Source organism: Equus quagga, chromosome 2 (assembly GCF_021613505.1).
Source record: "Equus quagga isolate Etosha38 chromosome 2, UCLA_HA_Equagga_1.0, whole genome shotgun sequence".
NCBI lineage: Eukaryota > Metazoa > Chordata > Mammalia > Perissodactyla > Equidae > Equus > Equus quagga.
The window spans coordinates 116,168,094-116,293,493 of NC_060268.1; the positions used below are offsets into that span (position 1 = coordinate 116,168,094).

The following is a 125,400-nucleotide window of genomic DNA, read 5'->3' on the forward strand; positions in this document are numbered from 1 at the left end:
AACATGAGCCCCCTTGTTCAAAAGGCTGGAATAAAAGCTCTAATAGAGATTGTAAAATATAAATGTTTTCCTTTCTTCTGTGATCTGAACTATTCTGAAATCATTTAAGGAAAATGGATTTCATTTTTTATTAACATTAATTATTTCTAAAATCAATAGTTATTTAGAAATAATAACTATTTTTTTTGGCTAAGTACTACTCCCCATATCCCAAGTCTTCCTCAACTCAATTACCAATATTTTTTAGTTTATTTTGCTGTAATAGATTCTCCAGAAATTTCCGATAGAGCTTCTGATTGGTAAATTTTCTGAGTCCTTAAAGGGCTTTAAAAATATTTTTTACCTTATATTTAATTTCCTTGTTTTTGCTTGGAATAGAATTCTAGTTCAACACTTTGAAGATATTGCTCTATTGCTTTCAGAAATCCTCTCTTGCTTTTGAGAAATCTGATTCCAAACTGATGCTCCTGCCTTCATAGAGAATCTACAGTCTCTTTAGTTTTTCCTTGTTAGCATTTAGAACACTTTTCTTGTCATTGGTTTTCTGAACTGTCACCACCTTGTGTGCATATGGCTTGTCTGTTACATTTGTCATAACTAGCACCCAGTGGACTGTCTCAATTTGAGAGCTCGTCCTCATTCCTGAAAACTGTGTCTTCTGTTTTTTATTTCCTCCCTTCACTTCTCTGTTTTGTTTATGTTTTTCCTTTTGCAAGTTCAATTAGGCAGAATTTGGAAGTCTTTGGGATAAATCCACTCTGTCTCCGTTTGTACGTTCCATTTCTTTGTCTTTGAGGCTTCATGTTGAAATTATTTTTTGTTGCTATCTTCCATCTTACAAATTCAATTTTCAGCTGTGTTAATTCTGTTCTTTAACTCACTTTTTTATTTCATTGATCTTATTTTTTCTCCAGATCTCTAAGGTTTTGTTTTCATTTATATATGAAATACTCTCATCCATTTTTGCAATGTTATATGTTAATTATAACTATACTTATTCTGAAGAATTTCCTGATGCTCTAAATTTTGTTTCCTACAGCAATATCTTCTTCATGTAATTTGTAATTTCAATGTAATTTTAATGTAATTTGACATGTCCCTCTGATGATGCTGATTTTCCTCCAATGTTTAGAAATTCTTGGCTGTGTGGCCATCTTTGCATTTGTCTCCTTGACTGAGGAGTAGATGGATATATATTTCTGCTGGGGGTTAAGTCTGCCATACACATATGCTTCTACTTATATTTCTATGTATTGAATGAATGGTGTCAGTCTTCTCAGGGAGGCAATCTATCCTGGTATTTAAGCATTTTTAGTATTTTTGGTGGTGGACTAACCAGCAATGGCACTTACTAACTCTCTGAATTTGACTAAATTGTTTGACTTCTCTTAGCCTTAACTTTTAATCAGTAAAATGGGTACAGCACAAGAATAAGGTGAGGATTAAGTGTGACCTTGCAAATCTGTATACTAGTGAGGGCCTGGCACATAGGAAACAACAATACAAAGGTTAACTGCTGTTTTAGTTGGTTCAAATCAGAACCCAGTAATGAAGAAGTTGACACGCAAAAGAATGAATCACTTATGGTAGAATTGGTAATGTGATGATGGGCGAAGTATTTTGATCCAGGAAATTTCCCTGTGCCTTCTTCACTGTCCCCTCATAGAAATCTGCCATGTCTCTTGTCTACCTATGTATCATCTCCTGAAAGGTCAGATGGGAGGAGCCCTGAGGAACACCGCACAGCCCCACAGGAGGCCAGGCCTGGGCAGGAGGAGAACTCTACAACTGCTGGGGGTTTGCGGCTTTGCTGAGGATGGGAAGCCACGGCCCCCCTCCAGGTTTCCATCCTCCAGGCCCATCTGTTCTGTGTTTTTATTTTGATTTCCACTGGTGGCTTTTGAGGATAGCTGAGCATCTTCTTTCCTCCCAAGAACTAAGCAAGGCAAACTGTAGCCAAAATCAGCAGCTGTTGGTTTGCTTAATAGGGAAAATATCTCCCAGAGCTGCCAAGGATACATGATAGAGGGGGATCGAAGAAGCTTGAGGTTCTTTTCCCAAGACATAAAGCAAATTTTAGCACAAAAAGTCTTCACACTGCTCACTTCTGCTCCCAGATTCTGCATGGGAGGCCCCTGACTCGTTTTTCAGGGATGCTGCCCAGCCATTTGTGGCAGCCTGACTCGGTCCATAAATACATCGCAAGTTTTTTCTGCTTGTTTGTGTCCTTCCTACGTGGTCCAAAAGTTCCTTGGAGCTGGATTCCCAGGACATCCTGATAGTAGGAAAAACCCCGCACTGAGCCAGGAGTATGTCCCATTCTAGACTAGCCGTCATTCCTGCCTCTCAGGTCTGAAATCAGCCTGTGAGTGCAGACTCGGTGCCGATCTGTGGGTGGTGGGTTTGCCCAGACATGAAGAGGGGACACAGTGCTGAGAAGATGGGCAGGTGACCTTGAATGTCAATTAATGCTACCTGACAGCAGCCACTTCCTCAGTTACAATCCTGGAAGATGAGAAACTGGGGCATGGCAAGTTATTTCCCCTGAGTCCTTCACATTCCAGTCGTGTTCTCTCTCCTCTGTTCTTAGCACCCCACCTTGGAGGATTTAGTTGAGCCAAACTGCCCCCAGCTGACTGGACTTCCCCCTCCAGCTGAACTGCCAAGTGGCTGACTGACTGTTGGGTGGGAGCAGACTTCCATCTCTCCGATGCTGGACGAAGAGGAAGAGTCCAGCTGAGACCTTGTCTTCTTAAGTGCTTCCAGCCCAACCAGGTGGGACAGAGCAGGTCTGCAAACAGGGGTGACTATGGGTCAGAAAGGAAGAGACAGCCTCTATAAATATCAACAAAAGCCCCTGGAGCTGAAGCCAGAACTGGACATGGCCACTTTTAGACCAGCTTTTATCCAAGACTAGCCTTGCAGTGGATCAAGAACAAGATCCTGAATGAAGGACGAGGAAGGAGCATCAGGCAGAGCCTCACACCAGATCGAGCCAGCCTGACTTGCCTCTGCCTCTCCCAGCTGGACAGTACACAACAGAAATTCTTGCCCGGGCCTGGGCCTCCTTGTACTGCCTTTATTACAGTGTCTGCCCAATCCTGGGGCATCCCCTGGCCGTGGTCTCCCTGGGGGCAGGGACCAGGGCATGCAGCCTGCTTCTCAGGGCTGCCTGTCTGTGTCTTTCACACCTAATGGCTTGCTGGATTGAAAAGAGCTAGGAGACATGCTGTAGCATCAACAGCCCTGGACTGGGAGTCGAGAGGACCTCAGCCTCACATTCCAACTTTATACAAGTTCGCCAAACTCTTCAGCATAAAACATCCTCAAAACTCCTGCTCCCACGGTGTCTTCTAACAGAGAATGGCACCAACTTCTGCTCAGTGTCAAAGGCAGAAGCCTGGGCTTCATCTTTCACCACTGCCTCTCCCTCACCCTCTCCATCCAACCAATCGCCACGTCCTGTCTTTTCTACTTCCTCCATATCTCAGGTTTGTTCGCGTCTCTCTACCCCCGCTGCTTCACCTTACTGCAGGCCGACATCATCTTTTGTAGTCTTTTTAAAACACAAATCAGATCATCACACTCCTGTACAAAACATCTTTCAACGTGTTTCCATTGCACTATGGTCAACAATAATCGCTTATTACGACTTCCAAGCCTTTGCACGATCCAGCCATTCCCTGCCTCTCCAGCCCCCCACATGCCTCTCTACTTCACATCTCATGTCCAGACTCTAGAATGCATTTCAGTTCAGTGAACAGAGCAGGTGCCATGGGCCACAGGGCTTTCAGCAATGCCATTACCACTGTCCGTATGATCTCATCAGCAACATCCTTCTCCCAGCCTAACTCCTGCTTATCCCATGGGCTTCACCTCCTGCAATATCTCTTCCAAGAATCCTTCCCTGCCTCTTCCCACCTTGGTTTATGTCCCAACCTGTATGTCCCCTTTGTTCCTCTTACAGTAATTGCCATACCACATGGAAATTGTTGGTTTTCTTGTCTATGTTTAACACTGGACTGAGAGCCCTCGGATTGCAGAGATAGTGTCTGTCCTCTTCCATGTGGTATTCCCTCATTCCCAGCAGGGCATAGCACAGTGAAGCCAACACTTAGTATTTCTCGAATGAATATGTTCTCCCTCTCTAGATTTGAATTTGCCAAAGGTGTAGGTAAAACTATTCTAGATTAGAGGAGACTGAGGAGATAGGACAACTGAATCCAATGTATGAACCTGGTTTGGAACCTGGACCAGAAAAGGGACATTTATGGAACAATTGGTGTAATCTGTGTAAGACCTACAGATTAGTGTCATATCAATGCTAATTTCCTGATTTTGATCATCGTACTTGTGTTACATAAAACACTAACATCTGGTAAAGTTGGGCAAAAGGTATATGGGAATTCTTTGTACATTTTTGTGCACTTTTATGTAAGTATAAAATTATATTAAAACGTAAGTTAAAAATGGAAGTGAAAGAAAGGTGTAGATTAATTGGAAAGAATGAGAATAACTTCAGGATTCCCTTGGAACTTGATTTTTTTAGTAAATTCAACACCAGTTTTCCTTTCCTTCTGCTTTTCTCTTTCCTATGAAAGACGGAATCTGCGTGTTAAGGCGTCGGGAAGGACTCTTATTTCCGACGGTGCCCATGAGAAGGCTGTAGGCACTTGCAATGCCGTGGTGTATCAGCCTTAGAAACCCTGCTCGGCGCCGTCGGACTAGTCTGCCAATTTACTGATACGCTTCCCGTCAGTCAAGAGGGACAAGTGGCAACTCAAGCCCACGGGCCCTAGCGCCCTTCAGCTGGACGGGGCGGGACAAAGGACTCCATTGAATTTGGATAAACATTGGAGCTGCTTCCTGCGGAGCCATCTTAGCTTTTCACCTTAACCAGACTGACAGCGCCTGAAATGTTCATGGGAATGGGTTTCACAGCTGGGAAGAGCCCCAGGAAAGAGAAAGCCTTGCAGCATGTTTGCAGCCCAGCCTCCGACCCAGAACTTCAGTCTCTGCCTTTCATCCTCAGGCCAACGCTGCTCACCGCTGGCCTTGTCCTCAGGGCGCGGATGGATCTGTCTGATTCGGGGTTGGAGCCGTCCCTTCAGATGGGAGGAGTGCAGTAGAGGCTGCAGGTGAAGCTCCAGGCCTGCTGCATCAACTCGAGTCTTAAAGCTGAACAAACATCCCCCACAGGCGGCAGCGAGGCCCTCCCGTGAGCACAGCTCGGCCCTGCTGCTCTCCTTCCACATTTCCGGAGCCCCGGGAGAGACGCCATCGCCTCTTGTTCCTGCAAATGTAGAGTCACTTGTGCTCAGAGGCAAGAGTCCCGGAGCTCACCACCCGAGCTCCTGGAGAAAGAAGCCTTGGCTCTGGCATTCCGGTGACACGGCAACCGCTCTCCCACGCAACTGCCCCTGGGTTAAGATAGAATGAAATGAAATCTGTCCCTGGAATTTACGCCTACAGATCAAAGTTCTACCCTGCGGTGTCTATACGGAATCGGCTTGTTTTCTCTACCACACTGTAGTTCTCTAAACATCTGGAGACAGCAGTCTTTCTCCCTCCAGTCCTCTTTTTTATCTTCCAGTAGACAGCCCTTTTGGATTAGACCATTCCTTCACTTCTCTCCATATAGAATGGTTTCTAGATTCCTCAAGATGTAAGTCACTGTCTCCTATATTCATTTTCAAAGTACTTTCTATAATGCAATGGACACTCAACATATGCAGTTCCAGACAAAGTAGACAGCACAGAGGACAGTGGGGCTATCTCCTCCTCTGATCCACACTCCATTTCTCTATTAATGCAGCCCAGGATTGCCTTTTTAGCAATGTGTGTTGATGTTGGCTCCCACTGAAGCTACAAGACACCTAAACTCCAAAACATTCACTACCTAACATTGGTGCAATTAACTTCTGAATGAAAAATAAATATTTTATGTTAATCACTCCTAATTCTGTCTGCAATTAAGACAAATTTAACTCCTTCTCCTGTGCCTCTGAGGGCTTTGGAAGGCACTCCTAAAGCAAAGCACCAGGGTGGACCCAGGCACCTCGCCTGAGATGGGAAAACATGCAAGAAGACAAAGCATCAGTCGGGCCCAGCTCACCTGATAAGGCCTCGTGTATTCCTAGTAAATGCACAGGGAAGACCCCAAAGTATTGGAATGTGTAGATGAGGCAATGGGAAGCCAGTCGGGTCCAATGAGGGAATGTGGGGGACTTTGGATACAACGAGCTGCCCTGGATGCGTGAACATTTGGAAGTCAAATGGAAGCCAGCAGGTCTCTGGGTCCGGAGCAGGGGCCTTGGTGACTAGACATCCTTCCCCACCTCCATCTACAGTAGCTAAGACAAAGGCATCACTCTGGCTTAGCCACTTCTAGAAGAAAGAGGAGCAAGGAGATTGAATGTACACCTCACAGAGAATCTGATTTACTGCTCCTGAAACAAATCCTCAACGTTTATCATCTTGATAATCTCCAGACTCCCGGAGGAGCATCAATTCACTTCAATGGAAGACAAGAACATCTTCTCTGCTCTGGAACCGCAAGCTGCAGTCTGCAAGAAGAAACCCCGCTTAGGAAAGCAGACCAAGAAAACGCTTCCTGCAAAGACAAAGAACGCGTTAAATTGGTGCCTCACAAACACATCTCAACTGGGGTTAGTTCTGTTGCAGTGAACTGTCAAAAAGAAAGGCAATGTGTTGGATTTTCTTTCATTACATAAAGGAAGTCAATAAAATGAAGCACTAGGATTTTATTAGCAAATACATCAGCAACAATGAACACAAGGGAACCTTGACCTCATGCAGGATTCCATAGATTTCAGTGTCCATGCAGACGAGTGGGGTCAGCTGTGGCCAAGTGGTTCCATAGTTAAACCATCGTGGATTAGACTGTGGTTAATCTAAGGTTCGTTGAAGGCATCTTCTAGGTGGTAATAACAATTGGGAGGTTTTGTGTGTGGCCCATGGTCCCGGGAGGTGTGTAGCCCCTCGGCATGCACAGTATTCATCTCGTGTTTGCCCAAAGGCGTGGTATTTGGCAGATGTTTTACCTCATTTCTGGTTTGAAATTGTGGCAATTTGTTGTTCCGTTTAAGTTGTTCATTTTCTCTCCGTTCCATTTTAGGTTTTATTGTTGTTTTCAGCAGTATTCAAAGCATCGTTAAACCATAAATCTCAGTGCCTTAAGATTAATTATTCTTTAATTAACAGGAAAATTCATAGTATACTTAATATAAAACAGATGTATATTAATTAAAAATGTGCACCCTTAATAAAAGGTGGAACTTTCAAGCCAAACTATTCTGAGAGGAAAAAAGAACCAGTCAAAATTCAAGAAATGTTGCAAAATTTGAGATGAGAGTAAAACAACAGTAACAGCTGGAGGATTTACTCTGTGCCAAGTACTATTCTAAACATTTTATAAATATGAAATCACTTGTTTTTTTCACAATTCTGTGACATGAATTTTAAAGAAGAGAAACCTTATACACATAATAAATGGCTTTCTTATGGTGGCCCTTCTAGTAGCTTGAAGAGCTGGAATTCAAACCCAGAGCCCACACTCTTAATAACTATACTCTGCTGCTTTCTTGATATAGTCTATTGAATAGAAATCATAAAATTAGATTGAATAAATAAAACCAAATATATCACTGATTATAATGACTATTACTGGGTTAAATTTCTCTTTTGAAAGACAAAGACTATCACATTATGTCAAACCAAATGTGTTGTTTACTTAATACAAACTCTCTCTCACACACAAACACATATATACATAAGATTAAAACTAAGATAGACAAGAGTATCAAAGTTGTAATACAATCCTGCTTATCTCCTTGTTTCTCACATTTCTAGAGAGGTAAGGAAGTTGTTCCAGCCCCTGGCTTGTTTCCCTTCCCACTCCCTCATGTGCAAGTCTCTATCTGAGAAGGAATTATCTGACCAGAGGAATGCAGAGAAAGTGACTTCTAACGGATTCAGTGACCACATTCACATACTTCACATTAAAAATTCAGCAGAGAGGGCATATTCTGCTTTATCTTGCTGTTTCTAGGACCTGTCTGAGCTTTATCATTGTATCTGGGAGGCCAAGTTGGCACCCTGCTCATTTGTTCCTAGATTTCCAGACTTTAGCTGATTAGGTAACTTGGTCATCTCAGTCTACAGTACCAAGTTTCCTCAATTCAAGGTAGAAGGAAAAGAAAATTCCATTTTGCCCTTGGGCACAGAATTAGTTTTCTGTAATAAAGCCATTACTGTTCTTGGCACTTATCCAGCTCTATTCCCTGTTGTTTAGGAAACCAGAGAAGATGTATAAGTATTTATCTCTCACTAATTGTCAAAAACAGGTGGAACTTAAACTTATTTAATAAATTGATAAAATAAAAACACAAAAGGCCAAGGACTTAAATAATAAAATTAGCAATCTTGATTATATAGCTAGAGATATAAAATATAGATAAAGATATTGTTTCACCAAAAACAATATAATGTTTTAAAAATGCATGGAAATTTTATAAAAATCTACTGTGTATTTTATTCCCAATAAAATCTTAATTTGAAAGATTTTTAATCATAATGTAAAATAAATATGTAAAATAAATCCAGATACTAAGAATAAAGGATAGCCTTTATCCTCCAAAATAAGGTTAACATTTAAAAAGATAAAACAACTTCAAAATAATATTTGTACTAAGAAAGAAATCCAAGGTAAAAATTTAAAGCTATTTAAGAGAGAATGTAATTGAGAATGTTATATATATCAACATCTGTAAGATATGGCCAAAGTAGTACTCTGAGGAACATTTATAGCCTTAAAAATGTATTTCCCTTAAAATTTTTCTGAAAATACTGAAATAAACATTCTATTTCGGTAGCTCTGCAAAGTAAAAAGAAAAAAAAAAGCTGAGGAAGGAATTCATGAAGATAATACAGAAGCTAGTTAAATGAGAATGAAATGTAATAAGAAGATAATAAAATAATTAGTCTTCTCTGAGCTGGAGGTCTCACCTACCTGATGCCTCACATGAAGTCTTCTCTGAATGGAGTTCTGAGACCTACCTCATACATCATAATGCCTGGGTGGCATTACATGTCTTAGTGATGCTGAACTCACCACCTCAGAAGCAGCTTGGCCCATCTTTGCCCAGCTCTCCTCAGAAAGTTCTTTCTCTAAATGATCCATACTTCAGCAGCTCTTATGCTTAGACAAGTGGAGAGAGAAGATGTGTATGTGGAAGCAGAAGCTATCTCTCTCCTTGGCAAGAATAGGCCACAGGGTGCCTCAGACTCCAACTCATTACAAGATGACCAGAGGGCAGGTGGCAGGTCCTGAGATCTCCTCAGGGACTTCTGATCAGTGTCTGATCTTCTCCCCTAGCACAGGTCGGTGACAGCCCGCCAGCTGAGCTATTAAGGTGCATATCCCCCTGCCTGCCTCTTCTGGAGAAAGTACCTGTGCTGAGCACTGAGTTCAAGGAGAGCATCTGGCCTCTTCCCCTGAGAGGAGAAGGGAGGAAATGTGCAGGAAGGGACGAGGACACAGGCCTGCATCTCCAGAAGACCAGTTCCTCCGAGGAAAGAGAAAACTGGACAAACTTTGATCTTTAAGGAAAAGGAAAACAAAACAAAACAAAATAAAACTTCCTCTATTGGAGTATCCAAAGCTTTTCTTTTATGTGAATTAAAAAAAAAAAAAGGAAGACTCAATAGACCTATTTCCTCCCAAAGGCAGCGAAAACATAACTATAAAGGTTGACTGTTTTATTTTAACAGCTGTGTTGCAAGTTTAAAACTGTATAAGTTACAGAATGTCAGAGGTAAAAAGAATGGTACAGCCAGTCCATGCAATCCTTCATTTGATACCTGAAGCCTGAGTGGGAGAGGAGAAGGCCTGACCCATGGTGACGTCACGAAGGTGAGCAGCAGGCACTGAACACACCGCACCACGTAGAACTGCTTGTACAAACATGGTACCTTCTCCTTTCCAGACAGAGCTGTAGCCTCCCACACGTGTGCAGGCGCAGAGGTCACTGGGTCCATGTGGCAGTCCCCTCCAGGGTCTGTGCTGTGCAAGAGCAATGGCAATTCCTTCATCCTTCCACAGTTCCATGTGCCTGACAGAGCATAGCTCTCTGGCCAGGGGCCAATGAGACCAGAGAAAGCCATCCAGGAAGTGGCCCATCAGCACAACCAGGAAGCAGCCCATTGGCATAAGAACAAGACAAGGTAAGCAGGAAACCGGAGGACCCCCATCCTGACAAGACAGTGTCAGCTCAAACTTGGAGGATCCTCCAGGTACGGGGAGCAGGAGAGCACGATGCCATCCCTGCCAGGGCTCAGGCTCTCTCCCTGCTGCCTGGCTCATGTGTCAGCCTCTTTGTCACTGGTCAAATGATTCTTTTGCAAAGCACGTAGAACCTTCTGGATGTGGTTGAATGAATTTCCAGTTCCATCATTTGCCAGCCTGGACAACTCACTATTTGAACTTCCATTTCTCATCTCATTAAACAAATGAGATTATTATAAAATAAGAGATTATTTGTTTGTACTTCTTGCTGAATATACTGATTATATAATATGAAATAGATAGTGTTCCTTTGAAATTGCAGTCCGTCTTACATGTATGTAAAAAATATCTCAATTAAATGGCTGAGTTAATATTTAAAGATCTGGAAATGCACACACTAAATTGTTAACAGTGGTTCTGGGATTGGGAGGATGGGTCGAAATAAGAGTTTTGCTTCCATAATCAGACCAACAAAGGCCTTCAGTCCCTCCGGAAGAAAAGAGTGCTGGCTGCCATGACCTTAGGGCCTCCAGTGCTGTGATTCTGCGCTTTCTGACTATGACCCTGTAGCCCCACCTGTCCACAGCCTTGCAGACAACACCAAGGGGAGTTCAGGCCTCAGTGAATATCTGTTCTTTCTCTGCTCACTGTCTCCACAGGGGGGATGGGGCTACCTTAGCTGTAAAAGCCTCTTCCTCCATGAGCTGAATACTAAGAGATGGAGTCCAGCTAGATAAATAAACTAAGTCCCTGAGGCGGAGACCCTTGCCGGCTTCCACAGCCAAGAGAAGCTTCCCTTCGACGGACAGCCACACCGGGCAGCTGAGGGGCCGCCTCACATTTCAGGGTTTGGGGGAGGAGGGCCATGGAGGACAAAAGATGATCACCCCTGTAAAGTATCCCAAATCACCATTCCTCGCTGTGCTAAAACCGCTGGAAGCCCGGAGATTCTCTTTTGCCAAGAAGAAGTGTTTGCTCACAGCTGGCTGGATCCTGGAAAACGGTGGAGGGGGAGGCAGAAGATCCATGGTGGAGACCCTAAGATGCTCTCAGGAGAGGCCACAGAGAGGCCAGTGCCTGGCTCTGTTATTAATGTGCACACACAGCCATGGGGGCGAGACAGGCACATTTCAGGGGAGAGTGATGTCTCAGCAGTGGAGGCAACACATCATCTCTCTTGGCTCCTGGCTGTCTGCTAGGGAGAGGAGCTGTGAAGGGAAGGGTCAAGATGATATATTGATATACAGCGATGGCCAAATAGCTTTGTCAGATACCTGTGTCATTGTCCTCTAAGATACTTGCACTTTGGGAACGGGTGGCAAAACAAGAGCCATTGAAGAATGAGCTGCAACCCAAGTTCTTGCTGTGTTCTGCAAAGGGGACATGCCCTCCGTTCAGAGGCCAGCATGGTGGTGTTGAGCCATTGAACTGCTGGGAAGGAGGACATCTCCGGGCTGTGTGAGGGTGAAGAGAAACCAAAAGCCTCAGTCCATTACACTGCCCCCGGGACCCGGGTTGGCACTACTCATTTGGAAACATCATTAAGAAGAGGGGGCAGCAGTAAAAAGGGATCCTTGGGAGCAGTAGAGAAAGTAAGGATGTCTGACCCAAAGCAGTAAGAGCAGTTTACAAACCCTTTCACACGCGTCAGTGCTCTGATACTTCCATCCTGGCTCCACGTGCTTCAACTGCATGGCCATCTCTCAACATTTCTGATGAGCCAAGCTCCTTCCTTCACGGAGTCTTCAGACTAGGCTCCAGCACAGCCCGTGCTTCCCACCCCTGCAGTGATTTCACATCCATCTCTCTCACTTGTCTGTTTGATGCATAAAGCAGAGACATTTATGCCGTCTTCACTAGCACAGCGCCTGGAACACAGGAAGTGCCCAGTGCATTCAGGCTGAGTTGACTGATCTAAACAGTCATCATTGTAGGACAAGAACAGCATTCCCATTTTTGGACAAATAAACTGAGGCTATGATTTTTTCTTTTCCTAACTCTAAGTCTAGGAGTTGGAAGCTGGTCCCAGAGCTTCTGATTCTGTTTCTTTCACATGCTGTATTCTCAAAGTTAAGTCAGATCCTAAGTTAGGAAGGACTGACTTTGCCATTTTTGATTGGCCCACACCAAAATTCCCATGAAGTCATCTTCTGGGGCTGCACTGGGAGGAAGACAATGCAAGGAGTCCGTGCCAGGCTGTGAGCACTTCAGAGGGTGTAACCACGTCCCCAGCTCCCCTGCTCTGCTCCAGGGCAGCTGCTTCCAGTATTATGAGTGTAAGCTGGGAGCCACAAGGTTTTGCTGCCTTTGGGAAGCATCAGATAAGAAACACTAATATCCACATTTACTATGTGCCAAGCACCCTTCAAAACACTTTACAGATTCTGGAGCTACCTTCAAGATAGTTGGCACTGGTCGTCAGACTGTGTGTGTGGCTTCTGAGGCTACACTAGAAAAGACATTGCAGCTGCCCCTTGTTCTCTTGGGTCACTTACTCTGGGGGAAGCAGCTGCTATGCTGGGGCACACACTCAAGCAGCCCATGGAGAAGTCCCTAAACAACGCCATGTGAAAGAGCCACCGTGGAAGAGGATCACTCAGTGGAACCTTCAGATGATCGCAGCCCAGGCCAACATGACAGCAACTACATGAGACCTACGTGGAAAAACTGCACATAAGCCTTACCCAAAGTCCTGACCTACAGAAACCAAGGAGGATCATAAATTATTGGTATTTTAAGCCACTAAATTTGGAGTAATTTTTATGCAGTAATAGATAACTAATGCACATTAATAACTGATTTAATCTTTACAACAACATAAGGAGTAAGTATACTATTATCTTTATTTAATAAATGAGGAAATAGGGGCAAACAGCCAGTATACATTTGGCAGAGCCATATGGTTTGAGTCCATATGGTTTGCATCTCACTGCTCTATCCAACACAGTAGCCAAAATTAATTTAAAAACTGAAAAAATGAAAGGTTCAGTTTCTCAGTTGCGCTAGTTATGTTTCAAGTGCTCAGTGTAGCAAATGGCTACCATATTGGAGAGTGTGAATATAGAACATTTCTGTCACTGCAGAAAATATGATTGGACAGTGCTGGTGTAGAGCATTGCTGTGAATCACTAAATAATATTCCAACTAAAAATAAATCGGAGATACCTGCTTGAATTCACTAAGGGTTTTACCACCTTGTCAACTGGTCCTGGAGTGTAAGTGATTGCATAGTACAGACAGAGGGCTCTGAACTTTCAAAGATTCACTTCCTACTCTGGATGTATGGGATTAGAAGGGACTCTCAACCCATGGAGACCCTCTACTCCTTCCCAACCTTCCTCGAGCTCCCCTGGCATTCTTCTTGTCACTCAGCACATTAAAGTTCGGTATGCCAAGGAACCACCATTGGCCTGGGGTCCTCTTCTCTCAGGTCCATCACTGCTTAGTTTTCTTTCCAATGATCATCACCCCCCAACATGGAGAAGTTACTCAGTGCAGACCCAGTGCCGGACCATGGAGACACCAAGGAAAATAAGACACAGCCTCTTCCTTCGTGGAGCTCACATTCCATTGGGAGGTTCACTACAAGGTGGTGCTGGGCCCTGTAATAGAAGAATCTGTGAGGAGCTATGGAAAGACAGACGAACAGGAAACATGTCTGCCCGAAGGTGTTTGGGAAGGACACATGGAAAGATGGCATTTAAACTGCTCTAGGCAGGTAAAGAGGCCCTGGCAAAAGGTGAAGGAAAGCAGAGGCATTTCAGACACAAGCAGTGACTTTGGCGAGCTCAGTTTGCTCCGAGAACAGTGAAATCTGAGGAGTCACAACAATGAGATAGAAAAGGAGACTGATGCCAGGCTCTGCAGGGCCTCAAATGCATGCTAAGAAATGTGTGCTTTGTATAGAAAATAGGATGTGTTGCCTTTGCATGTGCATTCACATTTTGGAAGCTGCATTCTGGGTCTAAAGCCACCTGGTAATTGGCACACACTGGAGAGTGACTGGGGTGGCCAATGTCATTTCAGATGTAATTCCACCATCTCCCCACTAATTCTCAGCTGGGTTCAGGAAGGTGATAAATAGCATGTAGGAATACGGCAAAGCCTGATGGCTCAGATGTAGAGGGACTCTGATTAACCTATAGAAGAACTATAGTTCAATTTACTGAAAATCAATTTTCCAAAAGCCAATTCACAGTGTACACCAGATGAATATCCGGGGTATTGCAGGGTTATTGCAGCAGCCTGCTGACAGAAGCAGAGGCAGGAGCGGAAACCTGGGCCAAGGCAGTGCCGCATACAGAGTCAGAGCATAGATTAACAAAGGGGGCACCACAGTAAATTGCATTTAAGGGAAAGCCGACCCATTCACCTATAAAATGGTATATGCAAACGCAGAGGAGCAAATCCCTCAACATATCAAGGAGCAGGTCACTCTGTGCTTTGGAATTTGGTCACTTGATTCTCAATGAACTAGCTATTGGCAAATTGGTTTTCAGTGACATTGCTTCCCAGGAAAAGGCTCTAAGCAGGGTCTTGCACCTGTGGCTTCCAGAGAATTCACGTTGGTCACCTACCCAGGAGTAAGTAAGAAATTTAAAGAAACATAAACTTAACTCTCTGCAGCTCCTCTTTTCCTCAGCTCACAGCTCAATTCCTCTGAACAGAAGGCTAGTGTCATTTTCCACAGTGTGTTTCAGTCGTTTTTCCTGTCCTTTTCCGTCTTCACTCAAATGTCCATTCTTCAGGTTACTTTCTCTCTTGTTCTGTTGCTCTCACCCTCACTCTCCTGCTAGCTCCTGCTCTTTCTTCTTATAAACAATAATATAAATTACCACTTAGCCTGAGCTGCTTAGCGTATTCTTGTCTTTATGGAGACAGCATGCTCCATAATGGATCACCTTTGTGGAAAAGCACAATCCCTGTAATTAGGAGCCCTTTGATGAAGAACCCAAGCTCTATAACTCAGGAAATCATAAGCATTTCTACTCTGGTGAAGTTCAGTTTAATGCAAAAGAAACATATGTTTCCTGTTCCTTATTCTAAATTGATTGGGCCATTTGTCTAATTTAAACACTCTATAAATTACATACATCCTCCAAAGATAGGGATGAAATTGAGGCACCTGATATATGCTTTTTCACATGGCTTGAATCCATCACTGTCTTCCACGAGGCCCCTTAGCTTTCTCCTGAGTGGACAGAGGCCCCATAACTCTCTGATCTACTCCATTTTCTCTGACACCCCTTAGGATCCTTGTTCAGACAATTTGACCAAAGAATTATGGCTGACTTTCAGAAGGCATGGGTTAGAGGCTAAACCAGTGCTGCATCCCTCACTGTCCTACGTTTTGTTAACACAACCATCTAATTCCCTCCAGTTTCTCCTCCCACTTTGTCCATTATTGTGAGAGACATCTCTGGGCCTCAGCATCTCCAACTGGCAGGTTCACTTGACTTCTCAAATCTTGTTAGGGAAATTATAGTCTAGTTATCAGTTAGACTCCATTTCACTATAAATCATTGAGATTTCATTTCATTTTACATTTTGTTTTCAAAAGCTGATCTTTGTTCTAGTGCTCATCCATTAAATTACATATTAAAAGAATATATGAACTGGAAAGGAAATAAGATGTCAATGAATTCAAGCCCCTTATTTTTAAAAAGGTTGAAAACAAACAAGGGGTAGCAACTGAGATGGAAATAGAACTAAAATTCTTGAATATTGGTTCATTTTCTAGGTATTAGAAAATATAACAAAATCAGGAATGAGACAAGCCTATAATTATTGCTATTATGTGGCATTGCACAGAGGTTTCAGCTAATGCAATGACAATAAAAATCAATCAAAACTGTAATTTTGAAAACAAAACATAAAATTTTATATTTGCAGATTAAAAGGGTCATGTACCTAGAATAACAAAAGAAATAACTAAATATTAAAATTATAATAGAATCCAATGAGGTGGGTGATTAAAAATAAGAACACCAGTAACTTTAAAAAAAAATAATAGAAAAAGTTCTCTTTAAAAAAATCCACATGCCAATAAGTTTCCTAATGGAATTCCATATGGAATTCCTACAAAAATTTAAAAAGACATACAATGTAACATGTAACGTAGTCAAAGTATATGAATATGAGATTCATAGCAAAAGGTATTAATAGCCAATAAACATGAAAGAGGCAGTAGTTGAGTAAATTTTAAAATAATGATATGGAGGCAGAAATCAAGAGAAGAACTGGATTAAAACTGAGACAAAGAAGCATCCTCTGATTTAAGGAAAATTGGTGCCCTTAGTATCAAGTCTTCCTGTTCAGGGACACAACTGGTCTCTCCATTTATTCAGGTCTTGCTATGTCCTTCAGTAAATCTAATTGCTTCATTTATACAGAGGTACTTTTTTTTTTGTCCTGAGCTAACATCTGCTGCCAATCCTCCTCTTTTTGCTGAGGAAGCTTGGCCCTGAGCTAACATCCATGCCCATCTTCCTCCACTTTATATGTGGGACGCCTGTCACAGCATGGCTTGACGAGCAGTGTGGTGTAAGTCCACACCCAGGATCCAAACCAGCAAACCCCGGGCCGCTGAAGTGGAACGTGTGAACTTAACCACTGTGCCACTGGGCTGGCCCCTTATACAGATGTACATTTTATTTTTTATTAAGGTTATGAAAGTTAACATCCTTGTGAAATTACAGTTGTACATCATTATTAGTCATGTTGTAGGTACACCACTTCACCCCTAGTGCCCTCCCCCGACCCCCCTTTCCCCTGGTAACCACCGATCAGTTCTCTTTGTCCATATGTTAACTACCACCTATGAGTGGAGTCATACACAGTTCGTCTTTCTCTGTCTGGTTTATTTCACTCAACATAATACCCTCAAGGTCTATCCATGTTGTTGTGAATGGGACGACTTTGTCCTTTTTTATGGCTGAGTAGTATTCCATTGTATATATATATACCACATCTTCTTTATCCAATCATCAGTTGCTGGGCACTTAGGTTGGTTCCATGACTTGGCTATTGTGAATAATGCTGTGATGAACATAGGGGTGCATGGAACTTTTGGAATTGCTGATTTCAGGTTCTTGGGATAGATACCCAGTAGTGGGATGGCTGGGTCAGAAGGTATTTCTATTCTTAACTTTTTGAGGAATCTCCATACTGTTTTCCATAGTGGCTGCACCAGTTTGCATTCCCACCAACAGTGTATGAGGGTTCCCTTTTCTCCACAGCCTCTCCAACATTTCTCACTCTTGGTTTTGGATATTTTTGCCATTCTAACAGGTGTAAGGTGATATCTTAGTGTAATTTTGATTTGCATTTCCCTGATGATTAGTGATGATGAGCGTCTTTTCATGTGTCTATTGGCCATCCGTATATCTTCTTTGGAGAAATGTCTGTTCATGTCCCCTGCCCATTTTGTAACTGGGTTGTTTGATTTTCTATTGTTGAGTTGTGTGAGTTCTTTGTATAGTATGGAGATTAACCCTTTGTCGGATAAATAACTTGTGAATATTTTTTCCCAATTAATGGGCTGTTTTTTTGTTTCAATCCTGTTTTCCCTTGCCTTGAAGAAGCTCTTTAGTCTGATGAAGTCCCATTTGTTTATTCTTTCTATTGTTTCCCTCATGTGAGGGGTTATGGTGTCCGAAAAGATTCTTTTGAAGCTGATGTCAGAGTGTACTGCCGATATTCTCTTCTAGAAGACTTATTGTTTCAGGCCTAATCTTTAGGTCTTTGATCCATTTTGAGTTTATTTCAGTAAATGGTGAAAAAGAATGGTTGATTTTCATTCTTTTACATGTGGCTGTCCAGTTTTCCCAGTACCATTTGTTGAAGAGACTTTCTTTCCTCCGTTGTATGCCCTCAGCTCCTTTGTCAAAGATTAGCTGTCCATAGATGTGTGGTTTTATTTCTGGGCTTTCAATTCTGTTCCATTGGTCTGTGCATCTGTTTTTGTACCAGTACCATGCTGTTTTGATTACTGTAGCTTTGTAGTATGTTTTGAAGTCAGGGATTGTGATGCCTCCGGCTTTGTTCTTCTCTCTCAGGATTGCTTTAGCAATTCGGGGTCTTCTGTTGCCCCGTATGAATTTTAGGATTCTTTGTTCAATTTCTGTAAAGAATGACATTGGAATTCTGATTGGGATAGCACTGAATCTGTCGATTGCTTTAGGTAGCATGGACAGATGTACATTTTTTATTGCTTGGTTTTTTTTTAATTCCCTGTCAGAGTTTTCTCATTTCCACGTCACTCACCTGTTCCTGAGTCTTTTATTGCCCTCATAATAATACATTCTGATATTCTATCACATTAACTACAAAATAAATAAGAACTCGAGTAAAGGTTCAAGCAATCTTCTCTGAGAACAGTGGGGGAATGTGAAAATCTCATAGAAGGGAGTGTTGAAATTGATATTTAAAAAGAAGGACAGTTTTTGACACATGGCATGTAAGAAAATGTGGAGATGGGAGAGAAAGGAGACGATGATGATTGGTGCGTGAAGGGACCAGGTTGGGTCCTGGTGCAGAAGATGCTGGGACCCACACTGCAGAGCACAGACGGGCCCTCACTCCAGGTGAGAGGGCATTCCCGATGGGCTTTCAGCACATACCACCTCTCTCTTCCTTCCACCTAAGCCCAGAGCCCTGAGAGTCTCCCTTATCTTTTTCACACCTTCCTTTTTTCTCTAGGTTGACACCTTAGACTTCTGGGCCTCTTGACTGGAATAAAAGCCTTGAACCAAACTGCCCTTGCAGGAAGGCACACTGCAGCCTTGTGTCTTTCTTCAGGTCCCTTTGGTTTTACCTGTACGGGCAGTTGGGCTCGACCTTTAGCATTTGCTCTCTTGGACTCGGGCACCTCTTGCACATTGGTAACTGAATTCTAACTCTGTTTCTTACACTTCACTCTGGCCATTCGATAGAGCTTTAGACTCCACCAGTTAATTCTCCAGCCTTCCCGTGGTTTTCTTGGCTGTGCCATCTAGTGCTGCTTTAGATGTCTTGTCCAGGTCTTCCCAGCGATGAGGACAGATGATGCCTCTACAGATGCATGTTAACATCACTGTCCTTCTGAAAGAGATGATTGGACCTTCAGGTCCATGTGCATCAGTTCCATTTAAATCTTCCATTAGCATACAAAGCCAAACTCCCTCAGAACTTTGCAGCATTAAGTGTGACCTGATAGATAGATGCTTCCTGTGCTTCTTTTCCTTTACCTCAGAGAGAAGACGTTCCCTTAATAAGTTGAGAACTTGAAGAAGCCTAACATATTAGCCCATCAACCCACGTCTGCAGACACTTAACAGAATAGCTCCAATGTTTTTACCAGTAGCAAAGATCACATAAAGAGAGCACCATAAGGAAAGCCGCCTTTAAGTAAGGAGGTTCATCATGAATTCACCACACCCCACTGATTCCCAGGAGGTAGGTTGTGACTAGAACCTGAGAAGGAGAATAGCAGTTCCGGGAACTGAGGCGTTCCGGAGTCCCTCAGCAAGTAGTGGACCGTCTCTGAGAAGTGAGTTGACACTTCACTCAGCTTCTGGTTTAACTTCTTACGTGTGTGACTGGAACACAGAGTTTGGAAAGTTAAAAGCAGCTTTCCTAAACTCCCTAGCAGCTAGGATTCTTGTTTATTTATTTTCTACCAATCAGATAAGCTTTCACAACACCTTAATTTGGAATACAATTAAGTATTCTGTAAACAGACTAAATACACCAATTAAAAGACAGAGATTGGCAGACTACATTAAAAAACATGACCCAATATATGTTGTCTACAAGAAACTCATTTCATTTATAATAATATAGGCAGATTTAAAGTAAAAGGATGGAAAAAGATATATCATGCCAACATTAATCAAATAAAGCAGGAGTAACTATATTAATATCAAATAAAGAAGATTTCAGAGCAAAAATAATTACCAGAGACAAAGACATTATACAATGATTAAAGAGTCAATCTACCAAGAAGACATAGCAATGCTAAATGTGTATGCACCAAACAACAGAGCTACAACATGTATAAAGGAGAAGGTGACAGAACTGAAAGGAGAAATAGACAAATTATCAATTATAATTGGAAACTTCAAAACCCATCTTAACAATTGATATACTAACTAGATAGAAAATGGGCAAGGATACCAACAGCCAACAGGAACTAATCATTTATGGAAAACTCCACTCAACAGCAGAATACACATTCTTTTCAAGAGCCCACAGAATAAACGCCAAGATACACACTATCTTACACTATAAAACTAGCTTCAACAAGGGTAAAAGAATTGAAATCACAGAGACTGTATTCTCTGACCACAATAAAATTAAACTAGAAATCAGTAATAGAAAGGTGACAGGAAAATTTCCAAATACTTGGAAATTAAACAGCACACTTCTATATAACCTATGAATCAAAGAGAGCATCTAATGGAAATCAAAAGACATTGAAGAAAATGAAAACAAAAATATAACATCAAAATTTGTGGGGCACGGTTAAAAGCAGTGCTGAGAGGGAATCTTCTATCACTAAATGCACACATTAGGAAAAAAGACAAGTCTCAACAATTTAATCTTCCTCCACCCTCCCCAAGAAGCTGGAAAAAGAAGAGCAAAATAAATTCAAAGCAAGCTTCTGGAAATAATTAAAGTAACAGCAGAAATCAGTGAAGTTGAAAACAGAAAATCAATGAAACAAACATCTTTGAAAAGATCAGTGAAAATGACAAACCTCTAGCAAGATGGACAAACTAAAAAGAGAGAAGACACAAATTACCAATATCAGAAATGTAACAGGAGCTATCACTACAGACACTTTAGACATCAAAAGGATAATAAAGGAATACTATGAACAACTTAACATACATAAATTTGAAAATTAGATTAACTGGACCAATTCCTTGAACAGGGCAAATTACCACACCTTAGCCAGTATAAATAAATAATTTGAATAGCCCATAATTAAGGACATTGAATTTGTAATTTTAAAAACCCCAAAAAGAAATCTTCAGGCCCAGATGGCTTCACTGGAGAATTTTACCAAATGTTTAAAGAAGTAAGACTAATTCTACACATCTTTTCCAGAAATTAGGAGAGAAAGGAACACTTTACCCAAGTTGAAAGCTTTTGTTAAGAGGATAATAAGACGAGCTACAGAGTGTGAGAGAACACTAGCAAACCGCACATCCAACAAAAGACTGACACCTAGAATATACAAAGAAGCCTCAAAACTCGATAGGAAAAATAATACTAACAATCAAATTAGAAAATACATAAAAGACACAAAGAGGCATTTTAACAAAGCAGATACACAGATGGCAAATATGCACATGAAATGATATTCAGCGTTAGCCTTTAGGGAAATGAAGTTAAAACCACAGTGAGATATCACTATACACCTATCAGAACGGCCAAACTAAAAAATAGTAACACCACCAAGTGCTGTCATGGAGGCAAAGAAACTGGATCCCTCGTACAATGCTGTTAGGGATGTAAAATGGTACAGCCACTCTGAAGAACAATTTCGCAATTTCTACAAAACTAAACAAGCAACTTCCATATGAACCAATAATTACGGGCATTAAACCTGGAGTTAAACTAATTAATAAAGGACTGAAACTTAGATCCATGAAGACGTGTTCCCATAAAAACTGTTTCACAAATATTTATAGGAGCTTTATTTATAACAATTAAAAGCTGGAAACAACGCAGAGGTCATTCAACAGGTAAATGGTTAAACACACTAGGTATATCCGTACCACGGAACACTGCTCAGCAGTGAAAAGAGGCAAACTATTTATACAACAACCGGAATACATCTCTAGAGAATTATGCTGAGTGAAAAATGCCAATCCCCAAAAGATAACGTACTTTCTGATTCCATTTATATAACATTCTTAAAATAAAAAATGATAGTCATAGAGAACAGAATAGTGGTTTCCAGGGGTTAAGGAGTGATGGGAACAGAAAGTGGGAATGATTATTAAAGGGCAACTTGAGGGGTCTGTGGGGTGGAAATATTCTGTATCTTGACTACTTTAATATTAATATCCTGGTTGTGATATTGTACTATAGTTCCGTAGTATGGACGTACCACAAATTGTTTATTCATTGGGGAAACTGAGTAAAGTCTGCACTGTGCATTATTCTTTACAATTTCATGTGAACCTACAGTTATCTCAAAATAAAAAGTTTGATTTTTTTAAAAAGGAAAAAATCAATCCTGTAGGCAAATGGAAACAGGAAAAAAATGGATTAATGAATAAATGACTCTGTTAATTCTTTCCACTACAAACTGTCTTTCACAAATTCCTCAGGACCTTTCCTGAATAGGACCTCTAATTCTAGCCAAATAATCTACTCCTAATCCTGAAGATGGAATCGAGGGGGAGTCATCACCATTATCTCAGTGCACTGCACATCTCCTCCCGATCGCCTCTGCCTGTGATAAAGTCCAATCAGTCTGTTATCTCACAAGCTCTACGGAGGCTTAAATGAGGCTTTAGACAGAGCCGTTCCATGACCAATCACTAAAACAACCTGATTAAGCTCCCTAGAAAGTTAATTGGAAACCAGGTTGACTGGAAATGCTTGTTGAGAACCTCTACCACAAAGTTATTGCCAAATGAAGGTGGGAAGGAAATCTCTTAACAGCTCAGTTTCCAAACCTAAACTCAGGACTAGCACCCTTTGCTTTCACTTATGTCTAGATACCTTGATTCGGGATTTTTAAACAAACTTTATGAATGCCTGTGTGCCACAACAAACAGGAAAATGAGCACCCCCCTCCACCACCTCTGCTAGTGGCAAGATTTACTATTGTGAGCCAGAAGAGACCTTTAGAAACAGCCGACCCTGTGGGCTAATTGCGCTTGGAAAGAAGAGTAGAACGTTAACTTGGCTAAAGTGTCACTTTTGCTCTTGGCAGACATTCCACACCATTCTATTCAATGAGTCAGTGGGCTCCATTACTTAAATTTGGAGTACATTTTGTAGTCCATATAGCCTGTCAATCTCAGGCAGAGACAAAATCAGAAATTCAACGGGGGCTAGCCAGCTGATAAAACCAATGCTTAAAGCTCCAGATTACCACACCTTACTCTATGCCTTAGCATCACATGCTCCCCTCAGCACCCCCACCCACCACTGCCTTGCTCCAATCACCACCAAATATGTGCAGTCTCTGAGACTGGCTTTCTCCTCTGTCTCTAAATTTGTATTTTAGTTCCTATTTGGCTGTGACCCAAATTTTTCTGGCCTGGACAGGCTTCCCTTTCTTTAAGGGCTGAAACCTGAGTCCTTTACCTCCCAGCTACTGACAACTCAAGATGTTATCACTCATCTGACTTTGAGTTTTGCCAGTTCTCAAAGATTCAAAAATGCTTCCAGAATGCCATGAAACAGAAATTATTGTTGATTTTTCTGCACTCACATAACCAGATCCACCAAAAAAAGAGAGAGAATTATCCTGATTCAGACTCATCTTGAACAACTTTGGACAACTGGGACGTTCAATTCAATTTAATTTAATAAAAACGTCTTTAGTTCTCATGTGTCTGGCACTTTTCCAGCTGTTGGAATTATAAAGATTAATACGACACAGCTCTTGCCCTCCCGAAGTTTGTTGCTAATTACGAAAACATACATATATACACAGCTTTTCAATCTCATATGGTAAACGATTTACTAAGATGTGAATTTGTGGCTCATTGAGAGTAGCACATGAATCCTCCTGGAGGAGAAGAGAAGGTGAGTACAGGGAGGAAGAGAAAGAGCAAGGGCAAAAAAAGGGAGAGAGAGATTCCCCGACACTAGAAAGAGCACATCAGATGGGACTGTGTCATCAGCAGGCACCTGCACTAACCCACGTAGAGCACCCTAGGGAGGTGGGAGGACCTCAGAGAGGACTGCCCATGTGGGAACCTCAGGGAGACTGGACCCAGGCCCCAGCGTTCTCAGTCTCAGCAAGGAGCCAAACACCAAAGGCTGGGATGGAAGCCTACTACTGTACTGTCTGCCCACAGGGAGGCAGGCAGGAGCCCAGGTGGATTGGACAAGGAGTAAATCCAAGGCAGCCAGCAGAGTCCCCCAGATGTCTTGTTGGAAGTAAGACCCCCGAGCCTTCACAGAATTTTGAGGTGGGTGGAAGGAACCTCAACTGCAGAGATGACGGCTCTTTCAGTCAGCCCTAGCAGAAGTGGGGCTTCAAGCTGGTCATGACTGATTTTACAGAAACAAAGCACTGCAACCGTTTTGTGTGTAAAAGATGAAAACTCAGTGATGATAAGCACAGAGCCCAGAAGAAACACAAAGGAGGGTGCCTGACAGAGATGCGGAGTCCAGAGGAATCTTCATGGAGAAGCTGATGCATAAACTGAGTCTTGAAGAGTGGGTTGGAGGTAATCAGGTAATGAGGAGGAAGAGGGGACCAAGTGAAGGGAACCATGTGGGAGGCGGGGGGCTGGAGTAAAAGCTCAGCAGAGGGGCACCAGCAGATGTGCCTCTAAGTCCAGGCCCACAGTCCCCTTAGGCCTGGCCCGCTGTGGTTCCCTAGTTTCTAATTGCAACCAGTCTCTGATACCTTGCAGCATGTTTGTGTGGTGCACTCTGGCCCTCTGTCTCCTTTTTAGGAACTACCCCAGAACCACAACCAAAAGAGTGTCTCATTTTCTTTGTCATGAACTGGGCATTCATAATCTTTCATCACAGCTAGGATAACAGAACATTCAAACTGAAAGTGGCTTAGCGATAGCTTAGTCCAAAATTGTCCTTGCGCAGAGGGGGAAATTGAAAGCCAGAGAAGGGAAATGACCTGTCACTTGTCACACATCTAGATAAGGGTGAAGTTGAAATCTGCATCTAGGTCTCATAATGGCTAATCCTGTGTTCACGGGTTAGCAGCTGCTTTGCACAACTTGTTCACCTTGTTCTCTGTGGACGGGTCCCCAGGTGCCCCTCAGAGTCGTGTGGCATGCTTGCTGCACTACGCCACACAAGGGGCTGCAAACACCGGCGGTGGACTTACAGCAGCTTCTTTCTGCTCTCCGTGCCTGCCATGTTGGGGGTTCGTGATGATGAGCAGAAATGGCTGAGAGTCGCACCAGAGCCCTCCTGCCTCAGGAAAGGAAAGTTCCCAGTGTCAGGGGACGAGAACAGCGTCTTCTTCAGCAACAGAAATGAGCTGGGCAGGGAGAGGGATCAGAGATGACTGCTGTTTCCCTTCCTGCTCTACCAACCACCTCCCACTCCCACTTCTCTGCCCTCCAGTTCTCTGCTGCTGCCACCTAGAGGCCATGGGACGGGAAACGCACAGGATGGAGACTTCCCAGGATATAATCCGAGGACAGAAAATGAAGCTTCTGTCATCAAAGCAGCATGGGCTGAGTGAGGCCCCTTTAACTGACTCCCTTCTGAGCATGGCTGGTGACCACCAACACCTGGACCCCAGACCCCCTCCCCAGGTAGCATCCATCACAATTATACAGTGCTTGACTGAAAACCCATCTTTAGAAATGCACTTCTCCTAAGGAAGGGGAACTTGAGGGCTCAGACCATTGGAAATAATGAAAGCCTTCTTGACAGAGAAGCCGATACAAAGGATAAGAAAGACACGTGAACAACGTGGAGGTGTCCAGCCCCTGATCCCAGGCTGGGCAAGTGCTCTCAGCTCAGGGTGACCGCCAGCTGAGCTAGAGGAGCCAGCTGGAGGACAACTGGGTGAGGCATCTTGCATCTGGGCTAGAACCACTCTGGGGAGTCTTCAAAGAAAAGTAAGAAGGTTTCTTTCTTCAGATTGGAGATTTCCAGAAATGCGCTTTTCAGATACTCCCCAACTCACCTCTTTATGCACTGGGCTACTTTCTTGCTAAAGTTGCCCAAAAAGAGATGCTGGCTATGCTGCCGCCTCTGGACGGCTGTGATGTCCTGTCCCTGGGAGCGTGTAGATTCGGTTGGGTAGAGGAGTGAGATTTAGGAAGCAGCACTGGCAAAGTGGGGCAATAGGAGAAAGCCTGGCCCTCACACTGCTGTCACTCACCATGTCACACCCACAGCCTCTTTAGAAGTGGAAGGGGCCTGAAAAGTGTGGTGGTACTGAAGCATGTCCACAAACCCACAAGTTCTTTGACATTCCTCCTATCAAATAGTGGAGTCTATTCTCCCTCCCCTTGAATATGGGCCGGTCTTAGTGACTTACTCCTAACAAATAGAATGTACCAGAAGTAACTTGCAAAGCTAGATCATAAAAGGGGATGATGCAGCTTCTACCTGACTCTCTCTCTCTCCCTCTCTCCTTCTCCCTCTCTCTCCATCTCTAATCTCCCTTTCCCTTTCTCTCTCTCTCTCTCAGGAAGCTGGCACTTGGCACCCAGTCACCATCTTGTTAGGAAGCCAGGCAGCCACATGGAAATCCATGTGGGTGTGAGTGTTTGAGGCCTCTGACAATTGCATGTCCAGGCTGTCGAGTTGCCCCAGATGGTGCTAAGTGGCCCAAATTGCAGATTCCTGAGCAAATTAAATGTTGTTGGTTTAAGCTGCTAAATTTAGGAGTTCTTTATTATACATCAATAGATAACTAGACCAGAAAGCTCCTCTCTCAAACTTCTCAGGTTTGTGTATGGAAACTGCCCCAGTGGGCAATGCTTGGTGAAGCCTGCCCTAAGATAGGATGGAGCTGCTGCTCGGGATCAGGATCCCACCACCCAGGCTCCCAGGAATGGGACCTCCTCTCATGCCACCTGGTCCTATTTGTATAAAGGGCCCTGGACACCCAACATGGGCTGGGGAGACAAAAGTTTTGACTTTTACCAGGTCACTGCACACCACGAGGCAACCCCCACACAGAAGTGGGGAGGGTGAAGCTGTCCCAGCTCTGGAGTGGCTCCCCGGACACCCCAGAGCCTCATCTGAGGTGGGGGAAGCCAAGGGCAGGGGCTCTTTGTTAGAGCCCGGAGTCATGAGTTCACAGTGGAGAAACAGCAGTGCAGCATCATCCACATGCTCTCTGCCCAGGCGTGAAAGTAGCATCCAGTTCCCCACAAAGAAAGAACAAGGCATCTTACAGGGTCTGACCTGTCATCGGAGGATAAAAGTGCTGTGCTTCTTGGTGAATGCAGATGGAACTCATGGGCTGGAGGGACGGGGCAGGAGCATCTCACAGCAAAGGGGTGGGACCACTAAGAGCCAGGAGAAAGGCCCTCAGACCAGGTGACAGCTCTCATTTTTTCATGCATGTACTTTAGTTTGCACCGTGTTGGCTGGCAGACCTGGCATCAGCCAATCAGTCAGCAACAATAAGCTGGATAATTCCTGTGAGCCCAGGACACCCCCGGGCACCCTAGAGTACAAGAAGGTTGGACAGCCCTGTCCTTGAAGAGCCGCAACCCTGCCCCTGCAGGATGCCCCGCAGGACAGCTGACGGCTCATGCAGGGTGGTGAATGCTGAGCTGGTGCTGCACACACAGGGCAGGGGAAGCGTGCAGAGCTCGCAGGGCGGCCTGAGCTTTGCAGAGGTGGAGAGGAGAGGCAGGGCCTGTGGGTGATGAGGGGTGAAGGCCCAAAGGCGGGGCCTCAGGAACTCAGCCACAAGTTATAAAGCATCCTCTGCTTCACGTAGCCCTGGGCTAGACCACTACTCTCCCACAAATGCAACGCTCTTCACCTGAAAAGACTTCCTGATCGGACCCCGCCAGCTCTCCAGCCCACGCTCTGTCCACCCCACCACCCTGCCCTGGCTCCCACCCACTGGGTGCCCCTCTCCATCGCCCTTGCTTATTGGTGGAATTCTGGGTCTGTCTCTCCCGCTCTTTGTGGGACTTCCTCCTGTCCCTTTGGCAGCTGCAGTGCTTGTTCAGGCCCGGCACATGGTAAGTTCTCTGTAAACCCTGGGTGACTGAAAGGCTCAGAGACCCACAGGGAGCTCGTGGTCTGATGAAGTAAGCCACACCCACAGTCCACAGCAATGCAAGGCTCAGCGTAATCAGGCCACAAACGAAGGCCACATGCACATGCTGTGTGAGCCCAACAAAAGGAGAGGTCAGTTCTTAGGAGGTTCCTGGAAGACTTCCTGCAGGAAGAAGCATGTGACAAGTTCCCTGAAGGATCTATAAGATCGAAGAGTCAATATATGAGAGGAGATAGAAGGGTGGAAATCGAGGCCAAGAGAACAGTTCTAAGAAAGGCTCAGCAATAAGAGACACCACAACTAAGTCAGGGAAGACCAGGCTTCCTTAGTGGGCGGGAAGAGAGGGTTTATGCTGCCATGATGCCCCCCACAGTCGGCTGGGAGGATCACAGGGGCCTGGAGAAGGAACGATCCAGAGCATGGAGAATGCAGCTGGGCCCAGCCTGGTACACATGCCAAACAGGGGTGAGAAGGTCAGTGGGGTGTCCCTCAGAAGGGCACCTTTGAGTACCAGGAACCATGGGCAGGGACTGCAATGGTGTGGGAAGTTCTGGGAGGGCGTTGTCCTGGGCCTGGCCCTGCCTCCCACCTGCACTGTGATGGCCAGCCAGCTGCCCGGGAGAAGCTACACCTTGTCTTAGTTGGGTTCCTGGAAGCAGACCCCAAGATGAGGATCCACACATGTGAATTACCAAGGATGTGCCCCAGGGAGATGAGGGATTGGCAGGGAGCTGGGCAGAGACTAGGACACAGAGTCTCCCAGGCACTTTCTGCTGTCCAGTGTTAAAGCAGGTCCAATTGCCTCAGAGTCCTCCAAGGAAGATCCCCAGGCCCTGGATGCTGAGGTTACACTAGGGTGAGAGTGGAGGTGGGTGGTGGGTGGAAAGAAACGGGAATAAGAGATCTGAGGGGATCTAGGCCAAGCACCAAGACTGTCTGCTACATACCTGAAGAGAGGCTATATCTGTATGAGTGCTTTCACAGCATGAAACAGAAAACCCAACCACAGTGGCTTCAAAAACACAGGCACTTATTATTCTACACAGCAAGAATTCTGAGGTATGGTGGCTGCATGGTTGACTCAAAGATGTCATGGACCATTCAGGTTCTTTCCATCTTTCCACTCTGACATTTGCAGCCTGTTGACTTAGTCCTTAAACTTGTTGCCTCATGATCACAAAACAGCTGCCATTGTCCCAGGCATCACATGCACACTTGACAAGATTCAGCAAAGTCAGAAATGAGAATTCTCACCCTTTTGAGAGCACCTCAACTAAACCTCTCCTCACACCTCAATGACCAGGGTTATATTTCTGCCCATTAGTAAACAAATCACTGGCCATAAAAATGGAATTACCATGATTATTTTTCTAGAGTCAGCCCTGGAGCCTTGGAGGGGCCTACCATGCCCCCAGAACGTTGGGAGCTGAGTTCCCTGTGCTTAAAGAAAAATTATAGCTCAATTAACAAAAGCGAAAGGAGGGGACAGCCTTTGGTAGAATCTGCTTTAAGAGGTGGTACCTTAAGCAGAAGGAAAGCAACTACAACATGAAATTAAAGGTATCTGTGAACCTGGGGGGATGTTTATGGACCCAAGCCTTCCCAGAGATCCTGAGACAGCACCACATGTTTGGCTGCTGCTTCCTTTCCAGGCCAATTCTGCCGGGCTAGCAGGTCATCTCTGCTTCTACCTTCAACCCCAGCCTCACAGAGGGCCTCCAGTGCAGGGACAGCCTGCGAGAGAGGAAGCAATCTGCCCAATTTGCCCAGCAGCTACCAAAGCCAGGGAGTACTTGGTTCACAGTGAGACCACCCTGCTTCTATGTGTCCATACACAGTTATCAAGCAGGCATTCACCTCGTTACCCCAACCCTGTACCCTGTGTCAGCACTTCCCCCAGAGCCAGGGGCTAAAATGGGGCCGGGACCCCAGCCATGAACAGCTCCTCACTGACTGCTCATCACCGGTGAATGCCGGGCACATGGGCCTCAGTCACGCTAAACTTGTCGCTGGAACTCATAGAGAGTGAGGACAGAGCGGGCAGGAGGGCCTACTGGTAGGTTTCTCTTCCGCAGCACAAAGGGCTCCCAATGACTCCTGTTGGTGGATGGACTGGGACGAGGCGGTGTCATGCTTCCCTAGTCCCTTCCTCACGAGGGGTTTTTGTTCATAGAGCTAGACAGGCTCACTGGCTCCCCGTGGCTCCAGTAGGACTCTGAGACCAGGGACACTGTGGGTCAGTGTGGTCTCTGAGCTACAGTATCTCATCACAGGGAGCAGAGGCTACCCCGACCACAGGGAGCAAGGGTGCCGCCTGCTTCTCCAGGAGGCTAGCAGCCTTAATGCCTCTGGGTAACAATTAAGTCAAGGTGGTGCCTTCCCAGGCAGCTGTCTCCCTACGAAGAAGTGCACAGTCACCAACTGGTAAGAGGTGGCCTCACGGTGGGGCATCCAAGAGCCGGACTTGGCCAACATGGGCTCCCTCTCTAGGCCTCTGCAAGAGCTTGTTCGCATGCCCAACAGGAGCCTTGGGGGATCCCAGCCTTGCTCAGTTGTGTGCCGTGGCCTGGGGCTCCAGACTGCCCAGTGAGGCCCCCAACCCTCCCCTACATGCCCACTGCCTGCAGGAGTTTGCTGGCAGCTTGGAGCAGGGAGCAAAGAGCAAACCCTCTCTCCGGCACACGGAGCCTGTCTGGGAGGCCAGCTGGTTGGGCTTATGGGGCTGCCAGAACTTGAGACAACCTCCCCCATCCAGCTCAAATGCCCAGTTCTTCGTGAAATCTTCACCTTTTTAAAAAAAATCCTGCTTTGTCGCTTATCACATGCGCTTGCACTTAATGGCACTCTAATGAAAGGCAGGGGTTGCAGGATGGAGCAACCTGTACCGAATATTTCCTGTGTGGCCCTTGTCATTCATTCAGGCATTTGCTCCCTGATCTCCTGGAATCACACAACCCACAGAGGTGTTAGAGCTCTGAGACCCTGATAGCAGATAAGGAAACCAAAGCCAGAAAAGAGAAAAGACTTGTTTAAGTTCCATATCAAAGTGAACGGCTTATCCACTCAAACCAGGTGACTCCAAAGTTCTATTTTACCAGGATTGGTGTAGTGCACCTACAGAATAAAAGAATAAAGGTGGTATCTTAAAAATGCTTTTCTCCTCCTCTCTCTCTATCTCTAGCTTTGATTCAAAAAGTTATAACCAAAAGCACGGCCCTCTTCTTCAGGGTCTGTCATCTTCCTTCCAATGTGGATCCTGCAAAAAAGCCAAGATTTGCACCAGTAAGATGCTTCTGTGGAGGTGGAGAAGGTGGATCCTGGTCGTCCCAAGTCCACCTGCGAGAGGAATAGCTTTCCTGCCTCACTCACAGCATCCTCCCAGAAAACTCAGGAGAAGGAACAGGGCCACTGGCAGCCACCTGCCCAGACTGGAGAAGGGGAACCAGAAACCATGCAATAGGGTCCTGGGGGTACAGAACACAACAAAGCTGCTCCGCTTTCCACCCATAGGACCGAGCTTCTCCCGGGGGTTGCAGGAAGGGAGAAGAGAGAGAGAGAGTGAGCCAGAGCCCACAGTGCTGCAGCTGCTGCCACAATGGAGGCATTGAAGCTGATGAGGGCACAAGCATGCAGGGGCAAGGAAGACGAGCACAGAGGAAGGGGGCCTCCAGGACAGCCCCCCATGAGAGGATCCCACGTCCGAGGAGCTGGAAGGAAGGAACTGCACTAGGGGAAGGGGCCTCTTGACCTTTAAGTTTGCCCTCAGTGCCAGGAAGGGGGCCAGTTAGACTGCAAACAGTCCCCCTGGGCTCGTGCCTGCATCTCATTATCTGCCCTGCCCCCAGAGGCATCAAATGCCCAGTTGTTCTCGGATTCTCTACCCTGCTGCCTTTCGAGTCCTTGGCTGAAACATGTGTTGTAGGTACAGTGAAACTGGGAGAGGGACTAAACGGAGACCCCAGTGCCCTGTTCCCCTCCTCTAGTCTTTCTCGCCTCCCCAGGTCCCCTCATAATTAGAACACCAGGTTTTCAATGCCCCTGGAGGCTGGGGACCAGGTTCCTCTCATCTCCTTTCCCTGAAACAAGTCCAGCAGCCCCTGAGGAGGTGCCTGGTCCACAGATGGGCGATGTTATGAGGCCCCAGTGTGGTTCCCATGAATTTGCATCAGGCTCTGCATCCAATTTGCTGTGTGCCTCATGCAAGTCCCCCTGCCCTTGGACCTACAGATCTATCTCCTAGGACCAGGATTCACTTCTTTGAGTTGATTGCTAGCAATTGGTTGAACAGTTGCTCTGGCAGGAGCAGGTTTGTGTTTTTAGCTACTAAACATCCCTCAAATCTGTCCACTTTTTTTTTAAAGATTGGCTCTGAGCTATCACCTGTTGCCAATCTTCCTTTTTTTGTTTTTTTCCTTCTTCTCCCCAAAGCACCCCAGTATACAGTTGTATATTCTAGTTGTAGGTCCTTCTGTCTCTGCTATGCAGGACACTGCCTCAGCATGGCTTAATGAGTGGTGCTAGGTCCGTGCCCAGGATCTGACGGGCAAAACCCTGGGCCACCAAAGCAGAGCTCACAAACTTAACCTCTTGGCCACGGGGCCAGCCCCTATCCACTCTTTTCATCTCCACCCTCACCACCTTAATCCCTGCTGCCATCCTCCCTGCCTACCTGGACCACTGCAATATTCTCCTCCTGGACTGCAGTACTGACTCTCTGCAATTGATTCACTTTAAAAAAAAAAAAAAAAAAGCAAACCTGATTGTATTACTCACCCTCTAAATCCCTTCAAAAACTTCCAGTTGCTTTTGAGCAAAAGACCCAAATCTTTCCCATGGCCCAGAAGGCCTTGCGTGGTCCAGCACTTCCTCTCAGGCTTCTTGTACCTTCTTCAGTTCCCTGCTTTCCCATCAGACAATCAAGTTCCCAAGGCTCTACGTAGGACTGCTGTGGAGATGAAGTGAGCTCCACACAGGGCTTGCACACAGTAGGTCATCAAGCAATGTCCAACCTCCTTCCACCTCCTTCCTTTGTCAGGTACAGTTTACACTTTACCGATTCCATTAGACTGCATGCTCTGTCCAGGCCCTTTGATTCTGTGTTCACACGTCTGTAAAAAAGACCTTGGGTCTGGCCAGGACCTGGTGTGGAAAAGGAGCCCAATGTTGGGCAGCATGGACACAGAGAGTCTTTATTCCAGCGGACTCTTGATCCCTTACTCTGACTAAGCCCATTGGTGCATGGTGTGGGGGTTGGGGGGAGGGATAAAAAGAAAGGTCTTAGGAATGCTGGGGAAGGAAGAGAAGCCAAGTGTATGGATCGTGTGACCCCAGGCTGCAGCGCTAGAATGACTTTCAAAACACTCTCCTTCATCAGGAAGTTGGAATGTGACTCACACTCCACGCGCTCCCCTAAGGGTTTCTTTGCTGAGCAAGACTGTGAATTGTTCAGCTAATTAGACTGCACTCTGAACTCAGCCTCAGTCCAGAGCAGACCTCCAGCCAGGGCACCCCCAGGACGGAGGCAGGACTGCCCCCTGTGGTCAGGAGAGTGACCTGTGTGGGACAAGTGCCGAGGATAAGGAAGGGAGGGCTCCCAGTCTTTCAGCTGTGACCAGGAGATGGTGAATAAAAGCACAAGTGGTCCAGCATTGTTCGGTTTACAAAGACCTTCCCATCTACAATGGTTGGATTCTTAAAACAATCCCGTGAATCCAGCAGGGCAAGATTGTGCTACATTGCATTGCATATCATGGAGGCTCAAACAGGGCATGCAGTTTGCATGGCTGCAGAGTGGGGTGGAGGGAGGGACGGGTAGCTGAGGAGGTCTGCAGCTCCCCAGGCAGGTGCTGTCCCCACTACACCACACTGCCTTCTGGGGACATTATTAACTCTGCAGTAGAGGTCATGGGAAGATTTGGGGAATTCTTCATGAGGTTTTTTAAAAAACTATCATTAGTCTAAGTTGTTTTATAAACATCCCTGGAAGCAAACGGGAGAGACACATGAGTCTTGAGGTGGTGGTAATTGCTCTGAGCTCACACTGAAGGCCAAAGGGCAGGAGACTGAGAGCTGAAAGACAGGGTGTCTGGACTTCTGAATGCGGTCCCTGGGCCTCCATTGTCTGCCAGGAGATGGCTGCAAACCCACGACTTCAAGGTGTGGGCCAGCCCACCGAATGAACACAGGCATCTTCTGTCTAGAAGGAGGAGTAAGGTGATGATAGAAATGCTACTTTTGTGCATTTACTCCCCACCATTTCCCGTATACCACCCTTCCTTCAGTCTGTCTTGCTGGAAGGAGAATCAGGACTGATGTAGCAGGAACACAAGGGAAGAAAATATTCAATATTCAGTTTTTTGAACTCCTCGGCTAGGTCTTAAAGCTCACATAGGAGACAATAGTGAGAAAAGCCAAAACTTTTGATCTGCAATAGGCAAGTTGTGTTAAGACAATTTGGGACTCTAAAGGGAAGACTTCCCGGAGAGCAGGAATAACTTTCTACCCACAACAACAGATTAGGGAGAGAAAAGAGCTAGGCCCGGGCCTGGGAGAAAGGATGAGTACTGGCACCTGGACTGAGGGAAGGAGGGAGGCTGGGGCCTGGGGGACCATAAATAAAGAAGGGTCAGCATTGAAAGAGCCTTCCATCCAGCACCAGAGGGCCACTGACTGGATGGTCACCTTCTGAGGGGCCCGTGTTGAGAACCAAGCGAGCGGTTCCTTCCACTGCTGTGGACTGGGGTCATCCCACCGCAGCTGTCCACATGCTGCACGCAGAAGTGATTCCCTCCAAAGCTGAGGCTTCACAGCTCCCCATCCAGACTGGTCCATCCATGGATCATCTCTTCCAACTCTCACAAGTCCCCTGAGACAGAGGCTGCCACCCCTGACACCCAGAGGGCAGCTATAATGGAAAGGGCCCAGCCCCGGAACTTGGTGGGACTGGACAGCAATGACCTTCTTCTCTGTTACTTTGCAGCAACATTTTATCAACTCCAAAGCAGAGTGGAAGTCGCAGTGGTTGGGTCCCAGTTTGTTCAGCTGGAAAATTAAACTCAGTGATCTGGCTATGCCATGTTCAGCTTGAGCTGTCCGGTACCTGCCGCATGGACACCCCAAAGAGAACTTTCCTGTCCATAGCCCTTCTTGGGTCAGGAGCCTTGTTCATATGACAGGAATTCAAGTCCCAGTCCAGGTATTGGCTGGACTTTAGGCAACCACAGTGGCAAGGCCTTCAAACCTCTCTCTGTGCTGTTCCTTCCCAGTGGCTGGGATGGAGAGAAGGTGACGGGCTGCCCTGCATTCCCCTGGTTCACCATCTGCTCAGAAGCCCTTGGAAACATTCTGGAATAAGGTATAAATTCAGGCCAAATAGATCTTTCCTCAGAACAAGATCCCTGTTGATAAGAGAGAGGAGAAGGCATGAACCACTCTGAACTGGGGGAAAAACATCCAGGTGCCTGTACAAACATGGGATTGGGTTATCCTTGGAAAAGGAAGCATGGAAAGCTTACTGGAATTTGGGAGTCCAGGAAGGAGGTGCTGAGGGACTGACAGGATGACAAGCCCTCCCCCACCTTGCCCTGGCAGCCCCTGCATGATTGGACACAGGTCGTCCCAACCTGCCCTTCCTTCCCCTTCTGTGGGGCCCCTGCCATGTCAGGACCACTGACAAGGGGTGGAGTCTGGGATAGAGAGGAAAGAAGGGAGGGGACAGATCCTTCTCCTGATGGCTGGGCTTCCACCATCCCACTTCTGAGTAGGCAGCCCAGGGCAGGGATGGTGAAGAAGAGGAAGAGCCTGGTGATCACGCCAAGGCCCTCTTCTGAAGCCTCGGGGAGCATGTCACCTCCCTAAGAAGAGCAACACCCCACATTGCTAGATCATTCACCTTTTGTCGGACTTCTTACAGGGCCCAGGGAGAGTAGCACGCATGCTGTCGGGCCCCGGGATGAAAACTGAAGAGCGTAAAGTGAGTCAACATCTGAGGGCTGCCAAGGGCATGTCGAGTCCAACTAATGTTCTCCATGTGCTCCTTCACTTACCCCCCAGAACGCCCTGAGAAGAAGCAGGTTTTCAGATGAGGAATCAAAGTCTTGGAGCCAGGAGCCAGGATTAATAAGTGGACGATTCAGGAAGAGACATTTGAGCTCCTCAGAAAGATAGGTTGTGCAGGGCCTTTGCGAGTTTGAGATCCTGAGACTCCGTTTGTCTGTTGTTGTCTGAACAGAGGGTGTGTGTCTGGGGATGGAGATGGGAACAGTGGTTGCTAGGTTACCAAATGCTAGTAAAACACAGAGGCTCGATTTCTAAACTTCTTCCCTTGGGACCAGTGTCGCCTCCATTAAAATGATAAAGAACAAAGGAATAAACAGAAAGAATCAGTTTTGTCAGAAGGTATCCACTGTGTTTATGTTTTAAAAAGATGAGCATATTTCTCTTCTGTTTTAAAATCCTTTAATGGCTTACACCTTTATTTTCAATATATAATGACAAAAACATTACTAACAATCATAATAAACAGAAATCATTGAAACCTCCACGCCAGGTACTGTGCTAAGAACTTTACCTATGTTACCTTGTCTAGTGTTTTACGATGGGTCAAATGTTTTATGATAGATCCTATGATAGATAGTATTGTCATCCCACTTTACAGAGGAGGAAACTGAGGACGGGAGATAGGCACGTAGCCAGGAAGTGATAGAGTCAGGACATGAACCCAGTTCTTTCTCCAAAACTGCTTTTTCTGGACTGTCTGTTGTCGTCAGTGTCTCTTTGTCCTTGCTACACTGTCCTCTGCTTCTCAAGGATACACCTGGAGCCACAAAATCACTGTCACCTCTGGGTCGAGCTTACACTCAGTCCGTGAGCACAGGTGCTGGATCTGGAGCAGGAAGTGGAGAAATTGCGCGTTTCTCTGTCCCGCAGCTGTGGTCATCAGCCATGCTCTCTCTGGCCTCCAGGGCTTCTCCTGAAAATCCCCCTCTGGGTGCTGCAGGGAGGTGACACGGCAGACAGGTGGCTCTCGGGTCTCCAGGTGCCTTCCTGACAACACCAGCTTTGGGACAGCAGGCCCCAAGGTCACTAGTGAAAACTTCCCTTCAATTTCTGTCCTGGAAGTCCTGAGAGAGGCTTCCTGACTGCCACTCCCCCAGTCTCTCCACAGTTGAAAAAGCCCCAGTTCCCCATATGAAATCTCTCTCTATTCGAAATACCCAGGGCAGCTCCGCTTCCCTCCAAACCCTGAGCAAAGCCCCGCAGCTACAGCCACAGTGTCCCAGGCACTGCTGGCTCCAAGGCCGTCCACGCCCTCCCCAGCTCCTCCCTGCTGCCCGGCTGGTCCTACCCTTCCCACCTTAAAGCTCGCTTCTCCATGAAGTCTTCCTCGACCCCAGGACCCAGTTAGGTCTCCTGGCTTCATGTCGCCTGCACCCTCTGCATCGATCCTCCTGCTTGATGTCAAGCTCTACGAACAAGTGATTATGTCTGTTTTGCACACCAAAACCCTCACAGGATCTATGAACATATTTTTAACTAGTGAATAAATAAATGAAAAAAACGTTGACAAGTCTTTGAGATCATGATGCCATGGGTATAAGGAAAGAGAATATAATATATGCAGCTGGAATCCATTGTTTGATTAAGAATGAATATTAGGGTGCTGGCCCCTTGGCCAAGTGGTTAAGTTCGCGTGCTCCGCTGCAGGCGGCCCAGTGTTTCGTTGGTTCAAGTCCTGGGCGCAGACAGGCGCTGCTCATCAAGTCACACTGAGGCGGCGTCCCACATGCCACAACTGGAAGGACCCACAATGAAGAATACGCAACTATGTACCGGGGGGCTTTGGGGAGAAAAAGGAAAAAGTAAAATCTTTAAAAAAAAAAAATGAATATTGGCACTGACTCTGAGCTGGGTGGGCTCCATGAGTACAAAGGTAAGCCAGCCAGGAGCCCAGACCCAGGAGATGTGAACACACATGTATGGGAGCGGTCTCCATGCAGCTGCATTCCGTTAAGGTTTCTGGTGACTTCTGCCTCCCTTTGTCCCTCGGAGGTCTGTATTTGAGCCTGGAGGAAAGGCAGTGCCAGGAAGGAGACCACGCCCAGATGTCTGTCGGAAAGGCTGCCTCTGCACTGAGCAGACGGCCTGTTTTAGTCCAAGAACTTTCAACAAGAGTAATCAATTGATATCAGTTCCCTGAACTGCCTACTTAAAGAATAAATTTATGGCATTTAACCTTTTTTATGTATTTCCTCAAGGTCTAGGAAAGCAAAAAGAAAATTTTTTAAATAAGCAGAGTAAACTGATGCAATGTCGAGGGAGCCCAGAATTGCTAGACTGCCAAGCCCAATGGAATCTGGAACCAGGTTTTAGCTTGTCAAAGTCTGTAAACATATTTTTAAATGCGACACAATTTTGTATAAGTTACGCTGGAGAGTGAAAGGAAATCCAGCTTTCCCACGTGTGTCAGTCTGTGCTTGGCCCAGTACCGTGGCCTCTCAGCTCCCTCCCTGGGGGTTCTGTAAGCTGTTGTCCTCGGGGAGTGTCTCTGGGGCTTCAGCTCAGTCCACCATCCAAGAAACAAAGCTGTGAGGCAATAAGCTTAAAGCTAAGAAATTGCCAGAAGTGGACACTAAAGCGGTGACAGGCTAAGAACCAACAACGAGAACCAACTGGAAGAAGCCACAAGGAAAAAAAGCAACCCGGTTTATCCAAACACTGGACCTCTGGCACCCCCTAGCAGACCCTTCCCGCAACTCCTCCTCTGCTGTGGGAGCCCAGAGACCAGGGGTTCCTCTGAGGCTGGGTCCACTGCTGCCACTCTCTAGTGGGGGACCTTGGGAGGTTATTTAAAACAACTGTGCAGAAGTTTTCTCATTTGTAAGGTGGGGATGTAATAGTCCTTACCTGTAAGCATGGTATGAGGTTTAAATGGCCAAGAAGAAGTAACAGGGACCAGATTTATCCTCCCACCTGAAAGAACCAGAGAGAAAAATCTGACAAAATATCTGAAATAACAGTTTTCAAGACACAGCACATAAGACACGAAGGACAGTGATCCCTGTGATTTCCCACCTCCCTGCTCAGAGTTTCTGGCCACAGCACAGAGAGAGGACCCTGGCACCGTGCGCAGACTCCATGAGTTAAGGAGATAAAACGGAGAGTTAAGAGAAACCAAGGCAGGCAGAGAGCACCTGGAGGAAGAGAGCAGCAGAGAGAGACAGCTCCAGAGAACCGCACAGGGACCTTTAAGCGTGCAGCAGGGTGCTGTTCATCTCTAGGGTGTGCGAGGAAGTTAGCAGAGCCTGAAAAAGAGCCACCTGAAGGGATAGGAGGCAAGAATATCTGGCATCCACACAGGACCAGAATAGTGTCTCTTTCCACCAACCAGACTGAAAACCTCACAGACCCTGAGGCATTAGGTAGTGGCTTGCTACAGGAGTGAGGAATAATTCCCCTTAAGAAAGTTTTAAGACATGATCTAAAAGAATTGAACTGTTTCTAAGTAACTTCACTATGTCCCAGAGCAACGCCCAAAAATATATACAGAAGAACAAAACTATTCAGCACACAGCAAAAAAAAAAGTAAAATGTCTGGTATCTGATGAAAAATGACCACACATGCAAATAGGCAGGGAAAATGACCCATAATGAGGAGAAAACTCAATCAATGGATTGAGTGCCAAAATGTGACATATCAGCATAGGTGGGTTGTGGATAAAACTTTACTTGGAGGGAAATTTATAGTGCTAAACTAGGTTAGAAAAGAAGAAAACTATCACATCTATGATCTCAGCTTCCACCTTAAAAAAATTAGAAAAGAAAAGCAAATTAAGCCCAAAGTAAAGAGGAAAACAAGGAAATAATCAAAGAATAAATCAATGGAATACAAAATTTTAAAAATGTGAGAGAAACATCAATGAAATTAAAAGCTGGAGGTGTTCTTTTTAGATGATCGATGAAATTGATAAACCTCTAGGTCATATTGATCACAAAAAAAGGGAGAAGATTTGAATTACTAATATCAGGAATGAGATAATGATATTATTGTAGACTCTACAGATGTTAAAAAATAAAATAAGAGAAAATTATGAAAAACTTGAGGCCAATATATTCAACAAGTTAGATAAATTGGACAAATTCCTTGAAAAACATTATCAATGCTCAGTTAAGAGTAAACATAATCTGAAAGAACCTGTGTCTATTTTTTTAATTGGATTTTTACTTTAAAATCTTCCCACAAGAAAATTCCGGGTCTAGATGGCTTCATTACCTGACAATTAAGGAAGAACTAATACCAATTCTATATAAACTCTTTCAGAAAACTGTAAAAAAGAGAAATACTTCTCAACCCACTCTAAGAAGCCAGTATTACCCTGATACCAAAACCAGACAAAGACATTACAAACTAAGAAAAGTACAGACCAATATCCCTACAAACACAGATGCAAAAAGAAAAAGTCGAAGAAAATCTAGCAAATCAAATCCAACAAAATCAAAAGATAATACATCACTACCAAGTGAGGCATATCCCAGGAATGCAAGGTTGGTTTATGACTTGAAAATCAATCAATGTAATTCGCCGTATTTGTAAATTAAAAAAAGGAAAACCATATAAGTAACTCAATAGACAGTAAAAACATTTTTAAAAATCCAACATCCATCCATCATAATAACTCTCAGAAAACCAGAAATACAAAGAACCTCTTCAAATTGATAAAGTACCTCTACAAAAAACCTACTGTTCACATTACAATTAATGGGGAAAGATTAATGTTTTCACCCTCAGATCAAGATCAAGACATGGATGTCCATTCTTTGAACTTCTATTCAACATTTTTCTGTAGGTTCTAGCAAGCACAACAAGGCAAGAGAAAGAAATAAAAGGCATTAAGATTGCCAGGTGACATGTTTATCTTTACTCCGAGATAGCACGCCATGTTGAAAATCCAATGGACTGTACAAAAAAGATACCAGAATTAATAAATGAGTTTAGCAAAGGTTTCAGGTTGGAGAATCAACATACAAAAATCAACTGTGTTTCATATATATACTATCAATGAACAACAGAAATTTAAACACAATAACATTTACAATACCATCAAAAATATAAAATACTTAGGGATAAATCTGACAGTATATGTTCAAGGTCTATATACTAAAAACCAAAAAATATTGCTGAGGAAAATTTAAAAAACGTCAAAAAATAGAGAGATACATTGCATCCATGGAACAGAAGATGTAATACCACCAAGATGTCAATTTTTTACAAATTGATCTATAAACTCTGTAATCCAAATCCCATTGGAAACCCAAAAAGCTGGATTTATTTTGTTGAAATTGAGACACTGATTCTCAAGAACAAAGATGACTAACACTATCCGATTTCAAGAATTATTATAAACTACAGTAATCAAAATAATATGGTATTGGGGCAAAAATATACAAATAGCTTAATGGAAAGAATGGAGAGTCCAAAAATAGACCCACACATAAGAACACCTAAGACCTGACAAATGTGCAAAGACAATTCAATGTCAGAAGAATAGGCTATCCACAAATGATGCTGAGACAATTTGATATCCATATGGATAAAAATAAGTTCCAAACCGTACTTTACATCATCTACCAAAATTAACTCGAAATCAAACTATGAAACTTTTAAAAGAAAACATAGAAGAAATTATGTGTGATCTTTGGCTTAGGCAAAAATTTCTTAGGTATGACAACAAAAGCATGATTTACCAAAAGAACAAAAGGATAAATTAGACTTCATCAAAGTAAAGTAAAAGGACAAAGTAAAGCTTCTGTCCCTCAAAAAATACTATGATAAGAATGAAAACACAAGCCACGGAATGGGAAAAAATACTTTCAAATTATATATCCAATAAGGGCTTGTATCCAGAATATATGAGGAATTGTCAAAACTCAATAATGAGAAAGCAAAGAAGCCAATTTAAAAAATGGGCAAAAGATGTGTAAGACACATCACCAAAAAGATATCGGTGATAAATAAGCACATAAAAAGATGTCATTATGGAAATGCAAATTAAAACCATAATGAGACACCACTACACACTCATTGGAACTGCTAAAATGGAAAAACCTGATCTTTCCAAATGTCAGAGGCCGTGTGCAAGAACTGGAACCCTCATTCACTGCTAGCACAAATGTAAAATGATACAATCACATTGGAAATAGTTTGGCAGTTTCTTGAAAAGTTAAACATATGCCTGTTATGTGATCCAGCCATTCCATATGTAGGTATTTACCAAAAGAAATGAAAGCACATGTTTATACAAAGATTTGTGTATAAATGCTCCTAGCAGCTCTATTTCTAATTGTCAAAAACTGGAAACAACCCAAATGTTCATCAACAGATGAATGGATAAGCTAACTGTTATACATCCATTCAATGGAGTATTACTCTGCAGTAAAAAGTAATAAACTATTGATGCAAGCAACAACATAGACAAAACTCGAATTATGCTGAGTGAAAGCAGCCAGATGAAAAAGTCTTTGTAAGAATGTTTAAGATTCTATTCACATAAAATCCTAGAAATAATTTACACTGATGGAAAGTAGATCCTGTGTCATAAGTATTGCACATGTTGAGGGAGGGAACGAGGAGGGGCAGGAGGGGAGGATTACAAAAGGGCAGAAGGAAATTTTTGGAGTGATGGAGATGTTGACTTTCTTGTCTGTGGTGGTGATTTTATAGGTGTATGCATATGTCAGAACTTATCAATCGTACACTTTAAATACGTGCAATTTATTTTACATCATTTATACCTCAATAAAGCTGTTAAAATACATAGGTAAGGAAGAAAAGCAAGAGAGGGAGGGAGGGAGGAAATGAATCTTGGAACAGCAACTAAGTAATTTGTGATCATCATTATTCACTCACTTGTGTCACTTGTACAGATTATCAGTAAACAATCAATGCACAGTTTCTTTCACAAGGACTTTCCACTTGACTTTTGGGACACTACACTCCTGCGATTTTCTCCATACTTTCCTGGCTACTCTCTCTCCTTACCCCAACGTTACCCCAACCTCTCAGCTTGCACTGCCCTGAAGCTCAGTCCTTTCACCTCTTCCTGTCTCTCAGTCATCGCCCTTGGTGATGTCACCTAATTTCATAGCTTTGAATACCATCTATACACCAGCAGCTCTCAAATTTATCTCTATAGCTCAGACTTCCTCCTTGAACCCTAGGCTCCTCTCTATCAGTTGAATATCCAATAGAAATTTCAAACTTCGCATTTTCAGAGTTGACTCTGGATCTTCCCCACCAACGGTTCTTACTGCTTTCTCCCCCATTTTAGTAATTGTCATTGCTCAGGTCAAACAAAACAAAATAAAACGAAAAACCTTTGGGTTACCCTTAACTCCTCTTTGTTTCTCACACCCCAGTTCCAAATCCTTTAGGAAATTTGTCAACTCTAACTTCAGAATTTACCCAGAATCCAACCACTTCTCACCACCTATACTGCTACCACCCTGGCCACTATTACCTCTCACCTGGATTATTTAGTCTCTTCTGAGATCTCCTTCCTTCCACCTTTCCCTTCACTGAACTGTCAATAAAGCAGCTAGAATCTCTCTCCCACTCAACTCTTACATCTTTTTTTCCTTTTCTTACAGCATTGGCCAGAACCCCAAATGCCATGTCAAGCAAACAGTACCAGTGTGCATCCTTATCTTGTTGCTAATTTAAAAGAATATGGGACTAATGTTTCTCCATTAAATAGTAAGTTTGCTATTGGATTTTTGAGCATAACTTTTGCCAAGTTAAGGAAAATTGCTCCAGTTCCTAGTTTTCTATTTTTTTCTTAAATCATAAAAGTTGTTGAACTCCATGAAATACTTTTCTGTATTAATTTACATTGTCATGTAATTTTTCTTTGCTAGGCTTTTAACATGGTAAATTTTTTTACCAAAGGGCTTTGTGATAACTTTTCTAATGCTGAGGCACATTTGTAGGTTATACTCTACTTGATCATGATATATTTTTTAACATATTGTTTCATTCACTTAGCTCAGATTTAGGTTTTTCCTGCTACATTAAGTGAAGTTAGAGTACTGTTTTCTTTACATTTATTGTTCTTATTTGAATCTTGAATTAAAAATTACATTAGACTTGTTAAATGAGCCAGAAAACTTTCCCTTTTTCTATTTGATGGAATCACTTATAAAAATCAGGAATTAAGTATTCCTTAAAGTTTTGTAAAATTCACCTATAACTCACCTGGACTCAAGGCTTTGAAGACAGGAAGTCTCTGAATACCTAGTCTTAATAATTATTGGTTTATATAAGTTTTCTAATTTCTTCATGAACTAATTTTGACCCTTATTTTTCTAAAATTCTATCCACTGCATCTGTTTTTTTGAAGTTATTAACATAAAATTAAACATAATATATATGAGCATTTCCAGGAACAAGAGGGTTTGGCCCATTTGGGCTATGCTGAGTTCACTTACCAATCTGTGCTTATTTATATAAGTCAGGCTTCCTCCCAGTTGAAAACAGAAAATTGTTTCGTTTGATGATGTTCATACATATCTCTAGAATTGTGTACAACCAATAATGTCTCCAAGAGACTGTGTACTCTATGTCCTCCTTTGAAAGTCTGTTTTGCTTTAATAGAAATTTCAAGAACTTATGGCTTGCCTGGGTTCTTTCTACAATAAACTGTAGGTGAATCCTTCACTCTCTTCTTCCTCCCTTTGGTATTTCATTCTGCTAAGGGCTGATATTGCGTCTTCCATGTTCATAAGATTTATCCCTTCCCACTCAGTGCCTAGTGCGTTGCCCAAATAATCATAGTATTGATTACAATTGAAAGTGCTGTCTCTGCTACATCACAATAGATCCAAGGTTAACCAGAGAACAGTTACCTAGAACTCCCAATTGACAGTAATATCTTTCTAGTACACCCCACTTTTAGAAACAACAAGCTGAAATAACAGCTACCATTCATTGAATGCCTAGTATAAGCACTTCGGATATGCTACCTAGAAGCTTTATTAAAGCCATAAAAGGAAAAAATCTTAGTAACCTTGTTTCACTGATGAGGAAAATGTGGCTCACATGTGTTAAGTGACTTGTCTGAGGTCATTTGGTAAGTAAGAGTAGGGATTCAAACTGAGATCCATCGGGTTTTAAACTGCTCACTGAAAGCTGGAATTTTTTTTAAATAAAGAAGCTTTCAAAGGATGACCTAAAATCAAATGGTTTCTGCTAAACCAGGTATACCTATAAAATTTTAAGCTCTTAGTTAGTATTTTAAGTCCTGAATAGCTAAGTTTCATGCCTGTACCAACCCTTGCCTAAGGAAAGTAGCTGTCTAGAGTCTTGTGCTAAGAAAGATCATGTAGCTGAGTTTGGGCTTAGTGAGAAGGATTGCCAAGACTAGGTTCTAATGCTGTTTGTATTAGTCAGAGTTCTCCAGAGAAAAAGTCAATAGGATGGATGGATGGATAGAAAGATAAAAAGATGGAAATATGGAAAGAGAGAGAGAGATTTTAAGGAATTGGTTCATTCAGTTATGGGGGCTGGCAAGTCCAAAATTTGTAGGGCAGGCTGGCAAACTGGAACTTCTGATAGAGTTGGTTTTGCGGTCTTGAGTTCCAGAGCAGTCTAGAGGCAGAATTCCTTCCTCCCCAGGGGACCTCAGTCTTTTCTCTTAAGCCTTTCATCTGATTGGATGAGGTCCACCCATGTTATGAAGGGTAATCTGTTTTACCCAAAGTCTACTGATTTAAATCTAAAAAATTCCTCATACCAACATCTAGACTCGTATTTGACCAATCAACTGGGCACCATGGCCTGGCCAAGCTGACATAAAAAATTCACCATCACACAGTCATAGAGCAGGAAGACAATATTCTGTAGAGCAGTGGGCTTCAAAGTTAGCATGTATGGGAATCCTGCGGAGGACTTGTGCAAACACTTTGTGGGGCCCCATCCCCCTAGCTTCTGACTCAGTAGGGTGGGGTGGCCTTTGTAACAAGTTCCCTGTGATGCTGATGGTGCTGCTCCAGGGACCACACTTTGAGAACCCCTGCTGCATAGTGTGATCACTGCTTGGCTCTAAGTGACGACACTGAGCATCATGAACAACCATCACAGAAATATGTGTTTCTGATCTGTATACTCTGCATAATAACAATTTGACAATTTTTCCAACGTTTACATTTTCAACAAGAAGGATTTGCTTTTTAAGCCCCAGAAAAATGCCCACCCAGTCCTGAGCCCCCCACAAGGTTACATTAAAAAGTTCTAATCGCATACCTTTAATAATTTAGTAATTAATAATTTAATCTGTTTAATTTTGATTAATTAAAAAAATTAATATTGATTCAGTTTGATATAGACAACCAGGCTGTCAGAGGGTAAATGGGCTGTTCAGTAAGGTAGGAAGTTCCCCATGGCTGGGGGAGTGCAACTAGAGGACACTTGGTGGAAATTTCATAGAGAGGATTCAGAAAGCAGATAGGACACGTCCATTCCTCTCACACTGTGCAGTTCTAGAAATCCCTAAATTCCAGCCCAAATTCCTAGGATGAAGCTTAAAAGAAGGAAACAAACCTTAAAGAAATATAATAAGGTGCCATTGTTATTATAATTACAATAGTATCTATTACAAAAATGCTTCTATGTACTTACGCATCTCACATGCAGAAATCTAAAACCATGTTGTTAAAGTCATTTCGGGGTTTCAGAAAATAATAAATAAAAAGCCAACCAAATATATAAATAAATAAATCACAGGTCTCTACACCTTCAGCAAAACTGTTCCAATTTGAATTAATCTGGAACTGAATGTCACATTTGATCCTGCCAACGCTTGGCAGAGCCCCAGTCAAGGAATGGTTTGCATTCCATCAAGAAAAGCAGCTTTGGCTGCTGAGGAACCAGTAGTCTTAGTGCAGCCCCACCAGGATGGCTAGACCACAGTGTTTCTCTGGGTGGGCTCATGTAGCACAAGTGACATGAGGGTCACCCAGTCTGAGTCCCAAAGGCAGCTCCCTACCCCCACTCTCCACCAAGCCCCACTCATCCCTCAGCCAATGTTACTGCTAGAAGTGCCACAAGCTTGTGCAGCAAAGCAAAATTACACTCATTCCCTGTGAAGCTGTGACTCCCACTGTACCGTGCGTGACCCAAAGATCGACTCTGCTACTCAGCTCCCGCTTTCTGGAAGTTAATGGACATACCCTTAAAATGGGAGCCAGAGACCTGGGTTTAAGACCAGGCTCTGCTCTTTAAGGCTCTGTGATTTGGGCAAGTCAAATCACCCCTCTGAACCTTTGTGTCCTCATCAGTAAATGAGGCTGAAATTCCCATCCCTGTGGATCCCACAGGGGATGCTTCGTGAGTTGTTATGAAGGTGCAGCTTCTCACACTGCTCAATACCTACAGAATATGTAGTCAAAGAATGCTTTAGACCCATCCTGGATGGGTTTTATAGTATGTCACAAAGATAAAAATATGGCCTAAAGTATTCCTAAGCTTCCCCCTACCTCACCTTGGAAGCACGAGTGGAAGCAGGATCCTGAATTGCTTGTGGGTTCAGCCAGGGGACCAAGAGGAGAGTATAAGAGGTGGGAAGTGGTTGTGAAAGGGCGGCTGGCCAGAGCTTTCAGGAGGCACCAGAAGAGGCCTGTGGCCTGTGAAAGGGGGTGAGGGAGAAGGCCTTAATGACGGGAACTGCAATGAATCGTTCCTAAAGGTTTTGTGAGACCCTTGGCTGCGTGTTATGGTCCCTGTATGCTAGCCCTCCAAAGACTTAATTAAAATTTTATGTTACTCTGAAATGCTTTTAGAGTTGAAACTCCATTTCTTTTGATTTACTACAGTGTTAAGACTGGACCTTAAGATCAAGTCAAGCAGGCCCATGTAATTTGGGGTTACATATACTTAAATTAAGAGTCAGTGAGTTTAGAGCAAAGGCAGAGTTCCTATATGCATATATGAAGGCACAGTGATAATAATAAAAATAATTCCTGACATTTCTGTATATTCTATGATTTCCAAAACATTTTCACATGTTCAATACCCTTTCATTCTATGTGTTAAGCAAGGTGGAGCCTTTGTTCCCTCCTCCGAGTTGGATATTGAACATAGAGGTCACTTTTCCTAAGCAGAGTAACTATAAGAATTCCCTGTCCGATTAGAGTGGATAAGCGAAGCTGTGAGGTGTTTTACTGATGGGAAAATGCTGGATCCTCCTGTCTATATGAGGTAAGAATGAATTCGGACTTCAGAGCCTGCACCATGGTCATACGTGTGTGGTAACATGGTCCCATATAGATATAAATGTATGTTTATCTTATACACGCCACCAATTTCAGTTAACTAGATGCAGCCCTGTCTTGCTAGAGTGAGTGGTTTGTCTCTTATGGGCTCTGCTCTTCCAGCATCCAGGGATGATCAGTAAATGCCAATTAATGAAGAGAATGGCACTCAGAAGAATGACGGACTTCTGCTGTCTTCCTAAACTATTAGATTCAAACAAGAGTCATCATCAGGTTAGCTGTATCTTCATAATGAGGCGAGTGACTTGGGGGAGGAAGGGTAGATTGCAGATAATCAGAGCTTTCATCCAGCTTTAAAGACAAGGCATGGCCCCACCCCTGCTCCCCAGACATGTCTGGGCCTCCATAACTGGGCTCTTGCCAGCATGTCCCGCCCCCCTCTCCGGGAAAGGAAGTTCTTCTCATTACCTAACGGTGCTACTCCCTATTCCCACACAGGCATACTTATGATGTGTCTGCATCTCAGCTCTGGACCTCATTCCATCCACCATCAGCCCAATTTATCTACAGATTGCCCTTTGATTTCTTAACATGACTTCAGAAAGCACAACAGCAGGGGCCAGTGTAGAGACAGTATGGTTACCATAAGGTGAGAGAGGGAAAGATTTGGGGTGTGAGAGGGAGTTGGAAACCAGCTGCAAGGTGTGAGCCCTTAGAACATAGAGGAAAGTCATGGTCCCCAACAATGAGCCAGAAAGGGGAAGACGGAAGCAGTGCATGATAGGCCAAGGCTCTGGCCTGGAAATGGAACCCTAAACCACACCTATGTGAAAGGGGGCCTGTCCTCCCAGCCAGGACAGCACCTGAAATACACCCATCCTTTGTGCTCTGTTCTTGTCACTCTCAGAAAGTAAGGGGATTGTGAAATAAGGGCAAGAGAATAGGCTGGACAGAACTCACCCCACACCCACTGAGTGGAAACATGTATAAAATGTGGATTAGTATAAAATACAAGCACGACCTCTGTGTCTGCAAAGATGCCACCAGTGTGGACCAGTGGAGCAAGCAAGCAACCCTACTGGGTCAGGGTAACCCCGGCTCCCCAGGCCTGCAGGGTGCTGCTTCCTTCTGCTCCCCTCTGTGTCCCCCGTCCCACCAGTGCAGCACAGGGTCCAAGAACCCAGGCTCAGCTCCACCCACAACAGCTTGCAGTCGTCTTCCAAGTGGAAAAGGTCTGCTCCAAATTGCTACCCCCAGTGAGCATATGACCATGAGGTTCACTACTCCTCACTCTAGTCCCCAGAGCTACGGCACTCCTGCATGGAGCAGGGACCACAGGAGAAGTGTCCCTCACCAGCAGTGGCAGTGAGGATGCTCTGTGTCACCAAGTCCAGCTTCATTTTTACATTCAAGGGCACAGGGGAAGTTGGCATTTCCCAGGCTCCTTCCAAAAGGAAGGAAAAGCCAGCAATTCTCTTATTAATCACAGCAATAGACAAATCAGCGAATTCACTAAAACCACACTGAGACCTGAATTATCATTTGTGAGAGACCGGCGTTCTACCTGACCACATCAAACATTGTAACTGGACAATTTTCAAATGTTTATTTATTCGTATGCTGGGCCAAGATCTAGAAAATACCTAATGCCAACTCAGATCCGTCCAAGTGTGGTATTTTCAGTTTACCTAATGGCTTGTTGGTATTTGATCCACTGACTCCTCATTAGGAGACAGAGAATTCCAAGTAACAAGGTCCCTTGTCTTTCAGAATGGTCACTGGATTTCCAGATGGTGTACTGAAAGGCATGACAAATGGAGGCAGGCCTGGAAATGAGATATAACAAGGATGCTCGAAGTCCACAATTCAATGCTGCACTGCAAATGTTGAGTTAATAGCAGTGGCGGAAAACAAAACAAGCCCTGTGACTGTGCTGGGTTGAGAAAACAGCCAGGTCACAGGACGCATTCCTGCAGGCCCTGGAGCAATCAACAGCTGGGAATATGCTAGAAACCTGGGAAAGAGCAGCTTGGTGACATTGAAAGGCCAGCTTGGAGGAGGTGGGAAAGGCCCCCCCAACGCTGCCCACCCAGCTGCAGAGATGGATGTCTGCAGAGGGACCCTGGTGTGCCTGGGCCAGGTGGAGAAGTGGCCTTGATGCAGCGGCACCTTTGCCTGATACAAATACCCCCTTGTGCTCCCCAGCCTCCTCTAGCCTCCCTGAGCCTCAGATCCTGTAGCCACACACAGAGGCTGCAGATGTGGTATGAAGGTAAGCACATGTGCTTTGGAAGCAGACAGCCCTGCGTTCAGACCCCAGTGGTGCCACTTTTTAGCTGTGATCTTGATGAGGTCTCTCAATCTCTGAGTCTGACTGTCCTCATCTGTGAGGGGGACAGTGACATCACCTAGAACACCTAGAGGACCTGGAACAACCTCGTGCTCAACAGCCTTAGCTATTTGCATCCTCTCCCATCCCTGGTTCCACTCAAATCTCCCAGGCAGTCTCAGGGCCCCTGCTACCCCGTGGGCACTGAGGACAGGTCTGTGGCTCATTCCTCTTGCTCTTCTTGTGCCTAGCATGGCTCTGGGTAAGTGGCTTTCAAGACTTTCTTCTGTACACACCTGAGGCCTCAAATCCCACAAGAAGCTCCAGAGGCTGCAGCCTGCAGCCCAAGGCACTTCCCCATCTACACTCTGCTTCAAACCTTTCAACACCTGTCTGGGTTTCCTGGGTTCTAGCCACTATCTCAGATCTCGAATCTCCTCTTTCCTCCCTCCATCCCTCCTTCCTTCTTTCCTTCCTTCTGCATTTATCTTCCTTTCTTCCTTCTTTGTCTCCTCTCTTCCTCCGTCTCTCCTTCCCTCTCTCCCTCCCTCCCTCCCTATCTCCCTCTCTCTCTTTCTCCCACTTCCTTCCTCCCCCCCCACCCCCAGCTCTCCTTGCCTTGCTTCTTCCAGTTGATGATTAGTTACGTGGCCTTCCAAGCTTTGATTTCATTTTCCTCCCAAAGACACTGCCCATTGCCTCATTCACTGATTCCCAAATTCTTCACGCAGGGCCCTGGGAAGCCATGCCCTCAGCCAGCCTCTGGCTCCCTTATCTCTGGACACTATCACACAGTTGGAAGCTGTTGTGGACATTTGATTTATAAGAGTAAAGGTGAGGGAGGTGGGTTTATTCTCTCTGGTGAGACCCTCAACATCTGCCTGCTCCAGGCCTGGTTCACCAGCCCTCCCTTCAGTCCCATGGGCAAACTTGCATCCCTCCAACTCAGTGTGAGCAGGCAAGGCACGCAGGACCACAGGGAGCAGGGGACACCAGTTGCAGGGGAACCCTGTCTTAGACTATTCCAGCTGCCACAATGAGAAATGAATAGTGCCTAAGCTGAAACAGGAGCAGTGAGTGTGCAGAGAAGGGGATGGATTAAATAGCTATTAAGAAGACAAGGACACTAGAATTGAATGTGGAAGATGAGCTCAGCCCCGGGCTCCTAGTGGGTTGTTGGCTAAAAGGTGCAGCTCTTGCAAAGAGAGTAGGTGTGGGAGGGGGAAGGACACGATCTGTTCTAGGAACAGAAGGACTGATAGACCTGTGGAAGACCCAGATGGGGACATCTAGGAGGTGGTGGATTGTATAGTTCTGGAAATCACTCCAAGAACAGATTATTCCCCAAGGATGTTAAGAAGACACCCCTGCCTGGTCTCTCATGCAGGGCAGGTACCTAGTGGGGAAATTCATGCCTGAGGCTGGATGAGGAGTTGGAGTGAGATGACAGAAACCCCAGAGGAGAAGTCTGAAAGCCTGGCCTCAAGTCAGCTCCGCAACACCCTGTGTCCTCAAAGGCAAGCCACTTACAGCTTGTGAGCATCAGTCTGCCCCCTGTAGAATGGGGAGAGAACACCTTCCTCACACTTGCATCATGGAGAATGATGAGTGTTGAGAGCACTTATGGGCCATGGGAGCTTGGTACAGCAAGCAAGGCAGATGGTGAGTGAGGATAGGCAACTTTAGAACAGTCCCCAGGTCTACCTGCCGCACAGGGGACTCTGTGGAAGACACAGAACATGAGCTAAAACGGAAGGCACTTGTTCCTTCAGCCACTAGAAAACAGAGCCATTGACTAGACCAATTCACTCTAGATGAGTAAAAGGCATAACTGAATGCTGGACCAGTAGTGTTCCGTGTGTGGCATTGCCTTTTCAGAGCTACAGGGAAGACCCGAGAAAATGGAGGTGGGTGATTCAGAGCCAGCCTGAGCATTCCCCATGAGGACAACAGGGACATGGTCCTTGGGCGATCAGGGACCAGCCTAAAAAAATAACCACCAATGGATTCTGGAAAACTGAGGCTGGGAAAACCCCAAATTACATCATCATCTGGACAATGAGGATAAGTGAGACAGACTGTCTAAACAAGAGGGAAGGCAACGTTTACTACACTGGGCTACTGCACAGTCGGAGCCTGGTCCCCATGGCAGACACCCACTTGCTTGACCTTGGAGAACTGACTTCACCTTTCCTGGGCTAATGTCCTTATCTCCTTAGGGCTGTGGATGCCTGTAAAGCATTGACAAAATGCTGACACGTGGTAAGTGCTCGAAAACCATGGCCTTTATTTTCCTAAGACACGACTACTCTCTCCCTTTCCTTTCTCTCTAGAGGTGAGGTATTGTCCCAGGACCTGAATCCCGCACAGCACAAAAGCCAAAGGAGATGGAGTTCTCCTCCCACTGCTGTCAGTGACCAGCTGGACTTGGACAAGCACTTTCCCACTCCAGGATTGAGCTTTTCGTCTTCCAACAAGTGGTAAAAACAGATGATGTGTAGGGCCACTTCTTGCAAAATTCTACAGAACTGAAAGTCCAACATTGTGGTTCTCCTCAATACATGCTCATGTGCCTGTGCAGTCTCAATGCACCAGGAATTCATAGACAGATTGTGGGAAAGCTTGCCTGAGCAGTTTAGTGTTATCACCCAGATATCCTCGTGAAAAAGTCGGCTTCAGATTCTGAACTGCAACAGGCTCCGGGCTCAACAATTCAGTACGAGCAGGGAAGTCCTAAATACTCTGGAAAGCAACATTTCTGGAAAAATTGAAACTAATAAGTAGTCCAAAGACCATTAATGTATATGTTTATTATGTAAAAATATTAATGAGAGATTAAAATTATGTATCCCTCTTTTCCTATTATTAGTCCTTTAAAATGCACAAAACATAACAAAACTCATAAAACATCCCTAAGTATCACTCTACTGCCATTTAGTCTTGCTCATTGATGATATTTACGTTTCCATTAAAGTATTCTTCCAAGACTTTGCCATGTCACCTCCCTCAACTCACAGTTGACAATTTATGTTGTCTGCTTCCCCTCCGTGGCTCTGTGACACGTTCTGGAATTCAGTGTTTGTAAGAGTCTGTCTCAAGAAGTTTGATAGATAGTGTCTGGCAAATCCCTGGAGACTTCCGCTCACATAATGAGGCTGCTGTTTTAACACGAACGTCAGCATATTTCACACGGCTCAGAGGGCTCTCTTGTCACTCTTAGGTTCCAACACTGGCAGGCAACTTAGTATTATGTGCCCACAGAAAATACAGGGGCAGCGGGAGGAAGTAGCTAAGAGTCAGCCAGTGTGGTTTTTGCTGACGTCACATAAATCATTTTAACACCAGTTCTCTGTTTCTCCGACACCGTGTGGAGGTCCAACAATTCAATTAGATTCTGACACTAACCACCTGGAGCTAGTGCAGACCCCACAGGTGAAAGGCTCAGTCCCACAAAACTGTCCCCACTTCACATGCAGCTGCAAACGGAGTCCCCAGACAATCTGCACATCTGCCTGGCCAACTAAATTCAGGGTTCCCATGACTGCCCCTCAGGTTAATTTGCTAAAAAGATTCACAAAACTCAGGAAAATAACTGTACTTACAATTATAGTTTTATTATAAAGGATATAAATGAATAGCCAAATGAGAGAGAGGTAAGGTATGGGGGTGGGGGTGCAGGGAGCTTCAGTGCCCTCTCCAGGTGCACCACCCTCCCAGCAGCTGGATGTGTTCACCAACTCAGAAGCTCTGATTCACTCTTTCAGAATTTTTATCCAAGTTTGCTTTTATTGGTTTTTTATTGTTGGTTATTTTTAATGTAAGCACAATTGATTAAACCATGACCATTTCTGATTAAAGTCCATCTCCAGCCCCTCTTTCCTCTCCGGAGGTCAGGGGGTTGGGGCTGAAAGTTCTAATCCTCTGATCATGTAGTTGGTTCCTCTGGCAACCAGCCCCCTTCCTGAAGCTCTCTAGGCACCTGTATTAGCATAGTCGCTGCAATAGCATAAACTCAGGTGTGGTCTAAAGGGGCTCATTATGAATAATAAAAGAACTCCTATCAGGAAGTTCCGAGGGTTTTAGGAGCTCTGTGCCAGGAACCAGGGTCAAAGATCGAATGTCTATTTTTCATTTTACCACACAGCCAGAGCCAGGCTGGAATGCTGGCTCTGCCGGCTTCATCTGGCTGATTGGGCAAGGCACACACTCTCCATGAGCATCGGGTTCCTTATCTATAAACACCCCAAGACATCCTCAAACTACCTAACAGGTAAGCTGTGCACACCCAGGAGGATGGTGTGAAATGTGCCAAACAAGTGTGAGTTAAAACTCCACGATGAGATCCTATTTCACACCCACTAGTGTTGCTAAAATCGGAGCCAGCCAGAGCTCTCCTTCATGGCTGCTGGGCGTGTAGATCAGCACACCCCGAAAGAGACTGGTTAGTTTCTATAAAGTTAAACATACATCTACCCTCTGACTCAGCAATTCCCCTCACAAGTATTTACCACAAGAAATAAAAACCTATGTCTACAAAAGAACATCGTACTTGAATGTTCATAGCAGCTTGCTTCAAATAGTCAAAAAAAACCCCTGGAAACAGCAGGCGAATTGATAAACGAACTGTGGCATAATAGCGAGGAAGGAACTACCAATATAAAAACTGAATGGATGAATCTTAAAATATTTAGAAGCCAAATACAGGAGGGTACATACTTACAATTCCATTTATATTAAATCTGGAATAGTCAAAACTAATCTGGAGAGACGAAAGTAAGAACACCAATGTTGGGTGGTTGGTTGGAGAGGGGTGTGAGGCAGCTCTCTCGGGGTTAAAGATGCTCTACATTTTGTTTTGAGTGGTGGTTACACAGGTAGACATGATTATCAAAATTCTCCAAACCGAAGGCTTAAAATCTTCCATTTTACTGTATATTGGTTGTACTTCAATTAAAGCAATTTTAAAAAGCTCAGTGAAGATCATGGGCCTAAGAACTGTATGGAGATCTCTGGGTGGGATGAGATGCCTGGGTTATAAAGGACAAATCGTGTCTACTGCTACAGGCCCCACCTTGAATTCCCAAGTTGAATTAGTTGCTGGGGACTTGCCAGGAAGGGTTCCGATGCCCACGTGGATACAGACCTAACCTCGCCTCTCCCTGAGTCCTACAGAGGCAGAGTCTATGAAATGCATTCCTGAGTCACAATCCTTGCCTGCTTCCCCCAGTTCTGAGCTCCCAAACCAGAAACTCGTGCGACACAGTGAAGTGTGTCATTCCTGTCTGTATCCCCTCTGCCTGGCAGGGGCAAGCAGTCCATAGGTGCTCTATAAATACTGAATTGTTCTAAATTGCTAAATACCAAGGTCAACTATGGATGACTCAGAAAACCCAGACTCAGACGTTAAAGTATCCAATTTGTCAACATGCATTGACCAACCATATAATTATACAATTTCTACAACCCAACAGTGTGGGGTGGGATAGCTTTCTCCTCATGCCACACACCAAACAGACAGCAAATGCAGACCACTCGCTCAGAAGCCATGTTCTCAGGGGAGCAGAGAAATGGGGCGGCAACTAAACAGTGATATTCTTGCTCTGTCTCTCTCTCTCTCCAAGAAATCCCAGCATGTCGCCATGCTGATGGGAACAATCATGTATGTATTTTGTGAAGAGATTTATTAAGGGGAAAAAGCCACATGAGGTCCTTCTCCTTCATCCACCTCACTTCTGCTTTCCCCGACTTTCTTTTGCACTGGAGTGCAGATAGGAGATAGAAAGGGGGTTTATAACTTCTGCTTCGGATCCATTGGCCCCAACACAGACCCCACAAGTCCCTGGTAGGTCAGATTGAAGTACCTGCACCTTTGCCAGCATCACTGTGAGAACATCTCCACCTCTGGGAAACAATAAAAATTGCTAGTGTACAGGGAACTAAATTTTAAAAACAAGACAGAGTTATTTAGAGTTGGAAGACGAGTGATAAAGGGATGATTTTAATTAAGATGTAAGAGGTCATCCACCACTAGGGTTATGGGGACGTACAGAAGCAACTATTTATAAATCTAATATTGAAGTTTGAGCTCAGCAGTTTGGAGTATCAATGACACTCTCGTGACATTCACCCATGTGGTAGACATACACTGAATTTTGATTGTCCAAGTTTAATCCCTCAACCACGTGAAGGAGACCCCTAGGGGGCTGCAGAAACACCCAATGATGAGGCATGTTTCATGGCAGGAACAAGATCAATGTGACCGCCCTGTAGCCACATCACAGGAAACAGCTCCTCGTCCCAGCAATGGAGTCCTCCAATCTCGGCCTCAGTGGGAAGGGAGGAGAAGCTGGGCTGAGCTTGTGGACTGAGTAAGTGTCCTGTGGATGTAGTACATCTAATATGGGAGGAGGGACATTAAGAGGAGGAAGGACTTTCTTGCAAAAGACAAATGACTAAAGCCATTTTATTAAAATGTTAAATAGAAATGAGTTTGATTTTATAAAGGACACGGTTACAAATCAATACTCCCAAGTTCCTTTAATAAATATTTACATATAGGGTACCCACTGTAAATTCTGCATTATGTTAGCCACCGGAGCAAAGGGACTAAGGTGTATTGAACTTGGTCCCTGCCTCCCAGAGCTCCGAGAACAAGGGTAGGGGACATAGACACATAAACCACTCAAACTGCTCAGCTCAGGGCTTAGCACCTTGTGAGTCTTCAGAACTAGTAGTGGCTGTGACGATTATGGTGATGATGATGATGATTACAGTGAGATAAGGACAACCTTAAAGGTGTGGATAAGGTTTTCTGGCAGCATAGAACACAAATGACCAAGTCTGTCACAATGGGCAAAGAGCCCACAGGATGAAACGTGCTCAAGCTGGTGGACAGAGGAAGAGACAAGACACAGAGGGTCAGAAAAATGTCTGGGCCAACTGCAAAGGGCCTACAAAGAGTCCTGGGGTGCAGAGTCCCTTATGGAGGACTGAGGGGCTGGGCCAACAACCCAGAATCCTGGCCCAAGGATCAGGCTGGCTCGCATTTAAGCTTGCACTGGCACCATTGCTATGAGCAGTCTTCAAGGAAAGCTACGTTGGTTTTGTCCCCTCCCAGGAAGGGTTTCCTTCCCATTTACTCTGCGTATTTGAAAATGAGTATCAGAGATGAAGGATGACTGATTACAAAGAAAAATTCTTCTACAGGGATCTTACAACACCAACCATAAATCTTACCAATCTCTCGGACTTCTCATAATGGAAAACCACAGAATGATTTCAAATGGCATTTTATCAGATTCCAGGAGCTTTCCAAAGCCATCTGTGCTTTGTTTTCCATAAGTGAAAAGGATGCATGGATTAAGGATTGAATATTGAATATGCAATGCTTTCTATTTCAATTCCACAGATAGTTTTCTCCATTCTGACATTTCGGGATGGTTGTCCTTCAGGTTCTCAGACTCTGGAATATGCCTCTGGCACTTAATTCTGTCTGGATCCAAATTAGAGCACAGTTTTCCCAAGTGTGCACAAGCCTCTCCTTGTAAGATAAGGAGGTGATTTCTATTCAGAGAGTCTATTTCACTAGAGCTCCTTAAGTGGGTGTGAAGGTCACTGGGGCCTATTCTGACTCTGAGAACAGCACAGCAATCCTCCAAGAGGCTGACTTCATGAGAGGATGGGGGGAGTAGGGACAGACTTCTCTCTCCCTCTTCCTTTTTTTCTACTTATTAATCTCCCTGGCCTCTTCCAACTTCCTGGACCCCCAAAAGACAATGGACCCTGATGTGTACATCGCCCAGATGTGCTGAGGACATCTTTCATTTGGTTTTGTTTTATTTTTAATACACTTCCTCTTGCAGTAAGAAATCTGGAGCCCCCCGTTTCCTTGTGGGAAGCAGTAAAGTGAAGTCTAATGATGTGCATGCTTCACAGCAAGAAGACTGTCAGACACACAGCCCAGGTCACAGGCTATCCAAGCCACTCCACCACACAGAAAACAGAACAGAGTTCCTGCCTTCAGACTCTGCGAGAATGATGGTGAAAAGGAAATCGGTGGTCTGGCAACACAGAACCCCACAGAGAGCATGCCTCTGCACTGGCCCATGCAGGGGGCTGGCATTGGCTGCTGCTAATACATCACAAACACAACTGAGAGTAGATTGTTGAAGGTGGAAGGAACTGGAGAACCACAAGATGGGACCACTTTTTGGAGGACCTGAGATTCTGAGGAGGAGACCAGAGTAGGACAAGACCTCATCAGGACTTGCTCATCAGAAACCAGGCAAGAATCCCTGTACAAGCTGATGAAGTTCAACTCCCAAGCCAACGGTCCTTTGCTACAGCCCAGTCAAGACAGAGACCAACTGGGTCATAGGCAGTTACGTGCTGGAGTCGACGCATGTTGTTTTGTGAGAGATGATTGTTAAATTTTCAAGTATTTTAAGAGCTTGTTGTTAAACAAGGTCATCATTAAAAGTTCAATTGTATTCGAATAAATAAATTATATAGTAAAATCTAATAAATATTCAAAACTCATCATGGTCCAATTAATTTATTACATTTCACTCGTATCTCTGCTCTCAAAGTCATTTAGCACCCATTGTATCTGCATGAAGGAAATATATATAACTGCGTGCTACTGTGTGTCTTCACAGCTCTGCATTCAGTAACATCAGGTTGGTAGCTTGAAATCAGCCACAATGGGAGTATTTACCCCACACAAATTGGCAGACACTATAAATAAGGGCTTTTTTCATGGCCGCCTGTTAAACATTTACCAGCCAGCACACTCGTCCCAGAGCCTAGTGAGGGCTGCATGTGTACCCTGCAGGAACTGTTGACATTTTACAATGAGGAGTGACATGGTTCATTCTGTGTCTCTGAATGACCCCTCTAGCTGTAGTGCAGCATCTGGAACGGTGAGAGGAGGTACGAGAGGTGGGGAAATCAGCTAGCAGTCAACGGCACACATCAGAGGATAAACAGGCAGGCCCTGGGGTGGAAATAAGGAGGCAGATGAGCTCAATGCTAGGGAAGTGGGAAGAGCAGGGCTTATGCTGAACTGGGAAGGGCTGAAGGAAAACTAGAAGCAGAAGCTGACTCTGAGGTTTTAAGCCCAAGTGATGGGTAGAGGCTGATGTCATCGGCCAAGTTAGAAGCCTCAGAAGGAGGCTTAAACTGAGGATCAGGACTGAGAAAAGATGAAAGCTTTGAGCTATTTTGAAGCAGAAGTAACTGGTGGTGCCCCATGACCCTGAACACAGGATATCAGCCAAGCAGGGACTGAAGGAAATATGTCCATGTCCTTGGCTGGCAGATCATCAACACTGCTCAGCAAGCTTTCACCTCTTTTTACAATCTCAGGGTGTCAGAACTGGAAGGATGTTTGTGATCTTCAGATCCTATCACCTCATCATACAGATGAGATCATCACAGCCCAGAGGTTCATATGAGGTAAGCAGGCCCCAAGCCTGTCACTCCCAGGCTGGCACCACATCCCTGATGTATCCAAAAACAGGAGTGGGACCCAGGTCTGGTAGAGGCAGCACTTGCTCGTTCAACAAGGGGCAACTTGATTTATGGTCAGCATTGACAGGGCAGGCACGTTGTGCAGGAGATGAGGGTGAGAAGCAAAGGTGAAATGGCAGCCCCAGGGAGCTCTGGGAATAGAGAGGAAGTGCTAAAGGGTGGAGAAGGCTGCTGAGGGCTCAGCCTGGAGTCAGCTTTCACCTTCTCCCCAAATGTGCCCAGGCCCTGGCTCTCGGCTACCCTGAGAGGGGCAGGGTGAGCTCTCACTCTGGCACAGGACTAGGGAGGCAGAACAGCCTGGGTCCAGTGCGAGCAAAGGAAGAGAAGAGAGCACACCTGTCCAAGTGCTGGGGTATGCTGGCACAGGGGAAGGTAGGGTGGGGAGGGAGGCCAGGAAGAGTTCCAGCCCAGAAAATGGGGCAGTTCCAGTGGGGAGGCCCCACAGCCATCAAGAGAGGCCCCTATTGCTCAGAGTGCAGCTCTTTGGAGGCCCTTTATCCTGGTTTGGAACGTGAAGGGCCTTCATGTTTATGGGGTCCCCACTTGCCCATCCAGCATCCTGAGGAGGAGAACACAGGGAGCTGGAACCAGAAGGACGATGCTCATGTTCTGTGTGTGCTCCCTGCCAGCCCAGGCGTCAGCCTCAGACAAATAGTGTCATTTGCTTCTTCCTTCAATAGAAATGTCTTTCATGTAGCAGGCCCTGGGAATACTGAGGTGTGCAACTCCATGAAGTCCCTGTGCTGAGAAAATGCATATTCCAATGGAAGAGAGACAAACAAACGAGAATATGTACGGATGTGCTATGAAGAAACTAAAAGAGAATAACAGGCCCTTGGCAAATTCCCTGTCCCCTTGTTTACTCATCTATACCATGGGACCAGTGTCCCAGCTCTGCCCCGAAACAGGACCATGGTGAAGCGCAGATGGGACGTGCTGGCGTCCACTGCAGGGTAGGGCCAATGAGCTGACTTCAGCCACGGGTGCTTTTGCTCTCTTTTTTTTATTGTGGTAAAATAGACACAAAACTTACCATCCTAACCATTTTTAAGTGGCATTAAGAACATTAGCAATGTTGTGCAACCATCACCACCGTCCATCTCCAGAACTTTTCCATCTTCCCAAACTGAAACTCTGTACCTGTTAAACAACAACTCCCCACTGCCCACATTCCCCCAGCCCCGAGGAACTTCCATTTTACTCCCTGAATTTGCCTGTTTTAAGTACCTCATTTAAGTGGGATCTCACAGTATTTGTCCTTTTGTGTCTGACATTTCACTTAGCTTCACCTAGAAGTGGAATTGCTAGATCATATGCTAATTCTATGTTGACCTCTTTGAGGCACTGCCAAGCTGTTTTCCAAAGTGACTGCTCCATTTTCCTTTCCCACCAGCAATGCAGAAGGGTTCCAATTTCTCCAGATCCTCACCAACGCCCATTATTTTCCATTTTTCTAGTAAAGTCATGCGAATGGGTGTGAAGTAGTCTTTTGCTCTCTTTTAAGTAATCACAATGAAATAGTGTCAGATTGCATCCTGCAGATATGTTTATTGCATGCTTCCATTGCTCTGTGCGTTATTCATCTATAGCACACATTTTTGTCCAGGGCTGTAGACACCAGCCTATTTATTCTATATCTTACAGGCAGTTTAAGGCATTGTCAAAGGTAATCTCAACAAATTTATAACTGTCTCTACGTTTCTTTCCATAGAAAGAGAGGTGACAGGGCACTGGCAGCCTGTCTAGCAAGCTTGGTAATGTGTCACTGTCAGACCTAGGGAATCTGAGGGTCAGTCCCAGCACTTCCTTCCCCTTCTACCCCGCCACTCCTGTGTGTGGCACAGACCAGGGCTGGAGAGGATGGCAAGGCCAAAGGCAGCTCACCCAAGCTTTGCATTCAAGTGTATGGGCCATTGCTCATTTTCCAAATGCCTGGAACCAACGTGAGTGAATGAAGAACAGGGGACAAGAATACAGGTCCTGTAAACTGTCCCTACCCAGACTCGCTCGGTCTCCCACATCTGATCCTTTATACATCTCAACCTCAAACAATAAGTAATACGTGTCCTGGAGCAGGCCACATTCACAGGCATAATTTATATCTCAAAATCCAACAAGCACCAAACAGTGACCAATGCTAGAGATATAAATCCCAGCTGGCTCGTATGCTGGCATTCCACGGTCTGAAAAAACAGGGAGCAAGAAGGTGCTCTCTTGCCTAAGAGTTACACAAGGTCAGATCTTGAACTCTTAGGGAGGGGCACCTTGGGGATGTCAGCAGGAGCTAAGTGGAGATTGAAGGAAAGATATCTGTGTTCTTGGCGAGAGATCATCTCCCCTACTTAATAAGTTTCACCTCGTTTTACAGCCTCAGGGTTTCAGAGCTGGAGGATGTTTGTGATCCTCAGAACCTCTCACTTCATTGTACAGATGAGATCAGCAAGCCCCAGGGTTTATACAAGGTAAGCAGGCCCCAAGCCTATCACTCCCAGGCCAGCCCTTGGCCCAGACAAGCCCATCAAGGTCTATTAAGGGCAGTACCTGCTGTTCCTCAAATGGGTGACATTATTTTGAGATCATCGTTAACAAATCTGTTCAAAGAAACTGACCTTTGCATCCCAGCTGAGTCATTCAGCAAGAACAAAAGGTTTACATGTCAATAGGTGAACTCAGACATAAGATCCCCTTCAGAAGAAGCATGAAATACATCATTACGCCGTGGCAGTCCCAAAAGAAGGGAAGCCAAATACGCTGATCGGAAAGGGACATCAGGCAGGACTAGAAACCAAATCTCCCCCTGTGAGGCATGAGAAACTTCCTTGGAAGAAGGCAAGGCCGGCTCCCCAGGAGTGCACATACACCCCAAGCTCCTGGGACAAGAAAAATGGAACAACCCCATGGGGAGGGCCCATGGCCATACTGAATGGCAGCTCCACTCTGCTCCCTGAGTCTACTGTGTTCCTCCAAGTCCCTCCCAACACCCAGGGAACAAAGACCAAGAGAGGCCCTAGGAGGACTTCTGAATCCCACAGGCTCAGTATCACCAGGGCTGTCACTTAGTACAGGCTGAAACTCATAAGCAGAAAGGTCAGCAGGGTCAAAAGTCACTCATTATCCCAGGGCATCCTATAGAACAACAGGCTGGGAGGCACCAAGACCCACCCAGCCCTCGTTGCTCTCCCTTTGACAGGACGAGTGGGAGAGTAGCTTTGCATGGGGAGAATAACTATTTTGAGCACACAAGCCAACTGCTTAGAGGAGTACTGGCAAGTGGGAGCTGCCCCACATCCAGAGAGTTCGGGGCCTTTTCTGAAGGAAGCAAGTTTGGGCACAGCCCTTCAGGCTGGGGAGAGCAGGAATCCCTCGTCCCAGCTCATTCATTGCCAGGCACCCGCGAGAGACAATCCTGCCTCTCTCTATGGCTGCAACAATGGGCAGGCCCCAGGCAGGAGGCCAGCACAACCTCAGTGCAGTGTGGACAGAGCAACAGTGATACTAATGACAGCCCCTTCCTCCACCATCTCACAGAAACTGTGTACCCAGCTCTGTGCTATGGACCCCACACACATTAGTTCACCCTCATTTATTAGGTCCTGGTAGGCTCCAGTGCCATTTTCTCTATAGAGTTGTACTTTGTTTTCCTTGCTACAGAGAATGAAATGAAATGATGCCCTTCATTGTGAGATAAAGGCCACTCTGTGTCTTCTAACCTAGGAGCCCTTCCTCAGTGAGTTGTGCCTAGTGTTCGTGTTCCAGAAACCAGAGCCAAAGCTGCACAGTGCTCAAAAGAAAGACATCACCCTCACAGACTCTAGTTTGCTGAAGGTGGCTGAGCTGAGAGGGAACACTGGGGAACTTGCGGAGAGAGTGGGGAGGGGAATTCCTCACGAGTCTGGGCATGAGTTGGATTTCTTTCAACAAGTAGCAGCAGCTATGTCTGTGTAGTCCCAAAGTGGTGGAGGCCCCCATGTCAGCTTCGACTAACAAACATCCTATGTCAAAGTGACTTAGAATACAAGCACTTCTCATCCCACAATCCTGCAGCTTGGCAACTTGAGCCAGGTTCAACTACAGTTTTGTCTCCTGTTGCTGACTCCGCTCAGGCCTGGCTGGTCTGGGACAGCCTATCTTCCAGAAGACTGGCCTGGACTTGTTCCACTGGCACCTGGGTGAGTTTAGAGAAAGAGAGAACACGGAAGCACATGAGGCCTTGAGGCTCAGAGCTGGCCCACCTTCATTTCCACTGCCTTCCATTGACTAAAGAAAGACACAGGCCAGCCCTGGTTCAAAGGCAAGGGGAGGAGCTGCAATGTCACATTGCCAAGAGTGAGGATACACGAAGGAGTGAAGGATCGTGGCCATTCGTGCACTCTGCCACCATCCCATGACCTGATACAGATGATTTAGGACCGCGTGTCTTCAGTAAACATGTGGATTTGAACAAAGAAAATTTCAGTGGTGATAAACGTGGAATGAATACCAGAGGGCCTCTTCTGAGTGTCTGGGCCATTTAAATCCCCTGAGACTCTTGCTCAATCCAATGGAGAAGGAGGTCCTCTAACTGGACAGAACACGTCACCCACCGGCTTAGTCATTAAAAGCTGGGGCAGATTATCTACTTTGGAGAAATGTGATGATTCTCATACTTGAGTGCCACGAACTAAAATCTGTACCCACTAAGAACAGATGGAGTGACCGAGGCTCAGAGAGTAAGTAACTTGCCTAGGGTGACACATCTGGTAAACAGCTGAACCTGAGCAGCCCACAGACCCTGCTGTTATCAACCACACTACGCGATACTCTGGGGGCCTGTAGCTGAAGGGAAATGGCCCACCGATTTTGGCAGCTATAAAGTGAACCCTGAAGGCTAAGAGCTGCAGAGAGGATAGCTCGTGAGACATCCTACCTGCCTGTCAGAAAGAGAGGAAGGCTGAGAGCTGGGCTTCCAGACACTGCTGCTTCACCCTCCTTCCCCAAACGGGGATCTGGAAGGTTCGTGTGGTTGCCATGTTGTCATACCTGCAAGCGCTGAGGAGTCGTCAGCTTTTCTGTTCCTTTGTCTGGCTTCTCTGTGCATTATACAGAACTGCCAGAGGAGAAAGGCAGAGAGGGAAGATGAGGGAAATTGTTTTACAATCCATCAAAATATGAGTACTGGGTCTTCATTAAGAAAAAAAAAGAGCTCTGACTAAAGCTAGGCTTCAATCTCCATGGTCACTTCAGGGATACCACTCAGGTCCCATATGTTGGCCCAATCCTCTCTTCTACCACAGTTTTCCTTGCTGGACACAGATAAAAGCCAGTTTAACCGAGGACAAAGGAAAATTCTCGGAGCACTGCCATGGGCCAAGGCTAGGTGAGGTGCTTCACATCTTGAAATTAAATGATGAGGACCCCGCCCCACAGTTGATGGATGGAGCTGAACCTCAAGACCTCACACAGCCAACAAGAGACAGCACTACTCCCATTAGACCGGGGGTTTCATCCTGGCTGCACCTTACTAGCAGCACCTGAGGAGTTCTAACACCTGCAACGCCCAGGCTGGCCTCCCCGGAGACTGGTACATAGCACTGAGCACCTGCTGATTTTCGTTTGTTTCCCAGTTTATTTTAATGTACAGTCAGGATGAAGAGCCATTGTGTTGGACTAGTGGTTCTCAACATTACCTGCACATTAAAGTTATCTGGGAGCTTTACAAAGGATGCTGAACCTGGGTCCCACCCCTAGACATTCTGACTGAATTAGTCTGAGGTGCTACCTGGGCATCAGGATTTTGAAAACCTCCCTAGATGATTCCTATGAGCAGTCAAGAATGAGGCCCAATGTCTTAGGTGACTCCTAGGGAAAGAGTGAGTCTAGGTTTCTCAGAAAAGTCGAAGGACCCCATCACCTGGGTGCTTGTTAACCCTGCAGGGTGAACCCTGAGGTTGATCATTCTTTAGGGTCGAGATCTCTGGTTTCACCTGGTCCTCAAACACCAGCACACAAAGAACGCCTGCAGCAACACTGCAGAGCTCAGGCCAGCCTGCATCCTATGCTGGAGGCATCTCTGAGGCTCTGCCCTGCAGTCCTGACTTCTCACAGCCCTGTCTGAGCTATGAGGCCAGCTGGCTTCCCAGAAAACCCTGCCAGAGGCTTTTCAGTTCCTCCTGGTCAATTTTCTGGGTCATGTTACCTTTGCAGAACATTAGCATCCTGACTTTTGAGGAAATTGAGTGCCCAGTTCCCCAGGGAGGCCCAGAGCGGCTGGGAGGCACTGGCAGCCTAAGAAGAAGCCCTCAGTGGCTTAGTACAGTGCAGAGAAGAAAGCCCAGCCTAAGGCCACCCTGACAGGCCAGCACAGGACCACAGTGAGGCACGGAAGGATGACAGTTCCAGAGCAAGGGATCCCATCAGAGTCACCTGCAGGGCTTATTAAACCCCACGTTGCTGGGCCCCAACCCTAGACTTTCTAATTCAGTAGGTCTGGGTGTGGCCCCAGAATTTTCATCTCTAACAAGTTCCCAGGTGATGCTGATTCTGCTGGTCCAGAGAGCATCCTTTGAGAACCACTGGTCCAAAAGCTGCTGGTTTCTACCTTTCCCTCAATTGAAGCTTTTCCTCCAGTGCAAGGATTCTCTGCAAGGCTAAATAAAATACCCCAACTTCTAGTGCTTAGGTTCTCCACCCTAATCTTCTGTGAGATCTGCAGAGGAAGGATGGAGGGTGTAGCAGGTGTATTAATGCCCCCCCACAATGTCCGTGTCCTAATCCCTGGGACTTGTGAGTGTCATTACATGGAAAAGGGAAGTAAAGTTGCAGATGGAATTAAGTTGCTAATGAGCTGACCTTACAATAGGGAGACTATGCAGAGTTATCCAGGTGGGTCCAACGCAATCACAGCGGAGCCACTTTCCCATCTTGGAGAGAGAGGATGTAAAAGAGAGATTTGAAGGTGAGAGGGACTCGACCACATTTGATGGCTGTGAAGATGAAAAAGGGGGCCACAAACTAAGGAATGTAAGTGCCCTCTAGAAGTTGGGAACACCCCTCAGCTGACAGCCAGCAGGGAAACCAGGCTTTCAGTCCAACAGCCATAAGGAACTGAACTCTGCCAACAACCTGAATGAACAAGGAAAGGGGTCCTCACACAGCAGCTCCAGAGAGGAACACAGCCTGGTGCCAGCTTGATTTGAGCCCAGTGAGAACTGTGTGGGACTTCTGACCACCAAAACTGTGATATAATGAATCTGTGTCATTTTAATCCACTAAATGTGGGAATTTGTTACAGCAGAAATAGGAAACATACAGAAAGGATGGGAGCGATAAGTGGAACTAACATTTTTTACACGTGTTTTAGTTGCAACAATGGCTCCCACTGGGTTCAGTAAGGAGAACAGTGTACCTGAGTTCCCCCCATGTTCACAGTAATCAGGCTCCTGTTGCAGCCCCAGAACTCTGTGGTTCTATATTCCATGTGCTGCCCCTTGCCCCTGTCCTGTTTGTGCCCTGGTGCAGTCGCCTCCATCCCAAAGCTTCCAGAACCCCACTTCAAGGTAGTCTTTTGGACCAGGTAAAACAGGTTGGAATTATACAGGCAGAAACTGTAGGTGGAAGGAGTAGAAGGGTGAGGCATCACAGGAAAAAAACAAAAGAGAGAAAAAGCGAGACCGCTTTTACTTCATCCCAAGCAGATCACATAGGCATCCCCACTGGCCCAACACAGCCTCTCCCCAGAAGCCTCCAGTGATGGGACCTCGCCAGGCTCAAGGCAGCTCAGCTCATCATTACACAGCTTACAGTGTTCGAACTGCTGGAAACTTCTCAGCAAGGAAAAAAAGATTCAGGTCTAGTGTGGTGAGGCACATGGTGAATATCATCACCAAGATGGAGAAGGCACCTGGTTCCACCCACCCTCCTTCCTAGCCAGGGACAGAGCTTCCTGTAACCAAGCAAGGCCCGGTCCATTGGCCCTTACATGGGCTACAGCCGTTACTGACGTGGGCCCAGTCTTCCAGCCAGGCCCAGGCATTCACTTCAACAGCCGTGGATGGCATAGGGTTGGCGTGGTCCTGGGGCATTTTGTCTTCTCCATCACCGAGGCCACAACATTTGTGGCTTGGAGTACTTCCTGGAAACCACTTCCTAGATAAATCAGCTCAGCCCTGTTGTTTCTTTCCCATGGCACTCAGTTCATGCAGCTTTTATAGTTGTTAACTCTATACAGCTTCCTTCTCTTCTGCAGTGTCTTCCATATGTAAGCACTCTATAGCTTATGTTTTTACTGGGAGTACATGTTTTACTGGGAAGTGCACAATTCTGGTATATTTTTAGGTAAGAAAAAACACAACTAGCAGCATGGATGTTATAATCCTGTTGTGGTAAGAAAATATATTTTTCTGTATAACATATATCTAGAATGATATACTCTAACATATTAACATCAGGAGTGGGATGCTTTCTTAACTTTTATCCCTGTTTCCTTTTTCAAAGTACATTTTGATTTTTGTCAAAGTAATACATGCACCAAGCTTAAAAAGTCAAGAAATAATAAAAGTCTTAAAGCAACAAACAAAAACAACAAAAAGCTGTCCCCTGTGTCACCAGTTCCACTCCCCAAAGACAAGCATTGTAAACTCTTCTAGCAAATTCTTCTGATATTCACTTTCATATATTTTAGTAACATACTCATGTTGCAATTTTTGATTGATCAGCTGTAGGCATTAACTTTTGGCTTCCTTATCACTACCTCTCCTCGCGTCTTCCTTAAACATAATCATTCTGGAGACTTGTTTTCTTCGATCTGGAAAATTTCCTTGTGTTACATCTTTGACGGTTTTTCCCTCTCTGTCTGTCTTTCTAGCACTCCTGGAGGTCAGTAGATGGACTTGGCCTTTCTGTTCTATTTCCCTTTCTTCATCTTTTGTTCTACTTGACTTTAGCTTCCAACTGTTCTGTTGTTTTTGTTTGCTTTATTTTGTTTGGGTTTTGTTTGTTTTTCATTTTGAGATTCTTCTGCTCTGGTTATTTATTCATTCTATTCTGTCCTTGTCTTATAGATGTAACATCTTCTCATATGTGTTTCGAGGTAGTAATTATGGGGTTTATTATTTTGTGTTTTCTATATGTCCTACATTGTCCATACCACCTCCCTGGATCCTCCTTTTCTGTTTGTTTTGGGCTCTTTCTGTCATGAGGGAGCCTTTCCTCAAATACCTGGTGAGCCTGGGCTGTCCTTATACTCAGGATGAGATACCGAAAAACTGATTTGAAGTGTTATGCGTGAATGTTGATGGAGATTTCAAGAACCTGTGGGTTTCACCAGAGGTTCACCAGACTTTTTGGTCCCCCACAGGTTAGTAGCCAGGTCTTCTCTGGAGCTAGCCACACTCTCCAGGAAGAGTCCTCCAGCTGCCCGCCTGTTGACACCGGTCAGCCTCTGCTGTTCTAGAGACAGGGCAGAGGAGGGGCTGAAGAGCCCACAGGTCAGCACAAGTCTGACTTTAGTCCCTATCTTCTGTCCTCTGCTTTGCCTAGGCCCCCAGGTCCTGACACATCACCACTCAGTTCATCTGGAGAGTAAACCTCCGGACTACACTGGATGGGGGGTGAGAGAAGGGCCGGGTGGAGAGCAGGGATGGGGGCCCCCAGATGGAATGGGGTAGGGGGAGGACCTGAGGGTCCAACTGCTCTATTAACAGACTTTCAGCTACCCCACCCTCATTTTTAGCTCCAAGTCTGACCTCTGCTCCTTGGTTCTTGGTGTCCCTGAGTGCTGAGCCCCTCAGGAGTTTCCGGAGTAAAGCTCTCACTGCTCACAGGAAAGACCCACTGCAGGCAAGTAGTCAGGTCTCCCCATGTTCTGTAAAGTCCGTCACCACTCCTCCAGCCCCTTCACTTGAACTCCTGTCTGTGCTTACCTTGTGTGCTTGGAGTGAACGCTTTTTAAATTCTCATGCTCCATTTTTGTAGGAGGAGCCAAATGCTTATCGCTAAATAGCCACATTCATCTGAAAGCCCTTGTGTTTTCAAAAACAGACTTTTTTTTCAGTTATATCAGAAAATATATATTTTTGGGTGTGTAGATTAGCAATTTGGTCATGGTGAGTGAACGAACAGAACCAAATGAATAAAACACAATTTTAGCACTTAAGGAAGTTACAAATGACTTTGGACAACTTCTAAACAAAATTCACCTACAGAATTCCCATTTTTCCTGACAAAGACTTAAACATCTTTTGAGAATTAATTTAGACAAAAAAAATCAAAATGTTCAGAGACACTATCATTAAAAGCACTGACACGGAATGGGAAATTTTAGCTTCCCCTGCCTAATTTCACTCCAGCCGTACATTCCAGGGTCGGTGTGACTTTCTGGGAGAGCACAGCCAAGACCCTCATGAAGGAGTCTGTGTTCTTTCTCCTGAGCCTCCCTTGAGGCTCTGATTGATGAGGAAACCCCTTCCTCACAGCAACAGCAGAGGCGGATCCTGTCCAGGGCAATTCGGCGACTTTGACTAAAATACTGCTTCCTCCACATGTTGGAGTCCACTCCTGGGAGTGCGGGGCTTTAACCTCCTAAATGCTACAAACCTAGACAGGTATTTAGTCTCCCTGCGTCTCCTGGGAGGACTGATGTCAGAGACTAATTTCCAGAAATCTGTGGTCATCAAGAGGGCTAAGCCCGAGGAATGTTTAAAACCTCTCATGGCCCCACACCGTAAATCTGTGTCTCGACAGCTCATCCCAGGAGCCTGGGCTGTACCGGCAAGGCCATCTGACCGTGTCTGATGAGGTCTGCTCAGCAAAGCAGGTGGTCCCCGTGGCAGACCCCCACATGATGTGACAATCCCTCACCCCGTCAGTCTTCTCTTTTAAGAAATGGAGTTCAAGGCTATAAAGACCTCAGCCTCAGTGACTCAGAGGACCTGAAGGGTCCACCTGCCTCATTATAAATACAGATAAATCGGTGCCCAAGAGGTATGATTTATTCAAGCTTACACTGACCTTTAGAGTCATGGTGGAAATCACCCCAGGTAACCTGGCCGGAAGACCGCTGCACCATCCCCTCTGCCGGAACCGAGATGGCAAAACAAGAGCTTCCAAGGCCCTTATGTGAGCTGCAGCTCAGAAGCCCCTCCCCACCCCATTCCAGAGCAGGTAGCTCACTCCGCCCTGCACAGAGCAACGCCTGAGGGACCCTGGGCAGCTCTGCCTCCCGTGAGCTAAAATTCGCAGGGCAATCATTAACACAGCCTTATACAGTAACACAGGCCCTGCACAGATTCTGGGTGCCCACTGCACTGTGAGGGAGTAAACGTGGATTTCACGGAACACAGAGAAGGAAGGAGAGGTGAGGGGCAAAGGTGAATTTGCCTGAAAATATATTCATTGCACCTTGTTACACTGTTAGACATGTGGCTTTGCCTACTTCCTCTGCTTTAGCTAAACTGATCCTAAAGAACTAAAACGTAAATAAAGTGTCACCTTGAACAAGACGCCTTCATTCATTCAAGCATCTGTTATCCCTGAGTCCACAAATCTCCCCAGTGGGTGGGAGACGCCAACATTAACTTAGGAAACTTGAATACATTGTGATGGGGGCTGGGGGGCTGGGAGGAGAGGTAATTAACTCTGACTGCAGGAGATGGAAACAGCTCCTCAAGGAGGTGCCATTTGCCTGGACTTTGAATAGTGAGTGTGGTGGTGATGAGGAGGAGAGAATATTGCATAAGAAGGAGGCAAGACACTGCAAGAGAACAGCATGGGGAAGGGCAGCGTGAAAGCGTGTGTCTGGCGGGGCTGAGGTGACAGCCTAGACGGTCTGGAGAAGAAGGGAGGAGATGGAGACTGGACAGGCGGAAAGACGGCGTGGGGCAGCTTGCAGAAGGCTTGGGTTCTGAACTAAGGAATTCAGACGTCATTCTTTAGGCAATGGAAAGTCTTTGAAAGCATTGAGCAGGGACGTAACTTGTGAAGAGCTGCAGTCTCCACAGACAACTCAGGCGCAGGGTGGAGGGTTGACTGGAGACGGTGACACTGGAGGCGGGAAGACCCTGCTGTGTCAGTGAACTAAGACGGAAATAATGAGGGCTAAGCTCAAAGAGGGCTAAGAGCAGCAGACAAGGGGAGGCAGATGAAAAGTAATTATAAGGCAGAATTGGCAGAACTGGGGAAAAAGAAGAGTTGTCAAAACCGATTTGTGTATTTCTGGCTTTGGTAACTAGAATAATAATGAGGCTAGTAGCCAAGGTGTAAAACTCAGAAAAAAGGAAAATAACTGAGTGGAAACATTAGATTCAATTCAGGACATACTGAGTTTGATACAGAGATGACCAATAAACAGGAGGAAATTTAGCTCTGCAGCTAAGAAGAGGGCCTGGGGCAGAGGCCTTCACTGGGAATTATCCTTATCCTGACAACACTCGAACCATGGAATTAGAAAATAATCAGGACAAGCAGAGAGTGGATGAGAGAAAAGAGGTTTCCAAATGATATATTACTTCACTCTTGCTGAGTAACAGATTACCCTAAAGCTTAGCAACTTGAAAGAACAAACAACTGTGTGGGTCTGGCTCAGAGTTTCTCCTGAGAGTTCAGTCATGCTGGCAGCCGGGGCTGCACTCACCTGAAGGTTGGACTGGGGCTGGGCACTTGCTTTGAAGCACACTCACATGGCTGCTGTTGGCAGGAGATGTCATTTCCTCGCCATGCAGGCTTCTAGGCAGGGTTCCTCAGGACCTGGCAACTGGCTTCCCCTAAAAGAGAGAAAGTGACCAAGGTAGTGTCTTTTATAACCTAACATTGGGATTGACATGCTACCTCTTCTGTCGTGTTCTGTCACACAGACCAACCCTAGTACAATGCGGGAGGAGATCATACAAAGTGTGAATACCAGGAGAGGGGATCATTGAGACCATCTGGAGGCTGCTCACCACAGATCATCACTAGGAAAACAGCAAAGAAAAAGGACTCATTAAAGGACACAGAGAAAGTAGAAAGAATGCAAGCCCTAATGCACGTAGTTCACATGGATGATTACCATGGATAATGTGACAGGGAGCTTTTCCAGAAGGAAGAAACAGTTAACAGTTTCAAATGCTAAAAATCCCAAGAGGTGGAGCTTAATGAGCACAGAAATTAGGCCACTGGATCTGGTGGTCAGATGTCAGGCCAGTGTGGTCATAGTGACGTGGAAGCAAGTAGAAACTACATTTCAGTAGATAGACAAGGGAATGGAAAACAAAGACATAGGAGACAGTGGTAAATTTAGACCACTTTCAAAAACCTAGGTGATGAAGGGAAGAGAGACCACATGTGGTGGGCAGGGGAAAGCAGTGTCTTGCAGGAAAGCTTTGCTCTTAGCTATAGATGAGTAGAGGGGACAGGTGGAGGGAAAAGTTGGAAGACATGGGTCCCAGGTCCCAGAAGACACACAAGGACAGCAATTGAAAGCACAACTACAAGGATTAACCCCTCTTCCTCCACTGGAAGTAAAGAACAGGTGAGGGAGAGGGTGCAATTAGGAGGAACGCAAGGAGTTTGGAGGGTGCAGGCCTGAGGGTTTCTATTTTCTTCTGCAGACACTGAGAGGAGAGGTGAGGTGACAAAAGGATCTGAAGAGATCAAAGGCTTAGACTGCCTCCAGGGATTTTTCTCCAGGGCCAGGTATTTGCTTTGAGCTATGCCCATGAGCTTCCTACTATTTTGTGGAAGCTTCCTCATCCTCAACAGATGAAGATTAGCACATATTCACATTTCATCTTTTCCTGACTTCTCGCATTCCCCAGAGCCATCGTGGGCATGCAGAATTTTTGTACTCTTTTTAATGATGCACAATTTATGGCCATCCCATATGTTGAGGAGTAGGGTGAGGAGTATCTGTGAAGCATCCATTTATAGCAACACACGGAAGCTCTAGACAAGGTGGGGGGAGAGCTGCAGCCTGACTGCTGGAGGCATTCATTCCCATGGACCACCATCAGGAGAACACGTTGGAGAGCTTCCGCTAGTCCACCACTGCCTCCTCAGCTCTAGGAGCAGTGAACAAGTCAACACCAGTTTCCACCTGAAACTCACCTGAATGATCTGCCCCAGGGCTCCTGGGATGGACTCCTCTGGCTGGGCCACTTTATGACAGAGGCACCTGTAAAACCACAATGGGCAGCAGAGGGGCCGAGCTGAGAGCACTGGACTCATCATCCCTTCATGTCTGTTTTGTGTGAGCGTGAGCAAATGCACTTAACCAAATGTGACTGTGCTTCTTCGTCTGTAAAATGTAAATAAGAAGAAGAATAGACATGCATGTAAGGCAGTGAGCACAGCTCCTGGAATGCAGTTACTGTTGAGCCAACACCAGCTGCTAGAATCGTTGCTGATGTCAGCACTAGTTTTCATAGCCGTGGAGGCAGGACATTCTATCACCAAGGGACTTGGATTATTTAAGTGATTGAGTCAACCTGCCTTTCTATGGCTGCAGCACACAGGGACTCTGGTTGGTATACAAGGAAACGAAACAACATAGTAAAGAAATCTCTGGACGAGCCCTGTCATCCCAAAGATCAGGTACTCCCCTTACCCTGGTTCTACATGAGGTCAGGGCCAGGTTGTGCCCTCAGTTTGGGGTCTTGTTGATTCAATGGCTGGAATCCTGCGTTAATAAAACATACCTTGGGTTGGCCACAGTACAGTCAAGTTTTCTTTGTTCACTCATATTGGCTCCCATCTCCTGGCATCTGCTCTACATAGGTACTTTTGACACAGTACAACTAACCCAGTAAGACCCCTTGTAGACCCATTTTACAGGTAAGGAGGTTAGGACTGAGAGGGGGTAAGGAACTCCCTAGGCTGCACAGCTGGTAACTGCAGAGCTGAGCTTGGCACCTCTTCTTTTCTCTCCCCACTCTGCTCTCTGCCCCTGCCGGGCATCCAGAGATGGTGGGCAGATGGGCAGAAGAGGAACCAGACAAAGTAAGAGACCCCGGCTCTCTTCCTTTGTGTTCTAGGTGGCATCCCTGCACTCCTCCGAGCGCTTGTCTGGATTCTTCCAGGAATCCTAGCCGTCCAGAACCAGAGTCCTGGGACATAATTGCTCAATCAGTGCTTGAGAACTGCACACAGTGTCGTTCCAACCCCTTCCGCATCCCCCCAGTATTCATGTGGGCTCCGGGGAACTCATGACCTCAGCCATCTCAGCAGTCGGGGGATGATTGACTGTCAGAGCACCTTCCCCTATCTGAGCTAAAAGCTTCGCCCATAGTTTCCACCCCCTAATGCAAGTTTGGACTCCTTAGCACGCAACAGAGGTTGAAATTGGGCTTTCTCTACCATTGTCCAGAGCAGCAGGGTCCCTGGAACTCTGCTTCCTGTGCTGCTGTAATCTGAGACTCCCTTTTTGTTGCTCAGAGCACTTTTCCACCCTCTGCAGGTTCCTCACAGCCTTCCACAGTTCCTTGTCCTTCCCTCTATCCTGCCCCCTTCTCAGCCTTCCACGAGCTCCCTAGGCGGTCCACTGAGTTCTCTGGGAAATGTCCCTTCTCTTCTTCCTCTGGGCAATTAGTGACTGCAAAGTCAGACTTGAATGTCTGAGAGCTTCACCACCTTCTCTGCCCTCTTCCATATTAGAGTCTCTGGCCCCTAGTTCCTGGCAGTCTTTTCTCTGAATTCTGAGAGGTCAAAGGGACTCGCTTGCCCAGCCAGATTTCTCCTTTCCCCATGAAGCTCCATAGATGGCTGAATGGTAGTAAGAGGACTCAGAAACTCTGTGGGATGCTTCTTTGCAGTTTCTTCAAAAGGGGCTCTCTCTTGGGTCCCTCCACATTTTGCTTTTGCCACAAGCCCTACACTCCTTCCACCATCAGCCCAACACCCAACTCTTCCACCCCTCTTAGGAGGCAGCTCCAGTGAAGCAGGGACACCTTCAGGGATGGAAGAACACCCCTAACCTCCTGACAGCTAAAAGCACTTTGCCTGATATGGTGGGTAGTGCCTGAACTGAGTTCTCTCCACAGCCTTTTCGTCAGGAAGCACTTTCCTGTGCACTAGGCTCAGCTTGGGGGAGATGGAGAACTTCAAGGAAGAAGCAAGGATGCTGTGGGGCCAGCAGAGCTTCCCAAGGAGCTCAGAGAGAACAGGCTCCTAAAGGGCATCCAGTCATGGGGCTCTGATGCCCAGGCCCCAGCAGCAACATCTGTGCAGGTCGGTGTGTACCACAGAGATCCAGGAGCCAGCATCTGGGGGCGGGGTACACAGGTATCAAGACCTGTGGAAAATTGGGGAGTCTGCAGTTGATAAACAGTCTGCTATTAAATACAGTCAGCTAACTCAAGAAATAAGTATGTCAAATCAAACATTTTTAAAGTTGGTCTTGATGATCACACGAACACAGAGGTTCTTCAACTCATTCAGAAAGCAAGATGAGAAAATGGTAGTCTTTATGGATGCTATGAAGTCTTGATCAAATTAATCAAATTAGAATAATTTTAATAGCAAAAAATATCTATTCATTATATGAGGGTCTATTCATCTTCACCAAAGAAAAAAGCAAGACAGACTATGCCTGAGTTCCCCATTATTATTGTAATTTGGTTTGGGGGACTTTTTCCCCTGAATGTTTTTGGTTGTTTTGTTGTCTATCCCATACAAGCAAACAGGTCAAAGATTTCAGAAAAATGCCTGGGAGGAAAATTAAAACTTGATATCATTCAATGTGTTCTATCAGTCAGTAAATTAAGAATTAATAAAAGCCCACGATTGTCAAATTTTAGAGGCTAGGCTTCTTGGCGGAGCTCTCAGAACACAGCTTGAGAACCACCCATCCAGCCAAACCCTCTCATTCATTTTCTGCAGAAGTTACTAAGGCTCCCAGATATCTTTGAGTTTCACCAAAGTCACCCAGTTAATTATTGACGTGGCAACTCTCCTCCCAAAGAATCATGATAATTTCCTACATCACATGTCTGGGATGCATGTTGGGGATAAAGGAAGGTCCATGTGTGGCGTGGGCCTGAGCTAAGTATGTCTGGTCAGAGTTCAAATCCACCACAGACTGGAAAGCTTTCTAATCCACCTATATGCGGAAGAATAGAAGCCTGGAACTCATTTCAAAAGTTGTTTCTGCTGGTGATTTAAAGACACATCCCCCTCTCTCACAGGGGCACACACATGAACCTGCATGCACATCATCACCTCCAGACATACTCTCCCCGCCCCCGCAGGCCTGAGGTCCAGGTGTGACTTTTTCAGAGCTGCCCAGGAAGGAAGGGACTGGGCTGGGTCCGCGTGCGTCTGTCTCCTCCCCGCTGGAAATGGTTAATTGCCAGCCCCAGGCTGCCTCCAGCCCAGCCCTAATCGGCCTGATCTCAGGCGGCTGCGCTGGAGCCACAGCGGCTCCAGGCCAGGCCAGGGCTGTGCAGAGCAGTAGGGGAATTCTTCCAAGGTAATGATTAAGCTGAGCGCCTGGCAAGGGCACGGTCGCCCAAGCAAGGAAGGTGAGCCCTATTCACACCTCGGCCAGGCTGTGGTGGCCCGGACTGTTTGGGAAGGCAGGGCCCCCAGGCACGGGGGCCTGGAGCTGGCAGCCACAGCCTCCCCCTGCACATAGGCTTCCAGGAGCATCTCGGGCCAGAGCCTCTACTGCCCACCCTGCTGGGACCCTCTCCTTGACCCGGGCACCATGAAACTGCAGGTGTTCTGGACCGGGCTGGAATACACCTGCCGGCTCCTAGGCATCGCCACTGCTGCTGGTAAGACCCCACCTCCTGGCTGTAATCCCCTGCACACTGGGCACAGCATACAGGGCTACCCAAGGGGTGGGAGCAAGCCAGCCAGGGACAGGTGGGCACATCTGTCAACATCTGCCCCTCGCTTTCCTTCTCAGTCCCTCAAGAAGCACTGCTCTGCAGGGCAGCAGCAGTGTACCTGGGTGAGCCTGGGGCTGGGGCAAGGGGGCCCGGTGATGAATCTCTCCTTGGCCACCCACCACCTGTGACCTGGGGAGCCCTCCGCATCCTCATGTGTGACATGAATTGAGGGGGTCTGCTCTACCTCCTCAAGGACTGTTGTGAGGTGGAGGTGGGGGCTGAAGTTGTAAAGTGCCAGGCAAATGTGAGAATTGGATGTCTCACTGTATAGTTATGAAAATGGTCAACGGAGCCCCTCTTGTTTTACTCAAACCACAGCCCCATTTCCTGGGGATAGAATTCCACAAGTTTTATGCATGGGTCTTGGAAAGTGGGAAATGTCCCCCAGCTCAGACTTGAACAGTGCTGGTTCCAGTCCTAGCCCTGTCACTTGCTGATGTGTGACCTTGGGAGAGCCACCTGGCCCCTCTGGGATGCCACTTTCTGATCTGTAAGTGGAGATAACTGGACATACTGGCCGGGTGTTTTGGAGGATCAAGGATGCACAAACTGAGCATAGCTAGGTGGAACTGAGGACATAGATCTCTTGAGAGAAGCCCCCGTGACATAGTTCAGAGCCCAGTTGGGGCCTGTGTCATTCCCAGGGTGCTGGGCTAGTGGGCTCTTCTGCCATCGAGGCCCTGAGTGAACACGGGAAGGGCTGCTGGAGGTCTAATCCCACCCCTCACATGATGAGACGGAGCACCTGAGCTCAACAGGGGCAGTGACCTTCTCCAAGGTCACGCTGCAGGTCAGAGGGACAGCCAGCTTGGAGCCTGTGTCCCTTGACTTTTGAAAAGGCCAGGACTCTGGCTAAAGAGCTCCCTGCTTCCCAGGGTAGGAAGCTCTCCCCAGAAAACAGCAGGAAGGGTCTGGAATCGCTCTGCTGAGGGCCTTGAGTAAATGCGCTGGGGGTAGCCGGTTCCCTGAGAACCACCTTGTCACCTACATGAAAGGGAATGACCACCAAGACCCCCAACCATCCGTCCTGGGGAGGGGAAGGTAACATTAAATAGGGTTTTCATGTGTGGGGTTCAAGTCCTGATCTGACATTGTTGTCTTGAGTCCACTCTGCCGTCCTCTAGGCCTTGGTTTCCAAATATGTAAAATGTACCCCTTCTAGCTGTCAGCACAGGGATGCTTCCCTCTGCCACATTCTGCCCAAAGCTGAGGCCTATTCCTCTTGGGAAGCTTTCTAAAGATGTGTCCATCCTTCTGATAGATTAGCAAAAGACAGTTTAAAAGTCTCAGCCAGTGGAAGGGTCTGCAGCCACAGATACACACACACACACACACACACACGTACATGCACATGCATACTACTCTTAACCACAGCCCTTATCTCTGAGCAAAGGGCTGCTGTTAATGCTAAGGATATGCTTGTCACTTGGTTTTGATACAGGATCCAGGCTAAAAATAGACCATGAGTTGCCTTCTAATGGCCAGGCTTTCCAATAATCTTATTTGAGCTTTCTAGAGTGCTGGGGGCAAGCAGGAAGCTAGAGAGAGGGGCTTTGGTGCTCTTAGGAAAATCTCAAGTTTCCTGCAGCGTCACTGAACTCCTGGCCTGTTTCCAGCATGTAAGATTTGCAAATTCCTTATTCCTTTAAGCCTCTTTTTTGTTGAAATCTCTGTTGAGAAGTCCAGGCCTCATTCATGGGGGCGTTGCTGCTAGAGAGGAAATAAGACTTGAGACAGAGGCTATCACTTTGCAGAAACCCCAGGAGGCCTAAGGGGGCCCCTGGTCCCCCTATGGGAAGGAGTTTGTGTTCTCCAGAAGCTAGGAAAACCATGTGATCCAAGGTTGCCTGAAGCTTCACCTGCAAGGACCAGGTGGCTCCCGACCCAGCGGCCTCCTCCCTAGACCCCCTTCCCCTCTGCAGACAGGATCTGGGGCTGTCAGAGGTTTCATAGGCACAAGGCTCTGGGGGACTCCACCAGGACGGCAGGGCCCAGTGGCTATGGCTGCAGCATGCCCTGTGCAGATGCTGGGTGGCTGAGTTCATCTCTTCCTCTCCACCCAGCCCCTTTGGATGAAGTTTCATTAGGATATCCAGTGATCCCAAGGGCCATTGTTGCCCCACCCCCACATTCCATCCCACACCATGAGTTGGCACAGACAGGGCATTGCCACCACCAAAGCCAAAACAGGATTGACAGGGCATGGGAAGACTGCACCCAGTGGAAGTATTTCTAAAATTAGAAAATTCTCTCCCTTAGAACAAATCATAAGGTTTCCAGGCTATTACAGACCCACTCTGCCCCATTTGTCTTACTCTTGGCTAACTTCACTCATTTGCATTACCTCCCTGGCCCAGGAAGGCAGTGTGTGTGTGTGTGTGTGTGTGTGTGTGTGTGTGTGTGTGTTTGTGCATGCGCGCGCATGCAAGCACACCTGCATGTGTGACCTCTGAGTGCCTCTGTTACTGAGATGTGGCCCAAGGAGCCACCCAAAGAAGCAGGCACAACTGGGGGACCACACAAAGGTCATGAGCACCCTGCCTCTCCTTGACACCTACCTGTCCATCTCTCAAAGCAGCTTCTCACTGTGTCCACCTGAAGGCAGGGCCATGATATCCTGAGTTAGAGGCTCAGGCCCCAGGGGAGGCTCACCCCTGTGATTTGTTCTCACTACCAACTAACTTTCAGAAGACGGGGGCTGGGAAAATGGGTTTTAACTGAGATGGGAGCACAGAGGCCCAGGGTGCTTCTCTATAAAATAAGAAAAGGACCTGTCTGACAGGCTTGGTCCCATCCCTGTTCTTAGAAGGCAGGATTGGCTTCCCTTTAAACTTCAGCATCCTCTCTATCCCTGAGGGTGGATCTCCAGGGACTTCCTCACCACTCATCAGCCCCTGCCCCAAGCCTGTGGGCAGGAGAATGGGAATAGGCCCCTGTGTTGGGATAGATGATGCACCTTAAAGGCCCTCCAGACTCAGGTAGGGGTGTGAAGGGAAGAGGGGAGCCTCGCTTCCCCAGGCCCCGAGTGCTGGAGGGAAAGCCGTCTCCTCACAGCTATGTCCTTGCACACGGAAGGGCATGGGCCTCCCCAAAAGAGGAAATGTCTCTGGGCCCTTTGGTGAGGCCTCCCAACTCTCCTCAGAGCAAAGGGGCCCAAGCTTGAGGCTTCTCACTGCCAACACTCAAGGGCTCTTCTTCACTCTCCCAGCCTCTGCTCTGGGGTCAATAGCTGGATAACGAACATTCTTATTTGAGCATTTACTGTGAGTCAAGCTCTGTGCTACCTGTTTTAAATGCAGTATTTCATTTCGTCCTCATAACTACCCTTTGAAGCACCATCATGCTCACCCTCCTCACCATTGTAAGCAAGGGAAACTGAGGCCTGGGGGTGAAGCACTTTGCTCAACATCTCACAACTAGGAAGAAAAGAGGCAAGATTCTGACCGATGACAGTCGACTCCTGAGGCCCTACTCTTAATCAACGTGCTCTCCACCTTAACCAGGCTGAAGGGCATGTCTTGGTGACCCCAGGATGTAGGACGCAAAACACGCAGAGTGTACCAAAGAGGTCTAATTGAGGTCATTCCATCAGTCTACCCTAGTGGCCCCGCTATCAGTCAGTTCTGCCCATGCACAGGCTCAGGCAGGTAGGGTCCTGGTGAGAATGGGCATAGTTACATTGAAGCATAGTAAGGATGACCAAACACTTCCTAAATCTAAAGACACTGCTGTTTGATCCAGATGCTCATTCTCTGTCTCTGAATGATTGCTATGCATAATTTGACTGGCACTACCACGACCATCTAGCCAAACCCAGTCCTGGACCTCATGTGGGGACAGACAAATCTGCACACATTTCCAGAGGGAACTATCACAGTAGGACCTTCCATTTATGGGTCCAGAGGTTCACTACTGACAACATGCTATAAAATCATTATCTTGCTGAAGCCCCCCCAGAGACACCCAGTGTCTTTGAGGGCCAAATGCAGAGCTTAGTCCCATTTTATGAATGAGGAAACTGAGGCTCAGAATGTTTAGGTAACCTGGCAGAGGTCACACAGCCAGGAGACAGGAGGACTGGTGCTGGATCTCTAGTCTGCCCATTCACAGGGCAGGGATGCAGTGGGATGTCTGGGGGCTGTCAGCACAAACCTCCAAAGAGAAGGGCACTATACAGCCAACAAGGAAATGCCCTGGGACTGAGACAAGGTCGTTTTGAGCAAGGCTTGCTTATCAGGCTAACGTACTCTTTCTCACAAATCAACTACATTGGATCAACCTGGGATCACTTAGGGGTTTTGTTTGATCGAGGCTTTTGACCCATTAACCTCTTCTCTACAGAAAAGACAGAGCCCCACTCCCAACAGCCTCATTCCTTGCCACACTCCATTCAAAATGGAGACTGGCTTATTAATGTAGCCTAAGAGAAAAGAAGCATTTAAACCCAGATGTTCTCATTATTTTTTAAAGAGCACAGTAAATGCATAATTTGACCTTAGCCCCATCAAAGCCTTCAAAATAAAAACAAACTAATGCTTCTGAGGCAGTCATCTTTGGCCCTCCATGCTAATTTCCACCCATCTTAAATGTATATCCCCATGACCACTTCCTGCCGTCTAAGGACAAAGGTCCTAATTTAACCAAAATAACTTTGTAAACAAAGAGAAAAATTAGAAGATTAACACTGATTTTAAGACTTATTATAAAGCTACAGAAATCGACAGTACAGTATTAACACAAAGAAAGACAAAGAGACTAATGGAACAGAAGAGTCCATAAATAGACCTGGACATACATGAACAACAGGGTTTTGACAAAAGTACAAAGAGAATTTAGTGTAGAAAGGATAACTTTTTATACAAATCGTACTGAACAATTAAATATCCATTTACCAAAAAATAAACTTTATCTATACTTTGTACCATATACAAAAAAATAGTGACTCAAAATGGATTCTAGACCTGAATGTAAAAGCTAAAACTATAAAACTTCTAGACAATAGTATAAAACTTTAGTAATGTGTTAGACAGAGATTTCTTAGATACAATACCAAAAGTTCAACACATAGAAGAACAAATTGCTAAACTGCACACCATCAAAATTAAAAATTTCCCTCTTCAAAATACGTTAAAAGAATGAAAAACAAGTCAACAAAGAGATATGATGGCAGAAAAACACAAGAGATGTTCCACATCAATCGTCCTTAGGGAAATGCAAATTAAACCACAGTGAGATTCTACTGCACACCCATTAGAATGGCTGAAATTAAAAAGACTCACCATACCACACATTGGAGTGTTGGCAAAGACGTGGAACTCATACACAACTGATGAAGATATAAAATAGTATACTTACTTTGGAAATGGTTTGGCAGTTTCTTAAAAAATTAAACACACACTTACCATATGGTCCTGCTGTTCCACTCCTAGGTATTTACCCAAGAGAAAAGAAGCCTATGGCCATATAAAGATTATACATGAATGTTCATAGCATCTTTATTTGTAATGACCAAAACTAGAAACAACCCAAGTGCCCATCAACATATGAGTGATAAACTAACTGAGGCACATCCACACTCCTCATCAATAGAAAGACATGAACTATCTGTACGTGCTGCAACATGGATGAATCTCAAAATAAGTACACTGAATGAAAGTAGATAGCAAAAAAAAATGTACACGCTGTATGATTCTATTTGTATCAACTTCTAGAAAGTGTGGACTAATCTCTAGTGACAGAAAGCAGATCAGTGGTTGCCTGGGGGTGGATGAAAAGGTAGGAGGGTAGGATTACAAGGGTACGAGGAAACTTTTGAGGTGATAAATATGTTCATTATCTTGATTGTAGTGATGGTTTCCTGGGTGGGTACATATGTCGATACTTAGCAAATTGCGCACTTTACATATGGGCAATTTGTTGGATGTCAATTATACCTCAATAAAGCTCTTTTTAAAAGTAGATGTGTCAGCTCTCTATTGCCAAGTCATGCTGTATAACAGCTGCAAAACCTTAGTGGCATCCAGCAGTAAGTTTTTGCTGTTCACACATCTGGGTGAGTAGGCCAGGAAGTCCTCCTGACATTGGCTGGGTATGCTACCTGAGCAAGAGCTCAGATGGCCATTGGTCTGTCAAGACGGGCCTTGACTGGGATGATAAGGGCCACTCAGCTCTCTGCATCCCTCATGCTCCAGCAGGCTGGCCCGGGCACGTGCTCATGATAATGGCAGGGGCACAAGAGGGCAGGCCCAGTTCATGAGCCCATTGCATATCTGTTTGCATAGTGCCTGATAATATCTTGTTGCCTAAAGCAGGTCACATTACTGGGCCCAGATTCACAGGATGGGGAAACAGACTTCTCTTCAGCATGAGGGACTGCAAAGTCACATAACGAAGGCACGGATACTGAGTGGGGAACATTTGGGGGCATCATTGTAATCTACCATAGGGACCCTACAAGGTCAAACAAAATAGGCCTCTTGGCTGGGGAGTTTTATTCTATGACTCATATTTAGAGAATCTAGTAGAGAATGAGTGGATGCTCTCGCCTTCAGGAAATTCTGCCCAAACAGGCTTGTGAGAGGTGTTGAAGTGTACTGACTGCCATGCTATACTCTAAAATCACGTCTGAGTATCTAGAATCTTCTTCTATGAAATCTTGGCCTTTTCTCACAGTGTCTCTGAATCCTGGCTCATAGGTGTCAGCTGAATGGCTCTCAATGCACAGGTAAACCTCCCTGCCATGCTTAGAATCTGCCACAACTTCTCCTGAGTTAAGAAGCCTGCAGCTACAACCTTATTGTCTCAGTGGATTCTTAGCGAGAAGATGGTTCCAACATCTTCATGTTCTTAGAAATGTTGCAAATCTAGCTTTCATCTCTACAACCAGCTGTGACCCCTTCAGAATGTAAACTATCCCCATTTGTCATCAGCCAGTATGTCCTTACCTAAGATTTCCTTACAGACCCTAAGACCAGTAGGAGATGCACCATACTTGAGGATGAAGAGGAGTGATAAATACAACATGGTGAGCTGTGAGGCTGCCCTCAGCAGCAGTGAATATGACATTCTCATCGGGCTCCCCAGGCATCCAGGGCCAAAATCACAGCCTGGCATGAAAAGCCACTTAGGGTGGCCTCTGTGAAGTGTCCTATGTTGCCACCCGGGCCCTGCACTGAATGTAAGCGAGGTGTCAAGATTCAACCCAGCGATGGAGTCAGAATGGACAACCTACAGCCAACCATGAGGTTCGTCCTGAGGCAAAATGAACACAAGGATGGAAGCTGTTGGGGTGGGGATGGCCCCTCAGTGGTCAGCACCATAGACAGGCCCCATCCTCAGGAGCACACTGGCCCTGAGCCCTTCAGGTCCCTAGCAGATTGCACAGAGGATGTTATACAGGAGATGTTGAGGTGGCTGGGGCTTGGGACCTATAGTGGGGCCTGTAGAAGAAACCCAAGACAGAAAAATCAATGAGCAACATCAGCGCATGGAGAAGAGCTCTTTAGCCACATAAAAATGTGTATTAATGGAAGGAAAGGATGAGAATAAACCCTCACCACCCCCTTGAGAGTACTGATGGGAACAACCGGCCTCTCCTAATAATTCCATTACCCATCAACTACATTTGCTCAATACTTTATAATTTCCTAAGACTGAAGGCTTATAGTGAGTTATGCAAATTTCTATTATTCTCATTTTACAGAAGAGGAAGCAGACAAGAGAGTTATGATTTGCTTGAGGAGCCAGGACTTGGCTTTTCTGATCAAGCCTCATGTTCTCTTTGCTACAGCACAGCACCCTCAGAGATTTCATCCATCCATGCTCTGAGACCAGAGCTTCAGGATGCCCTGAAAGATGCTCTGAAGGTAGCTGCCTGGCCCAGGCCTGAACGACAGGCTCTTGGTCCAGAATCTCTGATCCCCGTTAAGCCTGATCTACAATAAACAGCTTAGGAAGGCACCTCGGAAGAAAGCCCTGGCCTCTGGAAGAAGAAAATACTGTACTTGGGTTAGACTCAGCCCAGACAGGAGGGACAGAGACTAGAAGGAAGGGGACTCAGCCCAGACAGGAGGGACAGAGACTAGAAGGAAGGGGACAAGATGAGGAGACCAGGCTTGTCCACAGATGCTTGAGGAAGAAGAGCTGGCTCTAACTGGCACCATGCAAGATACCTCCCTGGAGACCGTGTGGGGAAGAGAGACGGATGGGTGGGGGTACTGCAGTGAGGTGGGCTTGTAACGTGGTTCTGTTGGGCTGGGACAAGGGGTAACAGGATCCTGAGGGACAGATATTGGGGAAGGATGGAAGGAGTTAACAGGCCACTTAACAGAGTGGTTCTGCCACAGCACCCCTCCCACTGGCAGCGTGAAGAACAATGCAGCTGGGGTCAAGGCTGCTCTTGGGGGCAATTCTTTCTTGTACTGAATTTGTTACAATGAAGTCCTGATTCTGGGGACATGAATGGCATTTATCCCTCTGTTTCCATTGTCAAACTGACAGTTCCTCTGTCCCCATGCTCAGCTTAGGGTCATTTGCTGGGGTGAATTGCTGATGCACGTTGCCCATTTTGCACTGAACTAGAGCCCTGTGAAGGCAGAGTTTCAGAGATGCCAGCCAGGCTGCCACCTGAGGAGGAAAGAGGACCACAAGTGCAGGCCAAGTTCCGGAGGAGCTAGAAGCCCTCAACCCTGGGTCATGTACATCTCTGGACATCAGGGCTAGAGGCACCACTCTCAGGGTCACACAAGGGCCATCGCTGCTGCTGCACAGCCCTGGGAGCGAATGCTTCCTTAAATTTCTAGTGAGCACCTCTTTAAATTTTGTGCCCAGGGGCCTTGCCCGCCCCTCCTAGTCCTGGCTTTGTTGGATGCCCTAACTTCTGTGTTTTACAGACCACCTGCCTAAATTTGGAAACCTGGCAGAGTTCCTCAGTCCAATTCCACACAGCAGTGACTACACCCGTCCTCATCCACAGGGTTGGTGGGAGGCCTTTGAGAGAGCAGGTGGCCACCTATGCAGTCTTGAGGAGACAGTCAGGAGACAGGATGGCCAAACCCATTCTCACACCAATCTCGTTCTCCACACAACGCCCCACCTTCCAATTTAAGGCCACGCTTCCTGGCTTCTGAAATGCCCAGTTCCGGAGACTGGTTCCCTGAAAAAATTTAGGAAACTCCAGGCGCTCAGTCAAAACATGAGTCTTATATCTATGTCACGTGGAACTATGGTGCCTTCCAAAGATAGCTTGTTCCCGGCCCAGCTCATGCAGCACACAGGCGAGGGGCTTCCATGCACCGGCCAATGTGGCTGCCTGGTGTGAATGTTGGATACAGTTCACAGAATTCTCCTGCAGGAGGGGGATCTCAATTTCTGTTTTCCTCGCTTTTTCCACTGGGAATCTTTGCAACATGAAGCCATAGGAGAGACCTGCTTTGGATGAGGCAGGGCTCACAGATCCTCCGTGAAATCCTAAGATATAAAATCACCAGTAGGATTTTATGGCGCAAAAGAAGTCCCCAGATACCACTCCTACTCCTAGCAGACTCCATCTCCAAGGCTGCTCACACTTGGGGAGGGGGAGAGGAGCTGCAGGAGCCTGGGAGTTGGCTTTCTGACAACCAAGCTGAGGACCCAGTGAGACACGCCACAGGCCCATGGGGCCTTGAAGGATGCCCACTGCTGCAAGAGTCAGAATATAGACCACACCAGGACAAGGACTTCTCAGCCAAAAATCTCAGGTAGTTAGAGGATAGGACAAACCACTTTTCTAATTATCTGTGGGTGCATAATAAAACCACTCCAAAACCTACTGGCTAAGATTGCAACCACTTTATTATGCTCAAAATGTTGTGGCTCATGAATCCAGGCAGGGGGCAGTGGAGCCGGCTCTTCTCTGCTCCGTGATGATGGTCTCAGGTGGGGTGGCTGGAATGGCTCGAGAGCCATATGTCTGCAGCTTTGATTCTGACTTTTGGCTTGGTTCATCAGTTCTTCTCCACTTGGTACCTTCTGGGGCCAGGATGTCCAAGATAACTTCTTCACTCACCTGTCCTTTGCCTGGCTGAGGGGGCTGAACCTCTCTCTCTCTTTCTCTTTCTCTAGGAATCTCTCTACATAATAAGCTTGGGCTTCCTCATACATGGCAATCTCAGGAGCATCAGACTTCTTACACAGTGGGTGGCTTCCCCCAGAACAAGCATTTTAAGAGGGCTGGGTGGATGCTCTTTGTGAATTAGCCATGCAAGTCCTCAAACATTACGTCTACATCATTCTATTGGAGAAGTGAGTCCTGAGGACAGCCCACATTCAAGAGAAAACAAATTAGACTCCCTCTCTCAATGAGAAGAATTGAAAAGAATTTGTGGCCAGCTTCAATCTAACACATGCTGCAATAAAGAAACACCAAATTGCATTGCTGTGACTAGGGTCACACTCTGTGTGACTCTGTCTCTCACCTAACAGTCTAAAGCACATGGGGCTCAATCTCCATTTTCTGCCACAGAGCCCTACAATCACCTCACAAGTTCACTGGGAGTGTTGCCACCCCAGGGATCTGCAGGAACATCTTCACAAGACAATTCCTGGCTCACTCACCTAGAGATGGCAACTAGCACGACCTTGAGAGCCTGGGAGACCTTTGGCAAGATAGGTGTTAGGGACTAGAGTAAGTCCTTGCAGCAGCAGAGCTGGTCCCCAGGCAACCTGGCTGCACTCGGACTGTGGAGGGAGGGATTTTCCTAGGACCATAGGGCACAGCTTTCTCAGTGGGCCTGGCTCTCTTGGTGGGATGGGAGGAAGTCGCAAAGTGTAGAAGGACTTGAGGGTGTGGGCCTAGGAAGCCAACTGTCACTGCCCTAGTGTGGCCCTGTGGCCTTGCCCAGCCCTGGGAGCTGCACAGAGAAGCACCCAGAGACAAGGTCCTGTCCATTATTGGTACGTGGAACAGCTGTGGCAGTTCCAGACTTTCGCTCACACTGCTCCATCCTCCTGGCATCACCTTGCCTTCCCTCTTTGCGGAGCTGTCCTGGGTTCCCAGGCAGAATGGAGTCTGCACAGTCCTGTTCCCAGAGTGCTGTGCCTGTTCCCAACCTCAACATCTCTCTGTTTCCTGGGTCTGGGACCATCTGCCTGGGCTCCAATGCACATTTCCTTTGCACCACTGTGCTTTACCAGACCTGTCACAGAGGACATGCCATGAATGGGGGTGCAGGCTGACCACTGGGAACTTTGGGCCCTGACTGACTAGGGTAACTCTTGGGTTGCTGGATGGAACTGCCCTGGGTGGGAAGATTCAGGCTGCAACTGCTTCTGACACTCAGAAGAGAGCTCTGCCCAGGCTGAGGCGCTCATGCCAGATACCTGGGGTGAGGGACCAATGGGCAGTCACCACACTGACCCACAACTTGGGCACCAGGCTAGTCATTAAAGTAGTAAAGGGGTAGTTTCCTGCCTCATTCTGATGCGGACATTACAAAAATCCATTCACAGCTGGGCCTGGGGGACACAGTGGTCCACTGACCATAACAACGTAAGTCTCATCCATGTGGCAACCCCCTATGCTCTTGAAGGCCCGCAGGAAATGTCCTCCCCCACTGCACTGCTCTCCCAGAGTCCTTCCTCGACCCCTGCCCGGGGCCTGGGGAGCAGTGGGAATCAAGCTGCTCCTGGCTCCCTCTGCCCTTGTCTATCAGCATGCCTTGGGCAAGGTGCTGCACCTCTAGGAAACTTGTTTGGATCTCTCCATACCTAGCGTGGGGTTGACAACCCCCTCCTCAGGGGATGTTGTGCCGATTAAATGAGATGCATCCCCACACCATAGTAGGACCTCCTTGAGAGGCAGTGGGGCTGGCACTCCCAGGGAACTTCCAAACCCAGATACCTTCTGGTCACCCGTAACCATGCCACGCCTCTGCCTTCCACTGCCCAAAAAAGCCAAAAGACCAGCTGCCACAGCAGGGCATGCCCTTCTCTGTGCCTGGGAAGCCTCCTTGACGGGGCCCCCAGACAGAACCAGGCCCCTATGCCAAGCACACTGCCCTGCAGGCAAGTGAACAGGGTCACCTGGCCACACCATGAGAAGCCACAATCAGAACTTTGCTTCAAGCCAAGCCACCAAAGTAACTAGCAGCTACCAGTGTCCTAGGAGAGCAAGAGGCCAAACACCCAGAACACGGCCCTGTCCCTTGCCACCGCCTCACATCTGACGGGCAGTCTCGGCCAAATATCAGAAAAGCCCCTGACCCCATCGGCTGAAATGCCAATATGAACATGTCACTCAGCTGCTCCAAAACACTCAAGTCCCCCCGCCCAACCTGTGCAGTCTGATATTTAAAGACCCACAGTCCAGCCTCGGTCCACATGTACGGCCCATTGCCCCCTTCTGTGCCTCTGCTCCTTGCTGCTGTGGTGGGGAGGAGGGGGTCTTCCTGCAGTGCCACACCCCTCCATTTGCACTTGTCCATTTCCTGCCACTTCCAGTCCCCCTTGGTTGAAACCTCTTCATAAAGTCTTTCCTGATAGTCCCCATGAATGGCCCTTCCCTCTTCTGGCCCCAGAGCACTTCCACGAGCCTCTCTTACAGCCTGAGTCGCTGTACATTTCTCAATACATATCACTCCTCCTGGACCAAGCATGCCCCAGAGATGAGCCCGATGCCTGACTCGAGCCCAGTGTTGGGCCTGATCCCAAATCTCCCCAAGAGGAAACCACAGAAGATGAGATGGAAGCATAGTCTAGGAAGAGCTGCCAGGAGACACCAAGGAGCATGGGCGGGCAGCTCCCAGGCAGAAGCAGGCCCGTGGGTCGAAGTCACAGGCCAAAAGACAGACATGAGGGACAGAAGGAAGGACTTCATGTTGTCAGCATTGTCTCAACCTCACATGGTCTGCCTCCTAGAATGTGAGCCCCAGAACTAAAAGGATCAAGCAGAAAGTGGTGACCCCTTGGCCCCAGTGTCAAAAGGCCTTAGGCCTCCCATGAGAATCCCACTGGATCCCTTTATGAATCTCCTGGCCTGAGGACCCACACTCCTGACTCCATCCCTCTGCTCTCCTCCTCCAGCCAAAGGGCATCCCTCCATCCCCAGGCTTGCAGAATCCAGCAGGGCAATGGTTGGTTGAGAACTTTTGGGAGGGTAACTCCTTAGTGCAAATAGGATAGATGGAGGCTGGGAAAGCTAACTCAGGCAGGAAATGCCAGAGGCAGGGGGAGGAAGGAGCTCATGCATACTGGCCACATGATATCTACCAGGCAGAGCCACGCATTTCAGACTCTTTATTTTCTCCAATCCAAGCAATAACACTTCCCGTTCCACAGATGGGAAGACCCAACTCAGAGGCGTTCAGTACTTTCTCACTATCACTCCAATAATAACACACAGAACTGGGATTCCACCCCAGCTCTCTCTTTCCTCTGTTGTTAGTTTGATTTGTTTTTTAACTGCAAACCAGTGCTACCTCTAGAGCATTCCTTGCATGCCCTTTTGACTACTGACCCTTTGTTTCAGTCAAAAGGCATCAAAATAGCTCTCCGTATGTCAGGTCAGAGAAAGGGGCTGAGTTCCCAAGACCCTTTCCTGCCACCTGCTGGTCGTCCACCACAAGACCATGCAGATCCACAGAGACCAGGGACGTGAATGTAGCCCCCTGCTCGCCAGGGAAGTGCACAGTAATAAGCATCAGCCTTGAGCTGAGGGCCCGTCCCCACTTCGGTGGAAAGACCCTTCCCCAGGCTGGATCCTTGCACCAAAAATTAACAAGTGATTTCATGGACTTTGATGTTCTTGCTATCAGTTGGCTTATTGAATCCTCATAACCATTATGTGCAGGAGGCATAATGAGGAAACTGAGGATCAGAGAGACTGCGTGAGTCAGCTATCAACTGGCAAACGTGAGACTGAAATGCAGGATCTGACCCAGGCACCCATGGTTGTTTTTTCGTTTGTTTTGCTTACATTCTCTGTGCCTCAATTTCCTCTTCTGTAAAATGAGCATAACATATGACTTTCACCTTGGACTGTTGTGATGCTTAAATAGGTTAATAAAGGCTAAGTGCTGAGAACAGGACAGGATACACAGTGAAACCTAAATGTGAAAACTAAATAAATAGACATTTGCTTGCACAACTCGCGCGCGCGCGCGCACACACACACACACACACATACACACACACTGGCAGACAGTAGAAACCAGGAAAATGCCCACAACCTGGAGCCAGAAGTCTCAAGTTTAGTCTGTCAGTCCCTTACTTTCTGGCATGTGTCCTTGAGAGAACTACACAAGGTCACTGAGCCTCTTTTTCCTCCCAGTAAAATGGAGACAATAGAGCTCCCCTGTGTCACAAGGCTGCTATGAGGAGCCAGGACCTGTGTGTGACCATTGCATATAAACTCTTAAGCTTTGCAAGTTATGCTGAGCCTGCAGAGGGGTGTGTGGCTGACTACCATCCCCGGCCCCTCACCTGGGAGGAGCCAGCGAGCAGCTAGCAGCTGGAGAGGGTGGAGGCACTGTGTCGTCCTCCGCTCTGGACCTGAAACACAGGGGAGCACTGCAACCCTCCATCACAAAGAAAACACAGCCAGATCCCCCTTCCCTTCCTAGATGGAAGTTCTCTGTCCCCTTCTCCATGAAGTACTCCCACAATGCCCCCTAGAAGTGGGTGGAGATATTGGTAGCCTCAGTGAGGGGCTCTGTCCCGTGTTTCAGGAGGCAGCATTTCTGCAGTGGACAAAGGGCTAGGGATGCCCGAGGATGGAAGCTTACACAGCGTGTCTGTCAGGGAAGATAGGAGGCACTGGGCCCAGGGAAGCAGCCCCCTGAGCGGCAGAGACAAAGGACACACATGGGCAGCCAGTACCACAGCTCAGCCCTGCCATCTTTGACTTTCTGGGAGTGAGACAAGGTGAAGCCGCAATTCAGCAAATATCTGGGTGTGTCATCAGAGTCCAGAGAGAGAAATGCAGGGTGCATGGGGTATAATCAACTAAGGCCAGAAAGAAGTCTGATTAGTGGGCCGACATGGTCCTGGAGGAAGATCTTGGGCACCTCAGTGCTGTCTAGAATGTTCCATCAGTGAGTGGTTGGGGTCAGAGCCACGGCTGGTTGAGTAAAACCAGAAGAGGGAGGGAATCTCCCTAAGTAGATGACTGGGAGCCAGGAAGTCTGGAATGGTGAGGCCAAGATAAAATTCACTCTGGACAAATGGAAGGTGAGGTTTTTGAGCATAGACCACTGCCAAGAAAGAGCAGGAGAGACGAGGCTGAGTAGCATCTCATGTCAGAGCAAAACCCCAGGGGCTTAGCCAGCTCTGGGTCCAAAGCCATGAGCCAAGAGTGTGTGATGCAGCTGCCAAAACAGCAAGTGAAAATGAGGTCACAGAAACAGTAAGAACAGAGATCCAGGCAAGGGAAGGAGGGTGGGGCAGGTCCCACAGCCAAGCACTGAACCCAGACATACAGCATACTCTGGTGGGGGCATCCAGGAGGTGAGGGCCCTTGAAGCCATGACATGTGCAAGACAGCTGTGAAGCAGGGGCGTTGGTGGCCCATCAATGTGGGCTGTCTCTGGGTGCATGACCAATCTGGGGAAAGAAAGGCCAGCATTGGTGCTCTGGCGAGGCTGGACTAAAAGACATCTGGGCTTCTACCTGAAATCCTCCTGGTTTCCAGAGACCAGTCCAGAAGGCTCCTTGCTGTCTTGTATCTTCCCAGACACAGCTCCCTGTGCACGTAGAGAAGAGCCTACCCTGGCTCCCCATCTCCAGGAAGAAGGGTCAATGCATGGCCCAGGAGCCTTCCACCGGTCAGTGCTGTGGCACAAATCACCTGGGCCTACTCTCCTCTCTCCTCTTCCCCCCATAGTGTTGATCGGCGTGGGCACTGAGACCTTCATCCAGGGGCAATTCAAAAGCCTGGCTTTCTATCTACTGTGAGTATGTGTGCATGTGCCCCTCCCTGCCTGCATGTTCTCCTCAAGTTCACTTTAGTCTATCTGATCAGACTAACCTAGAGCAGCCCTCCCTTTCCTGTGCTAACTCTACCCTATCCCAGAGATGGAAGGAGTCAAGGGGGCTTCCAAGATATTCCCCGGTTTGGGCAGGGCTTTGGTCAGACCATACCACGTATCAACCAATTATCCTTCCATCCACTCACCCACCCATCCACCCATCCATCCGTCCATCTATCCATCCACCCACTTATCCACCCATCCATCTACCCACCCATCCACCCATCCACTCATCCATCCATCTATCCATCCACACACCCAGCCGTCTATCCACCCATCCATCTTGAGTCTTTTCTTTATTCAGCAAACATTAACGAGCTCTTGTTTTAAAGAGAGGGGAATCAGCTCAAAGGACTATACATATGAGCCCTTCTACATGCTGAGCACAGTTAAATGTTTTATTTACATTATGTCCTTTAACTCTGACAGCACCATAGGAGTGCATATTGTCCTAGTTTTGCAGATGAGAAAACTCAGGGAGTAAGCAGCTCAGCCCACATCACCAAGCTCATGAGCATTAGGGCACAGACTCAGGCCCAGGTCCACTTAGTTTCCCAACCTCTGTCCTTTCCTCTCTGCCAGCTGTCTCTGCAAACACTCCCTGGCAGGAAGGAGATGACTGTGTCCCAGAGGGGGAGGAGAGCCTGGGGTCCCTGCTGGCTCTGACCGCCCAGTTTCTCAGCAGCCACATTTGAAGGACATTGGGAGCCTGTGCTTTCCATCCTCCACCCTCCACATCCACCCTCATCACGGTGGCCTGGTCTGCATCCTAAGGAGCCCTCCTGTCTCAGGGCAGGCTCTTTGGTTTGCTGGATGAATCGCATCCACCATCTCCCAATCATGTTCTACCCTTCCAGGCCATTTCCACACCGCCACAAAATTAGCCACCTAGACACACAGGTCACTCTGACAACCTTCAAGAGCTGCCACAGCCTCCAGTCCACACTCGCTTTCTATCTTCTGTCCTCCACCTTATTTCTTGCCACCCAATTTATATCCCGGGAGCTTCTGACTCTTTCTCAAACTCACCAGCATCACCTCACTTCTAAGCCATTGCTCATCCCATTGAGCACCCCCGGGGCCCTTTCCACCCACTTCAGCATTCCTAAAGCCCTACATTCTCCCTGGCTTTCTGCCCTGGGAAGCCTGCCCCGAGCCTGGAGCCCGCTGGCTGGAAGTGACTTCTCCTCACTCGGAATTCCCTCCACGTCTTACTGAGCCTGTTCTTGGCCGCGTGCACCATCTTCCCTTCTCCCCATGGTTGCCCATTTCACCCACAAACATCACTTTGGGAAAGAGGTAGAGGTTATGATCCAACTGTAACAGGTCAGGGCCGAGGCTGGCTCATGCAGACCGCTTTCTCCCCAGGACACTGCCTCTTCCTGACTGCTCTTTACCTGTCTTGAGGGGACACACTGCCCATCTGGTCACTCTGTGGTCCAGTCCTAGGAACTGTCACTTCCAGCCTCAGGTGCCCCTGCCCCTCACTGTGAACTAGTCTACGTTCTCCACCCGTACCCTGCTCTTTGTGGCACCCGCTGCCCCTGCGCCTGCACACACGTGCGGTCTCCCCTGCAGATCGCGGACTCCTAAGTGTGTTCCCTCATCTCTGAGCGGTCACCAAGGGTAACAGATCCCCCGTAGGACATCACTCCCTCTCTGTGTCCCCAGGACCCAGAAGGGGTTGTGGCTGAGAGCAAGCATCAGTAGGAACTGAGCTGTCACTGGCTGTCTCCTCGTTTTTTTCCACTTCTCCTCTCCACACGTGCTTCCTCTCCTGTCTTCCTCCTTCCGTGAGGCCCTCACTGCCTTCCTCACCCACCAATGGTGGCCGAAGGACCCATGTGGCCCACGTGGAGCCCTGGGCAGAGATGTTGGAGTGTAGGGTTTTGCTGCCATGGCAGGGCTCTTGGCTTGGATTCCTGCCCTGCCTGAGTGACCAGGCTTCCCTGGACTCAAAAGGCACAGCCTCTGAAGCACCAGATGGCAAGTCTGAATAAGTCACTTTATTCCCCAAGGCTCAGTTTCCCTCTGTCCCAGGATGTAGGAAAAGGCAATGCTACTTGTTTTGCGAAGCACGTGCTTTGGTGTACTTGTTAGGCACACAGGCTTTGGAGTCTGAGTGCTGGGTTCGAATCTTGCCCGTCATACTGATTGGCTGTGTGACCATAGCAAGGGACTTGACCTCTCTGTGCCTCAGTTTCCTCATCTTTAAACTGAGGGTAATTATAGTGCTTCAACAATGAAATTGTTACAAGGACTAAATGAATTGATATTTGTAAAGCCCTTAGAACATGTTTGGCGCATAGTCATCCTTACATAAATATTAGCTATTTCCATTTAAAAGCTGAGCAGTAGGAGTTGGGGAGACCCTAGGAGGCATAAAGAAAGCGGGAGAAAATGGAGATTAAGCACTAAATGGTCACAGAGAGAGAGAGAGAATTGATGATAACTAACATTTACATAATAAGCTCTGTGTGCCAAGGACATCCGAAGGGCTTTACAAATATTAACTCATTTAGTCCTTATAACAATTTCATTGTTGAAGCACTATAATTACTCTCAGTTTACAGATGAGGAAACTGAGGCATGGAGAAGTCAACTGATCAATAGCAGGGGCAAGGCCCAGGGCCCTGAGGAACCCTGGCCCTGACCCACTTTCCCCTGCAAGGTAGCATCTCCTCTCACTTGTTCGCTCCAATGCATGTCCATGGAGCACTTCACAGTAGACCTTTCCCAGTAGCCTGGACTGTGTGGCAGAATTAGAGAGGGAGCTCCAACAGGGAGTTCAGACTGGTGGCTATAGCCACACAATACAATATAGAGAAGCAAGAGGTGACCAGATAGACAAGAGGAGGAAGCAGAGTCCTTCTAAGAGGGACTAGACTGTTCAAAGGCCCTGTGGCACCTGATAGCTTCCTGTGTAGTTAGAGGAATATGAAAGTTCATATAGGGCTTTAAAAGGAATGCTAAGAAATTTCAGTTCTATAGGACAGTGAGACCCTCCAATAAAAATGTAAGTTCCACCTCAAAGACTGATATATAAAGTCTGGGGCTGGCCCAGGAATCTATGGTTTTACATATTCCCCAGAAGATTCTGTTGGAGGGTCCCTGGACCACACTTGGAGCCTGAGGAGCCTCTGAATCGTTCTGCACTGAGAGGAATGTGGTCAGATCCAGGTGTCAGAAGGAGCCATCAGGGCAGCCTGGCAGTGAGAAAGCAGAGGAGCAGGAGGCAGGGAGGTAAGCGCCAGGGAGTCAGCGAGACCAAAAGGGGGAAGCTGGCACAAGGGGCTCAGTGGGCAGTGCCCAAACTCAGACGATACAGGTGAGGCCAGAGAGAATGGGCGCGATTCTAAGGCTATTTGAGGAACGCAAAGGACCACTCCTGGTGACTGGATGATTGCAGAAGAGAAAGAGGGAAAGGGGTCAGGAATGGATCCAAATTTAAGGCTTGCACAGTCAAGCAGTGGGTGTCCATCCTGGTGACAGTAGGTAGAAGGACATGCCTGTCAGTGTCCACACAGGATGCTGGGGTCAAGGTGGTCTCCCCTGCTGGCCTGCGGCTCCTTCCTCACTTGTCTCTGGGCCCTGGGCCCAGCACAGGCCCTGGCATCGAGGCCACTCCTGGTAGATGTTGGCTGGGTGACAGGATTAGGTCAAGAAGTTCCTGGCCAGTTGGTCAGCTGTAGGTGCCCAGGAGGGCCAGGTGCTGTGTGATGACAGCCTGTAGGAAAGCAAAGGGGGAATCAGAGGGTGCCCAGCCTCACTCTTCTGTCTCCACCACAGGTCGATAGGAGCTGCCATCTCCGTGTGCGAAGGGGCCTACTTTGTGGCTCAGCTGCTGGCCATCTGCTTCCAGTAAGTAGCTTCCAGAGTCGCCCCTCCACTACTCCCCAGCCCTAGACACCCCCAGACACCTCCAGCTGTAAGAACACAGCCTAGGCGATATTTATTCTCGAAGCAGCCATGGACAGGTTCCCTCCCCACAGTGTAGTGAGCCCTGGCCTGGCCATGGGCTCAGGCCTGAAGAGCTCAATCATCCCCTTTTCCCTGATCCTGACAGGGGAGTGGACTAACACATTCATTCAGGGCCTGCTCCCACCCAGAATCCCCCTGCAGAGTCCATCTCTGACCTCCAGGAAGAGCCAGTCTCTGCACCTTACCGTCTGAGCCGTCCATTGCAGGGTGAGAACCCTGCAGAAGGCTCGGCATGGAGTGAGCAGAGCTGAGTTTGAGAACTGGCTCTGCCTCCTGCCAGGACCCAGGGACAAGCCAGGGGTCACAAGCCTCCACGCCTGATTGCCGGAACAGGAGCACAGACCTTGCAGGATCTTGGGAAGCCATGTGGCCACGGAGGCCCATACCTGCTGTCCAGCAGTGCCCAGTTCGTGGAAGCTGTCATCAGCGTGGCCAAGGGCTGTCTCTGGACCACGGCTCTCAGGACCTAGACAGTTGGGTCTCTAGGTGGTCAGTTTAAGAGCCAAGTCTCAAACCCAGCCGTCCTGCTACCTTGCAAGACAACCAGCTGCTTCCCAAGGTTACCAGCTCTGAGGCAGCATGCATCCCCCCTTTCTGCTGAATTCCACTGACAAGGGGTGCTTGCAACTTCTCCAGCATCAGGGGATGGAGGACCCCTGGGTGTTTTACCTGCCCTGGACCTCTCCACGCCCAGCCAGGATCTGGTCACAAAATAATGACCACCAGAGGGCACCAAAGAGCCATGGCAGCTGGGTGTGGGAGGCGAGCCTTGCTCTAGGCCAACACACCTTCTGCCAGCCCCAATCACTTCCCAAAGTTAGCCTGGGCAGGATGCAGCTGTACAGGGCCCAGCTCCAGACCAGTTCAGAGGATAAGAAGATGCACCTAAGGCAAGCGTTTTCCTCATTTGAAACTTGGAGAAAGGCAGCCCCCCTGAGGAAACCTGCTGGGTATCAGGCTGCTGCCAGGCCCATGTGTGGTCCCTGCGTGCCAGTTAAGAGAGAAGCCCCTTTGGGCTGATGCCATCCCATGCCTAGGCAAGGCTCCGTGAGCAGGGTGCAGCTGGATTCCAGCCCACTCACCCCCATGGCCGGGCCCCTTGTGCAGTACACAATCCACACAACCATCCCAGCCAGGTGTCTCCTGTGCTGCTCGCCTTCTCCATTCCACTGTGGGCTTCCAAGCAGGCCCCTGAGTCCCCTACTCTCCTTCCCACTGCCTTTGCAGCATCCTGAGAGCATTAACCTTCCTTCCTCCTTGAGCAGATAGGCAGGGCTGGGCAACCTTTCAAATAAATTGTGGATCCTCTGGAGGGGCATGGGCAAGACCTCTAACTGTGGATCCCATAGTGAGAACTCCAGCCCCTGGGAGGTTCAGCCAGAGGCCACTGCAGACAACATGACCACAGCAGGACCTTGTTCCAGCCTCCAACAGCCTTGTGTGTTGCTGGGACTTTCCCGGGTTGCGTCCTGCTTCCTGCTAACCCTGAACTCGCTCCCACCAGGTGTCAGCCAGGGTCCCTGGCCTACAGAGCAAGGGAGAAGGCCTGCTGGCTGGGCTGCTTCCAGAAGTTCCTGGCCTACATACTGCTGTCCGTGGCCTGCTTTCTCCACCCTGTTCTGGTCTGGCATGTGACCATCCCAGGTAGGAGCTCCGGGAGGTAGTAGAGGCACGCAGCCCCCACTGCAGACGGGCTCTGAGCAGAAGGGGCTGAATGCCCCTTACAGAGGCCTGCAGTGATGCTGGCTGCAGGGCCTCCACTGGCGGCCCCACTGCCCTCTCTGGCCTAGGTTGTGGGGATGAGGAGCTGTCAGACGTCCTCCATGCTGATTAAGTGGCAAGGATGTCCCGAGAAGTGCATCCTTCATGTAGGTATCCAAAGGCTGCACTCACAAAAGGGACCTGGCCTTTCCTCTGATGCCTGTGTGTGGTTGGAGCTTTCAGAGAGCACAAGATGGTCACTTCTCTGCCCAAACCCTTCTGTGTCTCCCCAGCAGCTACCAATTCAGGTCTAAACTCCTCGGTCTGGTTCAGAAGTCGTGCCAAGATGGGACCCCAAAAGACCCTCACAGCCTCATTGTCTTCTCCCACTCTACCTCATAGACCCTACTGGTCAGCCTGGTTTCTGATCGCAGAAGCCAGGACTCAGTGCTCCCACCTCCTGTGTTTGTCCCTGGCCTTTTCTGCTAGTGCCCTCTTCCTCTTTCCTCCCTAGCTGTAAAACTGTGCCCCTCCTTGTGACTCGTCTACAATGCCGGGGCCACCAGCCGCCAGGGAGACGAGGTGGAAAGGCAGAGCCACCTATTCCTTCCCGCAGGTTCTCTTAACGTGCCTGTCACAGCCTCTCAAGACCACTCTACATGGCCTCCAGTGGACTCCTGAGCTGGACTCAGCACTGCCGAGGCCAGAGCCAGCCACAACCTCCCACTCCTTGGAGAGTGAGAGACACTCAGGAGGCTCGGGTCCTGGCAGGCAGGACAGCCACCTTTCCCATTTCCTCTGGACGGGGTGGAATCCTGACAGACAAGGCAGAACAGCAGGTCTCAGCCTGGGACCGAGGGGCCTCTGGCCTGGAGGCTGGGTGAGGGGCCAGGAGGGGCACCAGTGCTATGCTAGCCCCACCCAAACTGCACTTTCCTCTGTGTTTATTGGGAGGCTGAAGTGACGGGGGACCTCTCTACTTCTGGGAACAGAAGGCAGCCCAGTTTAGCACGGAGGGCCCGATATCCAAAACAGAGTCCAGGCCCATGGGAGGAGTTTCAGCTCCAGCCCCAAGAAGCCATCCCGAGAGGGAGGCTGAGCATGGAGATGGGAGGCTGGGCGGGCAGCACCAGGGTCGGCTGTCAACAGAAAAAGGGCCTCAGGCACAGGGTCCCCTCACTAGCAGTCAGGGTGATGGCCCTAACATGGCACCAGCCCTACTGATATCCCTTGGCTGGATGTCAGGCCTGCCCCCTGAGTCTGATGTGGGTGTATGAGGACAAGTCAGGGGTGAGGGCTGGAGCACAGGGGCCTAAGTGTGGCCGCATAGGCATGCTGCAGTGGCCCTTTGGAACCGTGGGCTTAGACAGCCTCTGGCTTTTCTCCAGGACACGTCCAGCATCCTGACCTCCCAGATCTCTTCCAGGCTCCATGCTCATCATCACTGGTCTGGCCTACTTCCTGCTGAGCAAGAGGAAGAAGAGCAAAGCTGCCCCCAAGGTGCTGGCCTCCCCAGAGCAGTACACAGACCCCTCCAGCAGTGCCACGAGCACCACTGGCTCTGGGGACACCGAACAAACCTATACCTTCCACGGGGCCCTCAAGGAGGGGCCTGGCTCCCTCTTCATCCACATGAAGAGCATCCTGAAGCGGACCAAGAAGCCCAACACCTTCCAGCGCCCAGACACCCTGACGGAGCTGACTCTGGAGCCAGCTGACTTGCTGGCCAAGAAAAAGCAGGTACACTTTGAAGACACTGTGGTCAGAATCATCCCGTCCCTTGCTGAAGGCCTGGATGATGGGGACAGCGAGCCAGAGGAGACCACCTCTGACACCACCCCCATCATCCCTCCACCCCAGGCCCCACTCTTCCTGCCTTCTCTCACGGGCACTGGCTTATTCTGAGCTCAAGTTCAAGCCTGGGGGATGCTCAGAGAGGGGTCTGCATAGACTGATGATCCTGCCTGGAGTTTCCTGAGATCCAAGTGCCCTCCAGGGAGCTCAGGGTCTTCACAGGTCAGCTCTTTAAGAAATGACCAGACATCCCCATGGCGGCTGGACCTCTGGGCCATTGAGCAGCATGACAGGTCCTGCAGAGGCCTTCAGGGAGACACAAATGAAGCTCATGCTGCCTCAAGCCAGTACAGCTTCCTCCTTCCTGGACAAAGAGTGGTGAAATCCTTGTGCTTTCCCCAAAAGAGGCCATCACTCCCATTTCACACAAGGCTGCCTCACCCCCAGGAGGAGCCATCAGGCCTCTGGCTCCTGACACAGGGTCCAGCACTCAGCAAGGACTCATGGCCAGCCCATCTCTGATGCAACATTCCAGCTCTGAAGGGATGCGTTGGTAACTTAAGCATCTCAAAGGCAGGTGTCAACAGTGGCGCGGAGTCCCAACCCCCAAGCGAGATTGCCCAGGATAGGGAGGAAAGGCAAAGCTGAAGCCCTCAGGGTGGAGCAGCGCCCAGTGAGCGAGCAGCAGGCTGCATTCTTTGCATGCTCTGGGGCTGGCGCTGAGCAGCAGGAGTTACAGAGTCGCTCAGGGAAACAATGCTGCTCTGTGCTCACTTCAGGAAAGCCGGGCCAAATGAGTGATGCTCATTCCAGAAGCATTGCTGAGGGCTCCCTGAACCCCACCACATGGACTTTTCTAAGATTCCAAGTAGATGATGTAAACTAAAAGATCCTGAAAGCCGATGACAATCTTCAGCAGTGAATGCCATGGCACAGCACACAGTGCCTGCTGTGTGCAGGAACCATGGAGGCGGTGCCCTGAGACACACAGCACAGAGAAGTGGCTCTGCCACACTTTGGTGCCTGGTAGCAGAATGAGTGATAAATACATGTTTGTTCAAAATGAGTGGGAGGGAGGGAAGAGGAGAAAAAGAGGGAGGATTGGAGGAAAATGGGCAGGCAGGCTAGCTTTCTCCCACAGGGCTATGGAAGTGACAGTTAACCTAGAATGAACAAAGAAATATGAATCATATAGTTCTTAGCTAAAAAATTTACAATATGGTTTTTATTTCTAAAAAGTGTCCTTTGTTCCACAGGATTGTTGCACGGAAGATCAGACCCATCATTTTTCATAGGCAATCTTAATTACTGAGCAGTCTGAAGAAACAGTTATGTTGCTCCCCAGCTCGTGTGTGTGAGCAAACCCCTGGGTTCTGTAGAGCAAGGCTGAAAAGACATGATTTAAGGTCTAGATAAGAAATGTGCGTTCGTCTTGCACACTTTTCAACATCCCCTACCAGTTATTTTGCAAAGGTATGAAAATAACAGCCAACCCGAAGCTAGTATCAGTTTGGTGGCTAAATGCAGCAGGTGTCCCAAATAAACAGACTTCTTCCTGAAATAACGTAGTTCTCTGAAACCAAGTGAGAAAAGACAAATGAATGCATTCCCATAAGCCCTCCATGGTGGAAGCAATAGAACTGTTTCTTTAGCTGCCACCAAGGAGGGACTTCAGGATCTGAGAGTCACAGTCGAGGGAGAGTGAATAATACAGAAAGTGGGTATGGGTAGGCGCCGATCGCGTCCAATTCCTTATGGGCCAGGTGCCCAGGCAGGCCCCCTGCACACAGGAGCCCAAGTGGGGAGGAGCCAGGGGTCCTGTACCTGTCATGAGTGGGAGGGGAATGTGATGGGCACAGACACCCTCATGGCACAGGTGAGGCAGGCCTCTGGGGAACCCGACACTGCGGCTCTGCTCTCAGAGCCCAAGCCAGCAGAGCTGGTTGGATGACCAGATCGCAAGAAGCAAACCCAAAAGTGTAACGTCAAAGCTGTCAGATCCCATTTAATACACACTTCTGTAAACCCAACTGTTAGAGCATCGTCTTGGATGCATCTTAGAGGTGAGGTGGGCATTGGGAGCTCCAGGTGATATGAAGTGCATGTGATCCTGAGACATCTGGGCTTCCTGGTGCCTGAACTAAGTTCAGGGCACCTGCTGGTTATGTATGCAGCGTCAGAGGCTCAGACAATTACGATCTTACCTAGCTTAGCAAAGGAAAGCCCTCAAACACTCTTATTGCTGCCCCTTACCCCAAAAACAACTGGGATGAGATCATTGACTAGACCAGAACCCTCACCTCCGACAGTGGACCAGGCAAAAAGAGGCACCTCCCATTAAGCAGATGAACACCATGCGTCTCCACTTGATTCGTAGCCCGAGACACTCTATAGCTGCATCCTTATCCACTGCTGTCCCTGCAAAGAAGCTGTAAGAGCCCTCATTCTTGCCAAGAAACAAAAGCCAGAAGGGCTGACCCGTTGTGGCCCGCCTCCCTTTCTCAGCAGAAAGCAGAGCAGATACTTTGCAGATGTAGAAAAAAGCGATTGGAAGTAGAAAGACGAATCATTAAACGTGCCACTAACACGTTGAGTGATCTTGGCCAAACCCTTTCACCTCTCTGGTCTCAGGTTCCCCTAGTAAGTGCGAATAACAGCACTTCTCTCAGGACTGGTACAATGACCTCAACCAAGAGAGATGGGGAAAGTGCTCTTCAGATTACAAATCACCCACATCATTGTGACTGAATGTTCCTATGACCATGGGGGTCTCATGGTGAGGACGCCCCAAAGCAAGGAAGCACTGAGGAAACGCTACCAAGACTTGTCTGTGGGGCAAAGCCAATGTTGGTCCAAGAGCTCCTTTCTCAACTCCAGATTCCAGTGGGAAGGGTGCAGCCACCACCCTCCAGCTTAGAGAGAGAGCCGTAGTGGACCTCAATCATGAGGAGCCATGCCCTGGAGGTCACCCAGGGTGTCCAATCTCTCTCCCACCAATCCTAAGGGATTTTTTATTTTAGTTTTTAAAATGTCTTTATTGAGATATAGCTCAAATATAAAATTGAACAATTTAAACGGTTTTTAGTGTATTCATAATCAAGTTCACCACAATCAAAGTTCACATTATTTTTCATCAACCCCCCAAAAAACCCATTAGCAATCACTCCCCACTCCATCCCACACCCACACTAAGCAACTGCTAGTCTATTCTCTGTCTTTTTAGATTTTCCTTTTCTATACATTTCATATAAATGGAATCATATAAAATGTGGTCTGTCACGACTTGCTTTGTTCACTTAGCACAATTTTTCAAGGTTCATCCTTGAAACATGTGTCTTTATTTCATTCTTTTTTGTGGCTGAATAGTATTCCAATATATGGTTATACTACTTGTGTTTATCTGTTCTTTTGTTGATGGACATTTGAATTGTTTCCACTTTGTGTCTGTTATGAATAATGCTGCTATGAACATTCATGTACAAGTTTTGGGGTGGACATATGTATTCATTTCTCTTAGCTATATACCTAGGGGTAGAATTGCTAGGTCAAATGGTAACTCAATGTTTAACTTCTTGAGAAACTGCCAAACTGTTTTCCAAAGGAGCTGCACCATTTTACATTCCCACCAATAGTGTATGAGGGTTCTGATTTCTCCACATTCTTGCCAACATTTGCTATTGTCTGTCTTTTTTATTATAGTCCTCCATCCATTATGGTTTTGGTATGCATTTCCCTAGTGGCTAGTAGTTTTGAGCATCTTTTCGTGTAATTATTGACCATTTACCTATCTTCATTGAGAAATATCTATGTGAACGCTTTGCTTGTTTTTTTTTTTTTTTGCGTGGGTTATTTGTCTTTTTATTTTGAGTTGCAAAAGTTCTTTATATAGTCTGGATACTAGATATATGATTTTCAAATATTTTCTCCAATTCTGTGGGTTGTCTTTACACTTTCTTGAACTGTCCTTTGAAACACAAAAGATTTAATTTGGTGAAGTCCAATTTATCTGTTTTTTTCTTTTCTTGCTTAATTTTTGGGGGTCAAATCTAAGAAACCATTGCCTAACCAAAGGTCACGAAGATTCATTCCTGTATTTTCTTCTAAGGGTTTTATAGTTTTAGCTCTTAAATTTAGAAATATGATCAGTTTTGAAGTAGTTTTTGCATATGGTGTGAGATAGACTCTAAATTAATTCCCTTCCATGCAGATATTCAGTTGTTCCAGCACCATGTGCTGAATTGAATTTTCTTGGCACGTTTATCAAACTTTATAAATCATAAATCTAGCGTTTATTTCTGGAATTGCAACTCTCTTTCATATATTTGTATGTCTATCGTTGTAACATTACAACACTGTTTTGATTACTGTAGCTTTGTATTAAGTATGTTTCAAAACCTGGAAATATGAGCCCCCAACTTTGTTCTTTTTCAGGATTGTCTTGGTTATTCAAGGTCCCTCCTACTTCCATATGAATCTTAGGATCTTATCAATTTCTGCAAAAAAGCAAGCTGGGATTCTGATAGTGATTTCATTCACTCTGTAGATCAATTTGGGAGTATCCCCATCCTCACAGTATGAAGTCTTCCAATCCATGAATGTGGGGTGTCTTTCCATTTATTTAGATGTGCTGTAATTTCTTTCAGTAATGTTTTGTAGTTTCCAATGTGCTTTTGTTAAAATTATTCATAAGTATTTTATTCTTTTTCATGACTTTTGTAAATGGAATTATTTTCCTATTTTCAGGGCTTTATTAAGTATAATTGACAAATAAAATTGCATATGTTTAAGTGTACAATGTGATGATTTGATATACATATACATTGTGAAATGATTTCCACAGTCAAGTTGATTAACTTATCCACAACCTCACATAGTTACCTTTCTTTTTATTTTTTTGAGGAAGGTTAGCCCTGAGCTAACATCTGCTGCCAATCCTCCTCTTTTTGCTGAGGAAGACTGGCCCTGAGCTAACATCCATGCCCATCTTCCTCTACTTTATATGTGGGACACCTATCACAGCATGGCTTGCCAAGCGGTGCCATGTCCACACCTGGGATCCAAACCGTTGAACCCTGGGCCGCCAAAGCAGACCATGCGCACTTAACCGCTGCACCACCGGGCCAGTCCCCATAGTTACCTTTTTTAAATTTCATTTTCAGATGCTAGTAGACAGAATACGATTGGTTTTTGTGTATTGATCTTATATCTTGCAAACTTACTGAATAATTTACTTATTTTTTAAATTTCAATTATATAATGCAGTTTATCAACTATAGTCACTATGTTTTACATTTTATTCTCAGAAATTATTCATTTCATAACTGAAAGTTTGTACCCTTTACCAACCTCTCCCTATTTCTCCCACCCTTCAGCCACTGGCAATTACTTTTTGCTCTGTTTTTAATAGTTTGATCTTTTTTCTTTAGTTTCCACATATAAGTGATACCATGCAGTATTTGTCTTCCTCTGTCTGACTTATTTCACTTAACATAATGCCCTCAGGGCCCATCCATGTTGTCACAAATGGCACGGTTTCCTTCTTCCTCATGGCTGAATAAGATTCCATTGTGTATATATATATATATATACATACATACATACACACAGCACATCTTTTTTCATTCCTCTGTCGATGGACACTTAAGTTGTTTTCATGTCTTGCCTACTGTGAATACTGCTGCAATGAATGTGGGGATGTAGATATCTCCTTAAAATCCCTTTCATTTCCTTTAATTTGTTGAGGAACTCCATACTGTTTTCCACAGTGGCTGCACCAATTTACATTCCCACCAAAGTGCACAAGGATTCCCTTCTCTCCACATTCTCGCCAACACTTCTCTCTTGTCTTTTTATTCTTCCAATTTTATTGAGATGTAATTGACATACAGCACTGTGTAAATTTAAGGTATACTGCATAATGACTTGACTTTACATATATTGTGAATTGATTACTACAATAAGTTTAGCTGACATCCATCAGCTGATATAGAGACAAAAAAAAGAAACAATTTTTTTCCTTGTAATAAGACTATCTCTTGTCTATTTGAAGATAACCATTCTAACAGGTGTGAGATAATATCTCCTTGTGATTTTGATTTGCATTTCCCTGATGATTAGTGATGTTGAGCACCTTTTCATGTACCTGTCTGCCATTTGTATGTTTTCTTTGGAAAAATGCTTATTCAATTCCTCTGCCCATTTTTTAATTGTACTTGTTTCTCTATTGAATTGTATGAGTTCTTTATATATTTTGTATATTAAACCCTATCAGATATATGATTTGCAAATATCTTATTCAGTTCAGTAGGCTGCCTTTTCATTTTGCTGATAGTTTCCTTTGCTGTGCAGAAGCTTTTTAGTTTGATGTAGTCCTGCTTGTTTATTTTTGCATTTATTGCCTTTGCTTTGGTGTCAAATCCAAAAAAATCACTGCCAAGACCACTGTCAAGGAGCTTACCCGCTATGTTTTCTTTTAAGAGTTTCCTGGTTTCAGGTCCTGTGTTCAGGTCTTTAATCCATTTTGAGTTGATATTTGCATATGGTTTAAGATAGGGCTCCAGGTTTGTTCGTTTGCGTGTGAACATCCAGTTTTCCCGGCATCATTTATTGAAGAGACTGTCCTTTCCCATTGTATATTCTTGGCTTCTTTTTCATAAATTAGTTGACCATATATGCCTGGGTTTATTTCTGGGCTCTCTATTCTGTTCCATTGATCTATATGTCTGTTTTTATGCCAATATCATATGTTTTGATTTCTATAGCTTTGAAATATAGTTTGAAGTCAGGAAATGTGGTGCTTCTGAACTACTTTATGTTACAATAGTTTTTGAATGGATTCTTTATCAATATCTACACATAATATCATGTCATCTGCAAATAGAGATAGTTTTACTTCTTCCTCTCTGACCTGAAAGCCTTATATTTCTCTTTCTTGCCTAATTTCCCTGGCTAGAACCACCAGTACAACATTGAACAAAACAAGAGCAAACAACTTTTCTTGCCCCTGATCCTCAGGGAAAGCATTCAGTCTTTCACCATTGAGTATGATGTTGGCAAGATTTTTCGTAGATGTCTGTTATGAGGTTAAGGACGTTCCCTTCTATTTCCAGTTTTTTGAGTGATTTCATAATGAAAGTTTATTGGATTTCATTAAATGCTTTTTCTGCATCTTTTGATATGATCATTTGTCTTTTGTTCTTTATTCTATTGATACAGTTTATTCCATTCATTGATTTTAAAATGTTCAACCAACCTTGTATTCATGGGATAAATCCCAATTGCTCATAGTATACAATCCTTTTTATATGTTGCTGGATTATGTTTTATAATTGCTGTATTTTGTTGAGGATTTTTGTGTCTATATTCCTAGGGCTATTTATCAGTAGTTTTCTATTCTTGTGATGTCTTTGTCTTGTTTTGGTAATGGAGTAATACTGACCTCATAGAATGAGTTAGGAAGTGTTCCCTGCTCTTCTATTTTTGAAAGAGTTTGTGAAGGACTGATGTCAATTCTTCTTTACACTTTTGTAGAATTCACTAGTGAAGCCATTTAGGCCTAGGCCTAATTCAAACTCTTTACTTTTTAGATTTTCAAAAAATTTCTTCTTGAATCAGTTTCAGTAGTCTGTGTCTTTCTAGGAATTTGTCCATTTCATCTAAGTTATCTAATTTGTTAGCATACTGTTGTTCATAATATCACCTTAGAGTCCCTTTTATTTCTGTGAGATCAATAGTGATAGCCACTCTTTTTATTCTCAATTTTAGTAATTTGAGTCTTCTCTCTTTTTGTCTTGGTTAATCTAGCTAAGGGATTGTCAATTTCATTGATCTTTTCAAAGAATCAACTTATGGTTTCATTGATTTTTCTTTACTGTTTTTATATTCTCTATTTCATTTATTTCTGCTCTAATTTTTATTCTTTCCTTCCTTATGCTTACTTTGCATTTAGTTTACTCTTCTTTCCCTAGTTTCTTCAGGTGAATGTTTAGGTTTCTGATATGAGATATTTTTTAATGTGTACACTTACATCTATAAATTTCTGAGAACTAGTCTAGCTGCCTCCCATATAATTTGGCATGTTGAGTTTTTGTTTTCATTTATCTGAAAAGTATTTTCTAGTTTTGTTTGTAATTTCTTCTTTGACTCATTGGCCATTTAGGAGTGTGTGATTTAATTTACGCATGTTCTAATTCAATTCCATTGTGGTTGGAGAACACACTTGGTATGATTTCAAACCTTTTAAATATATTGAGCTTGTCCTATAGTCTATCATCTACTGTGGTCTACCTTGGAGAATGTTTCACATGCTCTTAGGAAGAGTGTGTAATTTTCCCATTGTTGGATGGGGTGTTCCATGGAGGTATAAGTGGTTTGTAGTGTTATTGATGTCTTCTAAATCCTTGTTGATCATTGGATAGTTGTTCTGTCCATTATTTGAAGTGTGGTTCAATTCTATCCATTTTTGCTCCATGTGTTTGAGGCTCTGATGTTAGATACGTATGTTTATAATAGTATATATCCTTGAGGCATTGACTCTTTATCATTATGAAATGTCTCTCTTTACCCTTAGTAGCATTTTTGTTTTAAGTGGATTTTGTCTGATATTATTGTATCCACTTTAGCTCTCATGATTGCTATTTGCCTGGTATAAATTTTTTATCTTTTACTTTCAACCTATTTGTGTCTTTGAAATTAAAGTATTTTTCTTATTTACAGGATACAGTTAAATCTTGTTTTCTCATTCAATCTGTTAACCTCTGCCTTTTGATTTTATTGTTGAATTCATTTACATTTAATGTTATTGATGTAGTAGGATTTATATATTCCATTTTGCTTTTTGCTTTCTATATGTCTCATGTATTTTTTCTATCCACCTTCTTTTTATTGAGTATATATTTTCTAGTGTAAAAATTTAATTCCTTTAATGATCTTTTTTCTTTTTTTGGTGAGGAAGATTAGCCCTGAGCTAACATCCACTGCCAATCCTCCTCTTTTTGCTGAGGAGGATTGCCCTGAGCTAACATCTGTGCCCATCTTCCTCCACTTTATATGTGGGACACCTGCTACAGCATGGCCTGATGAGCAGTGCATAGGTCTACACCCAGGATCCAAACCAGTGAACCCTGGGCCACCAAAGCAGAGCGCATGAACTTAACCACTGCACCACCAGGCCAGCCCCCCTTTAATGATTTCTTAAATTATATTTTTCAATTATTTTCTTAGTGGTTGTTCTGGGGATTACAATATCGATTTTAACATATCAAAATTTAGTTCAGATTCATACTGACTTAATTCCATTGAAATATAGAAATTTTACTTCTATATTGCTCCATCATCCTGTCCTGACGTTTTCGTGGATTATTGTTATGTAAACTGGGTCTATAAATATTACAAACCCAGTAATACATTGTTGTAACTATTACTTTTTACGATCTAAGTCTTAAAGAAGCTGAGAGAAGAAAGGAGAGCAAGTATATATTTATCATTTGTTATATGAACCTTCTTATTTACCATTTCTGGTTCTCTTCATTTGCTCATTTGAGTTCAAATTACCATCCCGTGTCATTTCCTTACTGCAACACAGTTTTGTTTCCACCTGCCTCCTTTGTGCTGTTATCATCATTGCCTGAAGAACTTCCTTTAGTATTTCTTGTTAGGCAGATCTGCTGGCAACAAATTCTCTCAGATTCTGTCTGTCTGGGAATATCTTTATTTTGTCTTAGTTTTGGAAAGATAGTTTTTCTTGGTATAGGATTCTTGCTTGACAGTTTTGTCTTTTGTTTTTTGGTTTAACTTTCAGCACTTTGAATATGTCTCCGCATTGCCTTCTGACCTCCATGGTCTCGGACAGGAAGTCAGCTGTCATACTTATTATGCTTATCTTGTACCTGATGAATCATTTTCTCTTACTGCTTTCCAGATTTTCTCTTTGGCTTTCAACATTTTGACCATGATCTCCCTGAATGTAAGTCTCTGAGTTTATCCTACTTAGAATTCATTGAGCTTCCTGGGTGTGTACATTAACGTTTTTCATCAAACTTGTGAATTTTTCAGACATTATTTCTTAGAATATTTATTCTGCCCCTTTTCTCTCTCCTCCCATTATGTTTACTGGTGTCCCACATCAGTCTGAGGCGCTGTTCATTTTTTTTCTCTCTTTTTCTTCTCCATTCTTCAGATTGCATAATCTCTGTCAATGTATCTTTAAGTTTGCTGATTGTTTTCTCTGCTGTCTCAAATCTACTGTGGAGTGTAGTGAAATTTCCATTTTACTTAATTGTACTTTTCAGCTAGAGAATTTTCATTCATTTATTTTTTTAATAATTTCTCTCTCTTTACTTGTTTTATTTATTTATTTGCATATTTATTTTTATTCCCTATTTGGTAACACGTTGTCATACTTTCCTTTAATTTTTTGAACATGGTTTCCTTTACTTCTTTGAACATATTTATAGTAGCTTCCTTAAAGTCTTTGTCAGCTAAGTCCTACTTCTGGGCTCTCTCAAACACTGTGTCTATTGCCTGCTTTTTCCCCTATGTATCACATGTTCTTTCTTTGTATATCTCAAAAATTTTTTATAACAGCTGGACATTTGAGATAATATATGGTAGCTACTCTGGATAGTGGTCCTCCTCCCATCCCTGCCTAGGTCTCTTGTTGTTGTTTGTTTATTCATTTATTTTTTTACTGACTTGGCTGGACTAATTCTATGAAGTTAATCAGTTTTTCCCCAGTGTCGGCCTCTTATGTCCTGCTCATATTTTTTTTCTTTGTGTTTAATCTTTTAGCCTGGTTCTCTAAGAGTTTCCTCTGGATCAGCATAAGCCACTTATTGGTCAAAAGTTATGATTAAGGGCCTTTGACTAGTTAGACACTTCCTCTTTACCATTGTGTGTGTGTGTCTGTGTGTCACCTGAAAACTTCTATCATAGTTTGAGGAATTTACATTTTTTTCCTAAAGTCTGTTGGGGACTAGTAGCTTAGATGTTTCTTCTCTGTTCACTCCTGAGAGGGCACACACTTGGGCACACAAAACTGTGTGCCAGACTGTCAGGGATGTATGTGACTCTATTTGAAATCCTGACTTTCTAGGACTTGCCCCTGGCCCAGTATTTGGTCAGAGAGTGTGCATAAGACCCTTGTGCCAGTGAGGCATCACCCTCTGTCTGTGGATCTCTGTGTGGGCTTGGGGGATCTTTTCAAGTCTTCCCCACATCCTGACGATTCCTCTTGAGTGATTACAGCCTAGCACTTGCACCCAGCCTTCCCAACCCCCAGAGTTGACTGTGATCCCAGGAGGGCTCTTCTTGGCCATCTCTTTACCCAGTTTTCTAGTAAACTTCTGGTTGTTCTGCCCTTTTGCTTGTTGCCACCAGAGCCATGGAGTTGTGAACACTCTTTTAATTGCTCTCCACCAAGACCTCCATTGTTCTCAATAACTTGCTGATAAATGGAATTCTCCACATTCTGTTCTAAGTAAAGTCAGTCCTCTCAGGCAGAACTATGAGCTCTTCATCCTTCTATCTGCTTTCTCCCTGGGCAGAACCTCTGCAGCACTGCACAGAAGCCAGAGATGGGGACAGATATCTGCTTCCCTGGAGTGACATCCCTGCTCTACAAGTAGGTAGTGGGATCGGGGGACAGGCCCTGGTATTCTCAGCTCACCACTTCCAGCATAGAACCTCTATCCTAAAAGTCAGCTGAGATGGGGCAATTGAGGCCCCAGAATTCTCAGCCTGCTGCACCTGGAGCAGAGCTTCTGCTGTATGAGTGAGGGCTCAGTGGGAGAAGCGGGCCTCAGTCATCTTGGATATGCCCCCCCTAGAATAGAACTTCTGCAACACAGGGCCATGAGGGGTGAGAAATACTAGCATCTTGCCCCTCTCAGGGTAAAAAACTGGAATCTGAAGGGAGAGGGAGCCCCTGTGTTATTGGCCATACTTGCCCAGAGTAAGGTGATTCCCAAGAGATGGAGCTGAGAAGGAATAAGGGAATGTGTAGTGGTTCAAATGCCATAGACCTCACTATTCCTACCACAATTTAGTAGATTTTCTTGAACGAATGTTTCTCCATTTGTTATATGCTCTTAGGACAATTTCCAGAGGTTTTAAATAATTGATATTTACAATTTTCTCCACTTAAATAGCTGTTTTGTTGGGGAGAGGGTCCCTCAAGCTCCTTGCACTGCCAGTCCAGAAGTCTTGTTCCTAATTTTTTTTTTGTCATGACCATCAAGAAATGGAGCAGGCCAATGAGCATTTTGACCATGAAGTGCACAAAGCCTAGGCTTGAGCCCTAGATCTGTTCTGCACCAGCTGTATGGCCTGAGCTCATGTAACCCCTCTGAGCCCCAACTTCTCCATTTGTAAAGTGAGGATAATAATAGTAGGTACTTCCAAGAATTGACTGAGGGTTAAAGTTGATGCTATGTGTGAAGTACAGCAGCTGGCAGGGACTCAGGACACACCAGCCCCCTGGTACTCCTGGTCCTTGAGTGCTCCTTGCCTGGGGCATGGGTGCCTACAGCCGCTCTGGCATCTTTTGTCCCTCCTTGGTCAGCTCTGCTGGGATTCACCTCTCTCTGCAGGCTGCACGTTCCTCTTGCCAAGTCTCACCTGCTCCTTTTAGCTTAGCCTGTAACCAATATTTTGCATGTTTGTCTAGGAACAAACTGGAGCCTCTTATGCCACCCCACACCTCACTAATCTCTCAAAGGAAACATACTTTGGCATGTCCAAATGGGAAAACCTCTTGCCCCATCCCCCACCTGCACAAAATTTCAAGGTCTCTCTGTAAACTGATCAGTCATCCAGCCTAAATCTTCCCCTCAAAGCCCTGGGCTCAGCTGGAGTCCAGAGCTGCTGGCCTGCAGGTGGATAGCAGCTGTTTGACCTCCTGGAGACGGGAGAAAACATAATGCTCCTGGGAGACAAAGAGGGACTGTCCCCACTGGCTGTATAGGGGCTGCTCCCATGGGATCTGCCTGACTGGTTATCTTATCATTGTCCTGAGAAGAAGGAAGAACTGATAAGTCAAGGCCTTTGCACAGAAGAGATGTGACATTCAGAGAAGCCAAGTTTCATTTAAGTGGAACATTATGCTCCTAGCTTCACACTATGACAACAGTGAAAACATCTTCCTAGAAGGAAGCTTCCAGGAGAACAGGAGTATGGTCCCACTTGGCTTTACTGAAATCTGGGGCCTTGAGTCATTCCTTCTACATAACTAGACGGAATTAGGTCATCTCTAAAGGTCCTGCCAGCTCTGAGCCTCAGGGATGCCCCGCTATGCACATTAACAGGGAGCATTTGCCCAGACTTCAGAGCAGGCCCAAGGAAAATCCAGTACTGGGTCTAAAGTTAGGTTGTGCGATGGTTTTTCCAGCTTGAGCTTCTGAGAAATTTGCATAGTATCTTAGAACAGTGATCCGGGAAAGCCGGGAGCATTAGAACCAGAGAGGCATACTGGGAATATACTGGGGCAGGTGCAAGAGCCAAGCCAATGAAATGTTTACCACCTAATGGATATCGAAAGCCTCCATGAGTCTCAAATCGAATTCTCCTTTAAAGAGTAGATAACAAATAAAGTAAATGGATGACACCTGTGATGATTTGTTTGTCCCTAGACACCTGCTTCTGTCTGAGGCTGCACATGGCCCAGAGTGGGGTGAGGGTGCCACCAGCCCACTATTGCTTCAGTTTCCAGTTTCCAGGAAACTCAGTATGATGTTTGCAGACCCCAAGTCTTGGGTTCCTCTTTCCAGAGTGGAACACATTCCTTTCTTTTAAACCAGCAGCACCACTATAAACTTAGAGAACAGGTTGCTACGGATGAGAGCCAATGTAACTCCATAAATATTGATCAAGCACCTACTGGTGGCGTAGGCACCATACCAGGTGCTGGCTGGAGGGGTGAGTCAAATCTGACCCCATAGATGGACCATAAGTGTGACTGATATGAGACAGATATAAGCATTACAGTGAAATCGCAAACAATGTGCCATGAGAGATGAATTCAAAAGGAAATCTAGGAGGGTAGATTTGTGTTGGTTTCAAAAGTAGGACTAGAATATTATTAGGCACATAATTGTCTATTCTTGGACCAGGAAAGCACGGCCAAGTCCATCAGTCTGAAGTCAGCAGATATGTTTTCCATACATAACAAAGAAGATTTTTGTGGAAAGAGTAGAAGCAAAGAGCCATATCAACAACAATGATAATAACAACTGACAGAATTGAGAGCTGAGTGTGCCGGGCATTCAGTGCTTTGCAGGTTCCGTCTCCTCTAATCCTCACAGCCTATGAGACAGAATTTGTTATGATCACATTCACAGATGGGAAACCACAGCCTGGAGAATTTAGTAACTTGCACACTGGTACACAGCTAAAAAGCAGTAGAGCCAGTATTCATTTGAGGCTCCGGAGCCAGGATTCTTAATGCCATCAGAACAAAGCCTGAGACTGGCCACAGACCTCCCCAGACCACAGCCTGGGCCACACCCTCCTCCTCCCTCTGGGCCTCTCTCCCCTCATCTTTTGATGGAGAAGCGTGTTGACCAGGTGACCCTAAGGTTCCTTCCAACTGAGTCACCTGAGACTCCTTTTCTTGGGGGTGGATGGAGAGGAGGAGGGGACAGGGAGAGATAAAGCAAGCAAGAGAGTGGGGAGAGTAAGCTTAGGTGGCGCTCCTAGAAGACCAGCTCCTCACTTTAGTTGTGACCACATCTACCTCATTTTTCACTCTTGTGCTCTCGCATGCTCAGGGACTGTTTCCAAACTGAGTGCTAAGCACCCCCACCCCAACACTCAGAGCTGGAGCTGTGCCTGGTGGCTCTCCCGATTCCAGCAGGATCGATCATCAGCATTGCGCTGCTCACACTGCCGGAGGCCTGGCGCCTCTTGGATTGCCCCTGGGCAGCTGATGGCCCTGGGCAGAGCCTGGGAGCTGTGCCAAGGCCTCCTGTACACCCTCCTCTAAGCCCAGGACAAAAGTCCCAGCCTCAGCAAGGTCTTCCCTGCCCCAGGCAGATAAGATGTGGCTGAGTAAACGTCACTGACACTTAGGAACACAGCTAAAACACCTGGGCACCCACTCTGGTTTCCTTCCAGAGGCCCAGATCCCCTGCTGCTCCTGCTTGCCAGCTCCATTTCCTAGGGCTTACAAAGAAGGTTAGCAGACAGACCAGCCAGCACAGCCTCCCCAAGGCCTCTTGCTCCCCTGACCCCAGAGCTCACTGGCTAAGGGCCCCCAGTGGCTGGTGGAGGCCCTTCTGGCCTCGGTCCTGGCAGCCGCTCTTCAATTCTCCATGGGCTTTTTCAGTGCCTGTTTCTCCTGATAGGGTAGCTCCCTGTGCTCGTGGCCAGGCTACTTTTCTCTAGCCAGCATCCTCTCCCAGCTACTCAGAGCCTCCTCCCCTCCTACATGGCACTGGACAGGGGAAGCTGCTCTCCTCAGCTTCTCTCCAGCCTGTTTCCCCTCTTCTCCCCCTTCAGATGCTGCTCACTCATCACCAGGTGGTGACTTTGCCCCTGGGAATGGACCCACCTTGTCTGCTAGGACTCTGCAGTCAGAGCAGGCACTGCTGGACTTCTTCCCAGGGGCACCGGGGAGCCCCAGCTTGCTGGTCGAACCTGAATTTTCATGGCTAATGTACCTTCCTCCCCTTGGCCGGCCATGCTCTTTCCCCAGCAGGTCGCAGTAGGTCCATCCTCAGCAGCCTGCCCACACCCTAGTCCTGTCAATGAGAAGTGGTGGAGATGGCCTGGTATCTTCTGAGAAAGGTTTTCTTGCTACTAAAATGAGCCTCACTGAAACATACCCTTCCTCTTCTTCTACTGAATGTGGTCACGTCCACCAGGAAATATAGGAACCATTTGCAAACAGCGGGAACTCAACCAAGATGCTGAAGAGGACAGAGTGCAAAGACGGAAAGAACCTGGGTCCTTGAAGACGGCTTTGAGACATTTACTTAACCAACCCTGAAACTACTCACTTCTGGGGCTTTTTATTATGAGAGATAATAAAGTTCCCTTTGTTTGGGTTTTTTATTCCTCTTAGCTAAAAGCATCCCAAACTAGAATGTAGTTTACCCACCCCCTTTGCCAGGTTTGGCAGGGAGAAAAGGTCTGATATCACTACAAACTCTCTCTTTACCCATGGACCAATTTAGGCTCTCAGCCTATTTTTGTAAATGAAGTTTTATTGGAACATAGCCACATCATTCACTTACAGATTGTCTATGGCTGTTTTTGCTTGAGTACTGTCAAGAGAGATGGTATGGTCTACAAATATGGAAATATTTACTCTCTGACCAACCCCTAATTTAGACCCATTAGGCTGATAGAGAAGCAAAAGTTCCTCAAAAATTGACACAGATTATACAGGTACATTAAAACATGAAATCCCTGGAAAAAGAGGCACTGATACATCCTGAAGAGTCTCAGAACACCGAGTATCAGGCCACACTCTGCCATGGAGTTGTCCTAAGTGGGACATGAGATGGTGCAAGCTGTTGGTCAAACTGACTGGTTGTGATACTTAATTTATGTGTCCACTTACTTAAACCATGGTGCCCAGTTGTTTGGTCAAACACTAGTCTAGATGTTTCTGTGAAGGTATTTTTTAGATGAGACTAACATTTAAATCACTAGTCTCTTAGTAAAGCACATGACCCTCCATAATGTGGGTAGGCCTCGTCTAATCAGTTGAAGGCCTTAAGAGAAAAGATTGAGGTTTCCCAAGAAGCAGCAGTTCTGCCTGAAGACTGCAGTCGAAACCCTGCCTGAGTTTCCAGCTTGCTGGCCTCAGCTTTCAGACTCAAGACTGCAACATCAGCTCTTACCTGAATCTCCAGCCTGCTGGCCTGCCTGAAAGATTTTGGGCCTGTCAGCCCTCACAATCACATGAGCCAATCCCTTAAAATAAATCTCTCTCTCCCTCTCTCTTTTGCTCTCTCTTGCTCTCATCTCTATCTGTCTATCTGATTAGAGATGTACATATCTCCTATTATTCTGTTTCTCTTGAAAACCCTAACTAATCCACTGGTCTTCTAATTCTGTCCCAGCTGTCAGGTCCACATCTTATCTGTTACACTGAGAAAGAGTTTTCAAAGTGAAAAAGCGAGAGGTGACTCCCAAATGGACACAGAATTTAAGAAGTTTAGCAGTTATATGGAGCCATCCTTTCTTAAACATTAGGTCCTCAGTCCACAGTTACAAAGGTTGGGAAGGGCAGACCCTGTTACACCAGAGGCTAAACAGTGGTGGCTTTGATGGCAGGTTCCAGAGGGAGGTCAACTCAGCTGAAACATCTTTTTAAACACGGGGTTAGCAGGTCAAGTCTGGTCAGCTCGCCCCTTCCTCGTTAGGGGTGTTTCACATTCCTGGGGAAGCCCCCTCCTTGGAAGGCGAGGCAGAGGAGCTGCTCTTCCCTCCAGGACACAGCAGCAGCCACATTCTCTAGCTGGTGAGTCTCCCCAGAGGGCCCTGAGCGTGATCTGTTTTGAAACACACAGCCCAGGGACAGGACAAGCGGTCCTTGTTTGTGCAAATGCTCTGTGCTCTCTCAAGGTTCCTTTCTTTTCCATCTGGAAGGTCGCCACTTTCTTTGGCTGTTTAATATCCTGGCTCGAAAGAATGTCCTAATCACTTCCTGGTTCTCAGCCTCGAATCTCAGTCAGTATCTTGCTATTCATAGGAATTCTGGCTCTCAAGCAACACTAGACTGTTTGTGGAGGTAAATCCTTACTTAAGACGTTATACTTTGAGAAGTGTTGTCCTTCTGTAAATCCTCCTGCCTCGTACTGTTTCATGCCTAGCTCCCTGTGTCCAGCAAACAGTCTTGCTATTTGTTAAATGAATCAAAATATTGAACAACATAAAGTCATTTTCTGGTATTATTAAAATTATATTGAAAACACAGTTTGCTCTGGTGTCTTGCATTTCCATAATTATTTTCATCTTATCTTTAAGATGTTATCACTCATGGCCTTTACAATGTCCACTAATAATAGTCAACCTCTGGCAGTCCCACACTGTTAGCACCCAGGAGCACAGCCCAAGCAGAAGGTGGAAGGATGTATGAAGTGTGGCTGGGTGGGGAGGGAGCCAGGTCTGGGGGAGACCTGGAAGACAGAGAAAGCCTAAGGTGGTGGAGAGACGTCCCTTCCCTCGTCTTCTGATGGGTGAACCCCCCCCCCCCCCCACCAAATTATCTATTTCTAGTGTCAGGAAGATAGGGAGGAGAGAGGGAAGAGAAAGACCCTTGTCATCAACAAATCAGACCTGTTTATGCTCTCTGCCTATAGGTGGTCAAGCCATCATTGTTCTCACATAGGTTTTTGGAGTAGACTTGGGGACAGTCATATCTTTTCTCAAGACCAAGTGGAGAAAGGGCTTGAGCTAAGCACTTATTTTTCCCCAAAAAGAAGTTTCAGCAGCAATTTTTAGCTATATCACTTTCAAAGCAAGCTCTCCCCCTCCTAGGAAACCATGTGCCTAGGCATTTACTAGTTCTGTAGGGTGGGATCCAAACGCTTTCCCGAAGCATAACCATAAAAGAAAAATCATATGTAAAGTGTATGTGTGTTTCATGAGAAGGCACTTATGTGGCACATATCATTGACATTTTTGTCCATTTGGAGAATAAATTCTCATTTCCAGCCTGCCTCTGGTATGGGTTGAAAAGTTCCATCTATTAACCTGAAGTTACTATTTATATGCTAACAGATGGAGTTAATGAAAACCATTTCACAAAGGAAAGAAGGGTAGACGATTTGCAGATTATTTAAGAAATCATCTGAAAACTGATGGCAAATCCTTCCGTATGCTAAGATCACACAGTGGGATGACCTCACTACTCAAGATGTGGCGGAAGCCAATGGTTCGAGAAGCCTCCTCCACAGGCCTCTTCCTGCTGGCGGGTGTAATAAAACTGGGCCCACTGCAGGCAAAGAAAAGCTGCTTAGTTCCAACTGGATCTTCTGGATCTCAATCAAGGGCAATCATCCAACTGTTTTCTAAAGAATATACATTTGGCATCACGCAGACTTTCTGAAAAATTGCTTTAAAAAGTCATTTGTTCTGAATCATATGTCGGAGAAAATGAAGGGAAAAAAATCATACGTCATCCATAAAAGGCTTTAGGCAATTAACCAGCAATTTTAATTCAAACTCCCATTTACCGTTGTAAAGGAATGGCTTTGAAAATGGTCCTAATTATTAATATCATTTACGTTAAAATATAGAAACTTATTTTTTAAGACTCAAAGAAATTTAAACTGTTCCTCAACGAGATGTGATCCTCCGCAGGCATTTTCACGACCTGCCTCTCAAAGAGGGCAGAAGGTAATTTCTCGGCCTTCTTGGAGCAGAGCCCTGGTGCCAAGAAGCCTTGAGCCAAAGCCAAGCAGAGCACCCTGCCCAACGGCAGCTTCACCTGACGCGGGAAGTCACATGCGTTTTGTCAGACTCAGGCTCCCTTAAGTTTCCCCATGTGCAAGTCAAATACAGTCATTCTTTGTGGCTCTTTCTTGACTAAAAATGTTGGATCACGAGTGTTTCCATTTGGTTTTGTATAGATCTTACAAGTTAGTCTGGATTGTTGGCAAAACAATGAGTTTTCTAAAGACTTTCTGATGCAGGAATGCTATAAAAAGTGAGACGGCCCACGGTGAACAGGATAATGCCCTGTTCCCTGAATGGGCTCCCAGAGGCCTCCTTTACTGGGGCGATGCCCTAGGGCTAGGAGTCTTACAGAAACTACTGTGTGGCCTCAGCTTCCCTGAGGCCTGATCTTCCAATAAGGTAGATGCTGTTCTGCCCTCACTCCCTGGTGGCACAGACACGAGCCCCCAGGGACACCGGAGGCAAACCCAGATTCTACCACTTTACTCACTCTGTCCCCTTGAATGGGGGAATGAGCCTCCCCAAATCTGTTTTCTTACCTGAATCTGGCAGAAAGGGAAAAAAATCAACCATATACCAGATATTGACTAAACACCATGACACTCCAGGTAGAATCAATATCTAAGGAAACAGACACAGTCTACCTGCCTAAAGGAGCTCATAATAAGAAGTGAAATATATAGCATGCCAGAGAGTAGGACTTGTGGGCCAGGGAGGGTCATTTTAGATAGGGGGCCAGGGAAGACCTCAAAAAGAAAGAAATATGTAAGAAAAGACCTGAAGGAGCTGAAGGAATGAGTCCTGCAGAATTTTGGAGGAAGAGCCTTCCAGGCGGAGGGAACAGCAGATACAAAGACCCTAAGGCAGGAGTGGTCCTGGGATGTGGGAAGTAGAGTATGACCAGAGCAAAGAGAAAGAGGGGAAGTACGAGGAGATGAGATTAAAGAGGCAACAGAGGAGGCAAGATCATCTAGGGAAAGAGTTAGCAAGCTATAGCCCATGAGTCACACATGGCCTGCCACCTGTTTTTGTAAATAGTTTTACCGGGACTGCAGCCATGCCCTTTGGTTTACATATTCTCTATGGCTGCTTTCAAACTACACTGGCAGAGTTAAGTAGTTGCAACAAAGACCATTTAGCCCACAAAGCCTAAAATACTTACTATCTGATCCTTTACAGAAAAGGCTTACCAACTTCTGGCTTAAAAACATATGTGTTTATTTTTCTCCATGGCAAGAAGTCTTGACTAGGAAATGCAAGCAAGGTACATTAGCTCCATGATGTTAATAAAGACCCAGATTCCTTTTATCTTTACGCTCCACCAGCCTTAGCATGTAGACATGTTGTATCATGACCTCAAAATAGCTGCCAATGCTCCAGACATTACACATTATATCCATATTTGAGATAGGAAGGCAGAGAAAAGGGGTATCTCTTCCTTCTATCAGGAAAGCAAAAGCTGTCTTCACCCTCCTTCAAATCCTTGCTCCCCCAGCACACTTTTCCCTGTCTTTGCCCAGAAGTGGGTCATATGGCCATTTCTAGCTTCAAAGGAAGCTGGAAAAGCCATGAAAAAGATTGTCAAAATTGACTTAGACGGTAGCTTTCAAACTCTTTTAGCCATGGCCCATGGTGAGAAACACATTTTATATTGCAGCCTAATATACATAACTGAAATATAAACAATGCAAATGAAAGTTTCATAAAACACAACTTACATTTACTATGTATGCTGTACACTATTTTCTCTTCTAATTTTTTAAATACTAGTCACATCATCTACTAACTTAGTTTCATGACCCACTACAGGATTGTAAGTGCAGCATGAAAAATACAAGCGGCCATGATCCATCACTAGGGGCTGGCATGTTGCCGCTCCAAACAAGTTGCTCACTCCCTCTCTCCCTCTCTCTCCTTTCTTTCTTTCCTTCCTTCTTCTTTCTTTTTTCCAGAGTTGGGTTGACAGCTAACAGTATCCACAACACCCACCATAACTGAGCTGGAGGTCAAATACAGCTCCACCGAATATTGAAGGAAAAGGGGATCTTCTCTCTGAAGGAACTAGGACCCTGAAGATGGGCACTTGTGATCCAGTAAAATACAGGGAGTAACACCCACTCCCCAGGAGTGTTCAGGGGACTGGACTGGACCCCCGATGTAACGCAGTGGGAGTGCAAGATACATCAGGCTGCTTCCTCAGGTCCAATCATCACTCCAGACCAGTCCTGGCCCTGGAGACGGCATCAACTAGATCAGAGAGAATGACTCACTCGCAAGTGCCGGGGAGCCCAGGGAAATTGTATGTCACCTGGTGCTATGTTTACTTATCCTATCGGGCATGAACGAATGCACAGAGGTTGTGGGCTATGTCGAATGTTACCCACTGCTTTAAAAAACAATTTTAGAAGCCAATTATTGGCCTCAGCTTTGATCTCTAGACTTTTGGGCTGTGCAGGAGCAGAGGTCCTGACCACAGGGATGCCGTGCAGTGGCAGACAATAGGCCATTCTTCACGAATTCATGCACAGGTAGATGTTGACGCAAATACTCCATAATCAATCTAAAAATCAAAACTGAGGGGAGTTTATGATGAACCAATTTGAGGAGTATAGCCCAGGAGAACTTTTCAACCAAGAAAGGAAGTTCTCTGAAGAAGTGGGGGGACAACGTGGTTCTATACCATCTTGGTGATGTAGGCTTGGTGAGCCGAGGAGTCGAAAGAAAGATTTCATGGACTCTCGAGGTTTGGCAGTAGTGCTCTTTTATTCAGAGAATAGCATGGAGCAGCAAGGGGACAGGACCCACGGGCAGTAAGAGCTGCAAACACTGGTTGAGGGTAGGGCTAAATTTAAGGCATAGGTATGTCAATTATCTTTTTACAAGACAAAGGAAAGATTATGTAAAAAAGTCATTAAAATAGTATCAGTGCAGGTGGGGTCTGGTTATTGGGTGGTCCTATAACTTTAGGTAAGACTCAGATCGGATTAAGTCAGGACGTCCTGTGCTTCCCGAGGATGATACAGATCAGTATGTAGGGCAGGACGCCTTGGGCTTTTCTCCCTGGGGCAGGGGCAGCCTTGATCCTCATCATTGGAACAAAGAGCATACATCACATGTGACAGGAAGATCTCTTGTACTACAGTCACGAGATACTTTGGTAGCACAGCAGGTCAGTGTTCACCAGGTGACTGCAGCAAGTCGCTGGTCAGCAGGTCAGTGGTCAGGAGATGAGTTAAACCAGATGAGTAATTAATCCTTAGCTTCTGGGAAGACATGCTTATCCTTAAAGAAATGCCCATATGGGGTAGGCAAGATCCCTATCTTCAGGGCATCATTCTTGGCTTTGGAACATTGTAAATGTCTAAAGCAGATGTACAATGTGTGCCAACATGCCACGTCAGGCCTTTCTGGAAAAACAAGTTCAGGCCAAATTAGTTTTAAACCAAATGGCTTCCTTATATACCTCAATATATCCCACTGCTTTTCATTATTCATCATAGACCTGAAGGATCCCTGTATTGGTCACCTTTAACCCCCTCATTTTTGCAAGTGGGGAAAACATGCCCAGAAGGGTTGCAATATGGGGAGGTCAGGCAGGAAACAGACGGCAACCCAATCTCTTTGCCCAGAATCCAGCAATCGTAACAAGAATGCTTAGCACAGCCCCTCTCAACGGGGGGTCAGGAGCCTATAGACTCAAATCGCAGCTGCTCTTTGCCTATGTGGGTACCCGCACTTTTCTAGAAGGTCCATATCAGATTCTAAAATGGCCATGTGATGCTAAAAAGATTAGGAACCACACATTGAATGAAACTAAAATGATTTATGTTGGGGCAGAGGACAGGAGATCCATCCCAAGGTCAGGACTGGAATCTGAGATAAAACAAAAATTGCAAACATCCTCCTTAACCCCTCCCCCACCCTGCCATGCTCACACCCCAGAAACACTGAACTGTTCCGAGTTCCCCAAAAGGCCTGTGGTCTTCTGTCCCCTCTGCCTCCGCGCCAGCAAATCCTCGTCCGGCAGGAGGTGACTAGGATAGAAGTTTATCCTTTTCTCTTTATCATCGGATCCGATTTCTTAAACGTGGTGGAGCTCTAAGAGTTCACGCCAAGCAAACAGCAGGGCAGCACATACATAAAGAGCAAAAAATAACAACGCTCCGGGCTTTACCGATAACCTCCCCTCACACCCCCCCCCCGCCACGGGCACGCTAGCAGTTGCAGCGCCCACGCAGCGGCCTTTGTTGGAAACCCAAAGGTCCCATTACCCCAGGGTCCCTGCCACCGCCCGCACCACACCCTCCCTACCCCTGCGGAGCCGGGACTGCTGCCTCCGCGCG

At 46.2% G+C, this 125,400-nt stretch overlaps 1 protein-coding gene and 1 long non-coding RNA gene across 3 annotated transcripts; one reads left to right on the forward strand and one right to left on the reverse strand.

The window, feature by feature from the left end:
* Positions 1-37,998: 37,998 nt before the first annotated feature.
* On the reverse strand, positions 37,999-71,399 carry LOC124236319 (uncharacterized). The gene is made up of 3 exons (XR_006887689.1): positions 71,323-71,399; positions 39,120-39,185; positions 37,999-38,052 (listed from the first exon to the last, which is right to left on the reverse strand). It is a non-coding gene; the product is annotated as an uncharacterized LOC124236319 (long non-coding RNA).
* A 6,340-nt stretch (positions 71,400-77,739) lies between these two features.
* On the forward strand, positions 77,740-105,593 carry TMEM72 (transmembrane protein 72). 2 transcript variants are annotated; one of them, XM_046652122.1, is made up of 6 exons: positions 77,740-78,059; positions 94,033-94,099; positions 97,967-98,038; positions 99,663-99,802; positions 101,286-101,599; positions 101,720-105,593. In XM_046652122.1, the coding sequence occupies exons 1-6, from the start codon at positions 77,990-77,992 to the stop codon at positions 101,762-101,764; spliced, it is 708 nt and encodes a 235-aa protein (XP_046508078.1). In that variant the 5' UTR covers positions 77,740-77,989; the 3' UTR covers positions 101,765-105,593. The 2 variants fall into 2 exon arrangements, with proteins under 2 accessions (XP_046508078.1, XP_046508076.1); XM_046652120.1 differs by having other exon boundaries at positions 101,286-105,593.
* Positions 105,594-125,400: the final 19,807 nt, after the last annotated feature.

Excerpts from the sequence above, each read along its gene's own strand:
- TMEM72 (XM_046652120.1), top strand. The coding sequence starts at position 77,990 with ATGAAACTGCAGGTGTTCTGGACCGGGCTGGAATACACCTGCCGGCTC. Across the intron at positions 94,100-97,966 it reads AGCCTGGCTTTCTATCTACT|GTCGATAGGAGCTGCCATCT; the intron begins GTGAGTATGTGT and ends TCTCCACCACAG. Across the intron at positions 99,803-101,285 it reads CTGGCATGTGACCATCCCAG|GCTCCATGCTCATCATCACT; the intron begins GTAGGAGCTCCG and ends GATCTCTTCCAG.